This window comes from Hesperophylax consimilis, chromosome 20 (assembly GCF_061612785.1).
Source record: "Hesperophylax consimilis isolate HC1 chromosome 20, BYU_Hcon_1.0, whole genome shotgun sequence".
NCBI lineage: Eukaryota > Metazoa > Arthropoda > Insecta > Trichoptera > Limnephilidae > Hesperophylax > Hesperophylax consimilis.
This window is the reverse complement of record NC_142855.1, coordinates 10,990,631-11,134,809: the sequence shown is the minus strand read 5'-3', so window position 1 is coordinate 11,134,809 and position 144,179 is coordinate 10,990,631. Positions and strand designations below refer to the sequence as shown.

The window sequence follows — 144,179 nt, the reverse complement described above, 5'->3', positions numbered from 1 at the left end:
CTACTAATATTCATATATGTCTATGACTGTTCCACAAGTTATGTGTCCTAAACCAGCCGGATGAAGAATTGAGAGTTTCTTTACATATGAGATGTCACTATTCACTGAAGAGTGAATGAGAAAGGGCATGAAATCTTGATTATATTCAGCATTCTAACCTGTGAACTTAAATGAGAAGCAAGCAAAAACGCAATTTATAAATAAATACCCAACAGATGCCGCACAAAAGGCACGAAGAGCCTTGCAGAGACCTGCTGAAAGCAAGAATGGAAAACCGTAATATTCGAGAACTGCAGGCAGAGGAAGATGCTAACAAGTTCATCATTACTACAGCCGTCACTCTTGCCTCTTCTTACGATATAGCGTCAGTGGCTGGTGAGGAAATTGACTGTGGAGTGTGGAAGAAGTAAAGCCATCATCTTCTCTTCAAAGTACAGTAAAAAAAACTTGAGGCTATCCTTTTCATCAATGCCTTCAGTGGGTGTGATTCGACAACCGGCTTCTTCAGCTACGGAAGATGAAAATATTGTCCAGGTTTAAAAAAACCCCGACCTTGAAAAGGAAGCTGCGAGTTTTCCACCACCTCTACACCTGAAGAGATATTAGCATCAGAGAAGCGGATAATAGTTGCTCTGTATGGTGCCGATCCTGACCCCTAGAATCTTGATGAGCTGCGATATTTCCCATTTGCTAGGCCTGCAGAATCGAGTTTCAATCTTGCCAGGTTATCTCCTATGCAGGACGTAGCTCTATTTCATTACTTGCGCACCTATCATCGGGTAAATCGTCACAGTTTATTTACAAACATTCCAATGTTCTTTCATAATTTTCTCTTTAACTATAGATGTACAATCGTGTCACAGGTGGAGGAGTGGTTGGGAGCCGAACTGAACCCTCTCACCTGAAGGTGGATATCCACCTCACGAGGCCAGGTAGATTCCCACTAGATATCGAAATGCTGGAGTATGAATTGATATTGTGGCAGATCTCACAGAATACATCGACGATTATGCAGCAGGTGTTTCCAGTGGAGAAACCGGACCCTTTCAAGAGGGCAAAATGTACTTAAGTAATATGAGTCCACTTCTGTTTTGCATTACTATTATCATTACCTCAAGTTTAAGTTTCAGTTAATATTTTATAAATTAATGTTTTGAAATCGAAATCTCATTTCAAAATTATTTTCTTTCATAAGATCCCCACAAGATACGATTTTTGACATGGATGGAGAAGAAAGGGAGGGGTTTATGGTCATGAAACGTTCAGACAAGGCTTCGATAATGTAACACAAGAAAAAGGGCTAGAAATGAGAAATTAATATGAAAAATTTAGGGAGTTGTTCATCTGTAGGTCTCTTTCAGCGTCGTCAAAGTATGTGAGGGGTATTTCCGGAAGAAAATTGGCCTGAAGGGTCAAAATTCACAAAAAAACATATATATATTTTTTTAATTTTTGAAAATTTTGAAAAGCTGTATTTTATCAACTGTGCAGAGATGATTTTAGCCTCAAATTGTAGCAAATTTAGTCAATTTTCAGAAATTTCAATATTGTCATGATCGCAAATTTGTAATTTAGGGTTAAAATTGTCCAAAACTGAAGAAAGGTAGAAAATTTCGTGATTTTTTCATTTTTTGATAATGTTGCGTTTAGCTCTCAAGGTCGGAAACTTCGATTAACCATTAGGCCAATCTCATAAAAAACTTACCAAAACATCAGAACTATAACTATATCGAACTCAAGGTCTGATGTACATGGGAACTGGACTACAAATGAGAATAAACAACCTTACAGACGATTCTAGAAGAGTGACTAACATAAACAGTACGATGCTGGTACTATAAATTCATATTTTTATAATAGTATCACAAAATTATAAAAGTAGGAACCTGTGTACAATAAACGCAAGCGTTCTTCGCCATTTAGAATAACAGTTTTTTTTTTAATTAGTTGCATAAAAAACTGCTGTTACATGGAATAGACAAACTTATATCAGCAAATACAAAAAAGTTAATACATTTTTTAGTGCCAGGGGTAAATGTCACAGAATTTTATTTGATTGGTAAGCAATGCTTTATCACAATTTTATAATGTGACGTATAAAATCTTTTAACTTACTTTTAACGAAAATACATTATATGCTTGCAAGAGTTTTATGCATATTTATTTCAGAAGTCAAATGCTCCCGTATAAAAATTTCTCATATTGTCAAATTTTCTAAAAGTAGGTACCGTTATTTTTATCTGCATTTATCTATGATATCTTTAATAATTTATCCATAGAAAAAAATTGGCGTCTTTCGGACAGCGCGTCAGTCAAACAATTTCATTAATATATTTTAATGAATATTATTGCACTACCATTAGATTAAATAAAACGAAATGTGCCTCGTTTGTGAAATTTAAAATGCTTACATTGAAATTGAAATCGTTACGCCAGCACGTAAGTAGATTATTTGTGTGTCCGGTTTTCTGAAATTTCAATCAGAAGCAATTTAAGGTTTTTGTGGTATAATTGACGTTTTTCCCCGAAACCATTTACGCGTGTGTTGTTATGTTAATGTCGTTTGTAAAAACAGCGCCCATTTTTCACAAAAACGTAATCTATAATCTATTCTGTACATATTATCCAAATATTAGTAAAGTTTTCGAAATTTGTCTCAAGCCAAGGCGCTTCATAAACAATACTTAATTTCTACTTAATTACGAATAGAACGGTAAAACATGCACAAAATAAGTTTTTTGGGGTTTTTAGGATGTTAGTTTGGGGTTTTAGGATGTTAGTTTGGGTTATTTTAATAAATGTATGCTTATTTTCTAACCTGGGAAGGGTGTTTGTTTTGCCATTGTCCCATGAAGGATCAAAATTTAATTATTGTTTCAACTTATTACTACAAGAAACAATGATTTACATCCGGATAGATTTTTAAAGATGCATTTTTATTCCATTTTAATTCAATCATAGTTCAATTTTTACCTAATAAAACCATCATTTTGCCGCCATTTTGTACTTTTGTATGGAGTTAAACTTGCCGAAATTACCTAATTACGCACATATTACTTAATTAACTCAAACTGAGAACTAACCATAATTTGTGCCCGAAAGTGCGGCTGTTAGGGAAATAACTACCGGGTTTTGTAATCTGATTCGTTAGTAGACTGACAAGCGCCAAATCGGTGTAAGCAAACATATGCATTGCTTGCATACAGCGGGTTTCAATCGTGTTGTGCGACCTCAGAAAAGAAAATTCATTGAAATTTCAAAAAAAATAATTTTCATAATAATGAAAAGGCATGCAAGAACTTCTACAAGAGTGCACACATTTCACGTTGTCGTTGAAAACAATTATGCTTAAGCAAGATTTGCTGTTTCTCCGTTGCGTTTGGCAAGAACATGATTGTAGCCAGTGAATACACAATATTCACCATCACTCACAATTTAAAGTTTGCGTTGTTAAATTAACTTGTGTTAACACAAATTAACGTGTTAACACAAATTGCGCGACTATGTCCAATCAATAATTCTACATCTTTTAAATACTCGCTTGTACCCAAATTGAACCAATTTATTAAACTGCACGGAATACATATACAAGAAGATTATGATTTCATAAAAACATTATGATTTCTTCGATAAATAATAACCATTTGCGCATTATTGGGAATATTCTTCACTAACAACAAACATTCATAGAGTTTTTTGGGGAAATATGCCTCCCAGCCTGACACGGTCTCATAGAAGTTATCCCATTTCAATTTGTATTACGGTGAAGTATATGATTCATTATTTTTCTCTTATTCCGCTTCACTCTTAATACGCAATATTTCACTTTCAAATAGATGGATTTAGCTTTATTAATTTAAAACATGATTTATGATGTCGGGGGAAACGGAAAAATACGCACTTTTAATTTTAATTTCGTTTATTAAGTCACTGACGCGATATGTCAATTAGTATGCAGCGCCGTTATAGTCGCAGCCGACGGCGACTATGTTCATATCAAGAGTTGGATTATATTCATAATATCGTATTAGAATTAAATCACAAACCAGTCTATAAACCTAGCGTAGCCCACAAACTACTTGAAAACTGGGATATAACTCTAAAGGGGACGCGAGTAGGCGTTATTAAAGGTTCCCCAACATTTATAGTAACTTTTAGTAATAATATAACTAAATTCAAGTATTAATTCAAAGTAAACATTCCATATTTACCGTGAAGCGGAATTCGTAACCTTTACCTATGATTCAAATAGTTTTAGAAGGAGAGAATACCGCGCTTTCAGTTTGCATACACAAATTTACTCAAAATAGGTTATTAGATTCTTAGTTTGAGTTATTTGAATAATTTGTGCGTATTCAGATTGAAATGGAACCTTCCAAAAAACGTCACATCAAAGAAGAAGAAAACATAGCTGTCAAAACACGTGACATTTTGAACTTTAATTGAAAAAATTTAACTTTTAATGAATATTTTATCATCTCCCCCGACGTAAATAATTGTTTCTTGTAGAATTCTAGAATTTTACCAAAGTAACAATCCGTCGAATGATTTTTACTAGTAGTCACTAACGTGACATTTATGTTGCTTCTCCGCAGTTCTGTTTCTGTTGCAAGTTATTATGATAATCAAATCATTACTCACATAATACTGCCATGGACATGCCCAAGACAGATAGTGTTACCGTCAAGATGGAGCCCGGAACTACAGGCAAAGAGGGAGATGAAATGCCGGATACAGATATACTTCTAGACGTATCGGATATAAAAGAGGAGTGTTTGGAATACTCAGAGAAAAGTGATTCTACAGTTGGTAAGACTATATATTTAAAAAGTTGTAAAAATTATCAGAAAGGCCAGAGCATTTTTAAGCGAATGCGAATGTTTTTTTTTTACAAATTATCATGAACTGTTTTTAAAATTAGCATTTCCTAACGTTTATAGTCTCAAAGCGATAATGTTCCCTCCTTCTTGCAACCCCAATAGCAGCATACATGTATGTATGAAATCTTTTGGAAATCAACAGTTATATTTGATTATTTTTTACATTATTCCAAAAATACAACCAATTTTCTCCTTGTGTTAAGAAATGAACAGAAATAAAACTAAACAAAAACCATAATGTTAATATATAAAAATAAGTCATGAAGTTAATCAAATAAAATTCACGATAATAATAATAATACTTGGATGACTTGTATAGCGCCGTTTTTGTGCAAAAACACCTCAAGGGCGCTGTACAAACTTATAATACATTTGTACAGTGGTCTATGTTATTACTTAACTATTTATGCAGAAAATATACAGTTCAATACTTACCTGATAGGTCACTTGAGATTAACACTTAATTAACATTATCTAATTGTTTATTGGCGAAATTTAGATACAGGATTTAGGACTTAATTGAAAAATTGAATATAACTGGACTTTCTCTCGATAGAACTATATTAACAACGATAGAAAAGTTACTCATGAAAACCACTATTTTATGGACTTTTTATGTTTTTTCAGTTCGTAATCGAAGATTCTCACTTTTATTCAAACAAATTGTTTCCTTTTGAATTTTGTATTAAATTTGATAAAATATTTTTTGTTGTTTTCAGAATCGAGTGATCCACATCAACTCAAGAAGCACGAAGAGCACGGAAAATATTCAAGCAATAACTTCAAGCGTATAAAGAAAGTTGAGACATCCTCGAAACCATTCACATGTTTAGTTTGCAACTATTCATGTTCATTCAGATCCGTTCTTAAGCGCCACATGCTCTCTCACAGCGTGGTAAAACCATTTTCGTGTCCAGACTGCAACTATTCGTGTTCACAAAAGTCGCACTTAACGAGCCACATGTTCACGCACAGCGAAGAAAAACCATTTTCATGCTTAGAGTGCGGTTATTTATGCGCGAGAAAATTGCAATTAAAGAGTCACATGTTTACGCACCGCGGAGAAAACCCGTTCCATTGTTCTGAATGTAACTATTCTTGTGCGGTTAGCTCAAGTTTGAGAAGACACATGCTCACTCACAGCGGAGAAAAACCATTCTCGTGTGCGGACTGCAATTATACGTGCTCGGTTAGGTCGTATTTAAAGACTCACATGTTGACGCACCGTAGAGAAAAGATTTACTCATGCCCCGAGTGCACGTATGTTTGTTCTCGAGATTCGCAACTCAAGAACCACATGATAACTCACAGTGGAAAGGTTGCGTTCTCGTGCGTCCAATGCGACTTTTCGTGTTTGTTCAAGAGTGACTTTAAGAGGCATTTGATGAGTCACAGTGGAGAGAAACCATTCTCGTGTCCTGACTGTAAATATACGTGCGCACGAAAGTCGCATTTAGATAGACATTTGTTGACTCACAGTGCTCAAAAACCTTTTGCGTGTTCTCACTGCGACCATACCTGTTCAGAGATGGGCAATTTGAGGAGACATATTTTGTTGCAACACGGCGCCAGCGGGGAGAATTCATCCTCGGCTGGTTTTAATTAGGCATATTGTGTTTATTTATTGTAATTATCATCCTATGTCATAAAACGATCTTACTAAAGCGCTCACTACTATAGATATATTTTTTTAATACTCGCAAGATTCAACACGAACTAACTCCAATCTAGACATCTTATTTTTATTTTAACTTGCGACATCTATAGACTTTTAGTCTTCAATAATTAAAAAGAAATAGTATATATTTAATGAGACCGCGTCTGGCTGGGAGATATATCTCCCAAAAATGCTCTACGGGTGTTTGTTATCTTTGAGGAATATTTCCCAAAATTGTCGAAGGCGTATACAGTGTATTCTATATATACAGTGTTGCGGTGGATGCAAATGCCTAGCATATTTATTGTGGGTGGTTTCGGCGATTGCCTGCAACTTGTCCGATAGTGTTAATACATTGTGTATGTGTAGACTGAATGTTTTTATTAGTAGACGGTGGGGGTAATGTCTAAATTTAGTTTATATTTATACGACCTACCTATCGAATGTTGGTAAACTTGAAAATTTACGATATCTTTCCAATGAAATGATACAAATACAAGAGGCATTATAATCATATTAATCCAACAAAAATGTAGCACCGCTCGTGAAAAAGACAGCCATTCAAAGAACATCTATATGAACGGGCCGCTTAAGTATGTTCACTGGATCTAGTTCAGTGAAATCACGCGTGTTATCTCAAGAACGCATCTTCACTCTACTAATTCTTCTCATTTATTAATTCAATTCAATTTGTACATTTTTTAATAACATTTGTAAGGGTCTAAGTCGTTATGATTGTACTGTTTAAATAATGTATTTGCAGTGCTAAAACCCCCGTAAGTGCGTTGTAGGACATGAAAAACATATCGATCTTTTGATCAACTGCATTTAGGAAATATGTGACTCTCCGCACGGTGAGTTCATGAAAAAATGGTGCGACCCGCTCTACAGTAAATGAAGTTATGGTGACGTGCGCGAAAGTAAGACTCTGGTACAAAGAAATTTATTTGAGTCAGAATCTCATTGTTAGATATGTAGCCGTTTAGTAAAAATAAAAATATTTAATCAGTGCAATACCTCTACGTGTCTCTAAGGAGTGGTAATTGGTCATGCCCAGAATATAAATTTTTTTTTTTTTTTTTTTTTTATGTTCTTTATTCAGTAAAGTTTATACATTACAGTAAACGGGTAAATTTTTGGCCACCACACTAGGCACATGCCCGTGTTGTAGTGGTCAAATAGATGGGTATAGCCAAGGGTAATGACCGTAGAGATATAAAAATAAAAATCTTATACATTTCTTGTGAACTCTTTCAATGTACGTTAGTTAGTGTTCAAAATGTACGAACCCTTAGCAAAGTTCACCACCAGTTACTTTACAGGCTCCTGCCTAGCACCTAGCGGTCAGAGGTAAAACTAGGGCTAACCACAGACATATGAATATATAGACTAGAAATTAAAGGTGAGGGGTAAAATCAACTGTTGAAGAACGAAGGGGGTAAAGCTGACTGTGATTCGTCAATAAATCAATCTGACAGTATATAGGCATCTCGCATTATAATATCACCATTTAGTTCTTAAAAGTAAAATCTGCTTTTGAATGAATAGACTTTTTTACATGGGAGCGCAAATTACTCGCCACGTTATGAACAAATTTGCGAAGTCCAAATTCGGCAAAAAAAATTTTCTTCTATTTTCAGAGTCGAATATTTTGTTTACGTATTTAGTTAAGACACTTTTATAAGTGTTCATAATTTAGTTCCCAGTAACCAACGATGCGTACAGATATATCTCGATGTGATAGTATATGTTTCTACAAACTGATCCATATTATACGATGTAATTACGCTTAAAATAATGCTTACATATGGAATGTAATACGACAATTGGGTTTATTCTCTTTTTACATCTATTTTTACAAGTTTTCATAGCTAAGCCACCATTTTGCCGTGTTATTTCGTAAAATGCCTCGACCATAGCTCGACGCTAGTTCGAACAAGAATGATGCCGTCACATTTTCAAGATTCACGGGAAGCCATACGCGAGCCCAGCCGGCTCCAATGGAACCGGTATGGGGAGTGGGGAATAATACGCTTTTAATCACTTAGGGCAGGTCTACTAATATTCATATGTCTATGGGGCTAACAGATAAACCAGATGTTTTGCTTTATCAATTGGCTTTCTTTGACAGTGTTTGTTTACAATTAGCTTGTCAATGTGTGTTACTTGGTTAGATTATAAAAAGCCTCGCCGACTGGATTTTTTCTTCTTCTCTCCTATAAAATAGTAACAAGCAGTCATTATGGTCTACAGACCATTCGTAAAAGTGTTTTGTTCGGGTCGGGAATAATTTAACTCTTTGTAACATTAAATAAGGTGAAATGCAGTTTTGTGCAGTAAAAACAAACAAAAAACCATGCTTCTGTTATTGAAGACTTCATCAAGCTCAAACAAATCTTGACAGTTAGCGTGGGGCCAAGATGATTGAACTTGACTCCAATGAATTTCAGACTAGCGTGTAATATAATATCCTCAGCGTCTGTTAAGCATCAGTTTTTTTAACAAAATAAGAATAGAGAATTATTAATTCATAAAATAATGTTTGTACCTGCTGCAACTCCGGGTTTGTATCAAACTCTTTAAATAAAAACTCAACCCGGTCTCAACCTTGAGCTTGTTATTTATTTTAGAGGAACTGTTGCGCGGCCTTTTTCATACAAAACTAAATTAGGATTTGAGCCCAAAATATCCAAATATACTGAAAAATTATTTTTTTAATCAAAAGGTGTAGCAAATGTCTAGTACGAATATGTGCTGTTTAAAAAAATATATATAAAGGCCATAAAAAAATTAAATTTTGCATGATTTAAAATCAACTTTTATTGTCAGTAATACATTAATCGTAATTATTTTTGCAAATCTACCGTGCATAATAATGATGAAAATAAAGCTTTTTTGGGTATACATTTTAATTTATGTATAACAAATTTGTGTTCCACAGTAAATCTGTCGTTATTTAAATTTACGCACATAAAAATGTTTTTTTTTAATCATTTAAATTTTATTTTTCATTTCGTGATATTTGGATGGCAAATTGAGCAGATAATTTTTTAAAATTATTTAACATCAACCCATAACAAAATTCTAAATTAGTCTATAAAATCATGTAAAAATTGAAATATTTTATAATTTAAAAAAAAAATAATTAAAGGAGCACAAATCCATACTAGATATTTTCTATGGTAACCGGATAAATCATCACAATGGTAATTCATCACATCTTTAAAAAGTTATATAAAGTCATGGAGAGTGATGAAACAAAAACTTTATTAACTGCATAGACATATGAATATTAGTAGACCTGCCCTAAGTGATTAAAAGCGTATTATTCCCACTCCCCATACCGGTTCCATTGAGCCGGCTGGGCTCGCATATGGCCTCAAGTGAAATTTGAAAACGTGACGTCATCATTCTTGTGCGAACTATGGTCGAGGCATCATCGGTTCATTTTACGAAATAACACGGCAAAATGTTGACTTGTGATATGAAAACTTGTAAAAATAGATGTGAAAAAGAGAATAAACCCAATTGTCGTATTACATTCCATAAGTAAGCATTATTTATTTTAAGCTTATTCACACCGTATTATATGGATCAGTTTTAGAAACATATACTATCACATCACAATGTAGCGATTCTCAAGTGTGCTCATCGTTGTTTACTGGGGTAAGTAAATTATGAGACATTTGTAAAAGTGTCTTAACTAAAGACTCTGAAACTAACTACGACTCTGAAAATAGAAGCTGCCTTACTTTGCCGAATTTGGACTACGCAAATTAGTTCATAACGTGGCGAGTAATTTGCGCTCCCATGTAGAAATGTCTATTCATTCAAAAGCAGATTTTACTTTTAAGAACTAAATGGTGATATTATAATGCGAGATGCCTATTTACTGTCAGATTGATTTATTGACGAATCACAGTCAGCCTTACTCCCTTCGTTCTTCAACAGTTGATTTTACCCCTCGCCATTATCTTCTCGTCTATTAATTCCTATGTCTGTGATTAACTGGGTTATGTAGGTTAGGTTAGGTTTTAAAAAAATCATCGTTTCTAATGACTTTAGATCACTTTTTAAAAGTGTGTTGAATTGTCACTGTGTTGAGTTATCATGGAACCATTTCCTATACCTCTTAATTAAAAAATGATTATTCTTAATTTTAATGAAAAATGAATGTTTAATTCATTTCGGCTGGGTATTTTGGCCTCAACTCTAAATTTAATGAATTTATATTAGGTATTTTGGCCTCAAATCCATATTTAATTCGTTTCGGTTGGGTATTTTGGCCTCAAATCCAATTTTATGTTTTGTATGTAAAAGGCCGCGCAACTGTTCCTTTGTCAATCCCTGCATTATCAACAGCTGTGCGCCATCTATTGGTAACCTCTTAAACTAATATTCTTAACTTGTCTCTAATATTAGTTGTTAAAATTTAAAAAATTAAAGGAATATTTCACAATACTGATTCGTGCACAACTAAGCGAAAGTAGTAATGTTGATTTTGTGTACTATAGCATGTTTTTAAACTAATTGATAGATGGTTTGTGTCAATCAGAAATAAACTAATTAAATAATAATGCAAAATATTTTTTTCTACTGTTAACAGATGGTACAGTAATTTAAAATTTAGCGACAATATGATATATAAGTCATGCAGATGATTTTTATTGCTGTGCGGGTGATTGACCATCCATTGTTAACAGACCACATACACAAACGCAATGTAGGCATGCTGAGTCAGTTCTACATGTACTTCAATGGAGCATGTCCGAAAGAGCTACCAACATTTATCCCTATGACCCGGTGCACATACGCGAAACTGATACACGAGCGGAACACTTGTTCAAAATGGTTGATGTTGGCTTGTGGTAGAGCGGCAGTGAGTTCGACGGTATGCTAAAGGAATTATATTCCTGAGGCGTATGTATGGTAAAACCGTGAGTAAAGACCATGTTAAATATGTGGAGAAGGGTAAAAAGATAAATATTCGTAAAGAAGGGTAATTAATAAGATTTTTAAAAATACGCTGAGTTGGTTTGGGCATGTAAAGAAGATGAAAGAAGAAAGGAGTGAATATATGGCACGAAAGTAAAAGGTAGAAGAAATCGGGGGCGCCTGAAAACGACATGGTATGATAAAATGAATCAACGTTCACGAAACCGTTCACAGTTGGTGCTTTATGATAACGAGTCGTTTATTTGACTCGTTTTTGTGTAAGTCTTTTCTCATGTGAAACGAGCTACCGGCATCCGTTTTCCTCCTACATAATATAACACCAGCATCAACCAATCCCTTCCCACAGCCCGTGTCTTAACACGAATTACAACGCTAATTCCCCCTTACACTGTACAGACACCGGCGATCTTGTCAGGTCAAACGTGTTTTTTTAAATGTATTTCTGTGCAATGTTATTGACACATCAGGAAGTATTTGATGTAATTATTTTTGTGTGTGATTGCGCTGCAGGTTTTCTTAATCTCATGGGTGTGATTGCGCTGCAGGTTTTACTAGTCTCATGGGTGTGCTTGTGCTACAGGTTTTTTTAATCTCATGGGTGTGATTGCGCTGCAGGTTTTACTAGTCTCATGGGTGTGTGCTTGTGCTGCAGGTTTTACTAGTCTCATGGGTGTGTGCTTGTGCTGCAGGTTTTACTAGTCTCATGGGTGTGCTTGTGCTGCAGGTTTTCTTAATCTCATGGGTGTGATTCCGCTGCAGGTTTTCTTAATCTCATGGGTGTGATTGGGCTGCAGGTTTTACTAATCTCATGGGAGTGTGCTTATGCTGCAGGTTTTACTAGTCTCATGGGTGTGCTTGTGCTGCAGGTTTTAATTTTTTTCTTAGAAATTTACTTGATGTATGGCCATTATTAATTAACATACTATAACATTTTCTCGTCTTTGGTATATTATCTATCTTTCTTGAGTATAATTTTAATAGCTCTATTTTGTAGTATTTCGATTATTTGTATTAAACATTAAGAATAGATTGCTTCTACAGAAGGTGGTCAACCATTTTCTCGCCATGGTATAAGTAACAGATGGTTACTCCTTCGAGGCCCTTACAAGGACTCTAGAATCTAGATCTAGAGCCTCCAATGTCCCTGCATTCGGTGATAGGAAGCAGCATGCAAGTACTTACTATAAATAATACACAGTTGAGTTAGTAAAAACATAAAAAAACGCTGCAGCTGTAACAGGTGTAAATATTTTCAGTAATTTAAAATAATATGTACCTACAATAGTTGAATGAAGTAAAGGAAACGAAGTGACGGATGGTGCATTTCAGATCCAATGATAATGTGCATGGCAACGGCTAGATTATTTCTACAGTAATTAACATATTAAGTGATTGCGTTGTATCATAGGCATTCCAATTATTATCAAATATGCCAAATCTGGGGTTCCTTGACATTTCATCAAAATGACAATTAAACACACCTTTAAAAAGAGTCATTTTTCTGTTCTTACTAGGATTTTACAGTTGTAATATGAACTTCGTCACATGAATAAACCGAGTACAATGATCAAACAATTGGGATTGATGAGGAATTGCAAATAAAGTTGTTCCTCTTGAAACAATACAGGATTTTTTTTGGATAAATCTAAGAGAATGAAATGATTCATGATTTAGTCCATTTCATAACCATGGATCTCATTTCATTTAGACAGTAATTTAAAATTAATGAACCAACAGATAATAAATTATTGTTCCGACGTTCCTACTTATTTTTATCCTTGATACTATTTCCGTTTTAATTTTTAATTTTTTCTGTTTTTAATATGTTTGAATCTATTTGAAAAAAAAAAATTTCCAACTCCTTACAAAAATGGATGTGTGCGTGTTTTTTTTAATAACATGTAGTTTTAAATACAGAGGTCAGACTTTAAAAAAGGAACCGTCCGACTATCTGGTGCTTACTTTTGTAAATAATTTCTTTTTACTTCCGTTGTCTATGGATTTGTCAACATTCGTCGAGTGGTATATTTATGATTCGTCGTCTCCAGGCATCTCCTTGCTCCCTAATGTGAGTGGTTTATACGATAATTGGTTTATAAACGTCATAATAACTGCTTTAAATTTATATGATTTAAGAGTATTTGTACTTATTACTATCAGATTTTTATAGTGATTTTTTTAAAATTCAAGCGTTTCTACTTTTGTAGTGACGTTTCTTCAACACTTAGTAATAATTGACCGCCACACTTCGCCTTCTATGTAAGTAGCATCTGGTTATATTGACTAAGTAAGAATTAACTCCTTAACTGGTTTATTGTAAGAATATATCGCTTAACTTATTTCCGATCGATCCGTTTAACAGGATTCACGATATAACAAATCGATCTACCAACGAAAGATTAACATGGCCCGGAAATTATAAATATCAATCGTCAATAGTTATCGATTTACGCAATTGATGAGATTGACAATAATTGCAGAAATTGATCTTTTACACGTGTACAGAATCAATTGAAGCGATTGACATTAACATTGTCATTAGTTTGAATGAGCCCATAGTCACTGACGCAGCGGAAAGTTCTAGAGATTGACAATGGTTCCGAACTCAGTTACATCGCGAATAAAGATTTTGTCTAGTTATTATTTCCTGAGCATCTATACCTTTAATATGCACAGATTTCATTCAGATCAACCTAATTACTAGGTATAAGAAACAACTATTTTCATCGAGGAGATGGACAAACTTGCACAAAATATGGTATCCGGTTCTAAGTTTAGTTTTATGAAAATAATTTGAGCTTATTTAGATTGGAATGGAACCTTCCGCCAAACATCGAATCTGTCAAAATGGTGAAATTTTCAACTCTGATAAAAACATGGAAGATGATTACTATATTTGAACACTTTAGGAAGGCGAGGGTTTCCGCAAAACAACTCGGCCGAAAATATTGACGGGTTGAAGCAAATTGACAATTATTTATATTGATCGTCTCTGGGCCACATTACATGAGTTACAATTACTTGAGTTTGTTCATTGCTAATTTTTGTCCGCGGTCCTACATTAAAACCAAGCGATTGGTTAGCTAATTAAATCTTTACCCTAAGCGGAAGAGTTAACCCGATTCAGTTAATTTAATGATTGCAATATATTTTGTATTAGATTCATTCAATGTCAACAATTAAATAGAGGTCATCAACCGATTGTGTTTTCAGAGCACCACGAATATTTCAATAAGAGTTTGATATTAGTGCGGAAAATACTCGAAAGAACCAAGATATTGTTCACTTTATATAATAATTTAATATAATTATTATAAAAGTGAACAAACCTAAGATTTTTATTTTTTATTTAATTATATAACGCCCAGAGGGCTTTTACATGTAGATGGTACAAATATATATTTTTTTTAATACATGCAAGAAACAAAAAAAAGCAAGAAAAATAACAAGAGCATAAATAAAAATGTACAGCGATTTGACTGGTTTACAAAAATAAAACTTCTATTTAGAAATAGTGTTGGAAAAAATCTTTTACGTGACCCACAAAATTCGCAAAGTTAATATTAAATATATCGACATCACCTAAGTATTGGTTTCCCATAGTGTGAAACCGTTCTATTGGGGAGTTCGCAATGTAATTGCGCTTATGTGTGTTGCAGTGGAATATTGTATTTTATCGTGTTGTTATCGTAGATATTCATAAGTTTATGAGTTGCAGAAGTTCGCAACAGTCGAATTTAGAGCTTAGAATTTTGAATAAAAATGTAAGGTCGTTTATTTTACGCCTGTCTTCCAATGTGTGTATTTTTAGAGTATTTAATGAAAAATGATATTGTAAGTCTTCTAGTGGGATATTTAATTTAAAATTCATAAAATGTATTTTTTTGTATTCGCTCAATGTCATTAATGTGAATTTTGTAAGAGGGAGTCCAAACTATTATTATATACTATATTAGTAACCATTTATAATTTTTGTATATATATGACGAACTTTCACTAAGAAAATAATTTGAATCACAATATATTCAACACGTTTGACGTACTAGATATTCGCTAAATATACATAGAACCCTACTAGGGTAGATTTTTTACCAAAAAACTAAATTTCAACCAACAAAATCTAACACGAACACGCGTAACATCATCAACAAAATGCAGTAACTTCATTTCAACGATATTTATATTGTTATAATATTATCACATCCTGTATTATCATACATTCTATGATATTACTTTTTACTCCTACACCAAACTCAAGAGCTAGTTCTCTTCATTGGTGTCGAAAGGCTACGTTACAAAACTAATTTATTTTAATAGAATAAAAAATATATATTTGCATGGTACACATATTACACATAATAATAACGGACCAAAAATAAAATACATTTGCTTATTTTTTCTAACTGCCTTAATTTTTTTATTACTTACCATTATTTTATTTCTTACTATTTAATCTAAATTCGTTTAATTAAAGTCATTTAAAAACCGTACATTTTTATTTACATTCATAATTTGTCACATAAAATTGTTAAATGGCTTCAGCACCGGTAAAGCACCCAATAAGGCTAACATTGTCAGTTTTTATTTTATTACTAAATACTTGTTAAAAAAAATATATATATATATACAAGTGAAAATAAAAAATACTTGATATATTATTATTTATAATTATCATCAGACCTAATACTAAATGTCCGCTTTAAATGTCTATAAGTTTATATGTTTTGTTGCAGTTATTTTCACTCTAGACCAATTATCATCACTTAACAGGACGTTATCACCGGGTGCCATGGATCTTTCTTACCAAGAATGTGTTCACATTAAGACGGAACCAGGGTTCCAGGAAGAAGACACAGAAGAAACGCCGTGTACAGACATTAAAATCCACCTCCTTGAAGTAAAGACCGAATATTTGCAGTACACCGAGAGCGTTCAGCCAACTAGTAGGTTGTATTGTATATATCACAAGAGTCTTTCAGATGACGCATTCAGCACAGCTGCTTCTCTATTATACTAAAATAAAGTACTACATCCTTGATAGCATTATGAATATAGGCCGTGCTGTAGAAATGCACTGACAGTTAAAGATATCTGTTTTCGGACTTCATGTAGTGTGATTAGCAGGATTTAGTACTAAACCTTCGACAACATTTGAATACCTAGGAAACATTGCAAACTGATCCACTTGCTATTGCACGAAGCCTGTTAACAGGAATTTAATTCAATAATATTGTAAAATACAACAATAAATCACAAACACGATTTTTGATGTAACTAACCGTTACACTCTCGTTTTTCTTTTCTATTTGGGAGGCGGGTTTGGGTACCACCGTCCGGGAACCATTTATTTGATAACCAACACTTCTGTCATTGGTCACGTGGAATCAGTGGCAAGCTACGGCCGGTGATTTAGCAGGGGTGTCCGGGTTTATCGGGTGAGGTGTGTTCAGGATGCGCCTGCCCACCAACTGCGTGGCGTGCCAGATCGGAGAAGCTGGTTTGGGGCGATTTTTTTCACTCCAACTGTTCTCTTGACCCATCGAGGGATATGTAGCGGTTATGTCACCGCTCCTAGGGTCATAAAATCATAATCAGACTGCACGAGTTAAACAGCTGAGACAGCAATCATCATCGACCCAGAGCCATCTCTCAACTGCGCAACTCAACTGATGTATTATTCTGACTCACAATAAATGCTGTGACAACAACATCATATTCTATTGTCTCACTATCAATTCCCATAGATATATTAATTAGTCCGTCACTCTTGGACACACTGATCCCTAGATTCCTAGCCACCCCGTGCACATGTTTCCTTCCCAAAACATCCTCTCCTTCCTTTCATTAAAAAGATCCTCCATACAGCATTTCCAAAGAGAAATTAGGCCCTGAGGGAAATTATATTCCTCAGGACCTCTTATGTAGGGTTATTGTGTATTGTTGTTTCGCCATTCCAGATAGTATAAATGTGGAGATTGATCCCATCAAGGCAGAACTGGGACTCAAAAAAGAAGATAGAGGTGGGATTCCTTACGTTGAAATACACGTAGAACTGCCGGATGTTAAAAATGAATTCTCAGAACACTGTGAAGGTATCAACCAGACTGAAGGTTAAACCGATGTTTGTTTGTCTGAAATTTTTTCTGTATTAATTTTAGATAACTACTAATGGAGCTTTATCCGTCATCTTTTTCAGACCTGAAGACGCGTCTTGAAGATAAACCATATTCATGTACCCATTGCAACTACTCCTGCTCACGGAAGTCAGCGTTAGCACTGCACTTGCGTAGCCATACTGGAGAAAAACCGTATTCGTGTTTTCATTGTAACTACTCCTGCTCACGGAAGTCAGCATTATCACAGCATTTGCGCACCCATGCTGGAGTAAAACCATTCTCATGCTCTTACTGCAGCTATGCATGTTGTCAAAAAATACAATTAACACGTCACGAGCTTACCCATTCTGGAGAGAAACCTTATTGTTGTTCCGCCTGCAACTATTCATGTTATGATAAGGGAACTTTAAAACGTCACATGCTTACCCACACTGGAGAAAAATCTTACGCATGTTCCTATTGTAACTATTCATGTTCTCATAGTGGAAGTTTAAAAGTGCACATGCTTATCCATACTGGAGAAAAACCTTATTCGTGTTCCTACTGCAGCTTTTCATGTTCTAATAGGCAAACTTTGAAAAACCACGTTCTAATCCACACTGGAGAAAAAGATTTTTCGTGTTGCTACTGCAACTATTCATGTTCACGAAAGGGAACTTTAAAACGGCACATGCTTACCCATACTGGAGAAAAACCTTATTCGTGTTCCTACTGCAACTATTTGTGTTCTCAAAAGGGACATTTAAAACGTCACATGGTTATCCATACCGGAGAAAGACCTTATTCATGTTCCGACTGCAACTATTCATGTTCTCAAAGAGGACCTTTAAAACAACACATGCTTACCCATACTGGAGAAAAACCTTTTTCATGTCCTTATTGCACCTATTCATGTTCTCGAAAGGGTTATTTGAAAAGCCACATACAGACTCACAATAGGGAAAAACCTATTTCATGTCCCCAGTGCAGGTATTCTTGTTCTGGAAAGAAATATTTACAACGTCACATGTTGACTCACAGTACAAAACAACCATTTATATGATGCTTTTGAGGCCAAATTATTGTATAAACTTAAATCGCCAATGTCATCCTCCGCCTTCTCGTTTGTTCAACGCGAGCGCCACGCGTTTCAGGCATTAGTTTCCCACATACTGGTTTCTGGTTGAGATCGCACAGGGGGTAAACTGCTTGCATACATAATAATTTATGCTAAAGAAGTTGAAAATCCTCTAATTAATTTAAGAGAATAATCAAGTCCTGGATATGACACCATTACTGTTACAACATTAAAAGCCGTACGTAAGGTAATCAGACCATGAATTTTGGCGTCCCACAGGGAACTGTACTGGGACTTATTTTATTTATTATTTACGTCGACGATTTCTTTGATAATATTAATTTAACCTGGAACAATATCCACAGAAAGGTTGAATTTGACATAAACTTGTAAAAATTGATTCGATCAAGATTTACAATCACTAAATACTAATAAAAAAATTTGTAATACCCTTCACTCTTAATTACTATTAGTACACTATTTACAATTAACAAAAAGTTTATTAAAATTATTTTTCTACTTCACTGCAATTTTCTCACCATAGCGCATAATACCTATAATATTATTAATTACTAATAAATAACTACAATAATGTACTGTACACTCCTCTTTCAACCACAAGAAGAGTAATATTAAAGTGTAGAAACTAATACGAATAAAAATATGTATAATTTTAAGTCACTAGTTATTTTTATTTTTTTATTAGAAACAATAACTTTACAATGATTTACAAATTTAAATATTTCGAAGCTAATTGCAAAAAAATGATAATTCTTAAACGAAACTGGCCAAATCAATTGAGAATTTATTTCTCGCGTTTGAATTGGGGAGTGGCGTCATAATGGTTTACTACTGACGTGTACCTGTCGATGCTCGACTTTTCTCTACTTTCAATAAATATAATGTCAATTGTATGTAATTAATTAATAATTGTATGTAATTAATATCAAACAATCGGAAGAAATTCTCTTAATGATAGTGAAAACCGTATCAAACTCTGTTGCATAGTATAGAAGAACAAGCGCACAAACAGACAGACGCGGATAGTAACTTTGTTTTACATATGAGACTAGCTGACATATACCCGGTGTTGCTGGGATTATCCTCAGGACATAGACATTTACCATCGTGTACTTTTCTGTAGGCCTTTTTAAGATATATAATTCCGTAGTACGTTATTTTGATGTATCTCATAAGGTTTAGCTAGCGTTAACAATGTAGTGCTCGAAAATATATTTTTACGACTTGTTTATAAAACGTAGACTTTTCTGTACTTTCCATAAATAAAATATGCATGTATTATATATATATAAACCTTTCGGAAGAAATTTTCTAAATGATAGTGAAACCTCTATCAAAATCCGTTGCGTAGTTTAGAAGAAGTAAGCGCACAGATAGAAAGACGTGAATAGCGACTTTATTTTATACTATTTAGAGATGAGGTGTAAAATTTCATTAATTGATAATTAGTTGATAATTTTAGATAACTTAATATGTTGTTGACTAATCTGAACAAAAACAGAATATAAATATACTTAACTTCGGTGGATGATATAATACTAAAAGCAGTGCCAAACAGAAAGATAATTACAAAAACTCTATAGATACAACATTATTTTTCTTCTTTTGTTAAACGTTTGTTTTATAATACACATCAGTATATTATATGCATTTATTTTTTATTTGCCTTACGAGTAAATTATTTTCCTGTTTTCAGTCTTACTGGTTTGCAACATACATGAATAATTATATGCATATATGAATGTACAATGTACATACTTACTTTATTTACAATATTAGGTGTTATTATTTGGATTTGATGTTAATCTTAGTATTAGCATTTAATTTTTTTTTGTATTTAGTTATGCTATTATCCATGAATTATGTTACACTTACATACATAAACTGTCGATTTCCTCTGTAAAAGCCGGATAGGGCGTTAATGAATAATAAAATCAAAATAAAAAAATAACCAAGACTATATTATTTTATTAAATTATTTTACCTCAGGGCGTGAAGAAGGTTCCAAAAATCCTTGAAGTTAATAATAAATTTGAAAGCATTTGCTTTGTGACATTATTGTGAAGAAGAAACCTTAGCCAGGCGCCATGTGTAACATATGATTGACATTACAGTGAGAGTAATTATAACTAGAATTAAGATAACCAGTATAAAGAAACCAGATAACTCCTTTTGCGTGTCGACTTAAGATTCACCCATCACTCCTTCCCACGAACCTTCCGCTGACAGTTGATGACGATGTTACATTTGAATTTGTGCGGCCCAAGAGAACAAGCCAATTTGGAAGGTCTCAAAGTACAGGGTTTTCCAATAAGAGGTGTTATTTTGATATTCAATCGTAAAAGATCAATGGTTTCGTTGCTTGTGTGGCACGTAGCGCCGTCTTGTTGAAAATAAACGTTGTTCAAATCAATACCATCCAATTCCGGCCATAAAAAATAATTAATCATCTCTCGATAGCGCAATCCATTCACCGTAACAGTTGCACCAGCCTCTTTTTCGAAAAAGTAAGGTCCAATGACTCCGCCGGACCATAAACCGCACCAAACAGTCACACGTTGAGAATAGAGAGGCTTTTCCACAGTAACTCTTGAGTTTTCCGAGCCCCAGATGCGACAATTTTTCTTGTTGACGAAGCCACCGAGGAGGAAATGGGCCTCATCACTCAAGATGATTTGAATTTGATTCACTCAAGTGAATTTTAATCATTTCAATGCGTTGTTGAAGCGTGTACCGTTCCATTTTTATTAATGGCGTTTCTACTTGTCAAATGTCAAAAAATGACAGCTTCAAAAGTAACATCTACCGAAATAGCGGGCTATTCAAAATAACACCTCTTATTGGAAAACCCTGTAGTTTGCATAAGCTGAAATATTTTAAAGAATACTGTGGTGTATGTCTATTTCCATAACTAGTTTAATTATAAAATGTCAACCATAATTATGTATTGTAAATGTAAATTGATTTATTACTACAACTTTTGAACATAATAATACAGCATTTTATTTTATTTATTAGACATTATTAACGGTTCCTAAACGAAAAATTGAAAAAGAAAAATCAGAAAAGGATACGGTCACATCTAGGACTCGAACACAGGACCCTTGTCTTGCCACCGTTCTACCAACTGAGCTAATGGGACCCTATCTTCTTCGGTCATGTTTAACTGTATCATACTTCGAATACGAACTACCAACATTGTCTTCATTTTCTCACAGCACATTCTAATTGGCTGCTTTCTTTATGTATGATCGCAACTCACATTAAAATAAAAAAAAGATATATTTATCTAAGACATTTTCTAGATTGTACTTAGTTCGAGTTGAATCTTGCGATCATAAAGATAAATAATTAAATAATAATTCAGGTTTTTCAATCGGTAATTTTGTATCTCCCAATATAAATTGCTCTTCCATTAGAAGCATTTGCTTGTGTGTGGAAGAGGAGTGTACATGTACATTTGGAATCAGTTTTACAATATGATACATGCATAATTTTGTGAAATTGTATATTAATTGTTACATCGTTATCACTATTACGACATTAAAATATATGAACATTTATGTATTTAAGAAGGAGATAATTATGTATTGCTAACTTTAACTATTTATCGAAAAGTGCGTACATGAGCCCACGAGTTTCTTAAGTCTAAACGAAACATGAAACAGAACAAGACACAGAAAATAAATTAAAGTAACAGTACAACTGGGAATCGAAACTAAAATCTGTCTTACCGGGACAACACTTCGATCTACTTTTCTATGTTCATTTTATAACTTTACTATAACTATACAACTATTTGTTTACCTGCGTACTAACATTGAGACATAACCCTGGAGAATCACCAATGAATCATTAAGTTTCCCTCATATTAAAAGGGAGTTCATTCAACATAAATTTGTTTTACCTATTTATTGTTATTCAAAAGCAACCATATCAATAGGATGTTAAATTACAATGTTAACGCAAGTATGCATAATTGTGGGCGTCTGACTTGTCAGTGTAGAGCGAGACATATATATTATAGTTGTATAAAAGCCCATACATTGGATTCAACTCTCTCTCTCACATCCCAGCTCGCAACTAGATAGCGTGCATCTGTAATCTATGTACACAATTAAACAATAAACTACAGTAATCTCCTAATAACCGAGTGTCATTATAATAATAATTCCGGAACATTATTATAATAGCGGAACAGCCATCATAACAATTATAGTGCAGTGTCTTGCAACACTGTACAAGCGGTTCGGAACTGCTCGGGAAGGCCGAGCACTTCCGAACCGGTCGCGTAAACGGGCGAGCGTGCGCGGCGCTGGCCAGACGGAAAACCACCCCACTAGCGAGCACACGTTACCAACTAATATTGTACAGCTCGGTTGTAATTGCTTTTATCGTAATAAATCTGTAAACGAACCATCAGAGTTATCAATCATCTAACGAGCCTTGAGCAACAGAAAAGTGTAGTAAACAATAGAAACACTACATATAGCAATAACAATATGCAGATCAATATTATTATACTGTCAATTATTTTACTAAATCTCCACGCTGCATTGAATAACTACCAGAGATTGATCACCTACAATGAAGTGTCTGCATATAGGAGTCGTGTTTTAGAATTGTACTCATGTTGCACTTTCCTCTTATATATATTGCTGAATGAATATTTTGTGCCATCGTAAGGCCTACACCCGCAAGATAGTTAAATTCCGATATGACAATCAAATGTTTCGCTTCTGTGAAAAAACATTTTTTGAACTAGTATTTCAACCACAGAAATTTGTACTGATTGCACCCAATATAAATTAATTTTGCGAGAATGTCCCCAAGCAATTATTGCATATCGAAAAGTTGATTCTGCGAATGATAAATAAATCATTTTAAAAATATTCACAGGAACGAAACATTAACGGAGAAAGAAATTTGTTATCGGAGGTCTAAAATCGTCGCAACTTTTCGTAGGATAGCGGTAAACAACACAACAAATACTAACACATTTTTAACATATAATCAAGTAACATGTTTTTCTTGAACATGAATAGCTGCAGTAGAAACACGAATAAGGGTTTTTTCCACAATAAGTAAACGTGGGACGTTTAAAATTTATCTTCTCAAAACATAAATAGTTGCAGTCGCAACATGAAAAGGTTTTAATTTAAAATGAGACGTCATAAATCTCCCTTTAGCTTTATGGAATAAAAAATCTTGCAGTCGGAATATGAAAACGATTTATCTCCAGTGTTGATAAGCAAGCGAAATTTTAATTGTTTCTTTAGTTTAGTGAACATGAATAGCCGCAGTCGGAACATGAATAAGAATTATCTCTTATATTTGAAAGCATGCGAAGTCTTAAATGTCTCATTTGAGGTAAAAAATAGTTGAAGTAAGAACATGAATAAGGCTTTCTCCAGTTTGGGTTAGCACGTTACGTTTCCTTTTGAAAACGTGTTATAGGTGGAGTAGGAACCTGAATAAGTTTTTTTTTATCCAGTATGGGTAAGTATGTGAAGTCTTAAATGTCCCTTTTGAGAACATAAATAGTTGCAATAGGAACATGCGAAAGGTTTTTCTCCAGTGTGGGTAAGAATGTGACGTTTTAAAGTTCCATTTTCAGAACATGAATAGTTGCAGTAGGAACAAGAATAAGGTTTTTCTCCAGTATGGGTTAGCATGTGACGTTTTAAATGTCCCTTTTGAGAACACGAATAGTTGCAGCAGGAACATGAAAAAGGTTTTTCTCCAGTATGGGTAAGCATGTGTTGTTTTAAAGGTCTTTTTTCAGAACATGAATAGTTACAGTAAGAACATGAAAAGGGTTTCTCTACGGCATGGGAAAGCACGTGACGTTTTAAATATTTCTTACGAGTACATGTATAGATGCATTGGGAGCATGAGTACGTTTTTTCTCCAGTATGGGTAACCATGTGAACGTTTAAAATTCCCCTTTGAGAACACGAATAGCTGCAGTAGGAACATGAAAAAGGTTTTTCTCCAGTATGTATAAGCATGTGTCGTTTTAAAGATCCCTTTTGGGGACATGAATAGTTGCAGTAGGAACAAGCAAATGGTTTTTCTCCGCTGTGAGTCCGTATGTGGTTTTTCAAATTTCCCTTTTGAGAAAATGAATAATTGCAATGGGGACACGCATAAGGTTTTTCTCCGGAATGGGTGCGCGCGTGCCGTGCCAACGCTGACCTGAATGAACAGGAATAGTTACAATGGGAACATGCGTAAGGTTTTTCTTCAGGCTGCGTCTTTAGGTCCGTTATTGAGTCTGTAAAAGATGGCGGATAATCTTAATAAATACGTATCGAAAATGAAAATATAATTATTGAAACGAATTCAGACAAACAAAAATCGGTTTTACCTGTAGTCTGGGAAACACTATCGGGGTGATCTAAGCATTCCTTTTTAACATCTGGCAATTCTACATCTATTTCCGTATAAGTCTTCCCTCCATCTTCTTCTCGGGCTCCTGGTTCTGATTTGATAGGAACAGTCTCCACATTAATGCAACCTGGAATAGCCAGAAAAGAATACCTTGATTTGCAAATACATAATTAAGTCCGGTCAGTAGCTGAGTTGGCATCATGTTTGGGTCCCACCCAGACGAAGTGTGTTCAATTTCTAGGCTGGCTAAGTCTCCCATCACGAGACACAAGCAACATTTTCTGCTTACTGTGGTGGTAGTAGGAGATCTTCAAATAGCTAATTCGGGGAGGCTCTGAGATATATTTTTTCGTTTTCCAAAAATTTTCCTCAATTTGACATCTTTGGGTCGATGCTGTGTGGAGGGAATATTTAGGGAAAGGAAGGAGAAAAAAGTTCTGGGAAAGAAAAAGGTATGAGGGGTGGGTCAATGTGCCCAAGAGTGATGGACGTTTGAATTTATCTCTCCCAATTCGGTGCAAAGTGACGGGTCGAGAGAGATTCCGGGTGGAGAGGTCAAAAGGTCTCCCTCAACCAGTCCTCTCCTGATCCGACCCGCCAGTAGGTGGACAAATGCATCCGCAGCCAAGACGTAGACAAACCTCACGCTATGATCCCGGGCACCCCTGCCAAGTCACCCAACGTAGCGAACCACTTGAGGTGACCTACGGCGGGGGTGTTGGTTTTCTAGTACATGGTTTTCGGGCGGCGGTGCCCATACCCGCCTCCCAAATTGAAGAATTGTCATTTTCAAGAATGATAAAACATTACAATTTAAAAACTGAGACAAAACATTAACGTAAAATAATTAATGTATAACAATTTAAAAAAATAATCTGCAAACTTTAAGTTTCTTTTCGGTTCCAGAAACAAACATTTTCTTTTTAAATCAAATTTAATTATTTAAAAATTTTAGGACAAGAGGAACTTACACAACATAAGTGAGAGACGAGTGAGGTATTTGGATATAAAAAAATGTAGGTTTCTTATTTACGGAAACTGAAATACTTACTTTCATTACTATCTAACTGATGCAACGTGTTTTTATAATGAAATGTGCCTATTGAGTGCGTCCCATTTATCTGTATATTTCCCGTTAGCTTTAATTAACGATTTAAAATTGTTTTATATTTCCCTACCCATTTTCACTTTTATTGGACTAACATTGATTAGGTAACTTATTTGGGTGGCGACACATTACGCTATACACATCAAAGGGTTTTCTATAAAACCACATCACTCGCCATACATTCCCAAACAGACCTGTCTCACCTGACAGACGATGTGTTTAAGTGTGGGCGTGACGAAAATTATAATATGCCGTGATCTGCTAGGCAGGCGATATTAGAGAATGATGCCCTCTCGTGCCTACCGCAGATCAATTTAGGGAGCGCCGTGATCACGCGGCTGTCGGCTGCTAAGTGCCAGATCCCGTACAAAGAAATAATATTCTGCGGCAGTTCCCCAATTGATCTGATCCCCTCTCCTGCCGTATGGATAGAAAGATTTAAGTGCAGTGTAACACCTACTCATACGTATAGGCCACGCCAAAATAAGCGTTGATGCGTAAAGCGTAGTGTGTATTAGGCTTTCTGCTTGCATACTTTATTCATCCTAATGTCGATGTTTACCGTCCAAACTGTTAGAGAAGTAGCAATCTTTCAATAGCCAATTAAAATATTAAAAAAAAACATTTCCGAATTGCAACGCAACGCAACATGCATCGAGTATTTCTTAGTTTTCTTACCATCCGTTTGGTCAGTACTCTCATAGTATTCAATGCATTCTTGTTTTATACTTGGGACTTCTATTTCTAAAAATGTTGTGGGAATTTCATGCTCGTCTTCATCTTGAGACACTGTCTCTATCTTGATGGAAACTCCGCTTGGGATAGGAAGATCCATGACACGGCTGAGAGCGTTCAACAAACCTTGTTAACTGATTTCGACCTGAAAAAATAACTAAACGTTAAACAGAGTTTTGAATTTCCATCCGAAAGTATGCGTCTAGTAATTGTTTGCTTATTTTTTTAATGTAAAACATCTTTTGGCGCGGTAAGGGAGATAAAACAGACTCTAGCGTGGCAAGACAGGACGACGCTTTTGTACGTTTCATTTGGTCAGTCTCGTAAGTCGTCGGCTCTTTCCGCGCGGTTGCCAAATCTCTGTGCGGTTTATTTACTTCTTTTCCCACTAAAAGTCGCAATGGATACCGTTGATTTGTAATATATTTATTTGAGTATATTTTACTGTTTTACTATCAAAAAAATAAATACTTGTTTACACTTCCTTTTCATTTCCACTCCCTTCAATAATCAATGTCGATGTTTCACATCGGCCAGGCTTGCCGTGACAGCTATACCTATAGTTTTTCTTTTTGAACACCGCAAAAGAATTTCAATGTGTACGTGTCATTGAAGTTAACCAATACATCAAATTCGTTTTAATGATATGTTGCAAAGACAAATTATTGAACAGAAAAAGTGATAGATATGGCTTACTAAAACAAACTCGTAATGTAACTGAATTTTAGCAAGGGTTTAAGCAGAATAACGTTAGATAAGTGATATAAAATGTATGCACGAAGACATAAAAAACAAACAATAGAACATATCGAAGAAGTATTTACACTGCGCCAGTTTCCTGTCGGCACATTTATACTGAAGCCAGTAACTCCCGATGCAGTCGACTGGTCAAATAACCTCAGCATACCCTTACCATGATATCCACAAACTATTATTCACTTTATAAAGAAGAGTGTTACAATGAGGCACGATGAAGATCTTGCTTTATAATAACCAATAAGTGTTGCATATTATGTCTTTTGAAACTGTGGATTCCACTCCCGAGTTTCACACTGTTGTCAAAAACCATTCAAGAAACCAACTAACTGATTGCTTTTTTCCAAGGATCTCGCGAACCTCTTGACAATTATTGAACTAATGGGTTCTTTCTCAAACATAATAATAATAAAAGAATTTTAAACTTCTTTCTTACCGCTGTATTTTTCAAATCAGTTGCAAAGTTTTTGTAGAAGTAACAAATATACAAGGTAAAACCTAACCAATAAAAAAGTGACAGAAGCGGCGTCCATCCAGTGTTGCAATATCAAGAAATAAATACTCCCAAGCGAAGTTCTAAAAAATCCGCGGAAATACCAAAAAGCAAAAAACAAACGGATAATTTGATTCTTTTTCAAGCCATGTTTTGAGATTATAAAACAAAAATATTTTAAATTAAATCTAAAAAATGAACCTATTTTTGATTATCGGTTGACGTTTTGGCTTAAATGAGAGAAGAAAAAACTTAGAGAGATGAGATTAATAATTAAGTTTAACAATATAATAATTCATCAATAACAATAATTCTCTCAAGAGGAATTGAGAAAACACATTTTCCTCAAATTTTATGTACCTACTTAAATTTAAAGATCCATTGTTTGCCAATTACTGTTATATTTTTAAAATACAGTGTTTTCCAATAAGAGGTGTTATTTTGATATTCATTCGTAAAAGATCAATGGTTTCGTTGCTCGTGTGGCACGTAGCGCCGTCTCGTTGAAAGTAAACGTTGTTCAGATCAATACCATCCAATTTCGGCAATAAAAAATCATTAATCATCTCTCGATAGCGCAATCCATTCACCGTAACTGTTGCTCCAGCCTCATTTTCGAAAAAGTAAGGTCCAATGACCGCCGGACCATAAACCGCACCAAACAGTTATACGTTGAGGATAGAGAGGCTTTTCAACAATAACTCTTGGGTTTTCTGAGCCCCAGGTGCGACAATTTTGCGTGTTGACGAAGCCATTGAGGTGGAAATGGGCCTCATCACTGAAGATGATTTTTCGATGGAATTCTAATAATTAATAATAGTGAATTTTAATAATTTCAATGCGTTGTTGAAACGTGTACCGTTCCATTTTTATTAATGGCGTAGTTTCTACTTGTCAAATGTCAAAAAATGACAGCTTTAAAAGTAACATCTACCGAAATAGCGGGCTATTCAAAATAACACCTCTTATTGGAAAACCCTGTATTATGTTTAAAAAACTATTAGCGCATACGACGATGTGAGCTACCTTAAGATTAATAAGTAAATAAAAAATGGCTGCCAAGTGAACAATTTATTTTAATGAAATAACTATTAAAATGTATTATTTTGCATTTCCAGAAAAAGGAATAGTTATTTCCCATCTGACAACTTACAAGTATTTTTTAAATAAAATGTGTGTACCTATAAAGCGTGTCCTCATTTACCGTAAACTTATCACACTAACGCACGTACTTGCAGAACTTGAAATTTTTGACATGTTTCTTTATTATTTCCTTTTCCTCGTTTGTTTTAATTTACCTAACTTTTTTTACTTTTGCAATGTTTATTATGTGAAACCTGCTGTCATTACTATCTGACGCTTACAGGTATTTCAAATAATATTTATATAAAATCAATAAATCAAAACAAAACTGCAAATGGCCAAATAGAAATATCACTCCACAATATAATATGCTATGCAGACGGATTGTGACACATGAGGCTGTCTGTGCAGATAGAGAAACAATAGTGTGTGTTGCTTTTAAGTGGAACAGATGGCACTGTTTAAGAAAAACATGTCACAGGTGACAGAGACGTTCCTGCCGCTCTGTGGCGCATCCGAACCACATGCCACACAAAACAGCGCCTTGTACGCGTGGTTATACTGTACTCCTAGCGCTTTCGTGACACTTTGTGTACATCTAACTGTTAAAGACTGCTTTAGGCCCATTGTCCACACAGTCGTCTTTTGTAGGATGCATGTAACCTACAAATGAAGATAAGCGTATTTTGCATATTTGTTATGTCCACGCTGCTTCATGCAATAGTCAGTCACGTTACAAAACGTCTCAGTTTTCTTTCAACTAGCATCCAGAAAGTACGTCTTTTGTTGTGAAAATGTCAAGTGATGATGATGAAGTGATTATAGCATACAGTTTTATTAGAAGACGACAAAACAGGCGAAGAAAGTACTGGATTCATCCATACATCGAAAGAAATATAAATTGTAGATTGTTTGTTGCTGCCAGAGAGTTATCAGAAGATGATTCTGTATTTCAATCATTTTACCGAATGACTAAACATACGTACCAAAATTTAGTCTCTACTGTTGGACCACTGATACAAAGACAAAATACTGCAAGCGTCCGTCTGACGAGTCGGTCGATTAGTGACATGTTGCCGCACGCACCGCATTACGAGCGGCTGACGCGACGTTGCAGCTTCGTGGTCACAGATTTCATTGTTTCTACGCAAGATGCAACCATTCGTCTTGCAATCGTCAATTGACGAAAGCGTGCGTATGACGTGCGGTTACGTGGACAATGGGCCTTAGTCATTTCAAGCAATGATTCGTGTCATCTTATTAGCCGCTAGAGTCGTTACAATGGCGGTTTTGTTTAGTCGGCGAGTTATTTTATTTTGAGATTTCTACCAACTGCTCATCATTTTGTTGAGCTGTTTAGGGGGTAGGACTCTCGACTGGCAATCCGCAGGACGTAGGTTCAATTCCCGGCGTGCGCAAATAAATTTTATTTGGTAAATGTATTATTTCACGATTAAGTAATTCAAAAATAATATAAGGTACATTTGCGGCACGTTCCAGAGTGGAAGATGCTCTCAGTTTCACCCTGGTGTGAGACCACTTATCTAAGTTTGGTGACAAGATCTGAATAGCCCGGTACTTCCTTACCTTCCTCTTTCCCTCCCCACTACATTACTCATAACATACCACAATTAAGGATGCCATAGTCTCTCTGTTTGAGACTCTCGTGCTGTATTTACTAAAAGATAAAGTTCAATGTTGTTTTCCAAGTTACGCCATAAGTAATTCGAATATCACCGTTGATTATATTTTCAAATTTCGATATCAAACAAGTGCAATTTTTACCATTTAGCATTACAGAAATTAACCTGAAAAGTTATGCTATTTTAGCACTAGCATACATTTGATGGAAGAATGCTTTCAAAAGACATCAGTTAATTTTTTTACCAGTATTAGATATATTAATCGTAAAATTAGAAAATGTTTGTAGAACTACTTAAAATATACGTTTTTGTTGTTTATTTTTTAAATTATTACCTCATTTTTAATTAAAAATAATGAAAATCACCACAAAATATATTATTTTTCATTTCCTTGAACTTTTCAAATACAAAATTATTATTTTCAATACGGCGCACATTTACATAAAATACATTCAAGTCATGCCAATCATGTGATCAACAGATATTTTTTTAATTATGTGGTTCTTAATTTGAGATATATTGTTTCTCATCGGTCATGATCATGCATCGATTTTATCTATAATATTTGACTCGTTTCTCATCGGTCATGATCATGCATCGATTTTATCTATAATATTTGACTCGACTTCATGTATTAGAACGTGCCTTATCAAATACACCTTTTTAGAGCACGAATAGTCGCAGTCAGGGCACGAGAATTGTTTTTCTCCCGTGTGAGAACGAATGTGACTTTTTAAATTCGTATATATTGCACATGAATAGTCACATTCAGGACATGAGAATGGTTTAGCTCCACTGTGAGTCATAATGTGCCTTTTTAAAGTTGACTTTTGTGAACATGAAAATACGCATTCGAGACACGCATATGGTTTTTCTCCGCTGTGAGTTCGCATGTGACTAATTAAACACGACTTTTTTGAGCACGAATAGTCGCAATGGGAACAGGAGAATGACCTTTCTCCGCTGTAAGTCACCGTATGGTTTTTTAAATCCGTCTCGATTGAAGTAGAATAGCTGCAATCAGAACATGAGAATGGTTTCTCTCCGCGGTGAGACAAGACGTGTCTTTTTAAAAATGCCACATGTGTAGTTTTATAGTTGCAGTAGGAGCACAGGAATGGTTTTTCGCCTCTGTGAGTCACCATGTGTTTTTTTAACAATGTCTTTTGTATACATGAATAGTTACAGATGGAACACAAAAGTGGTTTTTTCTCTCTGTGAGTCACCATGTGTTTTTCTAACAATCTCTTACGTGTACAGGTATAGTTACAGATGCAACAAGAGAGTGACTTTTTTAAACTGTGAGCCAGCATGTGCCTTATAGGAAAATTGCTGGAGTACGTTTCAGTGAATTCAGAACACGAGAGCGGTTTAGTTCCGATAGAAGTCAAAGGGAGAAATTTTAATTTCGGCTCTTGTTTAGTTGTATTGCTCCATTTGGAACCTAAAACTGAATTTGGTGTCAAAAGAGTCAACTCAAAAGGCGCTTTATTCACGCTAAAGCTGCTATTTTCTTCCGAATAATTTGTTCCTGAAAAAATAATTAGGCGTTTTATCATATGCTTCTTAGTAGCCATAAGCATATACAGAACAAATTCTATAAATAAAAATTTAAAAAATTACCTATTTTAATAATTTATATCATCATCAAAGAATACCTAACGACGCATTTCTTAGACGTCATTGTGTAAATAGTATTTGGTTGAGTTAGTTAACAAAGAATAATTATTCTGAGATTCGTTAGTACTCTGAAATAAGAGTTGCAAACAAACTAACTATCACGACGTCGCACTGCAGGAGAAAGCAGAGAAGATCATGAAACAGTACAACTCTTTCTTGGCCTAAAATCCTTGCTTCATTAACTCATATATACTCATTTATTATTCCGACTCCGCCTTTATACGTGCATCAACTCTACGTGTACGAAGCACCTCTTTCATAGTCAATGTTCATTATGCTTACATCATTCTCGCACTGTTTCCGAATCTCCACATTTGCGAAACAAGCACACATGGCTGTATCATGGAGGTATGGTGGAGAGCGTTCAGAAGAAATTTCTGTGATTTCTCTACCTGAGGGAGTACGGCTACTACCCGTGGCTCTCCCTACTGACTTTGTCTTGGGTATTTTGAATTACACACATGGCACAGCTATCTTATTTACAGCATTCTTTCTGATTTCATGCTTCCTTTTCTTCTTCTTTCATGCTTCACTGCAGTAAGTCGGAGATGGTTTTGATATTTCCGCGTCCAGTACTCCATTGAAAAGTAGTAACCGGTACGCCCCATCCCCAAACATTCATACGGGAGGGTTCGACCAGTCTTTATGAGAATTTAAAAGAATTAGATATGTCTTTAATTAAATTCAAGTATCAGATAATATGCGAGTTCATTATTTATGTAAATCATATTGAGGAAATTTGGTTTTACCCGTCGTTTGGTGAATTCTTTCTGAGTGCTCCAGGCATTCCATTTTAACATCCGGAAGATAAATGTCAATGTCATCATACGACATTACATCTCCGTCTTCTTCGTGTGTCCCTGGTTCTGCCTTGATGATGATTGTCTCTAGATTAGAATTATCCATTGTGTCTAGAACCTTGTTTACCTGGAAATCGAGAGAATTGACTGTACTTGGAATGTGTACTTGGAACAATCCATCCCTTTACACCAGGGGTGCTCAAACGGTCGATCGCGATCGACCGGTCGATCGCGAGTGCTTTTTGAGTCGATCTCGAGAAAAATTTCCCATTTTTCATGTCTTCTTTTTTACTATTTATTTGTAGCTTGTACAATTCAAAATATCGCAATCGACTAACTGACTAACATAATTATGTCATCGTGCTTGCGATTAGCACTCGGTAATTACGTACCATCGTATGAAAAGTATGCTGAGGACACGCAGTGCCACGCTTCAACATCCAAAGTCATTATTTAGTTAAGTTTAGAAACTAGAACTCGTTTGTTTTTTGTAAGAACCAATAAACTTGCAATTTTTATTAAATATAAGTTTTTTCATTGACTTTTTAGTGCAGACCTCCGCCTACCTTGACTAAAAAATGCATATTGCGAACTAATTTCTGTCGTTCCTCCAAATTCTATGTGGATTCGTAGCCATGCAATTATGCAACGTCCCTATATATACACTTATACCTGCGCCACGATACACCCTACCTACATAGAGGATAATACAGCATCACACATACTTGCAGCCTCTCAGAGTCGATCGATCGGAATCTAATAATATTGAGGTAGATCGCCAGCAGTTCAAGTTTGAGCGCCCCTGCTTTACACCTATTAAGGCCAACCGTTGGGGAATCTCAACCGGCTGATTAGACTGTCAGAGCTTGGAGGAAAATCTCACTCAGTTATTGAAATGACCACTAAACATTTCAGAAGGTTAGGAATCCAAGGGATCGTCAACAGAGCCGAGTTAGTTCAAGGCATGTGATCTCGCCATTTGCAATACAGGAGATTGGGCAATTTTGAGAGATACTCTTCACAGACACCAAAAAACGGTAGAATCTTTTTGTGAGATACATATTGTAGACGGTACCTACCAGCGAATAACATAAATTATTTACCTATTATGGCAACATTCTGGACAGGTACCGTGTAAATGGTACCCACAGCGGGCAGCGGAGAGAGGAGGAAGCAGGGGGGGTCGACTCCGACCTAAATTTTGGTCCTAGAATGGTGGTGCTTTGGTGACGTCATAGCAATATTTAAAATGCCAATATCCAATAGGAACACTTTGAACGCCATAGAAGAACTGAGTTGTATAAAATGGGATATCTGTGGTAACAAAAGTCAAAACACCACATGTTTATGGTTCTTCGCCGACGTAAATATTTGTGAAAAGTGAAAGTAGTTTTTTTGCAAAGTTCGCATTTTGCAAAAAAATTAAAAACGACTTGTGGCTCGTTGAAAAAAGATGCTTTGCCGACCCTTAATCTTCCAGATATCGGAATATATCGGGATTTACCTGGTGCACAAGGGACCCGGGATGTTAACCAAAATGCAGGTGCGAATCTCCCTCTGTTTGTTCAATGTTTCTAATGTAACTTATCATTAACTTGAATCACCTCAGAATTGAATCTATTTTCTTTTTTAGACCGTATTCGTGTTCCACGTGTACCCCCAGTGTACTACTGCAGAAATTGTGGTGCCCTCCAAGATCACAATTACAGTTTTAAAGGTATAAATCTCTATCGACCTTAATATTATTCATATGATTGTGAGTGTTGGTAGAGAGATAGAATGAAAGAATAGACGTTGATTTGAGTCGTTATTATGATAAAGATATTCATTTAATAGAATTATTATTTCTTCAAACCCAGCAACTGAATTACAGATATAATATTTTATGTTTTGTTTGAGTAATGTGATGATGTGATGTTTATTTATTTCAGAAGCTAATGTCTTCCCTGAACCCAGCAGCGGGCCCATTGCTGCCAAAATGGACGTAGAAGCGTATACCTTCATACGCTTCTATATACAACTGTTTTATTTTTCTCTAAAGGAAATAATATTCTAATATTCTGTTTTGGTGTGTTAACATTTTATTGTCATTTAAAATGTGTTTTGTGTTTACACAAGCTTGTATGTCCCTTTTTTGTGTTATCTGTGTTTGAGTACCTAATAAAATAATTCATGCAATTACGAGTTTTTCATTTTTAAATAATATTTTAGGCTAATAAATGGGGACCGTATTTATATTGTCTATGGTAGTACCGTTTTTTTTTTTTTACTTTCCTCTATATTTGGTCGATGGTTTGTGACGTCGTGACAACATATTCCCTTCTCTTTCTTTTTCTCTTAGTTCCAAAAAAATCCGTCGGACGAAATATGTTCAGTACTAAAAGCACGAAGATGACGATCTAGGTGTAGGTTCATTTATGGGAGGAAGATTCTTGATTTCCCGTTTGCCTTGACTGGAGGTGTTTTTTGGTTCAGACCGTCTACATTCTAGAAACTTCCATTTAAATTTATTGTCGCGTATAACTGGTAACGATGTGTTTTAAATAAACTTAGTGAACTTCAATCTTCTTTTTATTCAAACAACCTTCTGATATTTAGAGACATGTTAGAACCCGTTTTCACCTACAAAACAAGTAATTCTAAAATATCCCAGCCTGACACGGTCTAATAAAAGTTATGCTATCTCATTTCGTATTACTGTGATAAATATAATTTAAACAGATTTATAAAAAGAGAATACCGTGCTTTCAGTTTGCATACAGAAATTTACAATAGAGGCTTCAGAAATATTAGAAATAATTCCATGAAACAATATTTGGATTTTGAGAAACATACGATAAAATACCATCGATAGGGGACTTTAAAAACTGTTTACATAAAAAAATTTTTAACGCGTATGTTGATTTGTTGTAATAAAATCGGAAAGAGTTTTTCATCTGCTTTCAACAACAGTATTTTATTTTGAAACAAGTTCAAAAACAGCGAATGTATGTGTGCCTTTTAAAGGAAAGAAATGAGAGGAAGTTCTGGGAAAGGTAAAAGGTATGAGGATAGGGTAGGAATCTAGATTTCAGTGTGTTAAGGAGTGACGGACAATGAATATATCCCCCCCCCCCAAAATAAAAACTTTTCAAAAGTTAAGCTTTAAAAAATTAAGATGAATTTATCTGCATCGGCGATTTAATCCAATATTATATTTGTATGCCTTTCTTGAAAGAATTGAGGTTTTATATTGCCAAAACTATTTATTCATATTCATATTGCTTATGTACAGGCGCAAACAGTCCATCTTAAATTTTAAAGAATAACTTGCTTTTTACACTAACACTTACACTTTATATGCACTTTTTGTGTTTTTTCGTGAAATAATAAAATAAGCGCCATCTATAAAAAAGCAGATAACATATTATTTTAGGTATGCCCTAATAATTTCATTTTTTGTCAATAAAAGTTCAAAATTTCACGCGAATTTCGACAGCGTTTATTTCTACTCTGACGTTTCAACTAACTAACTAATTAACTAACTAACTAACCATCACGCCGTTTCCCCGCAGGGGTAGGCAGAGAGGACGGACCGCCAAACAACTCAGTCTTGGCACACACTCCTTGCCTCATTCACATTCATACATCGTCTCATACATACTCTTCTATTGTTCTGCCTCTTGACATGGCCCGACTCAAGTATCTGATTCACTTGGTCGTGCCATGTCTTCCTCGGGCGTCCCCGACTTCTGCTACCATTCACATTTGCATCATATATTCTCCTTATACTCCTTTCTTCGCTCATTCGCTCTACATGCCCAAACCATCTAAGCGTCACTTTCTTGATCTTACTCATTACGCTTACGTCAGCCTTGCACTCTTTGCGGATATCCACATTCCTCACACGATCATACATGGTTTTACCACACATACGCCTCAGGGATCTCATTTCAACAGCATTCAATCTACTTTCATCCTTTCTTTGCCAGTTCCATGCCTCACTTCCATACATCAGGGTAGGTACCAGCACTCCATTGTGGACTGCTAACTTCGCTTCTTTGGACAATTTTTTGTTAGCGCCAACTGCGTTCAGTCCTCCATTAATGGAGTTACCTGCATTTACTCTTCTTTCAATATCTCTGTCAGCCTTCCCATCTCTCGTAAACATGCTTCCTAAATACACAAATTCATCCACCTGCTCCAAGTATCAATCACGTTTCAATGTCATTATAAATACGCACAAATGAATTAAATATCCCAAAATAAGCACCTAATAGGTCGCTTTTGTACAAGTTTTTCCATCTTACCCGACGTAAGCAGTCGTTTCTTGCTAGTAATAAAGTTGAAAAAAAAAATTAAGTTTATAGCGTGAAGCGAAATTCTGCACTTAACAGAATAAAGTACGATGCGAGTCCACTGTAGTCACACTTCTTGCGCTTACATGACGTACAAACAGTATATAAATTACAAATTAATTAATTAAATTATGACGGCCGGCGTGGTCTAGTGGTATACGCTTTTGACTACAGATCCGAAGGTCGCGGGTTCGAACCCGGCGTGCGCAAATAAATTTTATTTGATTAATTTGTGTTATTTCACAATTAATTAATTTAAAATAATATATAGTATATTTGCGGCACGTTCCAGAGTGGAAGATACTCTCAGTATCGCCCTGGTGTAAGACCACCATTCAGAATTGAAACGTTGCTTGAAATGGCTTTAGCCGTGTTTGGTGACCAGATCTGAATAGCCAGGTACTTCCCCACCTTCCTCTTCCCCATCTCCCTCCCCTCCCCAATACCCTCAGCCTCACATCATACCCCAATTGGGGATGCCATAGTCTCACTGGCTCCAGACGGGAGCAGTTGGGACTCTTGTGCGGTAATACTGTAAAAAAAAAAAAAAAAAAAATGACTCTAAATAGTGCGCAGGTTGACAGAAACAAATTACAGTAAACATCGTAGAAGTATATTCACTCCGCCAGCTTCATGGAGGCATATTTGTTACAAATCAAGTAACTCCCGAAGCTGATGACTTGCTGAATAAGTTAATATTTCCATGACTATGATATCCAAAAACTATAACAAACTTTATGTAGGAGAATGTTGCAATAAGACATAAAATAGAGCTGTGGCAGAAGTTGCTCTGAGTTGGATCAATGCTTCTACACAAAAAAAAACACCAAAAAGAAAAATTCAATGTACTTGCATTGTAATAACCTTATTTCGTATTAAATAGTATGTCTTTAGAACTGTAGATTACAATCCCAGGTTTCACACTGTTAAAAACTAGTAAATAAACCCACGAAAATATAGTTGCTTTCTTTTTTACACGCATCGCGCGAACCTCTTGCCAAATGTATCCACTAATACGTAAATTCTAGTATATAAATAATAATAATAACGTTTTTAGTATTCAATGCGTTATGCTTACCTACATATTTTGCCAAACAGTTGCAAAGTTTTCAAATATGCGTGAAGTCAAACATAACCTACAGAATTAATAGTGACAGCATAAATATACCACTCTCAGTGACAGTAAGCGTCCACCCATTGTTGCCATGTCAAGAAATAAACACTCACCATAAATGCTCACGAATCATATTTATTTATTTCTTAAACAGTATAAAGCATTTACGAACTGAAGAGCGATTTACGAAGAGAATGGTGGGTACCTAGCAACCAATTAGCTACAACTCAATAAAGGGGGTGACAGATTACCCTATAAGTACAAAGAGTTTTATATAACTCTATATTGCTGGCCATACAACCCCATACATACCTGTCACTCCTAAAAAGATGATTTTATAACTTCCGATTTTATGTCCGGATTAAATCTTCCCCATAGGAAAAACTAAACCCTTCCACACACTTTTCCACAAATGATCATCTAGTCCAGAGGTCGGCAAACTTATTTGCCAAAGAGCCAAATATGTACATTACAACGATTTAAAAAAAAAATAAGAGCCAATTATAAAAGCATTATAATAATCAGTTAAGTATTTTAATATTAAGTATTACACTATTACGTAATTATGATTATTACCTATTCATATATTAAGTTGAGATATAATTATTTTATTTCAAACAAATAAACAGGCAAAATGAGAAATTTCTTACAATCAAACTGATTGATCAGTTTTGTAAGATTTAAGTAACGTAAAATATTGAACAAAGAAAAATTTAAAAAAATTTTTAAAAATAATATATATTAAACCATGACAATGACAATCATAATAAGTACTTAATGCGAACCATGTCCTTGCATTTCCTTCGAAAGTTTGAGTAAGTCAGGTTTGTATGTTTTTGTTCTAATTTTAGGCACGATTCCAGGTTGTCATCAATAAGACGACTTCTCAGTTTACTCTTGATAAAGTTCATGCTTGAAAAGATTGTTCGCATGAATATGTAGAACCGAAATGGGATAGTACAGAAAAAGCAAGGTTTTTCAGCTGGTCATAAGAGTTGCGAATACTATTCCAAGCGTTGAATATGATCATGTCTTCCTTCTCTAGGTCTTTCAAGGTAGACCACTTGTGTTGTGAAATAAGCTCACATTTTTTCTTCTCCAGTATTTATAAATCAACACAAAGACGTTCAAATTTAGAGCTCCATATTTAGTAGTGCTTGTCAATGAAAGAATTATTTTCTTGGCGATGCTTCAGCAGACTCGGAAAGTGAAACAATGTTTCCCTTACAAAATCTTCATCAAAGAGGGATAATTTGTTTTCAAATGAAACGACTTCTTCTAACATCGAAAAAATTGTATTTCCTTTCCCTTGTAGTTTATGATTAAGTTTATTTAGATGAGACGTAACGTCTACCATGAAATAAAAGTTTTGAATCCACTTATCGTCTGTTAGTTCTGGATAGTTAACACCCTTCTCAAGGAGAAATGCTTTGATTTCTGTAAACAACAATTTGAAACGCTTTAAAACGTTCCCTCTTGATAACCAACGTACCTTGTTATGAATCAGAAGATCACCGTACTCACTCTCAATTTCAACTAAAAATTCTTTGAATTGGCTATGATTAAGAGCTTTAGCTAAAATGGAGTTAACAATCGTAATCACCAATAACTTTACAAATTTCTTTTGGAAATGTCTGCACACAAAGCGCTTCTTGATGAATGATGCAACGGTAAGCAAGTATCTCGTGATTATTTTTTTCTTTCAAAAGAGCAACAAACCCCTTTCTGTGTCCGGTCGTACTTTTGGCCCCGTCTGTTGAAATCGACACAATTTTTTCGAGAGAAATTTGATGTTTATCCATGCATCCAATTACAGCGTTTGCGATATCCTCTCCACGCGTCTGACCTTTGAGTGGCAATAATCCTAAAAGTTCTTCTTTAGGACCTGAATGACAAATAAATCTTACAAAAATCGAAACTTGCGCTGTATCATTTATGTCACAAGACTCGTCAACTACTATTGATAAAGCCTAAACCAATTTTAGATCTTCGATTTGCTGGATGGTTATATTCGAAGACATTTTAAGTGTTCTATCTTTCACTGTTTTGGCAGACAACGGAACTCTTTATTTTTTTTTTAATTTCTGCCTTGTTCTTAAAATCCTGAAATAGTTCTTCGGATGCCTTTACAAAACAACTTTTAATGTATTCGCCGTCTGTGTACGGTTTCCCTCTCTTAGCAATCTCTCGACTAACAACAAAACTTGCCATATTAACATTACTGAAAGATTGCATCCAGTTGTTGAATACAAAAGTTAATGTCTCTTGAGTCTTCTGGAGTTCCTTAACTGCTTTCTTCCTTGCATTACCGACAGGATATTTATTGCTAAATGAAGTGTGTTTATTTTTAAATGTCTCTCCAAATTTCACTTCTTGTTATGCGCCAATTTTTCCTTACAAATAAGACATGTCGGAAGGCCATCTAAGTTTTGAATAAACGCGAAAGTCTCGGTCCACTCAACTCTAAATTCACGGTTTTCATCTTCCGTTTTTCTTTGCTTCATTTTGGTAGCCATGTGAAATAGGGGACCTATAAAAAAATCCCAAAAATATTTTTTTCCGTCACCAATACTAAATAACTATCATATTATTATATAATTTTTTTCCGACACCAACACTAAATAAATAACATTATAATATAAATGATTATCATATAAAAATATCAAATAAATATTAAATTAATGATGTAAATACCTGTAGAATGTGCAGCTGGATGGAAAAAAACCCTTGTAACACGTACGCGACAAACGTGACTGGCGAGGTGACTGGTATCCAACGAAAACCAGACTTATTGAAACGCGAGAAGAGTCTCCCTCGCACCGCGCACCCCACAGTCGTCACCCGCCGATACCATCGGCGCGTCTTGCGCGCCTTTCCGTGAACTTTTGCGCGGGAGCCGCACTTAAGAGGCTAAAGAGCCGCATGCGGCTCCGGAGCCGCACTTTGCCGACCTCTGATCTAGTCAATCAACATTATGCAAGTGCATTATATAAGCAAAATAAATACAAGAACAACACGTCAACTCACCAGAGATCAAATGGGAAAATAATTCACCGACTCCAGATATTTTCATATCAGAGGGTTCGGCTCGGTAGAGCTTCTAACAGGGCCTATAAATCCTACTGATCCCTCAACATAAATATTTAAAAAATCTTTCGTTATACTACACGTACCTATTCAAAATGACCGACTTTTGCATCTTTATATATAATTTTTTTGATAGATCTAATACGCCTAAATTTTGAATGAGAGAGCTAGGTATAATGCCAGTAGCCGAAATAACGAATGGTAATATTTTTATAGTCTGAGAATGCCAAATTATTTTTATTTCATTTCCTAAATCTGTGTATTTTCTTATTTTTTCATTAACAGATTTTTGAATATTAGATTATTATTATGTAATGAGCAGGCAGCATTCTGCTGATGCGCTCATATCTGATTTCGTTCCAAGTGTGGGCGTGGCGGCGATATGCGCCGTGATCTGCTAGCCAGGCTATATTTCAAAACTATGCGAACCCCTCCTTTCTCCTGCAATATATTTTCCACTTCCTCACTGTGGCACCTGTATACTTCATTGCTTGAATTTGTTGGGAAATAAATACAGCCCAAAATAACTATTTTTTTATTTCTGGTAACATTCACTTGCAGGAAGATTTGTTTTGTTATAATTAAATTTGATTTGTATTTTTTGCTGATGGCGATTTAGGCTGGCCGCATACATACGTTTTCCGTATTCGATTTCCGAATTCGTTTTCCGTATTCGGAATTAATTATTAATTATTTTTACACCTATGCGTTTAGCACTTGTCAATATATTTCTGTCTAGTCTATGCACATTATGATTTATGAAACCTGATTCAATAGAATGAATAAAGTCAGAAAGTAGTACAAAGTCGTGCTCGAACATTGGTAGTGTATAGGGTTGCCATATTCGGCCAGGGTCTCGTCGGGACGTTTCAGGATGGAGCAAATAAAATAAGTAAGTAAATATGTTTGTTTCATAGGTTTTTTAATTGGTACTAGCAGAAGTACTTGGCTGGCCATACTTTTCAGAAGATTTCGCTTTTCTCAACAATTCTGGGTACCTTTTAACATAATTGTAGATCTCTGTATAAGTCATGTTATAATTGACTTGACACTGTAAAATCGACTCCACAGTCTCTGGGAGCAGGCGATTTCGTTCATGAGTCCACTGGACCGACATTAATGAAAAAACTCTTTCTACTGTGGCGTTGTGAGCAGGAATAGAAAATAAATACTAGCATAATTTCAAAAGAAGGCATTTTCTTTCCGGATTTTCAGTTTCTTTGAAAAAGTAAAGCCACTTCTCTGCAACCGAATCGATCGAATTCCATTCTTCCGAACCAAGCTTAGCCTCTAGAAAGCTCTTAAGATAATCATGTTGCTCAAAGAGATTATCGCTGAAAGTCTTCACACCATTACTATTCAGGTATAAAATAGTGTTTTCGATTTTTCCCCATTCTGGGATTTCAGATAGGTAGTGTCATCCAATCGAACACTTCATATTTATCAAACGAAACAGACCACTTTTTCAGATACTCAGAAGCTGTATTATAAAATGCCACAGCTTCCTCTTCAAATCTTGAAATCAAAACTGTTGTTTCGGGAGTTGGATTCTCATTTTTTAGTTTGTTCATTTGGATTTTGGTTTGCATGCCAATAAATTTGGCAGATTTCCTTTCAATAAGGGTGTTATGCGTTTCGTTTAATATTTTTCTGATTTCAACTATAGACACCATGTTCTTTTCAACGCTTTTTATATTATTTTGACACAAACTCAAGTTGGAATGCAGAAAAAGGAAATAAATTTCACTGATCGGACTTTTAAAGAAATCTGAAATAATTTTAGGTGGATTTTATTCCGAATCAAAAAAAACTTTTGAGTGGTGTCCATAGTTGTCGAAGCGGCGCTCTCATCTCTCTCTTTCCCCCCTACCTGCCATCCACCGGCCGCCTGCGCCCGTCCAACGGCACTTCACGGCACGTACGGGCTATGGCACGCACTCTCAATCGGGACATTTGCATTGCGTAATTTCAATCGGGACATTTAAGGCTTTTGTCGGGACGTCGGGACAGATAGCTCAATAAAGGTGACAGTCCCGATATATCGGGACGGATGGCAACCCTAGTAGTGTAGACTGAAGTAAACTTAATTTTGTTTCAAGACCTCTGACATTTTGGTAGTAGAGCTTGCAATTATTTGCTTTTTGTTTTTATGAGGAGTTTTTTAATGGCACAAAAATTCAATTTTCTCTTTTTCAGCTTCAATTTTTCTCAAATGTACTGAGCATTCATAACTCCAAGCATAATGGTTAGTTGGTAATTGTAATTTAAATTTCTCGCTAATTTTTTGCAGTTAATTCACTAAATGTCGTTTTGACAGCTTTATTATATTATCATGCCCACAATATAAGCTGTCAAAACAACATTTTGACAAAGAAACTTCAAATACGGGGTACCTTAAGTACACTATAATTTACCTGACTAAAGCAGATAATAAAAAGCTTGAAGTAAATTTGATTTCGCCTCTGAACAACGTTTTTTAATTAAAGGTCGTACAATAATCAGTGAACTCAACCGATTCTAAAATTATTTACCCGCTTCAAAATGTTTTTATTTGTTACAAATACTTTTTATATTAATGATAATATTACTAATACACTTGATTAATTTATATTTGTGAACAGTGTACAAAGTTTTTTGAATAAGGTTTCGAAAAATGGTGGTCATTAATTTATTTATCTTATTTCATATAAACCCGTTTTCTCATCTATATTTAGTTTTTTACAAGGGTCTGTCCACCTTGAAACTCCTGTGATCAAAGCATGTTCAGTTTATGACAGTTCACAGCAGTTTTTTGACTGACCTCCCACTTCCGGAACCCCAGAGCCGCCTTTGGAAGGCTTTTATCGACAATATCGGTAATACAGGATACACCAACACAAAATAAAAAAGGTTTCAGTCTGAATCAAAACAAAAGGTGCACAAATTTATTAAAAAAATAATAAAATTAAACAAATGTCAAAAACATTCCCAATACATAATATAAATAACAGCAAACAAACCTAACGCATTTAAATTGCATTATATTTTATGATCAAAATTAATATTCCAATAATTCACAGAACTAACCTCAGCATATGATGTTGTTCTCCTAGTGAGGTGTTCACAAAACACTAAAACATATTACAGAAGCATTTCCACGCAGTATCTACCCATCATTCCCACCTTACTTAATGCGGTATTGTTGTCTAGGTCTAGAAAGAAAAGGTTTGAGAATTCAGTGTAGACTGTCCAAACACACTACCGCTTTCAGGCCACACGATACCCTGTATCCAGGGGACGAAGGTAGATATCCTCGTATTGGTGTACTTGCCGAGTGAAGTGTTATCCCAGGATACCAACCCCACCAGCAGGTTCGTGCAGGCCACCCTACATTTTTTTTTATATATGTTTATTCAGTTTTTTGTATTTGTACATTATTTTCTCTTACTTAGATCCTACAAAACTGATCAATCAGTTTAATTGTAAGAAATCTCTCACTCTTTCTATGTATTAGCTTATAATAATATATTTAATTTGAACTTGATACTTATCTTGATCCACAATATTAATAGTTTTTATGTTTGACGGAGGTAGAACAATCTAATTTTCGTTTTTATTTTTGAATAACATGTCCCATTTTTAATATCTTCTGGTAATGAGTTAAATAATTCCGGAATTTTATGTCTTTTTGTTCTATCTCCGTATACATTTTGCGATATTTTAATAATAAACATTTGTGCTTCTCTATGCCTAGTAGGGTAGTTATGGTTTACAGGTTTTTTTGAATTCTGTGTTCCAGAATTCATCTAGCGTTAGTTGGTAATCTATCCTACTATGTATCGAGAGCACATTACACAAAGAAAACATTTTTTTATAATCGCCTTCACATAATTGTATTTTTTTTGCCTGATATCAATTTTAGGAAACGGATTTGTAATTGTTCTATTTTATTTAAGTACGTTTTATACGTTAATCCGTAACTATTTACTCCGTATCCTATAATTGATTACGCTTATGCATTATATATGCAGTATAATATATTTTTATTAACAAAGTTTTTTAGGTGATAAAATTTCCCTAATATGGATCTTAATCTATTACATACATTTTCAATGTGATTTGACCAGTTAAAATTGACATCTATTGTAAGACCAAGGTATGTATATTGGTAAACTTTTTCTATGTTTGGGCATTTACATGGCAGAGCTTGGTTTTTTGTGTGAAAACAATCTTATGAATGACTTTTTATATGCAGTTATTTATCCTGACAACTTGCATATGGAGAGTGTATAAGCATATATTTTGTTTTTTTGCGTTAATAATAATTCCATTGTCGTGGGACCATGGAATTATTATTAATGACGAGTTAAATAAACAACCCATGAGAATGGGTTAAATAAACAACCCATGAGAATGGGTTGTTTATTTAACTCGTTCTTGAGACTCGAGCCTCTTCAAGACCCATATTCAATTCTTCCCATCCTCAAAATACATCCCACACAGCATCCCCAAAGATGACAAAGGCACTGGGGGAAATTAATTTTCTCAGGGCCTCCTGTGTGGAGTTAATGTTAAAATTGTAGGAAACTACAATAAGGGAGGACTAAATGAGGTTGGCGCCACTCCAGTTGACAATGGAGTGATGGTACCTACCCTGATGAACGGTAATCAGGCGTGGATTTGGCAGAGAAAAGTGAAAGTAGAGTGAATGTCAAAGAATGAGATCCCCGGGGCGTATGTGTGGAAAATCCGTGTACATGTTCCCGGCATTGCTCGGGATTATGAATAGTTTGGTACTAGCTGACATGTTCCCGGCATTGCTCGGGATTATGAATAGTTTGGTACTAGCTGACATGTTCCCGGCATTGCTCGGGATTATGAATAGTTTGGTACTAGCTGACATGTTCCCGGCATTGCTCGGGATTATGAATAGTTTGGTACTAGCTGACATGTTCCCGGCATTGCTCGGGATTATGAATAGTTTGGTACTAGCTGACATGTACCCGGCATTGCTCGGGATTATGAATAGTTTGGTACTAGCTGACATGTTCCCGGCATTGCTCGGGATTATGAATAGTTTGGTACTAGCTGACATGTTCCCGGCATTGCTCGGGATTATGAATAGTTTGGTACTAGCTGACATGTTCCCGGCATTGCTCGGGATTATGAATAGTTTGGTACTAGCTGACATGTTCCCGGCATTGCTCGGGATTATGAATAGTTTGGTACTGGCTGACATGTTCCCGGCATTGCTCGGGATTATGAATGGTTTGGTACTAGCTGACATGTTCCCGGCATTGCTCAGGATTATGAATAGTTTGGTACTAGCTGACATGTTCCCGGCATTGCTCGGGATTATGAATAGTTTGGTACTAGCTGACATGTTCCCGGCATTGCTCGGGATTATGAATAGTTTGGTACTAGCTGACATGTTCCCGGCATTGCTCGGGATTATGAATAGTTTGGTACTGGCTGACATGTTCCCGGCATTGCTCGGGATTATGAATAGTTTGGTACTAGCTGACATGTTCCCGGCATTGCTCGGGATTATGAATAGTTTGGTACTAGCTGACATGTTCCCGGCATTGCTCGGGATTATGAATGGTTTGGTACTAGCTGACATGTTCCCGGCATTGCTCGGGATTATGAATGGTTTGGTACTAGCTGACATGTTCCCGGCATTGCTCGGGATTATGAATAGTTTGGTACTAGCTGACATGTTCCCGGCATTGCTCGGGATTATGAATAGTTTGGTACTAGCTGACATGTACCCGGCATTGCTCGGGATTATGAATAGTTTGGTACTAGCTGACATGTTCCCGGCATTGCTCGGGATTATGAATAGTTTGGTACTAGCTGACATGTTCCCGGCATTGCTCGGGATTATGAATAGTTTGGTACTAGCTGACATGTACCCGGCATTGCTCGGGATTATGAATAGTTTGGTACTAGCTGACATGTTCCCGGCATTGCTCGGGATTATGAATAGTTTGGTACTAGCTGACATGTTCCCGGCATTGCTCGGGATTATGAATAGTTTGGTACTAGCTGACATGTTCCCGGCATTGCTCGGGATTATGAATAGTTTGGTACTGGCTGACATGTTCCCGGCATTGCTCGGGATTATGAATGGTTTGGTACTAGCTGACATGTTCCCGGCATTGCTCGGGATTATGAATAGTTTGGTACTAGCTGACATGTTCCCGGCATTGCTCGGGATTATGAATAGTTTGGTACTAGCTGACATGTTCCCGGCATTGCTCGGGATTATGAATAGTTTGGTACTAGCTGACATGTTCCCGGCATTGCTCGGGATTATGAATAGTTTGGTACTAGCTGACATGTTCCCGGCATTGCTCGGGATTATGAATAGTTTGGTACTAGCTGACATGTTCCCGGCATTGCTCGGGATTATGAATAGTTTGGTACTGGCTGACATGTTCCCGGCATTGCTCGGGATTATGAATAGTTTGGTACTAGCTGACATGTTCCCGGCATTGCTCGGGATTATGAATAGTTTGGTACTAGCTGACATGTTCCCGGCATTGCTCGGGATTATGAATAGTTTGGTACTAGCTGACATGTTCCCGGCATTGCTCGGGATTATGAATAGTTTGGTACTGGCTGACATGTTCCCGGCATTGCTCGGGATTATGAATAGTTTGGTACTAGCTGACATGTACCCGGCATTGCTCGGGATTATGAATAGTTTGGTACTAGCTGACACGTTCCCGGCATTGCTCGGGATTATGAATAGTTTGGTACTAGCTGACATGTTCCCGGCATTGCTCGGGATTATGAATAGTTTGGTACTAGCTGACATGTTCCCGGCATTGCTCGGGATTATGAATAGTTTGGTACTGGCTGACATGTTCCCGGCATTGCTCGGGATTATGAATGGTTTGGTACTAGCTGACATGTTCCCGGCATTGCTCGGGATTATGAATAGTTTGGTACTAGCTGACATGTTCCCGGCATTGCTCGGGATTATGAATAGTTTGGTACTAGCTGACATGTTCCCGGCATTGCTCGGGATTATGAATAGTTTGGTACTAGCTGACATGTTCCCGGCATTGCTCGGGATTATGAATAGTTTGGTACTAGCTGACATGTTCCCGGCATTGCTCGGGATTATGAATAGTTTGGTACTGGCTGACATGTTCCCGGCATTGCTCGGGATTATGAATGGTTTGGTACTAGCTGACATGTTCCCGGCATTGCTCGGGATTATGAATAGTTTGGTACTAGCTGACATGTTCCCGGCATTGCTCGGGATTATAAATAGTTTGGTACTAGCTGACATGTTCCCGGCATTGCTCGGGATTATGAATAGTTTGGTACTGGCTGACATGTTCCCGGCATTGCTCGGGATTATGAATAGTTTGGTACTAGCTGACATGTTCCCGGCATTGCTCGGGATTATAAATAGTTTGGTACTAGCTGACATGTTCCCGGCATTGCTCGGGATTATGAATAGTTTGGTACTGGCTGACATGTTCCCGGCATTGCTCGGGATTATGAATGGTTTGGTACTAGCTGACATGTTCCCGGCATTGCTCGGGATTATGAATGGTTTGGTAATAGCTGACATGTTCCCGGCATAACATTGTCTGACTGTGCAGTCAGCAAGCATTCGCTGCAGTGCTTCAAGAAGCTTATATATTAGTAGAGGTATTTGATTCCAGAGTAAGTCAGCAGTTGGATGTCTGGGGAGAACAAGTATTGTGTACATTTGATGTAACTTGCTTCGGTTCGATATAATATTCACTATCCTATGCCGATAGAGGTATTTGCTCACCTCGGGTCGTTGTGGCAATATCGGACACTGTTTTGGTTTCAATGAAGGGGTAACAACTTAAAGCTACCCACTACATGGCCCAATCGGAGCAGTTGGGATTCCATTTTATTACAAGTGATAAGGTAGGTATATTACAGAACCTATTGCGTATCTTCATACAATATCTAGGAAGAGACTACTTCTTAATCTTAACTAATGAAATAGGTACCTATCAGTAATAATCTGTACTCACAGAAACTAGGGGTTAGTTGTCACATGGCGTCAATCATCATAATGATATCCTCACAGGGATCTCCCGTGCTGAGGATTTCATTTACATATTATTTCAATTTTGTAGTAAGGATAAAATGAAGCAATTATATAATCATTATGCGGTGGTTTTTCTGAAAAATTAAAAATATATTGGTGCTTTTTTAGGGCAGTTATTGTTTTTTGTTTCAGTCTGTATTTGGTGACAGTATATTTTCGTTATCTTAGAGTTAAAATATTATATCTCCATAAAACATAATATTGATAAAGCTGAAATTGAAAGTTTGCAAATCTTTGGAAATTAGATTTTGTTATATTTAAATATGGTTTTGTTGCTTTTTATATTAAAATATCTTTGTTTATTTCAAAATTCAATCATCTTTTTTAATAAAAAAAAAATGTTTTTCCCCGCACTGTATAGTGTAAAATAATTTTAGCAACAAATTGGTCACGGAGTTACAATATATAATATGTGTGAGTTTTGAATGAGAGTGGGATTTTATTGTAAAGTTTAGTACCGTAGTATAGGAATATTGTATGTTGTAGTTGCTTGTTGGATATGTTGTAAAGTTTAGTACCGTAGTATAGGAATGTTGTATGTTGTAGTTGCTTGTTGGATATGTTGTAAAGTTTAGTACCGTAGTATAAGAATGTTGTATGTTGGATATGTTGTAAAGTTTAGTACCGTAGTATAGGAATGTTGTAGTTGCTTGTTGGATATGTTGTAAAGTTTAGTACCGTAGTATAAGAATGTTGTATGTTGGATATGTTGTAAAGTTTAGTACCGTAGTATAGGAATGTTGTAGTTGCTTGTTGGATATGTTGTAAAGTTTAGTACCGTAGTATAGGAATGTTGTATGTTGTAATTGCTTGTTGGATATGTTGTAAAGTTTAGTACCGTAGTATAGGAATGTTGTATGTTGTAGTTGCTTGTTGGATATGTTGTAAAGTTTAGTACCGTAGTATAGGAATGTTGTATGTTGTAGTTGCTTGTTGGATATGTTGTAAAGTTTAGTACCTACCGTAGTATAGGAATGTTGTATGTTGTAGTTGCTTGTTGGATATGTTGTAAAGTTTAGTACCGTAGTATAAGAATGTTGTATGTTGGATATGTTGTAAAGTTTAGTACCGTAGTATAAGAATGTTGTATGTTGGATATGTTGTAAAGTTTAGTACCGTAGTATAGGAATGTTGTAATTGCTTGTTGGATATGTTGTAAAGTTTAGTACCGTAGTATAAGAATGTTGTATGTTGGATATGTTGTAAAGTTTAGTACCGTAGTATAGGAATGTTGTAATTGCTTGTTGGATATGTTGTAAAGTTTAGTACCGTAGTATAAGAATGTTGTATGTTGGATATGTTGTAAAGTTTAGTACCGTAGTATAGGAATGTTGTAATTGCTTGTTGGATATGTTGTAAAGTTTAGTACCGTAGTATAAGAATGTTGTATGTTGGATATGTTGTAAAGTTTAGTACCGTAGTATAAGAATGTTGTATGTTGGATATGTTGTAAAGTTTAGTACCGTAGTATAAGAATGTTGTATGTTCGATATGTTGTAAAGTTTAGTACCGTAGTATAGGAATGTTGTAATTGCTTGTTGGATATGTTGTAAAGTTTAGTACCGTAGTATAAGAATGTTGTATGTTCGATATGTTGTAAAGTTTAGTACCGTAGTATAGGAATGTTGTAATTGCTTGTTGGATATGTTGTAAAGTTTAGTACCGTAGTATAGGAATGTTGTATGTTGTAGTTGCTTGTTGGATATGTTGTAAAGTTTAGTACCGTAGTATAGGAATGTTGTATGTTGTAGTTGCTTGTTGGATATGTTGTAAAGTTTAGTACCGTAGTATAGGAATGTTGTATGTTGTAGTTGCTTGTTGGATATGTTGTAAAGTTTAGTACCGTAGTATAGGAATGTTGTATGTTGTAGTTGCTTGTTGGATATGTTTGAGATGTATAGTTTGTAATATACAATTTGTAAGTTGTTATTTGTTGTGTTTTGAATTAATGAACGTAATGGAGTACCTATTGTTTTAGAATAGAGCTGTTTAATTGACATGATGTTAAGATTGTTGACGATTTCATTAGAACAAGTTCTTACAGGACTTTCAGTATCAATTAATTAGTGATTTTAGGATATTGTCATTTGCCCTGCCCCAACCGATAATACCGTATTCTAACAGTGATTGGCAAAGAGCCATGTAGATCTTGCTTAAGTCTTTTTTACTGAGGACTTTCCTGATGGTCTTGAAAAACTAACTTTATTCTATTATTTAAACAGTTAATTTGCTCATCCCATGATTAATTTTTATCAATTTTAAAATATAGATTCGTTATACGGTCAACGTTTTCCAATGAGGGACAATTTTTACAATGCCAACTTCAGAGTTTTTGTTTTTTTTATTTTGAAAGTAATGAATTTGGTTTTTATTTATTACACGCCCTATTGAGCTTTTCTTTAAAAAAATTACAAGCTATTTGTATCAAAGTAAACACTTAAAAATTAATACAATAAATAAAAATGTAAAGATAAAAACACTGAACAAAATACATATGAACAATAAAACACACATCAGAATAATGGCAAAGAGGTTTGCGAAAAAACACAGAACAAAATTCAAAATTAAAAATGTGAGCAGGAACTAAGATTCCTCACGCATATAATTGAATTTAAAAGATTCGACAAAACAAAATAGTAGAAGCGTAATAATGGTACATAGGTCTATTTGTGTCTAGAAGAATATAAATGATAGTATATACAACATTTATACTGATTAGTTTTAAGATGAAATATATCACCCAGATCAGAAAGACTGTGAAGTCTCGGAATCGGAGAATTTTGGTGAGCTCGTGTTCTGGTGTTATTTAAGTAAAAAGGTAAGAAATTTCAGCATGATTTTTTGGGAACATGGATATTGATAAATTGAAGTGCTTCGGGACAATCAATTTTAAAATGTAGTATTCTTTGTAACAGTTTTAAATCTGTGCTTATTCTTCTGTCTGAAAGTTTCAATAGACACATTTTATACAGGTTTTATTAGCATTAAGTGTAAGTGAATGGAAGTCTAGCCAAGTGTAAGTGAGTGACAGTCTAGCCAAGTGTAAGTGAGTGATAGTCTAGCCAAGTGTAAGTGAGTGGTAGTCTAACTATTTTTCGATCCTGTTTAGTGTGTCTTCTGTTTCTGGCCAATTATTCCCATTAATTAGAAGAACAGTTACAACAGTAGTATAGTGGGGAATGTGCAGCTGAATAGTGACCTTTTAGTCAATGATGTCAAGCCAAAGTTTGATCCATTTTCAAATTAGATTTATTGATCAAATTAGTTTTTATGTATTATTCTTCCTATTATCGCATTAAGTTCATGTTCCCCGTATATCAGTCGGTCCTTGTCCTCGCTATGAGAGATGTATCAAGTTGCTCCCTATAGAAGCCCTGGCTAAATAACTGATACCAAACTTCACACGGACCTAAAAAGCCCTGGACGGAGCAATTTGAGAACAATTTGAAGTCGCGGCGAGAGGGAAGTTGTATGGAAAATGCAAAAACCTATTTTAATTTTTTAATGACGTATATCATTCCTTGTCTAATAAAATACCCCCAAAAATCATAAGCTGTTATAACTATATTAAAATACAAAAATAAAATTATAATAGTTCATTATGCACCACTTTGCACACAAATCAGTTCAAAAGTTTGTCATACAAGATGGCTGCCAGGCAGTTTCCCCTAATCCTAGATTTGGCTTCAATGCCACTCATACAAAATTGCACTAATGCTGTGTCCAGGACAGGCTGGATTAAAATGTAAAACAAAGCACCTCATCCACTTGCTCTATTCCACTTACACAGTACTAATCAGTATCTATGATTTGTTTGGAGAATTCAAATGAGTCCCGACTTAGGAAAGTTATTCCACAAGTTGTTAAAAATATGTTTTTTTAAATTTAATACTTTTAGTCTGTCCTCTGCTACTCAACCTACTAACAATAAAAAAAATAATAATTCACTCCTGTCCAAGACCTAATTCTTCCTGTAATTGCCCAAACTTGGCACAAGTCACCAATATAAAATATCTGATTGACAATATCTACATTGCAATCAGCACATAGCCAACTCCCCGCATTCTTATGTGTTTCCAACCCGTAGAAATATCCTTACTCCTACAGCAATTAAATCAGTATACTATGCTCTCTGCTAATCCATATTAGAATATGGTATCATCATTTGGGGTAGCTGTACTCATACTAGTATTGTCCTCTCCAAAAAGCACCAAAAATGGTAATACGTGTTATCAACAAGCAACCGACAAGATATTGATCATTATTGAGTAAGTCTTAAATATACGTCAACTCCCTTTAAAATTTATGCTAACATATTTATTGTACAAATACAATCTCTCTGACAACACAATCACACAACCAGAAATTTTTGCACATCTCTGCTAACGACGTATCACAATTGGCTCTGAGCAGCTGGGCCTTTGGTGCAGATATCACGTAAAACCAAACTAAACCAAAAACTAACCATCAAACCTTTATAAGGTATTCTTCTGTTATGGTGATTTGTTAATCCTAACCGTCTATGCATCCCTTTCTTAATCTTACTCATTATTGCTTTCTTTGCCAATCTCCACATGTTTTCTCATAATCATTCCTACCTGACGCTTGTGCTCTTCCGTTTGTTAAGAAAGGAAAATCTATCAAACGCACCGTCAGTTTCAGCACAAAGTCAAGGGAATTGTTAGGGCTCCACACCAGAGGTGACCGCCGAATTCAGGTGCTTTTATTTTTCTTTTTATTTTATCAATATTTGTTATGTATTTGCGCATTTTTCTCTTTCTTTCTGGCTAAACTTTTCTAAGTTAAGTTTTATTTCTTTCGTTAATTTGTCTACCTTCAACCATTATTGACCGTAAAGACTTTTATCGAAAATATCGGTAATACAGAATACACCAACACTAAAGATGGAAAAAAAACTGAATCAAAACAAAAGACGTACAAATTTACAAAAAAATTTATTAACATTAAACAAGAGTGAAAAACATTTACAATACATAATATAAATAACTCAGGCATTTAAATACATAATGCTTAATAATATTCTAATAATTCACATAACTAAGACATGTTAACACCTCAGCATATAATGTTGTTCTCCTAGTGAGGTGTTCACAAAACACTAAAACATATTTATGATTCATTTGCACGCAGTATCTACCCATCATCCCCACCTTACTTAATGCGGTATTGTTGTCTAGAAAGTAATAGAATAGAGGGAAGTATGAGTACTGACAAGTAGTGAGAAGGCAACAAGTAACAAGAACTGAAGGACAGAATGCCAAACTGACTATAATCCAATTTCCAAGAGAGAGGAACAAGTTGTTCTTGGCCCTGGGTTGGCTGATTAGCTGCTAACTATCAATTACTTCATTTTAATCTCACCCAATGGTACATCCATTTTACACGCACAAATACAAATCGGCAACTACGATTTCTCAATAACCACTTGGCCGATTGACCTCAGATTTGTTATATAACTTCAGTAAACTGTTTTTTTTAAAGTAGCAGAATAAGGTCGATAACATTTTAATTTTAATTTGTATTACTCAGATAGAAGTAAGAAAAATTTAAATGCACCATTTTTGAACTTAAGTTTAGTATAAGAAACAATATTACAAATCTATGTTTTTCTTCTGTAAAACGAGTTTACAATTTAAAAAATACAACTGATTTTGATATTATTAAAACTTAAAAATCTCATTTTTATAGAAATAATATAGGTATGTACCTACATTCCACAATAAGTCATGTTTAAGTACCTTTAACTAATCCCAAGTATGCCTACCCACTGGCCTTGCCTGTGTGGGATTTGTGTAATACATGTTGTCCGGAAACTCATAGTACAAAGGGGAAACTGATGAACCTATCACATAAGTATTTTTTTTACTATGTGAGTTTCCATTTTCGAGTAAATTGAGTCAGAAGTTGGAATTTTTAATTTTTTTTTTAATTTGTAGTATTTTAAAATGTGTCGAAGCGTCGGCCCGGCTACAAAAGGTTTTAATAGAAAAAATGTAACAAAAGAATTGAATTGAAAACCAGAGTATTTTTTAGGTTTTCTATGTGACGTAGATACGCCAATTTACCGCTTGTACTACAAGTTTCCAGACACCATGTATACACTGGGGGGGATTAGGGCAACTGCCCCCCTCAACTAATTCTATTGATACCATTATATGCAGAAAGAAAAAAATATTAATTATAAAAAAATAAATTTACAAATTGCTTAAAACACTTTCTTAAACAACAACACCGCTTTCAGGCCACACAATACCCTCTATCCAAGGGACGAAGGTAGATATCCGCGTATTGGTCAATGTGCAGGGTGAAGTGTTACGACAGGATAACAACCCCACCAGCAGGTGAGTACAGGCCACCCTGGGGCTGTTGGTTATAGTCAGCGGGCCGCCGTCGTACCTGTACTGAAAACAAATAAAGTGATAAGGTGAACACACTTCAAATGGCAGATAATTAATTCATTAATCGCTTCTTTAAAACCGGTAGGTGGTCATTGTTTACATTCATGGTCAATGGAAATGGTTTGGTTAAGCTAACCTAACCTAACCTAACCTAACCTAACCTAACCCTATTAGTTCTGTGAATAAAAGTCCTCGCACCCAAAAAATGTATTTTTTCGTTTTTCTTTCATTAAATCAATATTTTCTCTGAAAACTTAAGATTTGTAAGTAGGTACTTATATACCTACCTACTTAATCATATAATATGAAAAAGTTACCCAAATGATAATCCACGGGAGGAATTAATTAAGGAAGTCGTTTCTCCTTAATAGTAGATACATTCCGAGAGAAGAGAGCAATCAGAAGAAGAATAAGGACGGGTTGTTTCGAGGAATAATAATAATTCATCCAATTTCAAAGTTGATTTTCATGTTCTGTGTAGGTTCTATTCAAGTTCTATTATTATATCATTATTGGCCAAGGGCTTCACTAAGCTGAAATACTAACAGAACTTGAAACTCAACTCTGATGAATTGTTCAAATTCTGTGAAACAACCCGTTCTTAGAGATTGAATGTTACATTACATAATATAAACATCATTATGAAATTAAAAATATTTTTTTATGCAAAATGATTATGTATTATGTTAATTAAATTGAAAAAAATGGTAGACCTGTAGACAAGTTGCCATGGGGCAGGCAGCGGGACTACTCTTTTGTTATTTATAAAATTCTTGTGATATCAATGTTTAATTATCAATATTAAATAATAAAAACATCCTTGTTATAATGATCTTGGCGTACAATGCATTCCAGTGTTACATACCAGACATACTCCAGTTGTGTTGACTGGGCGGCTGCAAATCTCAAAGTCATGTTTTAAGCCGGCAGGGTGTTGATAGCTGCCAGCGGGGAATGCTCTAGAGCACTCCTCCTCAGATAGTCTCTGCATTGTCGTCTGAAATGTTGAAAAACGTACCAACTAATTGTTTTATCCAATGAGAACAATCCGCATAGTATTACAATGTGAAGTGAGGTTTTGAAGAAATGTGTTTTTTAATGTAAATACTACACAAGTCTCTCAACTACTCCCAACCGTCTAGAACCAGTGGGACTATGACATCCCCAATTGAGGAAGTGGGGAGGCGAAGGAGATGAAGGAGAGGAAGGTGGGGAAGTACCTGATCTGGTCACCAAACAAGACTATAGCCATTTCAAGATACATTAGAAGATCTTTCACCAGGGCGATACTGAGAGTATCTTCCACTCTGAAACTATATGTACATTACTTTTAATAAATTAATAATTTATCGTGAAATTACACGCGAGGATTTGAAGCAGCTACTTCTAAGTGTGTGCTTTAACCAACATTTCATTTGTCCTCTTCAGAGTGGTAGAAATACCATAAACATGTGGAGATCGGGAAAGAATTCAATAATGTAAGCTTTGTGGAAAAGTTTTATAAAGGGACCCTAAGATGGGTTTGACATGTAGAGCGAATGTACGGAGAAAGGAGTGGATGGTAGAAGGAGTCTGGGACTCCCAAGGTAGACATGGCAAGTACTTGGGTCATCTCAAGATTCAGATTAACAGAACCTATGTATGAATGTGCATGAAGCGAGGAGTGTGTGTTAAAACAGAGTTGTGTGGCGGTCCATCCTCTCTGCCTACCCCTGCGGGGAGACGGCGTGATGGTTAGATATCTATTTAAACAAATGTACATTTAGTACCAGTCACAGCTGTCAATCTTATTGTTATCGCATCATCGGTCATTGTTCATTCTGAAGGCAGAGAAATGTGTTCTAACCTTGTGGGGAGATGTGAGTGGGCCATCCCACCCAGTGAAGAGGAAGCCACTGTCAGGAAGAGTTGTGCCGGTGTGGAGACAGGCTGGGATTATACTGCTTGTTAATGTTACCCTGAAATTTATATAATTTATTTCTGTAAAACTGTGTAGTGGTAGTGCAATGCAATAATATTCCTTAACCCTTTAGGTGGGGTATGCCGATATTCCGGCATGACGCATGACGCATGACACTCGTGAGACCCTGTCACCCGTTATTTGACATTAGAAATAATGGTAATAAAGTAACAATAAATTTTAAAATTTCATAAAAATATTAAATGTCTTGATATTACTTTTCAACAGATTATTGACTGTAACATTGTAATAATAATTACAAATAAGTTATAATGTCGGTTGTTACTCTGTCCGTAACTCTGGTTCAATGAACTCCAGAAGTTTGATTTATTTTTGGGGTATTATGCCATGTTGCGCTACCTCCTTCTTTAGCCCACTTTGGACAGCATTACAGTAATTACAAATAAACATGTAATTTCACATTCGATTACACATCTGCCCTGATGATGGACACTATAATGCTGTCCGAAACGTTGGCTAAAGAAGGAGGTAGCGCAACATGGCATAATACCCCAAAATGAAATCACTTTAATAATTTTTGCCGTGAAAATTTCAAATCATATCCAGAACTTTGGTTATGAATTTAAGCATCATCATTTTCAAAATCGGAACTGATTTGTTGAGAATTCAGACTATCTGTGATGTTTCAAGGGTCTGCGCTAGGTATATATCTATATAAAAGTGTTTAGTGTGTTGCACAGTTTGCTGTAGTCCACCCTTGTATGCGCGCGAGTTCCCTACAGAGCATCAGACCATGTGAAGCAACAGTGGGCCTGTTCCGCTAGCAGGGCATGTAGCAAGAATGGAAGATAGGACAGGACATAGGAGTGTTTGTTGGTCGACCTACACTGAGGTGGCACTATACAGGTGGAACTATTCCTGCTAATAAGTTATAAGGAACCGGCGTTGCTTGAACTAACCCTTGTATGCGCGCGAGTTCCCTACAGAGCATCAGACCATGTGAAGCAACAGTGGGCCTGTTCCGCTAGCAGGGCATGTAGCAAGAATGGAAGATAGGACAGGACATAGGAGTGTTTGTTGGTCGACCTACACTGAGGTGGCACTATACAGGTGGAACTATTCCTGCTAATAAGTTATAAGGAACCGGCGTTGCTTGAACTAACCCTTGTATGCGCGCGAGTTCCCTACAGAGCATCAGACCATGTGAAGCAACAGTGGGCCTGTTCCGCTAGCAGGGCATGTAGCAAGAATGGAAGATAGGACAGGACATAGGAGTGTTTGTTGGTCGACCTACACTGAGGTGGCACTATACAGGTGGAACTATTCCTGCTAATAAGTTATAAGGAACCGGCGTTGCTTGAACTAACCCTTGTATGCAAGCGAGTTCCCTACAGAGCATCAGACCATGTGAAGCAACAGTGGGCCTGTTCCGCTAGCAGGGCATGTAGCAAGAATGGAAGATAGGACAGGACATAGGAGTGTTTGTTGGTCGACCTACACTGAGGTGGCACTATACAGGTGGAACTATTCCTGCTAATAAGTTATAAGGAACCGGCGTTGCTTGAACTAACCCTTGTATGCGCGCGAGTTCCCTACAGAGCATCAGACCATGTGAAGCAACAGTGGGCCTGTTCCGCTAGCAGGGCATGTAGCAAGAATGGAAGATAGGACAGGACATAGGAGTGTTTGTTGGTCGACCTACACTGAGGTGGCACTATACAGGTGGAACTATTCCTGCTAATAAGTTATAAGGAACCGGCGTTGCTTGAACTAACCCTTGTATGCGCGCGAGTTCCCTACAGAGCATCAGACCATGTGAAGCAACAGTGGGCCTGTTCCGCTAGCAGGGCATGTAGCAAGAATGGAAGATAGGACAGGACATAGGAGTGTTTGTTGGTCGACCTACACTGAGGTGGCACTATACAGGTGGAACTATTCCTGCTAATAAGTTATAAGGAACCGGCGTTGCTTGAACTAACCCTTGTATGCGCGCGAGTTCCCTACAGAGCATCAGACCATGTGAAGCAACAGTGGGCCTGTTCCGCTAGCAGGGCATGTAGCAAGAATGGAAGATAGGACAGGACATAGGAGTGTTTGTTGGTCGACCTACACTGAGGTGGCACTATACAGGTGGAACTATTCCTGCTAATAAGTTATAAGGAACCGGCGTTGCTTGAACTAACCCTTGTATGCGCGCGAGTTCCCTACAGAGCATCAGACCATGTGAAGCAACAGTGGGCCTGTTCCGCTAGCAGGGCATGTAGCAAGAATGGAAGATAGGACAGGACATAGGAGTGTTTGTTGGTCGACCTACACTGAGGTGGCACTATACAGGTGGAACTATTCCTGCTAATAAGTTATAAGGAACCGGCGTTGCTTGAACTAACCCTTGTATGCGCGCGAGTTCCCTACAGAGCATCAGACCATGTGAAGCAACAGTGGGCCTGTTCCGCTAGCAGGGCATGTAGCAAGAATGGAAGATAGGACAGGACATAGGAGTGTTTGTTGGTCGACCTACACTGAGGTGGCACTATACAGGTGGAACTATTCCTGCTAATAAGTTATAAGGAACCGGCGTTGCTTGAACTAACCCTTGTATGCAAGCGAGTTCCCTACAGAGCATCAGACCATGTGAAGCAACAGTGGGCCTGTTCCGCTAGCAGGGCATGTAGCAAGAATGGAAGATAGGACAGGACATAGGAGTGTTTGTTGGTCGACCTACACTGAGGTGGCACTATACAGGTGGAACTATTCCTGCTAATAAGTTATAAGGAACCGGCGTTGCTTGAACTAACCCTTGTATGCGCGCGAGTTCCCTACAGAGCATCAGACCATGTGAAGCAACAGTGGGCCTGTTCCGCTAGCAGGGCATGTAGCAAGAATGGAAGATAGGACAGGACATAGGAGTGTTTGTTGGTCGACCTACACTGAGGTGGCACTATACAGGTGGAACTATTCCTGCTAATAAGTTATAAGGAACCGGCGTTGCTTGAACTAACCCTTGTATGCGCGCGAGTTCCCTACAGAGCATCAGACCATGTGAAGCAACAGTGGGCCTGTTCCGCTAGCAGGGCATGTAGCAAGAATGGAAGATAGGACAGGACATAGGAGTGTTTGTTGGTCGACCTACACTGAGGTGGCACTATACAGGTGGAACTATTCCTGCTAATAAGTTATAAGGAACCGGCGTTGCTTGAACTAACCCTTGTATGCGCGCGAGTTCCCTACAGAGCATCAGACCATGTGAAGCAACAGTGGGCCTGTTCCGCTAGCAGGGCATGTAGCAAGAATGGAAGATAGGACAGGACATAGGAGTGTTTGTTGGTCGACCTACACTGAGGTGGCACTATACAGGTGGAACTATTCCTGCTAATAAGTTATAAGGAACCGGCGTTGCTTGAACTAACCCTTGTATGCGCGCGAGTTCCCTACAGAGCATCAGACCATGTGAAGCAACAGTGGGCCTGTTCCGCTAGCAGGGCATGTAGCAAGAATGGAAGATAGGACAGGACATAGGAGTGTTTGTTGGTCGACCTACACTGAGGTGGCACTATACAGGTGGAACTATTCCTGCTAATAAGTTATAAGGAACCGGCGTTGCTTGAACTAACCCTTGTATGCGCGCGAGTTCCCTACAGAGCATCAGACCATGTGAAGCAACAGTGGGCCTGTTCCGCTAGCAGGGCATGTAGCAAGAATGGAAGATAGGACAGGACATAGGAGTGTTTGTTGGTCGACCTACACTGAGGTGGCACTATACAGGTGGAACTATTCCTGCTAATAAGTTATAAGGAACCGGCGTTGCTTGAACTAACCCTTGTATGCAAGCGAGTTCCCTACAGAGCATCAGACCATGTGAAGCAACAGTGGGCCTGTTCCGCTAGCAGGGCATGTAGCAAGAATGGAAGATAGGACAGGACATAGGAGTGTTTGTTGGTCGACCTACACTGAGGTGGCACTATACAGGTGGAACTATTCCTGCTAATAAGTTATAAGGAACCGGCGTTGCTTGAACTAACCCTTGTATGCGCGCGAGTTCCCTACAGAGCATCAGACCATGTGAAGCAACAGTGGGCCTGTTCCGCTAGCAGGGCATGTAGCAAGAATGGAAGATAGGACAGGACATAGGAGTGTTTGTTGGTCGACCTACACTGAGGTGGCACTATACAGGTGGAACTATTCCTGCTAATAAGTTATAAGGAACCGGCGTTGCTTGAACTAACCCTTGTATGCGCGCGAGTTCCCTACAGAGCATCAGACCATGTGAAGCAACAGTGGGCCTGTTCCGCTAGCAGGGCATGTAGCAAGAATGGAAGATAGGACAGGACATAGGAGTGTTTGTTGGTCGACCTACACTGAGGTGGCACTATACAGATGGAACTATTCCTGCTAATAAGTTATAAGGAACCGGCGTTGCTTGAACTAACCCTTGTATGCGCGCGAGTTCCCTACAGAGCATCAGACCATGTGAAGCAACAGTGGGCCTGTTCCGCTAGCAGGGCATGTAGCAAGAATGGAAGATAGGACAGGACATAGGAGTGTTTGTTGGTCGACCTACACTGAGGTGGCACTATACAGATGGAACTATTCCTGCTAATAAGTTATAAGGAACCGGCGTTGCTTGAACTAACCCTTGTATGCGCGCGAGTTCCCTACAGAGCATCAGACCATGTGAAGCAACAGTGGGCCTGTTCCGCTAGCAGGGCATGTAGCAAGAATGGAAGATAGGACAGGACATAGGAGTGTTTGTTGGTCGACCTACACTGAGGTGGCACTATACAGGTGGAACTATTCCTGCTAATAAGTTATAAGGAACCGGCGTTGCTTGAACTAACCCTTGTATGCGCGCGAGTTCCCTACAGAGCATCAGACCATGTGAAGCAACAGTGGGCCTGTTCCGCTAGCAGGGCATGTAGCAAGAATGGAAGATAGGACAGGACATAGGAGTGTTTGTTGGTCGACCTACACTGAGGTGGCACTATACAGGTGGAACTATTCCTGCTAATAAGTTATAAGGAACCGGCGTTGCTTGAACTAACCCTTGTATGCGCGCGAGTTCCCTACAGAGCATCAGACCATGTGAAGCAACAGTGGGCCTGTTCCGCTAGCAGGGCATGTAGCAAGAATGGAAGATAGGACAGGACATAGGAGTGTTTGTTGGTCGACCTACACTGAGGTGGCACTATACAGGTGGAACTATTCCTGCTAATAAGTTATAAGGAACCAGCGTTGCTTGAACTAACCCTTGTATGCGCGCGAGTTCCCTACAGAGCATCAGACCATGTGAAGCAACAGTGGGCCTGTTCCGCTAGCAGGGCATGTAGCAAGAATGGAAGATAGGACAGGACATAGGAGTGTTTGTTGGTCGACCTACACTGAGGTGGCACTATACAGGTGGAACTATTCCTGCTAATAAGTTATAAGGAACCGGCGTTGCTTGAACTAACCCTTGTATGCGCGCGAGTTCCCTACAGAGCATCAGACCATGTGAAGCAACAGTGGGCCTGTTCCGCTAGCAGGGCATGTAGCAAGAATGGAAGATAGGACAGGACATAGGAGTGTTTGTTGGTCGACCTACACTGAGGTGGCACTATACAGGTGGAACTATTCCTGCTAATAAGTTATAAGGAACCGGCGTTGCTTGAACTAACCCTTGTATGCAAGCGAGTTCCCTACAGAGCATCAGACCATGTGAAGCAACAGTGGGCCTGTTCCGCTAGCAGGGCATGTAGCAAGAATGGAAGATAGGACAGGACATAGGAGTGTTTGTTGGTCGACCTACACTGAGGTGGCACTATACAGGTGGAACTATTCCTGCTAATAAGTTATAAGGAACCGGCGTTGCTTGAACTAACCCTTGTATGCGCGCGAGTTCCCTACAGAGCATCAGACCATGTGAAGCAACAGTGGGCCTGTTCCGCTAGCAGGGCATGTAGCAAGAATGGAAGATAGGACAGGACATAGGAGTGTTTGTTGGTCGACCTACACTGAGGTGGCACTATACAGGTGGAACTATTCCTGCTAATAAGTTATAAGGAACCGGCGTTGCTTGAACTAACCCTTGTATGCGCGCGAGTTCCCTACAGAGCATCAGACCATGTGAAGCAACAGTGGGCCTGTTCCGCTAGCAGGGCATGTAGCAAGAATGGAAGATAGGACAGGACATAGGAGTGTTTGTTGGTCGACCTACACTGAGGTGGCACTATACAGGTGGAACTATTCCTGCTAATAAGTTATAAGGAACCGGCGTTGCTTGAACTAACCCTTGTATGCAAGCGAGTTCCCTACAGAGCATCAGACCATGTGAAGCAACAGTGGGCCTGTTCCGCTAGCAGGGCATGTAGCAAGAATGGAAGATAGGACAGGACATAGGAGTGTTTGTTGGTCGACCTACACTGAGGTGGCACTATACAGGTGGAACTATTCCTGCTAATAAGTTATAAGGAACCGGCGTTGCTTGAACTAACCCTTGTATGCGCGCGAGTTCCCTACAGAGCATCAGACCATGTGAAGCAACAGTGGGCCTGTTCCGCTAGCAGGGCATGTAGCAAGAATGGAAGATAGGACAGGACATAGGAGTGTTTGTTGGTCGACCTACACTGAGGTGGCACTATACAGGTGGAACTATTCCTGCTAATAAGTTATAAGGAACCGGCGTTGCTTGAACTAACCCTTGTATGCGCGCGAGTTCCCTACAGAGCATCAGACCATGTGAAGCAACAGTGGGCCTGTTCCGCTAGCAGGGCATGTAGCAAGAATGGAAGATAGGACAGGACATAGGAGTGTTTGTTGGTCGACCTACACTGAGGTGGCACTATACAGGTGGAACTATTCCTGCTAATAAGTTATAAGGAACCGGCGTTGCTTGAACTAACCCTTGTATGCGCGCGAGTTCCCTACAGAGCATCAGACCATGTGAAGCAACAGTGGGCCTGTTCCGCTAGCAGGGCATGTAGCAAGAATGGAAGATAGGACAGGACATAGGAGTGTTTGTTGGTCGACCTACACTGAGGTGGCACTATACAGGTGGAACTATTCCTGCTAATAAGTTATAAGGAACCGGCGTTGCTTGAACTAACCCTTGTATGCGCGCGAGTTCCCTACAGAGCATCAGACCATGTGAAGCAACAGTGGGCCTGTTCCGCTAGCAGGGCATGTAGCAAGAATGGAAGATAGGACAGGACATAGGAGTGTTTGTTGGTCGACCTACACTGAGGTGGCACTATACAGGTGGAACTATTCCTGCTAATAAGTTATAAGGAACCGGCGTTGCTTGAACTAACCCTTGTATGCGCGCGAGTTCCCTACAGAGCATCAGACCATGTGAAGCAACAGTGGGCCTGTTCCGCTAGCAGGGCATGTAGCAAGAATGGAAGATAGGACAGGACATAGGAGTGTTTGTTGGTCGACCTACACTGAGGTGGCACTATACAGGTGGAACTATTCCTGCTAATAAGTTATAAGGAACCGGCGTTGCTTGAACTAACCCTTGTATGCGCGCGAGTTCCCTACAGAGCATCAGACCATGTGAAGCAACAGTGGGCCTGTTCCGCTAGCAGGGCATGTAGCAAGAATGGAAGATAGGACAGGACATAGGAGTGTTTGTTGGTCGACCTACACTGAGGTGGCACTATACAGGTGGAACTATTCCTGCTAATAAGTTATAAGGAACCGGCGTTGCTTGAACTAACCCTTGTATGCGCGCGAGTTCCCTACAGAGCATCAGACCATGTGAAGCAACAGTGGGCCTGTTCCGCTAGCAGGGCATGTAGCAAGAATGGAAGATAGGACAGGACATAGGAGTGTTTGTTGGTCGACCTACACTGAGGTGGCACTATACAGGTGGAACTATTCCTGCCAATAAGTAATAAGGAACTAACCTAGGAGATGGGGAAGATCAAGGTGGGAAGGTGAAGGTGGAACCAAACACGGCTAAAGCCATCTCAAGCAACGTTTCAATTCTGAATGGTAGTCTTACACCAGGGCGATACTGAGAGTATATTCCACTCTAGAATGTACTGCAAATGGGCGAAATAATAAATTAGTAAAATAAGATTTATTATTTGAACCTCCGACCTCCGGATTGCTAGTCGAGAGCCTTACCACTCGACCACGGTGGCCGTTAGATTGGTAATTGTAATAGCAAATGGTCTTTAATTGAAATTCCAGTCGTACCCATGAACTTATTTGTTTTGTGATTTTTACTAACATTATTCCAATGTTTTGTATAATTATGAAAAGCTTACTGTCTGTCAAGCTGCAGAAGGGCGATGTCGTTATACGCGTGTGAGTAAGTATGCTTGTATAGTGGGTGGGCGTGTGTTTTTATCACATTGTATATAGCGTCAGGGTTGTACTGAGGTGTAAAGTTCCCCCCCAATCCGACGAACTTGACATCCTCTGAGCTGAAACAAAAGAAGTGCAGGTTATATTAACATTGCCATGTGCATCTTAAGTAGGTCTTATTGTCTAATACAATCACTACGTCATCTGAGATTCACCACCATAATATATTTGTTATGGTTTTATATTTCAAAGGAAAACCGCTGATTCAATTCAATTCAATTTTTCATTCTTTTAAAAACATTACAAAATCGTTAATTTCAAAGCGTCTTAAAATAAATTGCATTCATATAAGTCGGTACATACATACTCGTATTACAAAGCAGAATTTAGTGTAGCTATACACTATGGTGTATAATTTGTAAACATGGAGTGAAAAATAAAATAACTGCGTACCATACTAGCGACAACAAAGATGCTGTTTAAAAGCAACTTCTTAAAAACTAAATATATATAATATGTCGATATCAGAATTGATTCTGTTCAACTACTGACTCATCTCGCTAACAACTTTACTCTTCGAACAGTTCGAGAGAGTTCTTAAGGCTCCGTAGTAAGCGTTCAAAAAGATGAAGAAGATTATTTGAAGGGAGATATGAAACGACAATAATTTTGCGAAATTTGATAAAATATTTAATGAAACAAGATTCGTTTAATAAGAAGTCTTTCTACAAATGCCCAAGTTTCATTTAAAGAAACACTGTGAATTTTTTAATACCTACGACATGTTAAATAACAGAACAAAATTGGTCTGTTATCATTTTCGGAGCACACTTTGAGATTTTTTTCGATCGATGGAATTTCGTATAGTTACCGTTTCGACTCAAATGTATAAATATTATCTTCAAAAACAATATATATTTTTTAGGAACTCTAAATGTTAAAGTGTTCAAGAGAAATGTGTTATAAATTGGTGGAAATACGGAATGAGTGGCTTAAAACCAGTCGGGTCATGTGGTGCTATATCTGTCACCAAATGACAAATCCTCATGAAACTAACTTCTCATCTCCTTTTCTACTATGGTCAGACATATAATATAAACAGAATAATAAGAAGGAGTCACGGGCGGCCGCGGGGAGGAAACCGGCGGAACTTTCATACATATATAAATCTACAGTTTTATTCCGAAATCGGTGAAATTTAGCACACTTTACCTTCAAAACAAGAGGAAGGCTACAGTCTACATAAGATTTAGTAAAACTCTATGGAAAGCCTATGGTACATCAGCGAGTATATTTTTATAAAATGGTTGGTCTGTGGTTGTGTTATGATAGTTATTCAGCCAAGAATATTTAGTTTATTTCTGTTCGAAAGTGGTTTTATGTTTTTATCATCAAAACAAGTGAATTTGTAAAAGAGCTATTTTAAAAAAATAACTAGCTGTACCCCGCCACGCGTTGCTGTGGTTCAGTCTGGCTGTGTATATAGAGAGACAATGGCGCATGTTGCTTTTACGTCCAACAGATGGCGTTGTTTTAAGAAAAAGCATGTTTTACCTGTCACAGGTGACATCTATATGCTATATGTATATAAAAACGAATGCGTATTCGAATGCAACGTTGTGTCAAAATAACAAAGCAATCAGAAGAACTTTCGGAGATTTAAGATTTTGAACAAACTAACATATTATAAACTTCAGTTGTTGACAGCGGTGTCAAATAGTGTTTACGGTAGTGTTTTTGAAATCTGCAAGCAAAATACAATCGACGTAAGTCAAAAAAGTGTCAGTAAAGGTTAAAGTGACTACCGCGCATTTCATGAGCCTATTTTTTACACCCGTAAAAGACATCTGTGTCATTTTTTGTACAAATTAAAAAATAACGTTAAATACTTTAAAGTGATTCCCGGTATTCTACCTAAATATCTACAAACAGTTAATCATCATAATAATAACATTGTGTGATAACAAATACCAAAGTGTTTATGCTACAGACACCAAAAATCGTGCAAAATTCTACGTTTTAACAGTGATTCCACCATATAAAAACTTGAAACAGTGGTTCATTTATGTGGGTACGTTAATTTAACAACATATTGTTGATTGCCTGCCAACAGGCGTTAATACCAGTCATCAAGGGTGTTGCGGAAATTGCCAACGAACAGGCGTCAGTACCAGACAGCAAGAGTGTTTTGAGAAATTGCCAACAAACAGGCGCTAAAAGAAATTATACATACCATCAATTGTATCAATCTCCAATACGAATCGATATTCAAAAAATCAAAATACATAAACAAACGCAAGTCCTGAAGATGAATTGCCAAGCCTGTTCTGAGTCTACCCTCTCAGACGAGTCCGTTTTTATATGTACACTTTGCAAAGGAACATATCATTTACTCTGTGGTGGGGTAACAGAAAGCTCATACCGTCGCCTCAGCAAGGAGCGACGCACACAGTTAAAATGTTCTAAATGCTTATGTGCTGTGCCCACTATCAAAGCAAGTGCTAGTGCCCTTGTGGACACTGAACTACTTTCCAAGTTGCTCGAGCAAAATACCCAAATTCTCGCCACTTTGGCTACTATGAGTAAACAGTATGAGGACATCTTACATCGTGTCCACGATCTAGAAGCCACAAACAGCAAACTTGAAAAAAGGAACACTGACCTTGAAACGAAAATCAACGTCCTAGAAAACCAAATGGAACAAATTGACAGACAAAATAAGTCAAAAAATATAGAAATTAGGGGGATCCCCGAAATTAATGGGGAAAACTTAAATAACTACATTTTTAACATTAAAAAAATAACAAAATCCAATAACGAATCCAATAATATCGATGCAGCTTACCGTATCAACCAAAAGTCCAAAAAAGATCAACGCAGGCCAATCGTAGTGAAATTCAAAACCAACGTCGACCGTGATGATTTCCTGAGAGACATTAAAAACTACAACAAACAAGCCCCGAACCGTGAAGACAAACTTAACACCGCCCTTATCGGAATGGCAGGACCAAGTGTGCAAATTTACATCTTGGAACACCTGACTTTTCGCGCAAAACATTTATGGTTTCTCGCGAGAAAAGCTACACACGAAAATCGGTTTAAGTTCGCCTGGACGAAGGGAGGTCAAGTATATGTCCGCAAAGACAACGGAACACCTGCTATTATTATTAACGAAACAAACAAAAACATTTTGTCTCCCTCAATCAATAACCAATAAACAAAGCTCGTTTAGATATACTCATATAACTTACTCTCATATGTTTATACTTTTCCACATAAATCTCTATGTAAAACACAGAATCAAGAAGTATATGTTGTGTTTTAACATACTCATGCTCTATATCCTTTATTTGCTTATGTTATATATTCGCAGCAACTATATATATACTCTCTATACTTATGATTTTGTTATATTTACACTTTATATACTTATGTTTTGGAAATATTTTTTTCCCACATTGCTTAACCATACTGTATTTTTATCCACCAACTTTATTCTTATCAACTTCACCTTATCTCTTATCACCAAATCTTTACTTGAAATTCATTTAAACATTGCATATAGCTATAGTTTTACTACATATAAATCTTGTATTTATGATATTGACTATAAGTGTCAGAATTTTTATATTATAATCATTATAAATGCCACTGTTATTGCTTATTATATATCTGTAATCACTATAAAGGTCACTGTCATTGCTTATTTTGTTATTGCTTTTAATAACTGGCGAACTCCCTCTCGACTATTACCAACAACAGAAACCAGTGGTACAACTTATTTTAATAATATTCGACATATTGATACGATCATTCTTAAATGCAATATTACTTTAATTACTAACAAAAGTGAAATTAACTTTTTAAATGTTATTGTTTTTAGTTCTGCGAACAATAAGAATTATTGGAAATATTTTTTCTTGCATTACTTAACGGTGCGTTATTTGTATCTAAAAACAATTTTTTTTTATCTCAAAATCATTATTTAAAAAATGGAAGACATTACAAATTTATTAGATAACATCTCACAGATTCCATGTACCGAAACAAATAGTGCTGTAGAAGTTCGACAAATCTTAAATCAATCAAACTTAAAAATATTTTCCATGAATATCAGATCAATTAATAAAAATTTCAATGAACTCCTTATACTACTCACAGACCTTGATTCAGATTTTGACTTACTTATTCTGACCGAATGCTGGATCAAAGATAACTTTATTCCAAAAACTATAAAAGACTATAATCAATACAATACACAGAATAATAAATCTCAAAATGATGGTGTAATCATTTACATCAAAAATCACATACAACACTCTGTTGAAGAAATCTCAATCACAAATTCAAATTGTCTTAAACTCGAAATAGAAAATAGTGTAACGATATTATCTATATACCGATCACCGAGTGCGTCTAATATAACACCATTCCTAAACTCACTTAACAAATCCTTATCGTGTATGAGTGATCGTGAAAATGTTCTAATTATTGGTGACCTTAATATTAATATCATAAATACGATGCATCCCCAAGCAAATGACTACATGAACTTACTAACTCTACAAGGTTTTATTCCAGCTATTACGGCCCCCACTCGGGTATCAGAATTATGCGTCAGTTGCATTGACCATGTTTTTGCTAAATGTAAATTGAATACCGAATCTCTCGTATACCAATGCACGGTTACAGACCACTACGCCACTATCACCTCCCTTTCACATGCTATTAAAAAATTACCTGCATCGAAAATACCCACGAAGAAAATTTGCTATGACACTCTTTTTAAACTGGTTTCCAAGGAAAACTGGTCAAATTTTTATAAACTCACCGACCCAAACATAGCGTGCGAATTTCTTATCGACACCATACATAACCATTTGAAAAGTTCCGCATCCAACACTAACGACAAACAGAGTAGTCGCAAAATTAAACTTAAGCCTTGGATAACAAATGGCATCCTACACTGTATTCACAAGCGTAATAAACTTCACAAATTTTGTAAAAACAACCCCAATAATCACGAATCTCTCCTATTTTACAAACGATACAGAAATGCTTGTAAAAAAATAATCTGCAGAGCTAGAGACGAATATTATAGGAAACAGATCAAGGAAGCTGCCAATGACAATAAACAAATCTGGAATATTGTCAAAGAGATCTGCTATACCAACAAAACTACCGCACCTATAAATAAAATAACCATTGCAGACCAAACACTAGATACAACAAATCATTCAAAAAAAATCGCAAATCATTTCAATAAATTCTTCTCCACAGTCGGATCAGACTTAGCAAATAGTATTTTAGATAAAAACGGAAAGACAGAATATAATCTTGCAAATAATATATCGATTGAAAATCTTTGTTATGATCCATTTAATCTCACTCCTACCACAGAACAAGAAATCACTGAAATTATTTCATCACTCAAAAACACACATTCAACTGGAATCGACAATATATCCACTAAATTGATCAAACACCTCAAACCAATCATCACTAAACCCCTTGAACATGTAATAAATCTAAGCTTTCAAACTGACCTCTTCCCAAATTCTTTAAAACACTCAACAATTATTCCTATCTATAAATCAGGGGACAGATCATCAGTGAATAACTATAGACCAATATCCTTGCTGAGTCCGATATCAAAAATAATTGAAAAAACGGTAAAACGAAGGCTATACAAATTTCTTGAAGATAATAACATTCTTTCAGGAAATCAATATGGCTTCCGCAAAGGTCGTAGTGCCGCAGATGCAATTGCAAATTTTACAAAAGTAGTCTCTGATAACCTTGATAAAGGCCGCAAGCCCCTTGCTGTTTTCTTGGATCTAGCCAAAGCCTTTGATACTGTCTCTCACCGCATACTTTTGAAGAAACTCCTTCAGGTAGGAATAAAAGGTACTCCCCTTAAATGGTTTGAGAACTACTTAACAAATAGATCGCAATCGTCTCTTATAAATTCTGCTAAAGAATATAGAAGTACAAGTTTACCAATCACGTACGGTGTGCCACAAGGCAGTGTATTGGGCCCACTTCTCTTTCTAATATATATAAACACTTTATGTAACTTGGCAATTGATGGAACTATAATTTCTTTTGCTGATGATACGGTAATCATCTTTGAATCTGATAATTGGAAATCAACTATGGAAAAAGCAAATAAGGGCCTAAATAAAGTAAAACATTGGTTAGACAACAACCTTCTGACTCTTAATATTGACAAAACAAAATACTTACTTTTCTCCATACGCAAAGTCACTACTCCTCAAAACTGTCCTAATCTTATCATTCACTCATGCCCACAAAACCATATTACCCCTACGCCTCTCCTCAATAATTGCTCATGCACCAACCTAAAAAAATCCGACCAAATTAAATATCTAGGGGTTGTTATAGATGATCAACTACGTTGGGAGGATCATGTCAATCTCACAACAAAAAGACTCCGCAAATTGTGCTATATATTTCTCTCTCTCAGATCAATCCTAAACCTTCAAACAATGAGATGCATATATTTTGCACTTTTCCAATCAATAGCTACATACGGTATCGTGGGATGGGGAGGCTGTGCAGCTTCAATTATTAATCCCATGATCTTAATTCAAAAACTGCTACTAAGGATTATATTAAAATGTCACCCATCTCACCCTTCAGACCCACTTTTTAAAAAATTCGCAATCCTAGACATTAGACAATTATACGTGAAGACAATTCTTATACACATAAGGAAAAATGATTTAACACTCAAAACTCAACACAATATTTACACCCGCTACTCATCACACCAAAAATGTAAAATTCCTCAAACAAAAACAGCCTTCGCCCAGCGACAGTTCTCTTATATAGCGCCTAAAATGTTCAACTTACTGAGTATTGATATTAAGACATCGAAAACTGATGATCTTTATGCCATTAGTGTACAGAACTGGTTATTTGCTCAAGGAAGGAAATATTATAAAGAATGCCTTACAACTTAATAGTGTTCTTATTTTTCGAGTAAAAATTTTATCTCTTAATTAACTTTCATCAAAAACTTTATATTACGCTGATGCGATTATTTTTATTTTTATTTCTATTATCCCTAGCATTATCTATTATTTTTATTTGTATCCTACCTTATTTTTATTTTTATCTTTATGTTTACAAGATTCACCTACTCCAATTCTTTTCCTGTATGTGATCATGTATATAATATTATATATTCAGTATTGGTTATTTATGAAGGGAAAGAACTATTTTGAAGAATACCTGACATCATTAAATAAGTTCATTTGCTTTATTATTCTTTTTTTTTCATTTCAATTCTGTTTAAAATTTCTTTTTAAAATAATTATTTAATTTATCTTTACTTTCATCGCTTTCTTATTTTCAGTAAAACCTATTTAACCTATGCCTATTTTACAACTGAATAAATCATGTATTACATTTATATAATTATACACAAATTTCGACTACCATAATACGGACATGTGTCTAGTGTGGTAGTCGAAAAGCATGTAAAAAACCTGTATCCAAATATATTTTTATGAATAAAGAAAAAAAAAAAAAAAAAAAAAAAAAAACATTTTCGTTTTTATTTATATAAATAGATTTGCAGGGAAGGGACTTTAAAGTCTTGAATTAGTCTGACAGTGGGGGGGGTAATTATAAATAAATTTTACTAATAATTTTTTGGAATGTTTTGAATGTACCTCCCCCGAGATTGATTCAGGGAGAAACAAATGGTTCTACTCTAAAATTACATATGTTTCTTAGCCCGTTGTCCCACGGGTCGGTAAGGAATCGAAATAAACCGAGTGCTATAAAACCCTGTGTCGTTTGGTTACTGATCCGTGGGACGACGGGCTTATTCTTTTAAAAACTATACAATCATTTTGTTATCCTTTGTACTGTTTGTAATTTTCACTTCATATTATACCATTGTATTTAACATTAGGTTTAACGGTAAGCACAGAGCAGTCAGGCTTACATCATTTGAATGTATATTACAGTTATATGAGTGTATACCAGTGGCGGTCCGTGCCTTTTCAGTTAACTAGCAATTAGAGTGGTTGGCAAATGGCTAAGGATTGACAAAAACGATATTTTCAAAATTGATCCAAAATCAGAAATATTAAAAAAACAACATTACTAAACTAGGCCTTGGGAAAATAATTTCACTGTTGTCGGTTATTTTGAGGAAAGAAAGTAATTCTTGAAGAGCGTCTTGAAGAAACCCATATCTTAGGAGGGAACAAATACAGCCAAGCTGTAGAATTTAAAAAAAAGACAATCTTTGAAACAACCTGTTCTCATGTGACAAATGTGATAACTGTGTAAAAATATTTGGCGGGTCTCACGGCTATGCGCCGGTGGCAAAGGATCTATGATGCTCGTTCCCCGGAGCATCTTCCATTGAAATACCGGTACTTACTTGTAAGACTTGTATCCTAAATTCAACGGAAACACTCTAAAAGCAATCTGTATCTCTTAAAGTTACTGGAGGTCTAGCACGGTCAGTTGTTAAAGCCATATGTCATATATGGTCAGAAATGATCCGACGGCCGATAAACATATTTTAGGCCTCCATAGCATCAGATAAGCTTCGTTTAACTGTCAATATACACATCTTCTTTAATAATGTCGTTCGTTATGCAAAATTACTGGCTTATTAACGAACAGAGTTGAACTAACGAAGCTCTTAGAATTGGAAAAGAAGTCGTATACGCGGTGAATTGAGGCGGGTATAGGTACCGCCGCCCCGAGAACTATTTATTGCATAACCATCACCTCTGTCATAGGTCACCCCAAGTGGTTCGCTACGTTTGGTGACTTAGCAGGGGTGCCCGGTTCATCAGGTTTATCGGTGTCTTGGCGGCAGATGTGTCTGCCCACCAACTGCATGGCAGGCCGGATCGGGAGAGACTGGTTGACGGAGACCTTTTGACCTCTCCACCAGGACTCTCTCGGAACATTGCCTCGCACCGCAGTGGAAGGGATGGATTCATAACTAACCCCCAGATTCCTATCCACCCCTTGTACCTTTCTCCTTCCCAGAACTTCCCATCCTTCCTTTCCTAAAAAGACGCCCCACACAGCATCCCCAAAGAGGGGAAGTATTTTTCTACGGGCCTCCTGTGTGAAGCTAATAGTAAGCATAATTTTTTCTGAAGTCATAAGATTTATTAGTAGATATTTAATACGTGTTTACTTATAAAACAAATATATGGTTTTTGTACCGTTTTTTAAATTTCAAATAAGGACTTATACAAAAAGGTCTCAATGACATTTCTGTTTTCAAATATTCTTCAGGCAGGTAGGTGCCATAATATTGTAAAAATGCAAATAAGGAAGTAAACACGACAATTTTACATAAAAAGTCATCTTTACTGAACAATTAAAACGGCCACCATTCTGAACCCAAAACTAAACATACAGACAGATGAAATGCAAAACGGTCGAGTTAAAACAGGACTTGGCAACGCTCAATTCATTAAATTATGTGAGGTAAATTCTTTAGTTCGCCGCGTTTACCACGAGTTCCCAGACACAGTGTACACCACAAGTTTGTGAAATATCGTTTAAAATGCGCTTAATTCTTTAAAGTGAGATTGTTCAAATATTCTGTATTAATATTCTGTATTCTGTATTAAAATATTTCTGGCGCATACCGTACTGTTGCTTCGGACGCTTTGCCAGTTTTGGCCGGCATTTTGCCAATCGATCTGGAGATTAGGGAAGTCTTAACCAAGCAGAGACTTTCCAGAGGATCCCCGGCAACCCATCTTGGTGTCGTTCTGACACCAGGTGGACCGGGAACTCTCCCTGGACTGCTTCGGACGATGAGGGACCTTTCGCTCAAAGAGTGGCAGGTCCGTTGGGATAGGTCGAGCATGGGAAGATGGACCTTTTCCTTCTTCCCATCAGTTAAACTCAGAATGGAAGGGGCCTTCCTCAAACTGGACCATCACATGACGCAGCTCCTCTCAGGACATGGGGAATTCAGGGGGAGGCTTCACAGCCTTGCCCTGTCTACCCATCCCAATTGCGCTTGTGGCAATACTTACCAGTCGGCCGAGCACATTCTGTGGCACTGTGAGATCTTGAAGGATGCCAGAGACGAAATGATAGACGGTCTGAATGTCCCCATTAGACCGGTGTGGAACACCGATCTTGTTTCTAACATAGTCAATTTCGAATGTCTGAGGAAGTTTACTAGGATCTGGGTTGAGAGATGGTCTGTGCTTAGAGTCGCTGACTAGTGTGATAACTGAGAACCCCTGGTGTATTGCTCCTGCTCCATGACTAATTCTTTTGTAATTCTCCGATTATTGTTTATGCATTCTGTTCTTCTTATTTTTATTATTTTTCTTTCCTTACTGTACCAGCTGCTGCAGATGAATTTCTTTCGTTTACATATCTTTTAAATAACTTGTATCCTATTTTCAGTTTTCTTTTCTTATGTTTTGTGTCTAAGGTAGACACACTGTCCTTTTTACAGACATTGCAGACACTCTTTATATATCTTTGCTTAGCTAATTATCTCTTTTACTTTGTCTTTTATCTTATACTTCACATACTGTCCTCTTTACAGACCATGCAAATGTTATTTTTATGCTTTCTACTTTTGTTTTACTTAATCTACCGATGTTCTTAAGTGGCACTTTTGGATTGTTTATTGTTTTTCTTTTTCTCTTTTCTTTTCTCGTCTTTTTTATATGCATTTTTTTATTGGTTTTCTTTCTTTTTTTCAGTAACGGCAACGAGTTTACAGGCTAGAACTGAACTCCGTTGTTTGTTTTGTATTGTTTACTTTTCCCCAATAGGGGTTGGACAACGGGCCTAGTCCCCGCATGCACTGCTGGAGCTTCTTTTAATTTCTTGTTTTTACCGAGGGACTCCGCCAATCACCTGCGCCACCCCTGAGGAGCGTTGGTGGTCAGAGGGGTGACTGTGCGGATTGGGGTAACCTCCACCCTGCCTCCGACCTCCTGACGCTTCTTTCCCCTAGGTTCTTTAGGGTTTATCCCTCTTTTTCCCATACTTATCTTCAGGGCACCACCGGGTGGTCGGCTAAGGGGTGTGGAAGTCCTGACCTGCACCAGTCACCCCAACCACCACCAATCTCTCAACAGGACTGCCAGACGTGGCTCGGCGAAACTCCCCCGTCACTCTATTATTTCACTTTGTTCTTTTTGTGCTTACAGGTACTGGAGTGTGGGTTCCCTCCACCAACTATTTACCTGACACTTGTTACTTGATTGTTTGATGCTTATTGTTCTGTGTTGTCCTTGGATTAATACCTGTAAGCGCTCGCATACCGCTTCCTAACACCGTATGCGGGGACATTGAAGGTCTAGCTTCATTTATATACTTTGTAGAGCCGTTTATTCAAAAATTAGATTCATGCGAGAGCTCCGAAGGGGTGACCATAAGTCACCTATACCGGGGTGGGACAGGGCGGGTGTAACCTTCAATGTTCAAATATCAAATCATCTTTGCAGTTATTATTACAAGGAGTTGAATTTTAAAATGAAGAAACAAATACTCACCCAAGCGCTGTAATGGCGTATGCAGAGCACACCACCCACCGGTCACTCAGTAATGTCACTGCAAACACCCGCCAGGAGATCTCTTCTCTCCGACCTGATCCAATACGTCCCTGGGAACACAACACATCTTCATATTAATCTCTAAGCAAGTGTTGTTTTAAATTGCTCGCAAAATATTTGCTGGCATCCCAACCAACCATCTGGAACCAGTGACACTATGGAATCCCAAATTGCGGTATGTTGTGAAGCTGAAGGTAGTGGGAAGGGGAACGAGATGCGGAAGAGAAAAGTACCTGCCTATCCAGACATAATCACGTATGACCGGGTTAAAAATAAGGAAATTGTCACCAAACACGACTAAAGCCATTTAAAGCAGCGTTTCAGTTATGATTAAACTGAACTTGTATATTATATACTATTTTAAATGAATACATCGTGAAATAACACGATGTGACCAAATTTTCTAGCATATACTGGGATTTGAACCCGCGACTTCCGGATTGCTAGTCGTGTGCCCAGGACTGGCCGGAGATGGTAGGGCTATATCACTTGAAGTAAAATATCGTAAAACATCTCAGTATTGCCCCGGTGAAAGGCCATCAGAATGGAAACTTGGTTTGAAATGGCTTTAGCCGTGTTTAGTGGCCACCTGTTCCCCGCTTCACTACCTTCAGCCTCATAATAACATTTACCTGATGATGGAAACTGAAGGAGGAGATTTGACTTGATTTGGAGAGGAAACTTGGATAGAGAAGGAGGTAGCGTAATATGGCATAATACCCCAAAAATAAATCACCGTAATAAAAAGAAATAATTGACATGTTAGTTTGGGTGTAAAATATGAATTGAAAAACAATAAATTAAATTAAATATAAATATTTTAAATACACATGATTATTAATTATTATTTATTATTTGATCCCGTGACCACTGAATCCAGAGCCAAGGATTTTACCCGCCCGCCGATGTTTTTAGTTCCTTTCTATTAATGGTCTTTCATTTTTGTTTAAAAAGTTTAGTTTTTCTCCAATATACTTAATTAATAAATAATTACATTTTAAAAAATCTTCGAAAGAATTTTTTTTAAAACTGTTTTCTAAACATGTCATAAAATAAGAAAATTCGTTTCTTAAACATGATAAAACAAATGTTGATTTGGAGAGAAACGTGCGTTACAAATTGATAACCACTTCTTTACCAACCATGTTTGGAAATAACTAAAGTACAAAATAATGACACGTGGAAATTTAATATCCCCAAAATACATAAATGTATTGCAACGAATAAGCAAATAGTACCGAAGTACGCGTCTGTTTGAATGTTGCTTATTTCAAGAACGACGGTCTCTCGTGTCTAGGATGAATGCAGTTTGTATATACTTGACTGGCCACGCACTAGGCAGTCAACATGATCTGCAATGTGTATTAGGGCTCTATGGAAGCCAAATATCGTCGGCTGTGGAAGCCAGTCTCAAATGTGACTAGGGTACATGTGTGTGGATGCCTCAGTCCTCAGTCCTCACGCACTTGTCGTGGCAGCCAGTAGAACTGGTGATATTGGCTGCTACAAGCAACAACTGGCTGCTGCTTTATAGGGTGGCTGCCTGGTGCGCAGCCAGCCCAACTCTAAGTTTGTGAGTGATGAGTACTTGGAACAGGTGGATGAGTTTGTTTAATTGGGAAGTATATTTAGGAGAGGCTTAGGACTATTTAAAATACAGAAAAAATCGGATATTTTATTAAAAATTGTATTTTTTTACCACTACAATTAAATTAGTTAATCAGCATTTTGAAAAGACGCAGATTTTTTTTATACCTACAGGACGTTAAATAATATAACTGGAGTATTATTTCCATCAAGGGAATTTCATATTATTTCTTTATCAACTCGGCATCTTGACGCTTAGATGGTTTGGGCATGTAGAGCAGATAAACGAAGAAAGTAGTGTAAAAAGAACATACGACGTGGAAGTTACTTGAGTCGGGTCGGGTCAAAAGTCAGAATAACGAAGGAGTATGTGAGATGAATTATGAATGTGAATAAAGCAAGGAGTGAATGCGAGAGTATTGTAACGGTCTATTCTCTCTGCCTGCCCCTGCCAGAAACTGCGTGAAGGCTAGTTAGTCATTTCAACAATTCATTTATTAATATATAATAAATAAAGCTAACTAATGTCTGAAACTTACTAAGTACGGGGCCTCGGCGGCAGTCATCATGGGAGTCTGGTGATATTCTATGTTGGAGTCTGGTGTGTGCAGAGGACACAGGTTTCCCCGAGTCCAACCGAACCTTGTTTCTTGACACGGGAAAAATTTTTCCGGCAGCTTTATGCAGTCTGTAGAGGAAAAAAAAAATATCAGATGTGTATATTAATATAATGCCTCTTGTTTCATTACCTCGGTCAAGTAAATTTGAACGTATGATTTAATAAAATGAAAACGTTAATTTTTACACTAACGCTAAAGGAAAAACATAAAAATTATTTTTGCGGATGTGTTGTTTAGTAGGAGGTCTCGAAAGAATAAATTGACGTGCCCTACTTAAAGTTAGAATAACTCTATTATTATGTCTAATAAGAGAACTTTGAAAAAAAAGTAACAGATTTATCGTATAACCTACTATTGCATAGTTTTATTTTTATATATTAAATAATAAATCAATTTACAGTACAGTGTATTAGAGAGTATAATCAATGTTAACTCAAATAATTCATACAATTAGTTTTCACTGCTTTTGATTTTTTAATGTTCCTCTTCTATAGAAGCTGGCGCTTGTGTCTAGAAGAGTGGTTAGCATCAAGATTGAATATTTATTATTTTTAATTATGAATATTAAAATTTATAATTAATTCACAACAGTTTAATCATTTTGGTATTTTTACATTGAACTTTCTCTTTAATTGCTTTTAGTAAGTGTTTATCGTTTTCTTTCGTATAACCTTCTATTCCATAAATTTAATTTGAACAATAATAATTATTTAATTTCGAACTACGTATTAGGTGTATTTACAAATAAACTGTAAAAAAAACTGAAACAGATTTTCAGCCATGCAACATAATTTTAGAATATTTGTGGTCGGGTTTAGCAATACTCACAGTCTGCGGCCTTGGAGCCAATCGGTTGCTGAGTGACAAGTCCCTTCGGCAGCGGCGGACAGGCAGCCTCCGCGCAGCACACCAACTCCGACTCGTTATTAGTTAAGTCACATTTCTGTAAGCAAAGGAAGGTCATGTTAGGGGCGCAAAGTCAAATATGTTGTTATTGTCAGAGACACATAAAAGGAGGAACAGTACCTGCGGAAAAATGCCTTTACTGGCGGCCTCCTTCGCCATCTGGCAGTTGGCGAATGGTCCACACACTCCCGCAGTCCCCGTGTTCTTCATCGTGCATTTCATCCCTTCAAACAAACAGATAAACCAGGTTTAAACAATACAATACAACATGACGATGAATATTCTACCCACAACCCAGAAGTAATGTGCGTCAGTGGATTGATGTTATCCGTCCTACTGTAAGATGTGTTATCAAGAATTTCTAGTGACAAAGTTGCAAATACTCAGAGATGTTTACATTCTTCCTCAACGACTAGCTGCCTTTTGCAATGACCGTGTCGTGGTGACGAGACAGCCTATGAAATGATGATTAATGATGAAGTTCTGGGTACTATACCTGCAACAACCCCCTCGCAGCAGACAGTCGGAACAGAGCCATCTGAATCGCAAATCTGAAAGTAAAAAAATAAACGGTAAAAAATAACTTTCACTAAACTTGCATCCTGATGAACAAGCCATTATTTTTTAATTAAGTTTGCGATTAAAAATAGTGCTGTAAACAAAGATTAAATAAAATTCAATAAATATAAATAAGATTAGAGACGGTAAAAGTTCACCTGAGGAGTGATTCCCTTCAGGACAGCCTCTACGGCAACGGGGCACTTTGATATACGAAGGCATTTGCCGGCCCGCCCTGTTTCAACTACCGAGCATTGATCACCTGCAAAAGCAAACAATACCGTTTATGCAAGAATAGGTACATTTTCTTGAGAGAATGATGATTAATTTAATAAATTAATTATTGGGTACTTTACCTTCAACTACTGTCACCAGAGGGCAGCAAACAATATGAACCGTTCCCTCTAAAGCGAAAATCTGAAAAAGAATTTGTTTAGTGTTCATTGTGATTTTAATAATGAATGAAACAATGTTACTAAGACTTAAAGAACAGAAAAGATAAAAGACACAGAAGATAAGAGATTAGATCTCATCCGAGAATCGAATCCGGGTTCGCTACTCGCTCCGGGAGGAATACATCAACCACTGTGCTACTTAAAAACCTTATTTTAGCCGACGAACCTTTTGGTCCTCTGATCTTCCCTCTAACTAAACCGTTTAATATTAATATATATTTAAGGTTATCCTTGCCAAGAGTTTTTTAATGTATTATTTTTGTAGCAATATTATTTTTTCTTGAAAAAGTCTCAGATTTAACGTTAGTGCAGACACTGTCGTGTTCAGTTGTACAGATTTCTAATCTACTATTTAATGCTTTTTTACACGGTGCCAGAGATTTACTCGTAATGCCAGTGCTGTCCAAACGTGAATTTAGTAAGTTTATGCCCCCACCAATACCACTATCCGGTGCACGGTGTCATCACATATTTAAAAAGTTATTTAAAGTCATGGAAAGTGATGAAACAAAAACTTTATTTACTGGGTTAAGTAGGTTAGGTTAGGTTTAAAAAAATATATTTCATTGTTTTTAATGACTTTATATCACTTTTTAAAAGTGTGTTGAATAGTCACCGTGTTGAGTTAGTATGGAACCCCGGTGCACATGAGGCGATCCTGGCTTACTATCCTGGTTTGGCGACAACCAGAGCGGTGCACACGCTGCTAGGAAATTTTAAGCCAGTATCATTGCAGTGACTCCGGTAACCTCACGTCTACATCTCACGTTTTTAGGGGAAAATTAACAGCTTACTCCTCTTTAGCACCTGCTCCGGACTTGGTTGATTTTCCATTTTTCACAACTCTGGACAATATATTGCTTTGAAATTAAAATAATACATTTATCGCTAGTAGAATCTATCAGATACGGAATAACGTTTTGGGAAAACTCTTGCAAGACAAATATAAGTTAAATTCAAACAATCCTAAACTCCATGACTAAGCTTTCGGTAAGCAAAAGTAATTGTGTAAAAAGAAGATATATCAAATTATTATATAGGTTTATTAATATATTACTTGTTCTATGGGTATTATGATTAAAAATTGTATGGCAAAACCCCTTGTCGGATTCCATATATAAATATAAAGTAGATCACACACACAACACAAGAATGTCCATTCCAAAAATTTATATTTATATATACAAAATGAATGCTTGTTTGTTTGTTTGTCTCCTATAGATCGAAAAAATATGCGACCCATTATGGTGAAAATTTCAAAGTTTATTCATATAAGTACCAGGATGGTTAAAAAAGTGGTTTGAGTCGGGGACGCCCGAGAAACACTTAACTAATTATCTCTGCACTGGAATGAGACACGGAATCGAATACATGTTTACAGAAGGTAGGTTTTTAAGGGTTACAATGTGAATTTAAAAGTAGAAAAAGTAGGGAATGCCCGAGAAAGATACGAATCAAATAATTATTTGTGGTAAAATGAGGCGAATGTGATGAAAGAAGAAATAGGCGTGGGGACAATACGACTAGGAAGTGAATGTCTTGAGAAGTCGGGGACACCCGAGGAAGATATGGCACGATCGAGTGAAACCAATACTTATGATAATCCTTCCGCTATTAAAATACACCCAGTTTACAGGTACACTAGAATTCACAACTATCTAGCGGATCTGTTTAACTGCACAGAAGCTAAGTACAAAAATACTGTATATACTATCATATCTCTTAAATCATTATTAATTAAACCTAAGTATTCTCACACTTATTTATCATATTTTCTATGTACTTGTATTAATTTTATACTTTCTGTCGTCATTTTATGATCAAATGCCACAGTTAATTGTTATTTTTGTTTCAATTATTAAGTGTTTGATTATGCTTGTATTGTGTAACATGCAATTATTGTGTATGGTATATTTATACCGTGGATGTTGAACAAATAAATTCATAAAATGCCAATGGAGTTAAAAAGCGAATCAACCTGCAGGACTGAACTAAAAAAGTGGTTAATGGATCAAGATTTTCTATATTGTTATGGTGTATAAATACATAAGTATCCAATGATTTAATGCGTGTAATTGTATAAATATGCCTTTGAGTGTTTAACGGCCGTTGTTTCCAACCTTTCCATAGATCAATCTTCGCCTTTTTCCAAACATCTTCACCGTTTTTTTTGTTATTTGTTTTTGGGGTGTTATGCCGTGTTGCGCTAACTCCTTCTTTAGCCAACGAGTGTCTGTATGTCTATGAGTATGTTGACTGTGTTATATCTATCTGTCTATGTATTCTAGGTCTTTGTATTGTAGTCACTTGAAATTTTGTTCTTTCTTATGTATTTTCTATATTGCGGCTACTCATTATATGTGTGCTTTAGTGTCATAATTAATATTGAGAATATGGCCTGCTAACAAACTGCTTTGGCATTTTAGCGGGTGCTTATAAAGAATAATGAAAAATAAATGTCTTTTGTGGTCATTATTATGCAGATTGTTATTTATTATTTTACAACTGTAAAAACTTTAAATTAATCTCGTTACTTGGTTTTGGCAGTTTTGAATTCGTATCCTGTCAAAAAAAACATCAGCGCATGAGCAACGAGCACTAGCCGATCGTGTTATAGATTTGAGCGGCCACACGAAGCTAACTAGAAAGCTAGGATATAAACTTTGGTGGTGGGGGACGTTACTAGCTCAAATAATAAAATCACATCCTATTAAACTATTCTGTCTTGAGACGATAGCTTACTGGCTTCCTCTAACTTACTAGATTAAAAGCAAAGCTAGTTCTGTCTACACGTAGCTAGTGTTACTAGCTTAGGCACTAGCAATATCTTTCTATCCTGGTTTTAAATACTAGCCTCGTGCACCGGACAAGAATACTGGCATCGTGTGGACAAGGCATAAACGATTTTAGTTTTGCTGCAGTGGCTAATATTACGAGCGTCAAGTTGCGTTTATTGTTGCGTTCATTTCAATGTTACCTTCTTCTTGATGGACTGTTTCATCTCCCGGCCAAGGGATTAAGTTGTCAATGTCAAGGTTGGGAGGTTTTTTCCTATTTATATAGTATTGTTTATGAAACATAATTTTTTTATGAAATTAAAAATTTTGCTATGTTTTACTTATTTTCACCTGACACTCCTATTTTAAGAAGATTGATTTTAAATATTCAAACCGATGCTAGTATAATTAAAATTGCAAGTGTACAAATCATTAATAGTATATTAAATTTTAGCGAGTGTATAAAATTGGTATCTATTATTGTCAGATTCACATAATGAGGGGAACAGTACCTGTGGTAAAATGCCTTTACTGGCGGCCTCCTTTGCTGTCTGGCAGTTGGCAAATGGTCTGTATACTCCGGCTTTCCCCGTGTCCATCGTGCAGTTAGCACCTTCAAACAAACAGATACATCAGGGTTATACAACACAACAGGTGGTGGTGACTGAAAAACTTTATGAAATGAAAGTGATGTACCTTCTCTAGGGGTAGCTGTTTTTTCCTGGCGTCTGGTTTCCAGTCCTGTGTTTTGCCCTGGCACCCAGGGGCAGCACACTATCAACCTGTTCTCCGGGGAGGCGCACACCTGAAAACGCACCACATTGAATTACCTACGCATTTGTACATCTGCATGGGGGGCATACCTACTTTTAAAATTTACTCTCCACAATGCATTGTTTTTTAACCTTTGAAACATACCAAATTTTCTAAAAATATCAACAATTGGTAAATATACAAGTAGTAGCGAGGTCGGCAGGACAGGACATACTGACTGACTATTGGGAGATACATAATTAGTGTGGGGGTTCTGGGAGACATAGTTTTTTTATTAAGATAAACTAACTAACTAACCATCACGCCATTTCCCCGCAGGGGCAAACAGAGAGGACGGACCGCCAAACAACTCGGTCTTGGCACACACTCTTTGCCTCATTCACATTCATTTCTCGTTGCATACATACTCTTCTATTATTCTGACTCTTGACATGAAACGAGTCAAGTTGTAACAGTTATAATTGCTACCCCAGGAATCGAATGTTGACTCGATCAGTAACTGGGAACTGATGTTGACTTGATACAAGCACCTAGCCCTGTCAGGTGTATAGCCACTCGTTTGTTTGACTGCGGAATAGCGCCACCGGCGGAGAACGAGCGAGTGAGTGCTCAGCGGAAAACCTACGGAAGCGGTATTCTTATAAGAATTCGATGGGTGATCTCTAGACGACATGGTCACGAGTTAACTAGCTTGCATGTTGCTGGACATAGTGTTTCAAGCGCGTTTCTCTAAAAAGGGGAAAGAGGGTCAACTGACGACAACTGTGAGCCTGAAATTCGTGGGGAAGGAGATCCCATCACACATCTTTATGTACGGGGTCAAATTCGGAGTAGAACGTTATGTGTTCAGGGTAATGCAATGCTATTGTTGTTGGAGGTATGGACATATTGCAAATAACTGTAGCAAGAAAGATATTAAGCTGTGCCCGAAATGTAATGGAGAGCACGAGACCTGTGACCAGGTAGCAAAATGTATTAACTGCGGAGGAGACCATCCGGCAAATGACATTAACTGTCCAAAGTGGAAGAACGAGAAAGAGATTACACAAAAAATGGCAAAAAAAATGTTACGCATAAACAGGCGAAAAAACTCATAGAAAAGAAGATATCTAACTCAAAAGAAAAAGTAAATATTCCAAATAACATGTTTAATAAAGAAAATGTGTACAAATCAAGCGGAAAAACTACTTATGCTGAGAAACTTAAACGAAATAAGACAAACACAGCTGAAATGCATATAAATTCAAAAAACAACAGTAATGTCAACATTGCTCGTGAAATATTGACAGCAATTATAAATGGGGAAAACTGGGAAAATCTCGTAAAAATAGCAATTAATAGATTCATAGACACCATAATGGGTATTATTAAGGATGGAGGCTTAAATGATATATTGAAATCACTTATCACGGCGAATAATGGATAAGAATAACCTTAACATATTACAATGGAATGCTCGAAGCTTACATTTAAAGAAACCTATTTTTAAATATGATTAAGAAATATATTTACAGAGGCAACATATTAAAATTGCCCTTATATCAGAAACTTGGTTACAATTTCCTTACATTTTGACATTTAAAGACTATACAACATATAGACAAGACAGAGCCGATGGCTATGGAGGAGTTGCAATCTCAATCCATAAAAGTTTACAGTCGATTGAACGAACCCTAGATATCATCGGATCCTGTGAATTAGAATTATGCAGTGTTAACTTACTCAATGCTGGAAATCTGAAATCCGTCAACGTGATATATTGTCCTAGTAATATAAATGTCACAATTTAAACATGGAGGAAAGTTTTTGATCAGATGGGATCAGGTGCCCTAGTAGGCGGGGATTTCAATGCCCACAATCCATTATGGGATAGAGCTATACGAGATACGAGGGGAGATCTCATTGCAGAAGCCTGCCAAGATTCAAACCTTATTACTGTCAATAACGGAGATATAACAAGATTAGGACATCCCGCACAAAGGAGTTCGAGCCCGGATATTACCCTGGTATCTTCAGAGCTCCTACTGAGTTGTAACTGGAGGGTAGATTCAGATACGATGGGTAGTGATCATTTACCAATTATTATCACTTTCGAAGAAAATTGTTTTAACTATGAACCAATTTTGAAAAGAAATTTCAAAAAAGCAGATTGGAACAAATATAAATCCACGGTGGAAAAATTAATACAAAATCTTCCAGAACAATCATTGTCAATCCAAGAGTACTATGACAAATTAGAAGAAGTTCTGAACAAAGGTGCAGATGAAAGTATTCCATTCTTTAAGAAGTCTAAAAATAAAGAATTAAAACCGAAGTCATGGTGGAATCAAGATGTCTCGAAAGCTATAGCTGAAAGAAGATTAGCTCTGACTCGTTTACGGAAAAATGTTAATATTGACAATTACATAGAATTAAAGCGCAAGGAGTCGAGTACTAGGCGGATAGTAAGAAAAGCAAAAAGGGATGGATGGAGAAAGTTCTGTGATTCTGTTGACGCTAATACAACCTATTCTGATATGTGGAAGAAAATGAAATGGTATAAGGGAATAGGAACTTCCCGTCCAAATATCTTTGAGAATAGCGAATTAGCGTTAGAGTATCTAAAATATCTGGCCCCAAACGAAGATCTAATTGAACATGTGTGGACAGAAGAAGAAACCTCGGAGACTTCTGGCATTCACAAACCGATAACAGATTCCGAACTACAATCAGTATTAAAAATGAAAGATACATCCCCAGGAATAGATATGATATCTTATTCTATGATAACTAATTTACCTACTTCTTGTCAATTGCTTATTATCGATTTATTCAATTGAATTTTACGAACTTCCACATTACCTATGCAATGGAAACAGGTAAAAATTGTGCCTATAATTAAACCTGGAAGAGATCCGAAACTTATGACCTCTATAAGGCCAATTTCATTAATTTCATGTCTTTGTAAAACTTTCAACACTATAATTACAAGACGATTAGAGTGGTATTTAGAAAATATTTTTTTATTCGATAAGTCTACAATAGGATCTAGAAGAAAACTATCAACCATGGATAATCTGGGAAGAATGGTTACAGAAATACAAGTTGCCCAAACAACCAATGCCGTTACAATTGCTGCTTTTGTAGACATTAAAGATGCATCCAATAATATAAAGATCGAAGAGGTCATTAAGGTTCTCATCTCTAAAGGTATAAAAGGAAAAGTTGTAAAGTATATCTGGGAATATTTTAAACAAAGAATGATCATTATTAAAGAATGTAACATATTTGCTACACAAAGGTGCTCGAGAGGACTACCGCAAGGAGATCCCATGTCTGCCCTCCTATTCAATATTGGAACTTCTGGTATAGGAAACCATCCCCAAGTGAAACGCGTACAGTACATTGATGATTTTGGTATTTATTATTCAAGTAAGAAAGTAAAAACATGTGAAGACATTATTCAACAAGCTCTGTTAGAACTACAGAATGCTCTTCAAATAAAAGGTCTTGAAATATCGGAACATAAAACGAAAATACACGCACTAATGGGAAGAGTATTGTGTTTGATAGGCCTCTCTGATTCTCCAATGTGCTCAATATGTGAAGAAATTGAAGATGTCCAACATACATTAACAAAGTGCATTCAGTATGAACAACAGAGAGTGACAATATTTATGACCTCGGACCCATCGGAAATTCAGAATTTAATAGCCTCAACAGAGTTCTATGCCATATCAAGAATCATGAAATTTATTCGATCATGTAAATTGGAAAATATTTGAAAGTGTAATCTTAGACAAAAGGCACCTTTTAAAGAACTAATGAATTATAATTAAAATATTTTAATATTGTAATTTTAAAAACAGATGAGGCAAAAAATGACAACATTATGTGAGTCAGAAGCCTCGTTAATAAATTTAAAAAAAAAAATAGTGTTTCAAGTTTTTATTATATTTTGTGAGGTCAATCTTTGACTCACATGGCGCCCAGCATTTTGTAACAAGGTTAGTACTAATGGTGTAATAATGTCACATGTACGAAATAATGCTTTGCAATTACTCCAACCTACAGGCGTTTCCAAAAAGGAACCTTGAACACGCTCTGAGATGTTATCACTCCTAATTATAGAGTCTCTGGTTTTATTATGTATTACATATTTAATTTCTTAATGCACGTAAATGTACACTTGCAAATAAATGTTTAAAATTTGACATAATTTATTTCATTTTGATTCTTACCCACATATGAGTAATATGTCAGATGAGTGTATAAATGTTACAAAGTATCTGTTTCACTTGATCGTGCCATGTCTTCCTCGGGCGTCCCCGAATTCTGCTACTATTTACATTTGCAACATATATTCTCCTTACAAACCTTTCTTTGCTCATTCGCTCTACATGCCCAAACCATCTAAACGTCCCTTTATTGATCTTACTCATTACGCTTACATCAGCCTTGCATTTTTTGCGGATCTCCACATTTCTCACGTTTTCTGGACCACTCCGGGACCATTTGTCTTCCTTCCAAAACATTTTAATGTTACTTGGAAGTTGTCTGTCGTTTTGATTCCCTCTTCCTCCTCCAGGCGTTTCTTTCGTTATTTCACTACAATCCTTACACTTTTCTTGCACCCCTTTTAAACATATTTCACACGATCCCTCTCTTCACTAGAAGCACTGCCAGCTGTATTAAGATCATATTTAGATACTCTTAGATGAATATATACAATATAAAGATACTTTCAATTATTAATTTATTATTTTTATTCCTCTCCTTTCTTCCAGTAGTTAAATGCAAAAAGTCTTTCCTTTAATTATGCAGATGAAGCACGTTTTGGCTAAATACAGTGGTGCCTCACACAACGAACTTAATTCGTTCCAGGAGCAAGTTCGTTATGCGAAAAGTTCGCTATGTGAAACGCGTTTTCCCATAACAATACATGTTAAAAAAAATAATTCGTTCTGTAGCATAAAATATGGTAAGATGACATAAAAAAAAAGATAAATTTTTTGTTATTATTTTTATTTAGATGCATCTAAAAACATAATCCTTAATCCAAATCGCTAATAGCCTCTCCATTTCCTCGTGGATTGAAGATCTATGTTTTTCATTAAATAGTTTTGATACTCCTTTGGCTACTTTGGCTGATTTTATTGCATCCTTGTTTGTCAAAATGGTGAAAATGGTGGTCTTGTTGAGGCCAAACTCTTTGACGAGGTCACACTGTTTTACCCCACATTCACTCCTTCTAATTATTTCCTGTTTCATTTCAAGAGAAATCACCTTCCTGCTTTTTTTAGAACCCATCATATAAAAAAAAAGTTGAGTTTATCTTAAAAGGACGACTGCCGTGATACGTGTGCGATTTAATTCGTAATGAAGAACGATTGCTGCGATACGTGCGTAAGTTAAGCGTACTACGCAGTGACTAACGAGTCTAACGACTGCCTGCGCGGGAGGATGCAATTAATCGGCAGTGATCGTAGAAGATCGGGCGACTTCGTTGTGTGAAGCGAAGTTCGTTGTGTGAAGTGAAGTTCGTTGTATGAATCGTGAAATTAACGAAAAGGAAGTTCGTTGTATGCAGCATTCGCTGTGCGAGGCGTTCGTTGTGTGAGGCACCACCAATATTACCACATTATAAAGATTATGATGTATAATCCCTAGAGCCGGAGACTTATAAAAATGCATAAGTTTATGACATCAAACAAACGAGTGGTATGTCTGAGAAATGTATATATTAAACGGTAAAATCGGTAAAATGGAGCTAGTGGTAGGAAGGGTCGGATCTAGAATTATCAGAGAGCTGGAGTGGTAAGATTGAAAGATTCCATATTCAAGCTATTTGTTATTGTTGGAATAAAAAGAATACAAAAGATGCAGCTCGGAAACGGATAGAAAATGTCTCTTCTCTGAAACACGTTCTGGTCATAACTGCAACGTTAAATATCGCTGCTCCATTCTTGTTCACAGAAATAAAACACCCTGATATTAACACAATTGAACGCAAATTTCGAGAATTCAAACTTTCCTGGAATCAGAAGACGGACGAAGAATTTTTCAAATCATTTTGTGGACAAAGTGTTTTAATTCGTGAAAGACATGTCATAAGTCATAAGAACTGCCATGTCAAATATTTTCTATTTATTTTATTAAAGTAATCGTGTATTTTTCGTTGTCACGATTATTTGGGATAAAAATTTTGATCTTTTAAAATGTCATACGTTAAGTTAGTTAAAAAACTATCTTTTTACAAAAAAAAGTAACCTTTTTTTCTGTTGAACAGTTAACGAAATAACGACCAAAAATAAGCTATAAGTAAAAAAAAGTCCAGAGGAAGTATGTATGGTTGATTGGTGTATGTTTTCTTGCTACTAAAAAATAAGAGATATTTCTCTTATTTATTGTTTTGGTGTTTAATTCGTGTAACTCCATTTAATTTTTTTAAATAAATTTAAAATAAATCAAATTTAATAATTTTATAATAATTATTCAGTTCTGAAAGTATTTGTGTTATTTTTACAGTTTTTAATGTGACAGCTGTTTCGGCTTTTGAGGCCATTATCAAACTGTGGATATGTCCACACGGCGACGACTTATTTATATGATTTTATTTATCCCCACCCATTTAAATTTCTATAATGTTCAAAAATGATTCATTAAGAATTGGAATAACTAAAATATTTGGGAATCCAGCAGTGTTTGCACACCTGTTGAAATTAATGACCTAAGGGTTTTCTTAATTGTTGGTACGTGGGTGATTATGTTAAGGAATTATATTTTTTGGGTTTTTTGAAAATATTAAGCAGGGGAGAATTGATCATTTTTGTTTGATTATTAATTAGGGTTATGTTTGGATCATTAGTTCTTTTATTTATCTCTAATTGTTCTAGTAAATTTAATCTAAAACCCTTTCTTTCTATGTGTACAGTGTCAGCTACACTACTCGCTTCGACGCTTCGACGAAGTCCTCGACGAAGTTAGCCGAAGTTCGAAGTGCGTGCCCACACACTCGTGCAACTTCGCGAGTAACCTTTGAAGCTCTTTGACTCGGGCGCATTTACCGACAACAATCGGAAGTCGGGCGAAGCGAAGCGAAGTTGCCCGAAGCGATGTGAAGTTCGTGCCCACACTATCGTATTCGGTCAACTTCGATCAACTTCGCGAGTAGTGTAGCTGGGCTTTAAAGGTTCACAGTAGAACACGAGATCGAAGGTAAAATAATTTTGTTGGAAACGGGACACACTTCACTACATCAAGGTTATCCACTCAGAATTAACTTTTAAACTTCACCCGTGTGAATTTGATACTCTCGATTTTGAGACCCGTGAACGTATTAACGGAATTATATTTGAAAAATTTAAAACTTAAAAATCTAATAGACAATATAAATAAAACTAAGAAAATAACCGAGATTCCAGTCACGGAAAACATTGAATTTTATAAAAAAAACTTTGAATTTGACAAATACAACATTCAAAACGGAAGAAAGTAATCTATTGGATAAGGACTTTAAATATAACATCTAGTAACATTTAAACATAATCACCCACGTACCAACAATTAAGAAAACCCTTAGGTCATTAATTTTAACAGGTGTGCAAACACTGCTGGATTCCCAAATATTTTGGTTATTCCAATTCTTAATGAATCATTTTGGAACACTATAGAAATTTAAATGGGTGGGGATAAATAAAATCATATAAATAAGTCGTCGCCGTGTGGACATATCCACAGTTTGATAATGGCCTCAAAAGCCGAAACAGCTGTCACATTAAAAACTGTAAAAATAACACAAATACTTGCAGAACTTAATAATTATTATAACGTTATTAAATTTGATTTATTTTAAATTTATTAAAAAAAACATTTCTCTTAGTTTTTTTATTCCAATACTTTTTATATTATCTCATAAATTGTAATATTCAGCGTAAGTTTATATTTTGTATTGTACAAAGTGGCAGAAAGCATTTAAAGTTTCCAATGTCCCTTTTTGGAGAAGCAAATCTCTTCCAAGGACGATAGTGTTCATTTATCTGCACAATATGAATACGATACATTGTACGTAGATCGATACTAATTTTAACAAGTACATAATAATACAACAGTCAACATAGCACAACAAGTGGTAATTCCTTGCTAATTACCTTTCATATAGTGTAGAAATCTTGATATATGGTTTGAGTTGCTACGGTGATTTTAAAACCAAGTTTTCGACCTCAGCGAACTCAGCGCCCGGCGTTGCCCGACAAAAACAGTAAAACTTAACTTGGCATTTGTCTTTGTTTTTACCGTATATTTCAAAAATTCGAAAAAAAATTTCAGACGTTTTTGATAAAAAAGTAAATTTTGCTTCAATTTGTGTATAAAATGACCTTTGCGTGTACCTTCCTAAGATATATTTACCATTGGTAGGGTAGATACGTGAGCAGAAGTTATTTCTTGGTAATATGACTTACCAGTCAATCTATCGAATTTCCTTGCAAAATCTCAATAGAGTTGCCACAGTGAGTTTTCAGCAAACTTCAGACCCTTGTTTTCGTTACTGCCGTATATTTGAAAAAATAAACGACCGTCCAAAAATTCATTCCAATTCCGATTTCATCTTTTTTTGAGAGTAGAGTAAATTTGCTACAATTTAAGCATGTGATGATTTATATAGGGACGACGATATTTACTAAAAATTTTATGTCTAAAAATATTGTGCTCAAATTGTGGCAAAATTTCTTTCCTTTTCAAACAACAGGCTTTTTTTAAAACATACAGCACAAATGAAAATAAGAAAATGTTGATGTTTTTTCCGGGTAGCGCGGGGCGCGGGGGCGGGTTGAGGTCGAAAACTTGGTTTTTACATCACTGTGGCACCCAATTTAGATTTTGTTAAGAATGTTGCTGACTTGACTGAAATTGACAGGTAATATCTGCTCACATATCTATCCCACCCATGTCCAATATATTATACAAGGCCATTTTACATCTTAGGCTGAAATTATTGACAATCATTTTTACTCGAGATCGTAATGACGTTTACCCACACCCCATAATTTAGGAGATATTTAACAGAAACATGTGAAAAAAACTTTATTCATTGGCCTGGATAATTTTTTCACATTTATTAAAAAAAATGCCGCTTTACACAAAGTTGTATCTCGGAAACTGCCATATATATATGTTTTACACAAAGTTGTATCTCGGAAACTGCCATATCTATATGTTTTACACAAAGTTGTATATCTGAAACTGCCATACATACCTATATGTTTTATAAAAAGTTGTTTCTCAGATTATATCTACATACTGTATATCTTATTTTATGTTTAAATTCTCTCTGCTTTAAAAAACGTCTGAACATTTTTCGACAAACGTTTATTTTTTTAAATATACGGCAAAAACAAAAACAAGAGCCTAAATTTAGTTGTTTTGTCAGATAACGCCAGGCGCGGTGGTGAAAACTCCGTTTTAAAATCACTGTGGCAGTTTAATATAAAAATTCAAAGTACCCAACCTTTTGCAAGAAATGTGAACTATAGATACATAAAATAATAGGAATAATAACATAACCATTTTTGTATAAATTATGTAAAGTACAAAATAAACAATACCTATCTACATTTTCGATCTTTGGATCTTCAAAAAGAACGTCTGTATTGGTGACTAATTATTATCTATGTGACTTTACCTGAGGTGGTATTCCTTGAAATGCCGCTTCCATGGCGGCGGGGCACTTGAAGATGTGTCTGCAAACTCCAGGCTGAATAGTTACAGCCATCACACACAGGTCTCCTGCAACATACAACCAGAACGAAGTGAGAGAAAGGAGAAGAACCCGCAACCTCTGTATTAAGTAATTATCAAATCCGCAGAAGAGAATTAGAATCTTCCTTTGGACAATTATCATCAATCTTTAAATGTAACCATAAACAACACTTTAAGTGAAAATCATAAAATTAAATGATAGTCTCATAACTTCGATAAAGCCACAGAAATTCTTCCAGAATAGTTCCTACTTTAGGTTGATTGGTTATATCTGAATGATGACAAAATAAATGACAATATAAAACAAGCTATTATAAGTCATGGACGTTACGTTACGCCACAAAATATATCAACTTTTCCTAAATGGTTCGGTAATGATCTTGTTATCTAAGTTTAAAAAAAAGATTGCTCATTATAAATTCAAAAAACGAGAACATTTATGATTATATTGACTTTCGCAAGTTGCGTAGCAATGCGCTGTAACTTCAGATAAATACTCTATGAAATGTAATGTTAAATCTTTCTTGAATTATTCTATATCATTAGAAAGCAACTATTCTAGTGTTACGAACTGTGGTGGAATCACTTGTACCTAATCTGAAGATACTGTCGATTGCAACGGGATTATTAAATAAATGCACAATTGTAACGGTTACATAACACAATTAGTCTATAAGTTGTATGACACGTATTTATAGCAGCAACCACTATATATGGGCTCACTGAGGAAACAGGTGACCAAAAATAAACCATTCACTAGATCGATATCTTCTTGTATGGACAAAGTTTGTACACTACTTAACCACGGATATAGCCGATGGAGCGATGATGATAGACAAGGTAGAGAAACTCAAGGTCATTAATGTGCGACCATAGACAATACAATTGGGCTCAGCTCATTCTTTAGCCCCAAAAACTATTTGAAAAATAAAGATGTCCTTAAAACAAAAAAAACAAAAAATTTACTTAGGGCAAAGTTCGCCTGACAAAATAAATTACTTATCTACTTTATCGTTTGTTTGAATGCTTGATACAATCAGTTCATATTTTGAAAACGACATTTAAATTCCAGATTTCACGCAGGACTAACGCACAGCACAGACAACTTAAATTCGTATGTTTGATGATAGGTGGGTACCTACTTATGTCGCTTATGTGAAGTCATCACACAATCGGTGAAATTTAAAAATTAAAACACTTAAATTCAAAGCAAATTTGAGTTGGTTGATTCAAAGTTACGCAGCATGTGGGTAGGTAAAATAAGAGGAACATTACTGTCTATTTCTGATTTCGAAAAAATGCGTTAAGCCGGGCAACGCCGGGAACTGGTATTGGAGGAGGTTGTATTTTATACTAGTTATTCTGAAGTAGGCTCGTGTCGAAAATGCATTAAGCCCGGGCAACGCCGGAGACTAGTATTAGAAGAGGTAGTATTTTATACTAGTTATTCTGAAGTAGGCTTGGAACTGGTACTGCCTCAAGCACTCTGCATTATGGGAGTTATTGAGTCATTCATGAGCAAACTGCCTCTAACTATTATTACGGACTGCACCTCGCGGGAAGAAAATTACAGAAACGGACTACGCCTTGCGAGGATCAAAGAATTTAGTTAAATATTTATGTGTATCACCAGTCATTAGATTGCACCTCACGAAGGAAACGGACAGCGTCTTGCTAGGATTAAAAAATATATATTTCGTTCCATTGTTTTTGCATATGAAAGTTCGTTTTTCAAAACCAAATAATTTCTAAAAAACGCGAAGTGTTATATCATTTACGTTTATTGGTATTTTATGCGGAAACTTCATTAGACTTCATGCAACCATGTTACGTGTATAGAGTTTCGTGTTTCGAGAAAACCGAAAAATGATGATTCAAATAATGTTAACGGTTGGGACTCTTGTGCGGTATTAAAAAAATATTCAGGTCACTAATTACGCATTAGATTTATTTTTAAATGAAATTTTTCTCACATACCTAGAGTGAACAGAAATATTACTTTAACTGAGCTCCTACAAGACAAAATCCTGGATGCGTTAATTACCTATCCAAATGACGGAATTTAGTAAAAAATATATCTTTAAATAAGTGCCAGTAAATGTATTGTATATTGATTTAAGTACATATTTGTGCGGAATGGGTTTTTTGTAAAATGTTATATTAAACTTCTGATGAAGCAACTTGAAATAAAATGAATCATTTAATTATTGAAGACAATATTAGTGATTTCTAACCGAAAATCTGAAACAGAAAAATCAGAAAAGGATACGGTCACATCTGGGACTCGAACCCAGGACCCTTGTCTTTCCGGGACACCGCTCTACCAACTGAGCTAATGGGACCCTATCCCCCTCGGTCACTTTTAACTGTATCATACTTCGAATAAGAACTACCAAAATTTTCTTCATTTTTTCACCGCACATTTTTATTGGCAACTTACTTTATGTATGATCGCAAGATTCTGCCCGAACTAAATGCAATCTAGACAACGTCTTTTTAGATAAACCTATCTTATTTTTTATTTTTTAATGTGCGACATCTATTGACTTTTCGGCAAGTCTAGAATGAATATTTATAGTTAAAATACAGTTAAAAGTGACCGAGGGGGATAGTGTCCCATTAGCTCAGTTGGTAGAGCAGTGTCCCGGCAAGACAAGGGTCCTGGGTTCGAGTCCTAGATGTGACCGTATCCTTTTCTGATTTTTCTGTTTCAGATTTTTGTTTAGAAATCACTAGGTAATATTGTCTTCAATAATTAAATCTTACAATTTGAGGTATTACTCAATAAAGTTATTCCGAAAAATAAATAAAATGAATCAGTTTAATTAATCAAACTGCATTTGAATGTAGCCATAACAATAACGGGTTTCATTCAAATTAGTCAGCATAAAAGTGCATCAAGACAGTCAAGGTCACCTTATCAAAGGCAAAATGTCAACAGTCATTCGTCAAGGCAGGAAGTCAAGTCAAAGAGGGTCATGTCCAAGAGGATTAAGTCATTACGGTCGTCAAGTCGTCAATTGATCGGCAAGTCGTCAATTCAATCGTCACGGGTCACCGTCACAGTCATATTATACCCTGTTGAAGATGACATGTGGTCAGCAACACAGATATAAATGTCAAATGCAGGTCATGTAATTCTGTTGGTCGCTTTGCTAAATTTTGTTTAAAAAATAATTAAAATTGTCGCAATAATGTCAGAAATTTAAATTTACAAGCATCAAAACCTAATAAAGAGAGTGCTTCTTTCTCTGAAGGTCGTTTCGTTGGAATAATAAGAAACATCAATAATAACAATTATTCAAGTCAAGCATGGCGCTTACATTTAATAAGTTAAATTCTATTTTACAAAAGGGTTATGTAAATGTGTCTGGTTTTGTATGTAATTAAATACCGATTATTGGTTAATGTGATCTTGTATGTCAAATTAATAATATTATATTTTTTGTCACACATAAAGAATGTCAATCAGTTTTAGGTATTCCAGCTTGGTATTAATAATAATAATAATAATAATAAATTTATTTCACATAAAAATCATACAATAAAACATGCGGAAACTTTGACTAGCCAACTAGGAATAGATCCTGTTTTAGGCCAGTCAAATTGACAAGTTTAGTTCATATTATAATTTAGTACTTAATATAAAACAAACCGGTAAAGTAAATAACAGCCAGATAGTAGTAATAAAAAGACAGATCACCACAGGAGTAGTAAGGTAGAAAAAAGGTAGAAAAAATGGGAAGGGTAGTTTATAAGTTTATAATATAGTTGGATGATTAGAAAATAATCGATAGCATTGATAAATAAAGTACAGATTAATACAGAATTGACAATTGTGTTCAGAGGTGATAAATATGTGTTTTTGTATTGTACGTACTTTAAAAAATTATGTATCAGTGTTTTTAAAATAATGTACATGTATATTTTTTATAATTTTTTATAATGAGATTATCTATTGATCAACATATCTTCACTTTTTACCCTCCCTAAATCAAGGAGCCAGTCGTTGACCAATTTGCGCAAAACATTTGTACTTTTCGTTTTCCAAGCATTAGGAATGATATTAAATAATTTAGGTCCGAAGTACGAGAATTGCCGTTGCCCAAGGGACGTCGTGGTTTTTATTGGGACTATTGGATTATTCCTTGAAAGTCGGGTGTCGTGAAGGTGGTCGATGGAAGGGAAATGCTGACGTTGTTTTTGTGCAAGTAATATAATCTTTCTAATATACAGTTGTCTAACATCGAGAACTTTTTTTTCCGTGAATAATGCATCACTGGGGTACCTGAATGGTTTTTTGAGAATGACTCTTAGGAGTGATTTTTGTGCTTTAACCAGGGAGTCTAATATTGTTTTGGCACAGCCACCCCAACCTAGGGATGCATATTCGAGTAAAGAATTACACATGGAATAGTATATTGATTTCATATCTTTTACAGAGAGAATATTTCTGATGGTCATAAAGAGGTGGGTAAGTTTTCTGACTTTTGAGGCAGTTGAGTTAATGTGTTCTTCCCATCTCAGATATTTGTCAATGGTGATTCCTAAATATTTTAAACTCTAGGTTTTTGCAAGTACAAGTATTCGGTTCATTACAAATGTGAATAGTAATATTCAGTATTTCTTTGGGTTGTCCCGCTTGAGTTGCACTAAAACGTATAAATTTTGTCTTTTCCGTGTTGAGAGTAAGGAGATTGTTATCCAGCCAATGTTTAACATTGTTTATCCCAATTTCGGCTTTTCTATGCGTTTCGAACCAGTTTTTCGCCTCAAATATTAAGACCGTATCGTCAGCAAAAGTGATAATATGATCGGCAAGGTTACTGTTACAAAGATCATTAATATAAATATTAAACAATATCGGTCCTAAAGTACTTCCTGTGGAACACCAAATTCGATATTGGCTGGATCGCTTAGAGTGCCACTAATATTAACTCTTTGGCTTCGATTTTCTAGATAGCTTCCTAACCATTTAAGTAACTGCCCCTGAATACCGATTCGTTGAAGTTTTTTCAAAAGGATTTTGTGCGAGATGGTATCGAAAGCTTTAGCCAGATCCAGAAAGAGCGCGATGCTTTTAATTCCTCGATCGATGTTATTAGAAATTACTTTAGTAAGATTGCCAATGGCATTTTCGGTACCTAAACCCGGTCGGAAGCCAAATTGTCTTTCAGAAAGAATCTTATTATCTTCAAGGTAAAAGCTAAGACGGTTTTTGACAATTTTCTCGATAATTTTTGAGACCGAATTGACCAGAGATATCGGCCGGTAATTTTGAATCGCAGATTTATCTCCATTTTTATGTAGTAATACAACAATCGAATATGATTTAAGATTTTCACGGCCAAAAGTATTTTTGTTATTTGTTTTTGGGGTGTTATGCCGTGTTGCGCTAACTCCTTCTTTAGCCAACGTTTCGGACAACATTGCAGTGTCCATCATCAGGGCAAATGTGTTATTTGCAATAAATAACACATCTGCCCTGATGATGGACACTGCAATGTTGTGCGAAACGTTGGCTAAAGAAGGAGTTAGCGCAACACGGCATAACACCCCAAAAACAAATAACAAAAACAACAATCGAATGTTTTAGATGGTTAGGGAATATTTCTGATTTGAGACTTAGATTTGAGATAAAAGCTATCGGAGTTGCTATGAAAGACTTAATTACTTTTAGCAGATTTGTCGAAACTTTGTCTGGTCCACAAGCGTTGGATGGCTTTAGGTCGTCAATTATTTCCAAGACTTCGTTCGTCGATGTTTGTATATTGTCTATTTTATGGTTGAGGTTAGAGGTGACCAACTTGGCAAGATCGGTTTCAGTTTTATTGCATTTATCGAGGATATTCTTGGCAAGTGTGGTTCCAACCGACGTGAAGTAATTATTAGCAAAATTCGCCATATTTTTAGGATTAGAGGAGTTTGTGTTACCGATATTTAATGATTTAATTTCGGAAGACCTGTTGATTTTTGTTTTACTAATATTACGAAATGCTTCCCACATACGTTTTGGAGAATAAGAATTTTCGTAAACGAACGCTTTATAATAATTTTCTTTAGTATTTTTAATAATCGTTTTGCATAAGTTCCTGTATTTCTTATAGTGAGTTTGAACTAAAATATTATCTGGAAACTTTTGCGCCCTTTTGTGGAGTTGGTTTCTTTTGTGAATCGATTTGACAAGGCCGGGAGATATCCAGGGCGTAAGTTTTAACTGGCTGTTCGGTATGAGTTTGTTACTTGTATGTTTAGATATATATGTATGAAGGATGGAGATGAATTCGTTCATCGCAATGTCAGTATCAGTTTGATCAAATACTTTTTGCCAGTGTTCTAATTGCAAGTCCTCAATTAAATTCTTGTAGTTTGTTCGAGGGACGTACTTAATTTTTGCAGTTGTGGGCGGTTTATCTTTAAAGCAGAGGGCTGTTGTGTAGTGGTCGGAAATTGAAGTGTGGATAACAAAAGAGTCAGTGAAGTTAATATTTTTTATGTTGATGTGATCCAAACAGGATTTGTTCGTGCCCTGTTCACGAGTAGGTGTATTGATTGTTGCTATGAATGCGTTTTCTGTGAGCATGCATAGGTAGTCATCGAATTGGGGGTGAAATGGAGATAAAGTGTTTATATTAAGGTCGCCTATAATGATTTGCCTTTCAAATTTATCGGAACTACTGATAACAGTTTGGAGTGAATTCAAAAAAGAATCTATGTTCAGGAAAGAAGGTGATCTATATATAGCAAAAATACATAAGTTATTATTAAGAACAATTCTAAGGCAGTTACCTTGCGATACTAAGATTTCTTCGACTTGCGCTTGAATACCGTCTTTGATGTAAACAACGACCCCACTCGATTTATTTATATTATTAATTGAGTGATATTCCGTGTAAGTTTGTATTATTTTAGATGTGTAGTTTTTGTTGATCCAACACTCTGATACAATTAAAAGATCAAAAGTATGATTGAATTGATCTAGAAATAACAGAAAATCATCAATGTTTGACATTTTTCTGATATTCTGGTGAATAATCTTTAAACTATAAGACTTCCAACTGTAATTATTTAATTTGCTGAGATCGACAATCAAATTCGAGTTGCAAGTTATATCTGTGTCATTGTAGATATCAGGAGGTAATTGAATCATAATTATTCAGGTGAAATGCTAAGCACAGAATATTTCACTACTATACGATTTTGATACATTTCCAGAAACAGTATAACATACATAATATAATAGTATTTATGAAAACAAGCATGTGATAATAATCGAAATATTCCCAGGTAAGTGAACATAGAAGTATTAGTGAATAAGTACATAGTAGAATCGGAAACATAATAATAATATAATGAATAGCGGAAAGTAGCATACCTCGTGAGTATATTTGGTTCTAATGACTGGGTGAGGATAATCACTGGATATAAATATGTCAATAATAATAATAAAACCTTCATCTTATATTTGTTGTCGGTATTATGTGTATTGTGTTTGAGATAGTCATAGGGAAGAGAGCTTGTTTTCATCTGATATGAGAATAGCACCTGCACCACTCTCTTTCCGCAAATATATCTGTCCTTCTTTGATCCATGCAAATTGATATCGTTTCTCTCTTGCAACTTGACGAGTTTTATACCAAATCTGCTTCGCCCGAAAAGTTAGTTGCTCAGAAATATAGATTGGCAACCGGGGGCCGGCGAGACCGATGTTTAACGTGTTGAGTTTTTCTTCGGTATTGGGTTTGTTCTTGTTGAATGATTTCACATCAGCTAGCAGTTGGTTCCTAGCCAGGTTTGATTTTAATTTAAGAACAATTGTCTTTGGTTGCTTCTGGTTGTTTTTTTTTTTGTAGACGATATACAGCATCGATGTCCTTAGTTTCAATGGGAGATCCTGTTGTTTTGAAAATGTTGAATACCACGTATTTTAGTGATTCGTCCTTAATGTCAGGGATGCCTCTTATTTCTACATTACTTGACTTTAAGGCCCGTTCTTGGAACTCGATACTATTCTCCAGTAGAACGATTCTGGCTTCCAGTGCAGAATTCTTCGCTGTAAGCTCATCATTACGGTGTTCGACGTCGCGGATTCTGGTCATAAATTCTTCATATTGCGCGTTCATAAATTGAATGCTTTCCAGTATCTTGTTGTTTTGGTCCATGATGTCGTTCTGTTTTTTTTCCAGGTTGTTTGTTTTGGTCATGACTAAGACCTGAATATCTTCGAGATTAGCAGGGGATGATGATGATGATGGAACTCCTTGATCCTTAGTGGCTGTTAATTTTTTGGGCGGATCCAAAGGTGCGTGATCGCTGGCGGCGGCCGTTCGTGTGTCTTTCTTACATTGCTTACATTTCTGTTGCTCTCGACGTTCTTGAGTGAGTCGACGGTAGGTGCTTTCCGTTATTCCTCCGCAGGCTAGATGGTATGTGCCTTTACACACCGAACACACAAATATCGACTCGTCTGATAGAATAACTTCAGGGCATACGCGGCAGTGCATTGTGATTGATTTTTAATAACTACCGACACGATGATGTTTTGATAAATTTAGTATATTTTCTGATTTAAACTAAGTGCGACACTAAAACACCTTGATATTATTTGAATATGTTAAACTTTGATGCCACGACAGGAAGCAATATAGTTTCTTACTGAATTTTGCGATTTAACCTTCAAAAAATAAACCTTTAAACGGAGTAAAATTAATATGAACTAGTCACACGGATATTGTCTATGATTTCAAAAAGAGTTTTTAATTATTTTTTAATGATAAACTAATGTTTATAAGACAAGGTTTAATGCATAGCACAAAGGATAACAAATAATTATAAGCAATAATTAGTCGTCTGAAATATCAATACAAATTGAAAATATCTTCGAGTAAAAATAAATGCCGCCAACGGGAATTGAACCCGTGCCTTCTGATGTCCGGTCAGGTGCTCTGTAACCACTGAGCTATGTCGGCTTATTTCCAACCCGCCAAATGATTTAATATGCACTAGTACCTCAATCAACAATTACTGCTTATTTTATTTTTTACTCGGGAGATATTTTCAATTTGTATTAATATTTCAGGCGAATAATTATTGCTTATATTATTTGTTATCCTTTGTGCTATGCATTAAACCTTGTCTTATAAACATTAGTTTATCATTAAAAAATAACAATATTTGACAAGTCAAAATAATAAATATATGTCACCAATAAATGAAGATATAATATGTCTCGACGCCATCTAGTGAGAAATTTAGCACTAACAAAGCCTTTCCTAGAACAATAAAGTTGGTTGATTACAGGTGAAAAAAATAAAATAAGAAGTAATTGTTGATTGAAGTACTAGTACATAGTAAATCATTTGGCGGGTTGGAAATAAGCCGACATAGCTCAGTGGCTACAGAGCACCTGACCGGACATCAGAAGGCACGGGTTCCCTTTGCTTTACAAGACAGTCTTCGTAATGAATTGGAAAAGATGAAAGTAATTGAAAAGGTTACTAAACCTACGTCTTGGGTGAATTCTGTGGTAACATATATTTTTTTTCTTTTTTGCATATTTTTTAATTCCCTATTTTTTTTATTTGCTTATTTTTATTCTCTATTTTCTTTTAATTTCCTTTCTTTATTTTATCAATTTTTGATTCTCTAGCTTATTAATTTCATCTAAATAAAAAGTAAAATTTCAATTTGATAAAGTCACATAATAAATAATTCAATAATTTCAATAATTTTTTACTAGCTATATTGCTATTTTTGAATTATTATATTTGAATATTCTTTTAGTCTATTCTCTACGTTTATATTATTTAATTATTTAAATTCAGCTACGCCACTATAACATCAATATTCATCTACGCCGCTGTATCATCTATATTCAGTTACGCCACTGTAACATCAATATTCAGCTACGCCACTGTAACATCAATATTCAGCTTCGCCACTGTAACATCAATATTCAGCTACGCCACTGTAACATAAATATTAAGCTACGTCACTGTAACATCAATATTCAGCTACGGCACTGTAACATCAATATCCAGCTTTGCCCAATTTAGTAAAGTTCCCTTATAGTGGAGTCTTGCCCCTTTGTATGTACAATAGCAGTTATTAGAATGTGTGCAGAGTGGCTTATCACATAGGTACCTATTTATTCAATTATATAACTAAATAAAAACCATTTTTTGAATACCTACGTAATATATGTACGTCTTTAACACTTCCACCCCGGACCGGGGTTATAATTCTACACTAACTAGAGTTTTAAGCTGTATCTAGATGGTTTTTTACACCATATAACAAATAATTTAGGTAATCTTAGAAAAACTATTCAGCTATCGATCTGCATTTAAAAAATTTATATCGCATTACTACTTTTTAAGATATTAAATAAATTACATCTAAATCTGATAGAATATTTTTTACGGGGCGGGACTTTATAAACGTTTCCACGAACTGGACGAAGATCCTGCCGAAGCCGGTAGCCGAAAGATAAATTTTGCATTGTAATAAAAAGGGCTACACCGTTATAATTGAGTCACGCTAGTATTCTTATTATCACTTTACCATTTTGCTTTACCTAATGATTGACCGGAATTGAAATGGGAGAGGCGGTAACTGGACAATTTTTAAGGGATAGTAAGTAATTTCTTAGTTATTAATGAAAAGGACTTAATCCGAATCGGTGACACAGCGCTTCTCATATGTCCTTTTGAAATACTAAGATATTCACTTGGCGGTCCCAGACCATTTCGTCTGGGTAACATCCGGCGCAGGTGTCCTTATACATTCTATGAGCAACACATTTTAGGAACACAATTAAAATTGCATCCGTCTCTGTTTGTCGTATGAAATACAAATAGACCAGAAAGAGACAATTATTTTTTTAAATTTGTTGGAATTTGGAAGATAGAACTTGCTCAAAAGTTTAAAGTACAGTATGATTGAAGACTGCAGCGAATAAATAGTGTTTTCGGTTATTGCTAACTTGTGTTTTGGTGTTAAATAATTCTCTTTGGGAACGGACCAGTTTCACAGTGCTACGGGCGTCTTCAGATTGGTAAGTACATTTATCTTATGCAATGGCGTATAAAAGTATATGTTTCAGGGGTGTTAACTAACTAACTAACCATCACGCCGTTTCCCCGCAGGGGTAGGCAGAGAGGACGGACCGCCAAACAACTCGGTCTTGGCACACACTCTTTGCCTCATTCACATTCATACATCGTCTCATACATACTCTTCTATTTTTCTGACTCTTGACATGACCCGACTCAAGTATCTGATTCACTTGATCGTGCCATGTCTTCCTCGGGCGTCCCCTACTTCTTACACCATTCACACTTGCGTCATATATTCTCCTTACGCTCCTTTCTTCATTCATTCGCTCTACATGCCCAAACCATCTGAGGGTCCCTTTCTTAATTTTACTCATTACGCTCACATCAGCCTTGCATTCTTTGCGGATATCCACATTACTCACACGATCATACATGGTTTTACCACACGTACGCCTCAGGGATCTCATCTCTACAGCATTCAGCCTACTTTCATCCTTCCTCTGCCAGTTCCATGCTTCACTGCCATACATCAGGGTAGGTACCAGCACTCCATTGTGGACTGCCAGCTTTGCTTCTTTGGACAGCTTTTTGTTGGCGCCTACGGCATTTAACCCACCATTTATGGAGTTACCTGCATTCACCCTTCTTTCAATATCCCTATCAGCCTTCCCATCTCTCGTAAACATACTTCCCAAATACACAAACTCATCCACTTGCTCCAAGTATTCATCATTCACAACTATATTGCACACTGTTTTCATACTCTCTCTTTCAAATACCATGACTTTGGACTTACTTACATTCATAAACATTATTTATTCTCCACAATATTAAAATATTGCATTTTAATAGTTTGCTTTTATTGATGGTATCAGTGTCAAAATTTCTCGGTGTATTATTATTATAACTGCATATTATTGCAGCTTGTTTTTGCGCTTTTACTCAAAATGTTCATTTGGTTCCCATATTCTTTTATTTTATGATAAAAATTATTATATTAATTCTAAATTTATTTTCATGTAAACATTATGTATTCCATTGCTCAAACCATACAATTTATAGAATAATCGTACTACTAGTAGTACTAATAGTACCTACTAGTTTTTCACGCATTAGAATATGACCATATGATTTAAATAGCGCCGTTTTTGTGAAAATTCACCTCAAGAAGCGTTAAATTTAGTCTTACATTAATTATAATTAACAAAAAGGTATCATTTAATTCTTTTCTTTATGTGAAATAATAATTTCAAGATGTTTTTGTTATTTATTTTATTTTATCTTCGTTATTTGATAGATCATTAAAAACATAAAAATGTAAACACATAATCAACGGAAGGCACCCATGGTTATTTTTTGGATGCATAAATTTTCGATTTGAGATATTTTGAGAATATCAATCTCAGATGGGAAGGCTGATAGAGATATTGAAAGATGGGTAAATGCAGGTAACTCCATTAATGGAGGACTGAATTCCGTTGGCGCCAACAAAAAGCTGTCTAAAGAAGCGAAGCTAGTAGTCCACAGTGGAATGCTTGTACCTACCCTGATGTATGGCAGTGAGGCATGGAACTGGCAGATGATGATGATGAAAGTAGACTGAATGCTGTTGATATGAGATCCCTGAGGAGTATGTGTGGTAAAACCATATTTGATCGTATGAGAAATGTGGAAATCTGCAAAGAATGCAAGGCTGATGTAAGTGCAATGAGTAAAATTACAATATGCCCATGCTATTGATTATATTACGACTGGCAATTTAATGTTATTTTTCTTGGAAGCCTCGAACCAGGTGAAGGTAGTTATAATGTGTTGATTGTTTTGAGAAAGGAATTGTGGAGCGGGAAAACGAAAAATTAAAAACAATCATTGATTATAAATTTTATGAATAAAAGTGTTGTTTTCTAATACACTACACATATATTAATAGTAGGGGCAGGTAGGTAGGTACTTACGACTTTTAGAAAACCTATTTTGGATAAAACGAGTAATCGCTCTAAGGAGAAAATTTAGTTTTTTGTGCTCGCTATAACCAAGTTTGACTGTATATATATATTCATATATCGTCTCATATATATATATATATATGAGACGATATATGAATGTGAATGAGGCAAAGAGTGTGTACCAAGACCGAGTTTTTGGCGGTCTGTCCTCTCTGCCTAGGTACCCCTGCGGGAAACGACGTGATGATTAGATATTTAGTTAGTTATTATTGAAAAGTAAGTGGGTTGATGCTACATAATTACTTTTTTCTGATTACAGATTGCAGGCTCTGATTGCAGATTCAGTTACGATATCAAGTTTACCTACTTACTTTTTAAATTTACACAATTCTAAAAAAATGCCCAAAAAATTTTTAAACGCTGAGCAGGTGCGAGCGTTATTAGAGAAAGACTCTGGTAGTGATGAGTCAAACAGTGATTTTGAATTTGAAAACATTCAAAACACATCGGACATTGAAGATCATGTTTCTTTTGAAAGTTCTTCTGAAAGTGAATCCGACACCTCTGACGAAGATGCCGAAAAGATTACTGATGAAACGGAAGAAAAATCTTTTACTTCCAAATCTGGATTTAAGTGGAGTTCCGTTCCTCCGACACAATCCCGTAGTAGGCAACACAATATTGTTTACTCTCGTCCTGGCCTGACAAATGAAAGCAAAAATATTTCATCTATTGGAGACGCATTTTCATTGTTTATTACTGACGATATTCTCAAAGAAATAGTTACTGAAACCCAACGTTTTTGTGTGAGGGAAAACAAGGGCACAGCCGATGATGCATCAATTTCTACGGATGAAATTAAATCCTTTATCGGCATATTGCTTGCTGCTGGGAGAAACCGTTGCAGAAAGATGCAGTTGAAAGAGTTGTGGACAACGAATGATCTATTTAGGCAATTTTTTTATACAGCAGCTATGTCTAGAGATAGATTTGCATTCTTATTTAGTACTCTACGATTTGATGATAGAGTGACTAGGCACGAAAGAATCGCACAAAGTGGGACAAAACTGGAGGCGATAAAATCAATTTATGAAAATTTTAACGCAGCTTGCACTAGAAATTACTCCCCGGATTCCCACATCACCGTAGACGAACGTTTGGCGACGTACCGGGGATCATGTCCTTTCCGTGTATACATGAAAAGCAAACCTGGACGATACGGAATTAAAATATGGGTGGCAGCTGATGCCAAAACAGCCTATATTTTAAATACTCAAGTATACACGGGCAAAATTGGCAATGCCCGAGAAGTAAATCAGGGGTTACGAGTCGTAACTGACTTAGTAGCACCATATTACGGTTCTGGAAGAGGTGTTACGACAGACAACTTTTTCACGTCAATACCTCTTGCCAATAAATTATTGGATAATAATTTGACGCTGACTGGTACATTGAGGTCGAATAAAAGAGAAATTCCAAAAGAATTTTTACCTTCTCCGCAAAGGGAATTACATACAAGCCTTTTTGGTTTTACCGATGCACTTACAATTGTTTCTTATGTGCCGAAAAAGAAGAGTGCAGTGGCTCTTCTTTCAACCGAATTCCACGACGACAAAATTTCATCAGCGTCAGAGTCAAAAAAGCCAGATATAATATTACATTACAACTCAACAAAGGGGGCTGTAGACACCGGGGACAAAATGACAAGGGAATATTCCTGCGTTAGGTCGACAAGAAGGTGGCCATTTCGTATTTTCATGGAGATTTTAGATATGGCTGCCTTGAATGCTTATGTTATTTGGATCACTAAATATCCAGAATGGCATTCAAATGACCGAAGCAGACGAAAAATCTTTATCAGGGAGTTGGCCATGGACTTAGTGAAAAACAACATTAAAAGTAGAAAAGAAAGCGGTGTAAAATTTCACAAAGCGCAGCAATACGGCTTCGAATTATTTGAAAAAGTTATGCCGAGCACAAGCGACGATATTGTATTAAATGAAGTACAAGTTTTACCTACCAAGGCAATACGAAGACGGTGTTATCTTTGCCCGCGCAACATTGATAGAAAAACTAAGCTGTGTTGTTATACTTGCAGGAAATCTATTTGTGTTCTGCACAGGGTCCAAGAAAATTTTTGTACTAACTGTAAAACTATCAAGGACAATGCCAATAATGAATGTTGTTAAAATAATAAAAGTTGCTTAGGACGGATCTTTTGACAGATTTTAAACAATTCATCAAATTTTGATGTTAATTTTCAGGTTCTGCGAAAGTTCTATTCAAGTTCCGATATTATTTCAGTTCTGTGAAGTACCTGGCCTATACTGATATCATAACAGAACTTGAATAGAAATTTCATAGAACTTTAAAATTAACAAACAATCTGTCATTTTTGTAATAAGCATATCCGACCTTTAGAAATTTCTTCTATTATTCACTTTTTCTAGTATTTTTGCTGTTTCTTTTCAAGTCATCACTATACTAATGGTGCCATGATCTGCAATTTTAGGTTTGTCTAGTATTTTAGAATTTGTTCACGTTCATTTGATTACACAAACTCAATTAGTGTACTGGTTGTTTGTGTTATCTTGGTGTATTCTCAGTCGAATTGTTTCATTTTTAAAATGATCACGTTGGAAAATATTTTGCATAAAAATCCGTTTTGTTTATTTCATATTAATATTATAGTTTTTAATAATAAATTACGTGTATTTTAAATAATTAAAGCATTCATGATAGTGCATGTAGTCACTTACTAACATTTGGTAAATGAACAACATATTTTTCTATAAGAAAACAAACATTTTTCGACCATATCTTTTGTGCTTTTAATCATTTCTCTGTTTATCACTTTTTTATAAGAAGTCCCTCTACTGTTTTAGACGTGGTGCACTTTTCTCATTTTCCATTTAAATTTATGTATAAAGGTTTCAATTGCTCAAAGCATAGTGGTCATTTGGAAATTGTTAATTTATGCGATTGTTTATTGATAACTTGATATCAATTTTACAATGTTTTCCAGAACATCTAGTTCACTTTTGCAGTCTTGTGCAATAAGTATATATCCAGGAGTCATTAAGCTATAATATCTTACAAGTGAAATGTTGTCAAAAACCGGACATAATATCCAATAGTTACTGTACCTTCTTATAACATTATATTTTATGTTTTTCCATCAAATTACGCAAAAATTGTGTTGTTAACGTCAGCTTGTTTTTGTTTTGTCTTCTTTTATAAATATGATCCCAATTTTAGATTAGATTATTTCTTGGTAATCACTTTGCATTTCATTTTTTCATACAATTTATTCTGGAGTATATTTATTCGATTTACCAATAAATTAAAGTTTGGGATATGTATGTACCAAAATTAATAGCTGACAGAATTATTCGCTATTTAATAATGCTGATTTTATTCCATGTTGTTTGGGTTTAACTTTCATCGTGTTGTGTGTGTTTTTCTAAATTGTGAATTTTTATTTAAAAAGTTATTGTCTTCTAGCTAGGTTATAATTTTCGTTTATTTCATCTTCAATTTTGGGAACTCGTGCCGTGTGTATATGTTACATTCCACTTGCTCAAGAAAAAAAATTCTTTGTAATAATACGATAAAGAGTAAATATCTTACATTTCAAGTTGTGATTTTCATCACGCGATTTGTGTATAATATGTAAATATAACGATCGTCCAGTTGATTAGTCAGACATCTCCGAAGAATCGGAATTTGAGTTGAGTATACAGTTATATGTAAAATGAAAAAACAAACAAAATATATGTTTTCTGGGTTATTTGTAGAAAATTTAAAAATGTCGTACTAATGTACCGAACCGTTATACTTCCCGGTGTTATTTTTTTATAGCATATTTAATTTATAAAATACAGACACATGTAAATAATATTTGGTTTATGGCGAGCATTCGAACATTGCTTTCCTCATTATCTCAAAACTTTGTATTTAGAGATGTCTGACTAATCAACTGGATGATCGACATGTCTTGTTTACCAGTAATAGGTATGTTCATTATACTATATGTGTAATAATTTTTGCTAATATCTAATGTTTGTTTCATAAAACTCATTTATTATAAAGTAGGTACCTACCTTATGTGTTTCCAAAATGTTGAGGTGTATTTTTGTAAAAATATAATATTTTGAGGTGTGTTTTTTGTCTTTTTGTAAATTTCTTCATTTTACTACGATATTATGTGTGTAAGATATTTTAAAATTATATTAAAATTATGTTTTATATTACGAATGTCTTTTTCTATTTTCTATTATAATTTTGCAATTTTCAGTTTATTTAATCAATCCCTATAAATGGTCACCATAAAAGAGATAGCCTCCTAGTATGATGACGTTTCTATTCTAAATGGTGGTTTTTGTTCAGGGCAATACTGAACGCATTTCCCATCCTTGGCCGTGCGGAAAATATATTATATTAAATGCATTATATTTTATGAATTATTTATGAAATATCACATAATTATTGAATTAATTTGCGCTTGCTGGGATTTTGAACCCGCGACCCAGAATCTCAACCATTTGACCATGGGGGCCGTCATTACTAAGAAAAAGAGAGAAATTCTCCGGTTTCTCATATGTATCCTATTACGAGTTTATAAATACCGTTTCCAGATCTCTCATAAATATTGTTTATCAAAAACGGGGAATTCTCAGGCTACAATAAAAAAATATTTATTTCAAGATTGGATTTCAATACTTTAAAAATACCTTATTTTTAACAATTTGAAGTTATTAAAAATACCTTATTTTTTACAATTTTATTTGATAAAACATTACAAAACAAAACCATTCACCGTTAAAAATGTAAAACATACCTACATAAATGGATCAGTGAAAAACTATAAACTCAATATATACCTATTCAAGCAAACGCATCATTTATGATTACAGGTTAACTGCGGCACGATGCTAGATGATACTCTAAATGAAATTATAATAAAAACAATCAGAAATAAGATATTAATTATTTTTTTTTTGTAAACTAATGTTTAAGACAAGAATTTTTTTTCATAGCACAAAGGGTAACATTTATTTATAAGCAATAATTATTAGCTTGAAACACTCATCCACATTGAAAAATCTCCCGAGAAAAGATACATAATAATAATAAGAATAATTGTAGAAATAAAATAATTTAATACCTACATTAAATATCAACATACAACATTTGTTTCAAAATATTTAACATCCGTACCTAGTTTAGTAGTACGTAGTAGTTTTCATAAACTATAAAAGTAAAAAATACATATCCATCATTTACAGACCACCCTATGCAAGAAACTAGCCACCCACGTCGACGCTTAATCGCCAATCGGCAGTCGAGATTCGGAAACGAGGCGCGATGCTTGCTACGTACCCGCCTTCTCCGTTTTCTTTGAAAACATATGCGTTATGGTCTAAATTCATTAGAACATTAATTATGACTTTATTTATGAAACGATTTTGATAATGACTACTGAAATATGTAATATATACTTCCCTCTAATTATAACCAAAACAAATTTCATCGAATTATGTCATTAACACCTTTTAATAAGCAAAACAAATTGGGGGACTGAGTGACCCCGCTTCGGATCCAATGTGATTTTTTTCTTTCCGGGACGAAAGGGTTAATTAAATCGGATCATTTTAAATTCACTGGACGAATAAATACTAATTCGTACTAAGTATGGGAGTTTCAATTTACTAATAAATTTACTTTTTATTTATTTTTCGGAATAACTTTATTGAGTAAAACCACAAATTGTAATATTTAAATATTGAAGACAATTTAGTGATTTCTAGGTCCTAGATGTGACCGTATCCTTTTCTGATTTTTCTGTTTCAGATTTTCGTTTAGAAATCACTAATATTGTCTTCAATATTTTAATAAATTTACTACCAATAGACTCGAGAAATTAAAGAATTTGCCGAAATTGAGTATTTTGAAATAAAATGCCATAACTATAATTGCCAGACTTGTCAACTCAAGTCAGTGCATTGAAGTTATGGTTAAGTCTTAGGACGGGTTGTTTCATAGAATTTTAACAATTCATCGAATTTCAAAGTAGTTTTCCAAGCTCTTTGAATGTTTTATTCAAGTTCTGTTATAATTTCAGTTTTTTTAAACAACTGGACAATACTGATATAATAACAGAACATGAAAATTAACATTGAAATTTGATGACTTATTCAAATTCTATGAAAAAACCAGTCCTTACAACAAACGTAACCTCTAGCGATCCATTGGCAGAAAAGTCACCGGGAAAAAAAACAGGAAAATAATCTCATATGATATTGGATTCATAAGTTACATTTTTTCACTACAATTACTATTTTTAATGTTGAAAATGTAATTTTTCTTTTTTTGACTTTGTTATTCGAGTTTGAAAAGTTTGGAACTTTTCATACTGGAATACTTTTTTTTTCTGTTGGGAAATTTTCTACCCTGGATTCATTATTTTTTTGAAAAAATTTCCTCGGAACAAATAAGTCGGAAAAAAGGTCGGGAATTTTTTAAAAAGAATTAGTATTATTATATTATATTAGTATTATATTAGTATTATTATATTATTATATTTTTGATATAACGTAAAGTTTTGGAAATAAAATAAAATTCTTTCAAGAAAATAGGAAAATTTAAGTTCGGAAAATGTTTCGGTAAATTTTTTAAAATGTGTAACAATTTTCCATGTTGGGAAATTGCTAATTTAGGGAAAAAAATCCCAGGAAATTGTTCAATCGAAAATTGGTGGGGAAATCTTTATATGAGCATTTTTTTTATATTTTGTGATTTTTGGAAATTTTACGTGTTGCAAATTTTTTATTCTTTGTGAAAAACATTCTTTCGAGAAAATTGTGAAATTTTTTCATAAAAGAATCATTCCCCCGACCTGCGTCAAAAAGTGATTTTCATGCTAAATATTTGCTATATTATTAGCACAAGTAGATTTAAGTTGTGGCATTACTAAATAACTAACTAAGTTCAAATTTCCGAAATAATCAATATTTTTTGGTTAAAAAATCACTGATTACAAAAATGAGTCCAGCGGACCACATCATATGTATTATTTAGGAAAAAGTTTAAGGTTTTCAAATGAAAATTTAAAGTTAGTTAATTATTTAGTAATGCCACAACTTAAAGCCACTTTATCTAATTAAATAGTAAATATAACACATTCGGGAAAATAACCAAAAATCATTTATCTTTTTGATATTATGTGATGTTTGGAAATTTTCCGTGTTGAGAAATTGGAAAAAACAGAAATATTTTTCTCGGAAATTTGATCTAAAAAAGGGTCGGGAAATACCTATGTGAAAAAATTTTGAACTGAGAATTTGTTAATTTTCTTTTTGACATTTTCTAATCAGGAATTCCGTTTGAAAACTTCAACTGTTCCTTTTGTAAATAACAGAGGGCGCCAATTCCGTTTACAACAATCCGAAACTGTACAGGCATTAGCGTCATAATACTATCAGATATATTTCTTATTTTATTGATCTCATTATCTTATTTATTTTATAAATATATATATATAATATATTTCTTATTTTTTTGTTGAATTATATTAACAGATTATTCTCACACGAATATGAGGTTCTCTTGGTAAAACATTTGTATGCATAAAATTGAGAAAAGATGACGGTCATTAATATGTCAATTTGTGACAGAAAAAGGAGATCTGGTTGTTCATATTATAGGTAATCTTATTTGTTGGTTAGAGGGAGAAAACATATGTCGGGAAAGCAGAATCTCGCTGGCAACAGTTTGTAACATTTAGGATTTAGCAGATATCAATGCATGGATTTTGTATAGAGACCAGTGGCGCACCACAAAAATATACATTTGTAGAAGAGTTTCCAAGAAGACTGTACAGGAACGGACTACGCCTCGCGAGGATCAAAGAATTGTGTTAAATATTTTAGTGTATCACAAGTCATTAGATTGCACCTCACAAAGGAAAAGTAAATAATTCTTTCGTGCTTATATTTTTCACCAGTCTTTTTATATGAAAAAATCGAGTTCGTTATTCAAATAAAATTATTTCTGAAAAACGTTGCGCAAAGTGTTATATAATTTATGTTTTTTATATTTTATGCGGAAACTTTATTGGTTCATGCAAACATGTAACATGTCATTATATTGATAAAATAAAAATATCCGCATTTTTCGAGAAAACCGAAAAAAGATGCTTCAAATAATATGTTAGCATTTGGCACTATCGATCGCGCGGAATTAAAAAATAACTAAAAATTTATGTTACTAATTAAGTAATCAATTTTTCCATAAATTGAGTTTTTCACACGTTTTTTGGATTTCTTGGGCATTAACTATGTAACAATTTCTAGTCATTTTTATTTTATTGAGTTTTTTTTTCCAATGTACATTTGTTACTTAATTTTGTTTTCTTTGCAAAGTGAAATTTGAAGTAAGAAAATTGTCACACGTGCCTACAGAGAATTTTCTAAATAATAATAATGTATTGCATATTTCAATTCTGTAAAGTAGGCCGCAACAAGACAAAATCCTATGTGTGTGATTGTAGTTAAGTTAAAAACAACCGATTTACATTTTTCAATTGGCTGTTGAACTATCTTCCAATACTTATTTAATATTAAAAATTCTACCAGATTGGATTAACGTAACAATATTTGTGAAGTGAAATAGGAAAGGAAGTTAATTTGTGTTAAAAATATACACACAAAACATTTTTTTTTAATTTTAAAGATATTGATTAAAAACATTTGTCGAAATGACGGATTTTAGTAAGAAAAATTAGCATTCAATAAATGTCAGTAAATCTATTGTTTAGTGTTGTAAGTATTTGTGTCGAATTGTTTTTTTTTTATAAAAAATGTATTAATAAACCTCTTATTAAAAATATATCGACTTGAAATACAATTAATCATTCTAATTTATTAAACTGCATTTAAATGTTGAAACTAGGTGACCATAATAATCACGGGTTTCAGTAAAAATGGGTATATTAAAATCAATGGCAGTTAATCTAGTTTTAATGGTTCACAAATTATATAGTTGTTAGGTATATAACTTATTTCCAATTTCTACGTAACATAGAAAAATAGACAACACATTATATTCTTGAAAATTTGTTTCAAGATTAATTTGCGGAACTCCATTTTAATTTGAAGTTTTTCTTTAATCTACTCAATATGCAATAGTATTATTTAATTTATTACAAAAAGATAATTTATAAATTTTCTGTGTAATTATTAATGAGCGTGACAGATGTTACGCCTTTCAAAGGCATTACCAATCAGTTTGAATATATAAAAGAAAAATTTAAAAAAACAATTTTTCAGATTTTAAATTGAAAAGTTAATTTTTAAGTATGAAAATATTATTATAATTCTTACCTTGCCGCTGTCCCGAAACTAAAGATGTAATTACTAACACAGTGAACGCGATTTCTGATAAGAAACTCATTTTGAAAAATACTTTGAAGAGAAGTTATTTTTAAAAACCGTACTCTATAATGTACCGCACTCTACGATGTTACATCTACAATGGTTGGAAACAGCCAAGCAGTCGTATTTATAGAGTGTTTTTATCTGTACACTCAGAGCATGAAAGAGACAACGATTTAGTTTATTTTAAACATATATAAATTAATTGCGAATAACTCTTATCTTAACGCCAGTTCCGCAAACAGGAAACTATTTGAATTATTTATGGAATTAATTTCCTTGTCTTCTTTGAGCATGCTGTCTGGAGGGACGATTAAACTTTGTTTGTGGGACATGCGAGATTAACGATGATCGTTCTTGACATGACCTGAATAGAGTAACTAAATACTTGATTCACTTGATCGTGCCATTTATTGCTGGTTTTTCTACCAGTTTAATCAATATGTATATATAACCTTACAAAGGGTGTTGTAATTTATTTTGTCTAAATTAATGAAACTGTGTTGATTTTCTGCAAAAAACTCAAAACAAAACATTAAAATAATGTAATAAAGTTAGTACAACAATACGACAGAAAATAATGTAATAAAGTTAGTACAACAATACGACAGAAAAAATTGATTCAATATTCTGATGTACCTAACCTACCTATTTAAAAAATACGATCTTAAATGTTTGATTTAGCCCACAGGTCCGCCGTAAGCGTGCGAACAGGGCATGCACTGCACACGGGCGGCACTTTCAGGGGGCGGCAAATACACTGAACTCGGAATGTTCTAACTCATTATCATTCATCATTCCAGCATAAAGAATGTCATTGGATTTATTGCATGCATTGTTTAGCAAACCATTTTTCCGTAATTAGATATGGGCCTGGTATACAACCCCTTAAGGCTTCTCGTGGATATGGGCCTGGTATATAACTTGTTTGGGTTTCTCGTAAATATGGGCCTAGAATATAACCTCTTAAGGCTTCTTGTGTGTATGGGCCTAGTATATAACCCCTTAAGGCTTCTTGTAGATATGGGCCTGGTGTATAACTTGTTTGGGTTTCTCGTGAATATAGTACCTAGTATTCGACCATTTTAATCAGTCCCTGATTAAAATTATTACCCTGATTATCCCTGATTATTGAGTGGCAAAATCGAGGGTTTCGGTAGCGAACTGACCACGATTCGTTCAATTTTAAGTGACGGTAGTGCTAAAATTGTGTGCCCTTCATGCAAGTACTCGTAAAACGTAACTGCAGGTACTCCCCAGGTACTAGCGCCGGCGCCAGACTTAAATGTGTGTGTGCGCTCAGCGTACGGTGATATCACTAAGCAGCCGTCTGGGATACCTCCACCGCCCGGGCCCCCCGGCCTCGCCCCCGCCCCCGCTCCTGCTATTACCTTAGCCGCTCTAGCCGGCCAGACTCACCTTCCCGTTAGCGGCGTCCAGCCGCTCACTACCCGCAAAATTACCACAAGATCCACTGCTAAAAAAGGAAAACCGGAGGATGATCTACATTCCGCTTCCACATCTGCTGCAGCGGCGTCTTCTCCTCCACAACCACAGAGTACAATACAGCCTGTTGTGCCCAAGCTGCCAACCCAGCCAATAACATCGTATAGCGATGCCCTCGTCAACGGTAGACGACGATTTCGGCCAATCTGTAAAGGGACAGGGTCTATCGACGACAGCTTGGTCACTATTCCCAAAAACCTACATCTGCATGTATTCATGTTTCACCCGAATACCACAGAAGAAAATATATCTTCATTCTTAAAAAAGAAGAAGCCGGATTTAATTTACACTGTCGAAAAACTGGTTACGAGGCATGAACGTTATGCTGCCTTCAAAATAGGCATACCGGAAAATTACTTCCACTTTTTCCTGGACCCCACGATCTGGCCTGAAAACGTGGATTTCAACGAATAGTCATTTCGGAGACCACGACCCCAAACTAGGACGGTCGATACGACGTCCGAAAAAGATAGACATTAGTGGAGTATACCAGAACGTTCGAAGTCTGAATAATAAAATTATCGACTTCATGACAAACGTAATGTGCCAGAAACCACTTCTGATTGCTCTTACCGAAACTTGGCTAACTTCAAGCACCTTTTTGTCGGAGCTATTCGAAAACCTATACCACGTCTACAGGAAGGATAGAGGCAGTCGCGGAGGAGGGACTCTCCTAGCCCTCCGAGCTGACAGCCACTCACACGCGGAAAGAATGGACTGCATAGAAACCCAAGGTGAAGACTTGTGGGTGAAAGTATCGCATAGAAATGTCATCATTTATATATGTGTTGTATATTTTCCTCCAAATACAACATCTGAACAGTATCAATTATTTTACGACAAAACTATAAGTAAAGTGTAAAGTTACAATCAAAAAATATTATTATTTTCGGTGATTTTAACTTTCCCTCAGGGAAAAACCCAATTGACGTTTTCGATTACTTTTGTTCTTTTTATAATTTAACACAATTCAACACTGTTTATAACATAAATGCACACATGTTAGACCTAGTATTAAGTAATGTAAATTCTAAAAATGCTGTTATCTGCCGCCATGACTCCCCATTAGTCAGAGAGGATATTCATCACCCTTCACTTTCATTCACATTTGATTACACAACTCAATCACATATACAAACAGACACATTGCCTCCAGACATAAACATGGGTTGGATTTTCCACGAAAGCTCAGATAACACACTTAAGAATGCCTTAGAACAACATCACTGGAATCGTTACGATTGCCTTGACGTAAATCTAGCTGTCGAAATGTTTTATGAACAGCTCAATAATATTTTCAAAATTTGTTTTAAGAAAAGATCTACACGTATGCTCAAAGATGTTAGACAATATCCGAAATGGTTTAATGGGGAAATCATTCACCTCATACGAGAAAAAACTAAAATGCACTATCTTTGGAAAAAAACAAAATCCGAACATGCCTTAGCTAACTTTAAAACTTTGCGAAAATCAATCAAACGGTTAATTGGTCAGGCCTACACTGACTTTACACGTGAGGCCGAGAACAGTATAATAACAGACCCAACTCGATTTTGGTCTTACACTAACGATAAACGCCGCGGCTGTGACAAACTTAACCACATGGACTACAAAGACAATAAATATGATGGATCGTCTGAGATCGCCGCAGGTTTCGCACACTATTTTCAATCAGTATTTAGCGACAATATCCCCAAACTTGACATATCCTCTATAGCTTCATCGTCATTTAACTCTTTACCTGTACAAATTCATGAAATTAACGATGACGATATTATTACAGCTTTCCATAAGCTAAAACCTAAATACTCCGTTGGCCCAGATTGTATTCCACCTATAATCCTCAAAAGATATGCAAGTTATTTTGTTCAACCTCTAAAACATATTTTTAACCTATCACTTATATAAGCAAAAATATCTTTCCGGAAATGTGGAAACTAACGAAAGTAACGCCTATACATAAAAAAGGAAAAAAGTCAGAAATAGATAATTACAGACCTGTAGCTGTGTTGTCAGCACCCGCAAAACTTTTAGAAACCATAATTTATTCACAGATATATAACCAAACAAAACACGCACTCACCGAAAATCAGCACGGATTTCGTCCCACACTGTCACCTTCAACGAATCTTATGAATCTCATTACCTATATTAATAATTCATTTGAAAATTTTGTACCTGTTGATGTGATTTATACAGACTTCGAGAAAGCATTTGATAAAGTCGACCATGATATTTTATTAAAAAAATTAAGTGACATCGGATTCTCTCAGAATTTCCTCGCTTTTGTGGCTAGCTACTTACGCAATCGTCGTCAGTATGTCAGTTACGGACACCATATCTCTCACGAATACAAAACTAACTCCGGGATTCCCCAGGGATCGAATCTAGGACCCCTTCTCTTTCTCTTATTCATCAATGACATTGGCAACACTATAAACCACTCAAAATATCTCCTTTTTGCTGACGATATAAAACTTTTCAAAGCAATCAAAAGTTACATCGATTCCATTCTTCTGCAGAACGATCTTGATTCTCTTGTCAAATGGTCGGAACTGAACAACTTACCCTTCAGTATTCAGAAATGCAGTGTCGTTACATTTACAAGGTCCAAAGATACATTCCTGTTCCCCTACCACATTAATAAACATGAATTAACACGTAAAAATGAGATTCGAGACCTTGGCGTAATTTTTGAAGCAAATCTCTCTTTCAAATCCCATATATCTGATATTGTCTCCCGTGCCAACAAAATGCTTGGATTTGTTCTTCGTAATTCAAGATCATTTACCAACTCGCAATCGCAATCCGAAGAACGTATGAAGCACTTGTTGCAGTATCTTGGAATATAGCTCCATTATTTGGGCCCCTTCTGAGCAAAACCATATTCTCAAAATAGAAAAAGTACAAAAGAGATTCATGCGTTATCTATATATGAGGGAATATATGTACTACCCTTTCCTGTATCCATCCTTATTCTTAGCAGGAATGCTCGATCTTAATACATTAGAAGCCCACCGAAAAATATTTTTAGGAAAACATTTTTTTAAGATAATCTCTGGAACTATACATAATCCACCTATTTTGAAAGAGATTAACTTATATATCCCAGACAAGTATACTCGTGGAAGGTCCCATACCCTTTTTTATGCTCCAAAAGCGAGGACTTTTGCCTATCAGAACGCCCCAGTCAACAGAGCGACTGAACTGCTCAACGAGTCTGCATTGACCATCGACATTTTTAACGTAACCTACAGGCAGTTTAACAATTATCTTTTGACGTATGTCACAAAGTAGTGAAACTGACCTTTTTATGTGTTTTGCTATACTTTTTGTCTAATTTGTAATCTTCTCCATAATGTATTGGTGAATAACCGTTTTACGGAGAACATGAAAAATAAATAAATAAATATCCTCTTAAGGCTTCTTGTGTGTATGGGCCTAGTATATAACCCCTTAAGGCTTCTCGTGGAAATGGGTCTGGTATATAACTTGTTTGAGTTTCTCGTAAATATGGTAACTAGTATATAACCCCTTAAGGCGTGGATATGGGCCAGGTATAACACTTGAAATGTTACGGCTTCTCGTTGATATGGGCCTGGTATATAACGTTTTCAGGTTTCTCGTGAATATGGTACCTAGTATATAACCCTTTAAGGCTTCTCGTGGATATAGGCCTGTTATATAACTTTTCGGGTTTCTCGTGAATATGGGCCTGATATGTAACTTGATTTGACTGACTAAATTACTATCTTCATGATTATACTCACTTTTCTAAAACAGAGAACATTAATATTTCTTCGGTTTTCTCTCTCTTATTTAAAATTCTACAGAAGTATGATCGTTAGTAAAAAATATAAAAAGTAAGGGTCCAAGGTACGATCCTTATGGTACGCCCTACATAACTCGTGACTAACTAGCCAGTTTTTTTTTTCAAAGAGTGATTATGACTAACTTTGTCGAAGGCTTTACTGAAATCGGTCTACACGGCATCTAATGCAACTTACGTTGATTGTTCACGGTTATAATATGCGATTTATTCAAGTAATTTTTGCAACTAGTTCCTCTGAATCATAAATGTAATCAGTGAGTATTAGATTATTAATTATTTTCAGTGAAAACTCTTAAAGTTGGTAAGTAAAGTACGGATGGGGGGTGGGGGCGGCATTGACGGATATGTACACGGGCGTTCGAGCGGTTAGCGGCGGCCCTGATTGTAAGTAAAGTACGGATGGGGGGTGGGGGCGGCATTGACGGATATGTACACGGGCGTTCGAGCGGCTAGCGGCGGCCCTGATTGTAAGTAAAGTACGGATGGGGGGTGGGGGCGGCTTTGACGGATATGTACACGGGCGTTCGAGCGGCTAGCGGCGGCCCTAATTGTAAGTAAAGTACGGATGGGGGGTGGGGGCGGCATTGACGGATATGTACACGGGCGTTCGAGCGGCTAGCGGCGGCCCTGATTGTAAGTAAAGTACGGATGGGGGGTGGGGGCGGCATTGACGGATATGTACACGGGCGTACGAGCGGCTAGCGGCGGCCCTAATTGTAAGTAAAGTACGGATGGGGGGTGGGGGCGGCATTGGCGGATATGTACACGGGCGTTCGAGCGGCTAGCGGCGGCCCTGATTGTAAGTAAAGTACGGATGGGGGGTGGGGGCGGCATTGACGGATATGTACACGGGCGTTCGAGCGGTTAGCGGCGGCCCTGATTGTAAGTAAAGTACGGATGGGGGGTGGGGGCGGCATTGACGGATATGTACACGGGCGTTCGAGCGGCTAGCGGCGGCCCTGATTGTAAGTAAAGTACGGATGGGGGGTGGAGGCGGCATTGACGGATATGTACACGGGCGTTAGAGCGGCTAGCGGCGGCCCTGATTGTAAGTAAAGTACGGATGGGGGGTGGAGGCGGCATTGACGGATATGTACACGGGCGTTAGAGCGGCTAGCGGCGGCCCTGATTGTAAGTAAAGTACGGATGGGGGGTGGAGGCGGCATTGACGGATATGTACACGGGCGTTAGAGCGGCTAGCGGCGGCCCTGATTGTAAGTAAAGTACGGATGGGGGGTGGGGGCGGCATTGACGGATATGTACACGGGCGTTCGAGTGGCTAGCGGTGGCCCTGATTGTAAGTAAAGTACGGATGGGGGGTGGGGGTGGCATTGACGGATATGTACACGGGCGTTAGAGCGGCTAGCGGCGGCCCTGATTGTAAGTAAAGTACGGAAGGGGGGTGGGGGCGGCATTGACGGACATGTACACGGGCGTTCGAGCGGCTAGCGGCGGCCCTGATTGCCCAGCATTATTCATAATTATAATTAAATTTATTAATATCATGTTAACAGTATAATAACTGGCCAAATTACAATAACAGGAAGTCAATGCGATAACAATACCAGAAAGTCAATGCGATAAAAACAGTCATTCAATTTTTAAACACATTTATTTGAATTTCACATTTGCTTTCGAGAGTGAATCAAATTCATAGAATTTGGAGCAAATATTGCAAACACAAATAAACCCAATTCCTGACATCCAATAGAGCTGAAACTCGTCAGACAACTCGTTGTCGATGACAATGCACTCAATGCAACTTTTGGTGGCGAACACTTACACAAAAGCATTTCTCTGAAATTAGATGACATTACAGCAGTTAATACACGAAGTAAATATCGGTCCTACCCGATCGGCATTTGGCAAGGTTGTTAGCGCGGTTGACTCCAGTCCCTGGGAAATAAGATACAGTCCTCAGTCAAACCAAAATAACGTTTTATTTTTTTTTAATATGATTAGGTATATAAAAAAACTTTCTTTTGAACTGGTTGATTTGTGGCGTTCAACAACCTGTTGATGTTTGAGGTAAGTACGTACATAACTAATTTAATGTTTTCTAAAAATTGCAACAACGATTTGGCTGGTAAGGCCGGCATTTGTGAGAGACGTACGCCAATTCAAGCGCACTCTTCCTGTTCAGACTTTAGCCAAGAATCAAACCAACGAAAAATGCCACTTGTATCTGTATTGAGTAATTGAAATATCCGACAGATGTCTCCCCTAAAGGCAATAATTGTGATTAAATATACCAATACATCCAATGGATTAGTTTATAAATAGGCTTGCATGCCCATTTTCTTCCTCTTCTCTCTCTAAATAACGGATCAATAACAACCATGAAATAATTAAGGAATTCGAGGGTCGTTGTTTTTTGTTACCAGTGATGTGTGTTTTTAAAGAATAAAACTTATCAATTATATTTCTTGGTATCATTAATTTAACCAGGCCATTACTGTAACATATGGTCCAATCGAGCCGCATCGTGCACCAGAAAGCCGAAATATGAACCAGCAAAAAACCAAGAAGATGCAGATCATCATCAGATAAGCATCCCAACGCCATCCTATCAAAACTGTGACCGAATCCCGAATCCTTCCTATTTCAAATTATCCCAAATGAAATATTTAAATATGCAACAAAGATTATTGTTGTTTTTGATTTTTCAGTTGCATAAAATTTTAATAGCTACCTACATTGCAAATTGATACGATTATTGTTAAATGAGCATCTCAATTGTAAGAGTTTTGTCATTGGATTTATTTAATTAAAAATAATTCACGCGAATATTCAAATTTACCGGGTAAAATCTCGCTACAAAATAATTTCAGCGAATTTCTGATTTAAAAAGTTGTCAGTGGTGAGTGGTTCAGTGGTTGTTCTGATTTAAAAGGTTGTCAGCCCTGGCACTAACAAGCATTTTTGCTAACAACGCCGTGTTTTCATTCGTAAACTGTCAGTTGTTTGAGGTTAAAAGTTAAATTGTTTATTATTTACCACTAAAGATGGAAAAGTTAAAGCCGTTAATCAACAAGCGTGGAATTTTGAAAGCGAAATTGACAAGGTTTAATGATATTTTAAAGACACTCGATAAAACGGAACTAGAATTACGTTATCAAAAGGTCGAAAAATTGTTAGATGACTTTGAAAAAATTCAATCTCAAATCGAAGAACTTTCGGATGACGAGGCAGAACACGTAAGTCAACGTGAATCCTTTGAAAATCAATATTTCTCTGTACTTGCATTAGCAAAAGGTTTATTGAATTCAGTAAATCATGAAAAATGTGAAATTAAATTACCAACTTTGAAACTTATTGAATTTCATGGTGAAATTACTGAGTATGCTAAATTCGCTGAGACCTTTAAAGCATTGGTTCATGAAAATAATACGTTAAACAAGTCTCAAAAATTCTTTTATTTACAATCGTGCCTTAAAAAAGACGCAGCTAAATTGATTGCCTCCTTGACCATATCGCACGACAATTACGAATCTGCGTGGCAGATACTGCAGGAACGTTACGCGAATAAAAAAATAATAGTTCATAGGCATGTTGCATCTTTATTTCAGTTAAAAGATATGAAACAAGAATGTCCAGTCGCGTTAAGGCATATTATTGATCAGGCTAATATAAATTTAGAAGCGTTAAAAAATCTAGGATTACATGTTGATTCCTGGGACGCGATTATGATATATTTAATATCTAATAAATTGGATGGATCAACTCGTAGATTTTGGGAAGAGCAGCCAATAGATGGTGCACTCCCAACGTTGAAAGAATTTATTACATGTCTAACCAAACGTGTTGAGGTACTGGAGTTCACAAATTTGCAAGAAAAAAGGCCTACCTACAAGAATGTTACAACACGTGATGATCGCAAGAAAGATTTGTCTGTCTCATTGATAGCAACCAAACACGGATGCATCCTATGTAAAGAAAATCATCCAGTGTATTATTGTAAAAAATTTCTCAAATTAAATATCCAAGGAAGATTAGAATTTTTAAAAAAGGCCCGAGCCTGTTTCAAATGTTTGAGGGTAGGACATTTTACACAAGATTGCAAAAATAAATTCAAATGTAAAATCTGTGCAAGTGATCAACATAATACTTTGATACATGTTAATGAATTAAATAGTGAAAACACAAATGAAGAGGCACACAGCTCGACATCAGTGGCAAATCATACGGTGTTAAATAAAAATGAAAAGATAATTTTATTATCTACAGCGATCGTGAATATCGTAGGTAGCGACAACCGTTTACACAAAGCGAGGGTATTATTGGATTCAGGCGCCCAATCGAATTTCATAAGAGAGAGTTTTGCAAAAAAATTAAAATTAAAAACAGAAAAAATAAATACGCCGGTGTCTGGAATACAAAATCGCATCACACATATCAATCGAAGAGTAACAATTGACATGTTAGCAGTGAATAGTGATTATAATAAGAAAATTTCTTGTTTAGTATTGCAGGCTATAACAACCGACCTACCCCAAATGACCTTCAGGAAACAAGAGTTGAAGATCCCATCTGGCTTGCAACTAGCGGATAAGGATTTCAATGTCACGTCTCCAATTGACATCCTGTTGGGTGCGGAAGTTTTTTGGGAAATAATGAATAATGATCGAATACGCTTAACGGAGGGCGGGCCAACTATTCAAAGGACTGAACTCGGTTGGATTGTTTCCGGAGCGATCGACATCATCACTAAAACAAGGCCAGTATCAATTAATTGTAATCTAGCCATTAATAAAATAGGTAACCAGATGGAAAGATTCTGGAAACTAGAAGAGGTGGATGCCATGAAACCTCAGAATTTTGAAGAAAAGGCTTGCGAAGTCAACTTTACAGAGTGTCATAGTAGAGACACGGAGGGCAGATTTACGGTAGCCTTACCAACCCGCCCTTGTATAGACCAACTAGGGAGTTCTTTGTCAATGGCTGAAAAAAGGTTTCATACATTGGAAAGAAAATTATCCACCAATAAAGAATTGAAATGTCAATATAGCATGTTTATGAGAGAATATTTACAATTGGGTCATATGGAAGAGTGCCGAAAATCCGAATGCGATGCGAGATCATATTTTTTACCACATCATGCGGTGATGAAGGAGTCAAGCACCACTACTAAAGTTCGCGTGGTGTTCGATGGATCGGCAAAAACATCTTCTGGTATTTCCCTTAATGATGCTCTGATGGTCGGACCTAACATACAAAAGGATTTAAATATGCAAATTTTACATTTCAGAAAACATCCTGTAGTCATAACTGCGGACATAGAGAAAATGTACCGTCAGATAAACGTGCAGGAAAGCGACCGCAATCTACAGAAAATTGTTTGGCGCTTTTCACAGGATGAGGATTTGAAGCATTACAAGCTAAGGACAGTGACTTATGGATTAGGACCGTCATCTTTCCTGGCGACAAGATGCCTGAAGCAAATAGGTATTGAAAATAGACTTTCATTTCCTATAGCAAGCAATGTCATTGAAAATGACTTTTACATGGACGACCTATTAACGGGAGGAAATGACGTTGAATCGTGCCACCTTCTAAAACAACAGGTAATCAGTTTACTAAAATCTGCAGGGATGAATCTAAGAAAATGGAGATCGAACGTGGCAGAATTATCTTCCGAACCAGGTCAAGATATGCAAGGATTGATATCTAAAGAACCCCAAGAAGAAAAAATACTAGGATTAGTCTGGAACAGTGAGTTTGATTACTTTTCATATGTAGTGAAAAAACCAGTATGTACCGTACAAAGCAAACGGCGGATATTGTCAAGTATCGCCTCAACGTTCGATCCTTTAGGACTGCTAGGACCAGTAACGGTTGTAGCAAAACTAATTATGCAGAGATTATGGATATCTAAGACTTCCTGGGACGAAGAAATACCCGAGGGAATATTAAAAGATTGGGAAAATTACATGAAAAATTTATCTCAAATAAACCTGTTGAAAATAAAGAGAAGAATCTTGTGGGGTCAAAACAGCCTACAAATCCATGGTTTTTGCGACGCATCAGAAAAGGCCTACGGAGCCTGTGCGTATCTAGTATCCAGGGACGCCGAGGGTAAGATGCACTCTCAGTTAATATCTTCCAGGTCCAGGATAGCGCCATTAAAAAACATATCCCTGCCAAAATTGGAACTTTGTGGTGCGGTGCTGTTAACGAAATTATTAAAAAACATCAAAGAAGCACTCAACATGGTTGAGGTGGATACATACTACTGGTGTGACTCTACCATCGCACTATGCTGGATAAGAGGACAGCCAGCTAGATGGAATACCTTTGTGGCCAACAGGGTTGCCGAGATACAAGAGGCCGGCGATCCCGCCCATTGGCGACATGTTTCATCGCAGGAAAACGCCGCTGATATTTTATCAAGAGGAGTTACAGCAAACAAACTATTACAAGCAGATATTTGGTGGAAGGGTCCGGATTGGCTAATAAGAGAGGCCGATCACTGGCCGAAGCCAGAAAATTCCCGTATAAATCCTCCAGAGATAAAAACCAAGGCGGTATGCGTGTCTACTAATGTCACGGAGTGGGACATCTTTTCAAAATTTTCCTCTCTCAACAAGCTAAAGAGAGTAACTGCATATATATTGCGTTTCTTTAATAATTGTAACACAAAAAACTGTAAATTAACCGGGAGGTTAAGCGTGCCGGAGCTGGACAATACATTGCATCGTCTAATAGCAATAATTCAACGCTACCATTTTAAGGATGAGTTCAGGGCTTTGAGTAATAAATGTTCACTGGATAAACGTAGCGTTATTTTGTCGCTTAATCCATTTATAAATAATGGATTAATTTGTGTCGGGGGCAGGCTAACAAAGGCGAAACATTTATCATACCAGCAACGACACCCAATAATTTTACCAAAAAATAATAAGTTAACAGAATTAATTATTCGACATCTTCATTATGTACATTTACATGCAGGGACACAAACTTTGTTATCTCTAGTGAGATTACAGTTCTGGCCGATTGCCGGAAAAACCACTGTTAAGCAAATATTACATAAATGTATAGTATGTTTCAGAAAAAATCCAGTAACCAGTCAAGTTATCATGGGTGACTTGCCGGAAAACAGAATAACACCTAGCAGGCCGTTCGAGGTTACCGGGATTGATTACGCAGGTCCTATCATGATGAAAAGCGGTATCACCAGGAAGGCTCCATTGGTGAAATCTTATTTATGCATTTTTGTTTGTTTCTCAACGAAAGCTGTGCATTTGGAACTGGTAACGGACCTCACCACTGACAACTTTTTAAATTGTTTAAAACGTTTCATTGCGCGGAGGGGCAAACCCTTTAAAATATATTCAGATAATGCGACCAATTTTAAGGGAGCATATAATCAACTGAGAGAATTGTATGATAAGTTAAAGAAATCTGATGACAAGATTCAAAAATATTTAGCTGATTTGTCAATACTGTGGGGATTTATTCCACCACGGTCACCGAATTTCGCTGGACTCTGGGAAGCAGCAGTGAAATCCGCCAAATATCATTTAAAAAGAATAACCGATAATTCAAGTTTAACCTTTGAACAATTATATACTTTATTGTGTCAGGTAGAATGCTGTTTAAATTCACGTCCGCTCACTCCTCTGTCCAACGATCCGACTGACCTGAATCCTTTGACTCCAAATCATTTCCTGATTGGCGGAGGGATAGCTTCTATCTCTGAGAAGGATGTTCGGGAGATACAATATAATCGATTGAATCAATATCAAAAATTAAATGCACTGATTCAAACATTTTGGTGCAGGTGGAAACTGGAATATCTTGCAGAATTACAAAGACGTACCAAATGGAAGGAAGACAAGGGCCTCAGGACTGTTGAAAGGGACGACATGGTCATACTAAAGGAGGACAACCTGCCGCCTAATATGTGGAAACTAGCCAGGATCCTAGCTACTCACCCTGGAGCTGACGGGAAAGTGCGGGTGGTTACCCTCAAAACCGCACAAGGAACATTTAAGAGACCTATCAGCAAAATATGTTTATTACCCATGGAAAGGGATTCAAGCATTGCTACGCCCGATGTACCCCCCGGACTGAATAAATAAGTTCCTGCAGTCATAAACAAGAGAAAAATCAACAAACCACCTGAAGGATGACCTTGGACCATCAAATTTTTGCTAGCAGTCATAAAAGGGAGAAGAATTAGCAACCTACCTGAAGGATGACCTTGGACCATCAAATTTTTGCTAGCAGTCATAAGAAGGAGAAAAATTAGCAACCTACCTGAAGGATGACCTAGGAACATCGAATTAATTTGTCCATATTTATATTATGTTTATTTTTCAAATTATTTTTGTTCATATTATGATTCTCTTATTTTAGAACTTTTTGTTCATATTCATTTCATGATTGTTTTTCAAATTAATTTGTCCATATTTATATTATGTTTATTTTTCAAATTATTTTTGTTCATATTATGATTCTCTTATTTTAGAACTTTTTGTTCATATTCATCTCATGATTGTTTTTCAAATTAATTTGTCCATATTTATATTATGGTTATTTTTCAAATTATTTTTGTTTATATTATGGTTATTTTTAAAAAATTATTTTTTGTTTATGTGTAAAAAAAAATAAATTCTTCCGTGCTCTGGCAGCATGTTCAGACTTTAGCCAAGAATCAAACCAACGAAAAATGCCACTTGTATCTGTATTGAGTAATTGAAATATCCGACAGATGTCTCCCCTAAAGGCAATAATTGTGATTAAATATACCAATAAATCCAAATGGATTAGTTTATAAATAGGCTTGCATGCCCATTTTCTTCCTCTTCTCTCTCTAAATAACGGATCAATAACAACCATGAAATAATTAAGGAATTCGAGGGTCGTTGTTTTTTGTTACCAGTGATGTGTGTTTTTAAAGAATAAAACTTATCAATTATATTTCTTGGTATCATTAATTTAACCAGGCCATTACTGTAACACTTCCCACTCATACACACACATTCCCCACGACCAGACTTTGGCTGGTAAGGCCGGCATTTGTGAGAGACGTACACCAATTCAAGCGCACTCTTCCCACTCATACACACGACAGTGGCAGATACGACCGAATCTTTTGCTGATTTTTCTATTTTACATTTTCGTTTGGGAGTAGGGTTGGCAGATGGTATCCAAAAGGAGGACATGTCCTTCTTTTCCATGTTTTGTCCTCCCTTACCTACTGTAAGTCCTCCTTTTTGCTAAACATCCAAAATGTTAATAAAACAGCCAAATACCCGTGTTTTACCAGCGGGCGAGACTACTTTGAAGCCAAAAATGTTCTGTTTACGACTGCCATATGAATGTGGGCAACAAGGGCACTATTGCTTTAGAAAGACACGTAGCTACGAACTAGGTAACTTGATTTCATTTCTTAAATCAAAATCAGATGAAGATGAAGCATATTATGATTTGAAGTTGCACGAGCAGTGGGATATCTACTTCAAGAGTGTTAAAAACATTGAATTTTTCTTAGAACTGCTCAAGATCTGCGAGTTTTATTTTTGTATAAGCGCACATAACGCAAATGTGAAAGAGTTTTTTCACCGATTAATATTCAGCGGAGCAAAGATAGGAATATACTAAGTGTGCAGTCAGTTAAATCTTTATTTCTTACTCCATACAACTTCAAAAACATGAAATGTGAAGATTTTTATAATTTTTTGTTAAAAAACCAAGAACTTCTTTCCAAAATTGGCAGCTCAGCTATATATGATTAAAATAAAATAAAATAATATAAAAATTTCGTTTAATTTCTGAATGTCCTCCTTTTTTACAGAAAATCCTCCTTTTTGGACCCATCTGCCTTCCTTTATCAAATTATCATCTGGCAACCCTATTTGAGAGTCACTAATCTTACCTTCAAAGATTAAAAAATAAACATTTATTTGTTAACTGATAACAAACAGGACTGAAAATATAATTGTTGGGTTTTTTGGTAAAACTGCTGCTTGTCAGCATTTGCCTTTGGGTCGGAAGACAATAGGTTCGATTATTTCCCAACGATATTTATACAATACTTGTGTATACCGTGATAGCCATATAGGCGCTATTGCGTGCTAATATCTCGTTGAAACTTGCTCCACTATTATCGCGCGAGTAGCAGTACCGGATGCGGTACTTTTTGCTCATTAAGGATAATAAATATAATTTAATACACGATATTCAGTCTGAATTCAAGACATATCAGTTCTGATTTTTAAATAGCCTCTTACAATTTTCTGTTAGATTCGAACTTTGACAGTTGAAGAACTCTCTTGTCTTTTTTCCTCTCGAATACGAAAAAATCTAATTTTATTGCCTTTTGTAGGTTAAAACTATATTTTATGCCCTCCACGAGTGCCTTTATTGCTGACTAAGTCCAGTAAGTGTTATTTTATATTAATATACATTCCTTTTAGCCCCAATGGCCTTTGCCATGGGCAAGAAACCACCAGATCCCGTCCCCCCTGATCCTGGCCCTGTTAATTTTGAAAATGACATTGCTAGCGAGGTTGAAATAATGACTGATTCCTCTACTCCAAAAAAAAGAAAAGTTAGCGTCCTTCCGAAAAAGGAATCTTCTCAGGTTACAGTTCCTGTAGAGACTGCCGCTCCTCCACTTGCTTCACTGTACCCGATTTTAGCAAAAACCCCCTTCATCGTGTATGTGCAAAACAACATACAAGGCCACTCACTGCATCCCCTTGATTTCGGTAAATTTGTAGGAAAAAAACCCCTTGGCATTTCCCCAGGTGGTAGCAGATCGGAGGGAAGATTCCGCATTTGTGTAGAGTTCACAACTGCACTCAATGCCAATAAATTTATAAATTCCATTGACTACCTCTCTTCCAAAAAATACAAGGTTTACATCCCTTCATTTAATGTCTCGCACATGGGTCTAGTGAGAGGTATCCCCATAGACCTATCCGAGGAAAAACTCATCACGGAACTTATTATCCCAGCATCTTCGGGGAAAGTTTTAAAGACTAGGCGGCAGAATTACAAAGATAGGACTTCTGGTTCTATAGTTTGGAAACCCTCCCAAACTGTAGTTCTTACATTTGAAGGCCAATATCTTCCCTCGCATGTGTACCTTTTCCACAATTCTCTCCCAGTGGAAATTTATTCATACCCGACAATTCAGTGCTTTAACTGTTGTCGGTTCGGCCATTCCAAGAAATCATGTCGTTTTTTTCCTCTCTGCTTAAAATGTGCAGAAAGTCATATAGCAGAACAATGCCCCTCCCCTTCCAATCCCCCTACTTGCATCAACTGCTTAGGCTCTCACACAGCCATAAATCCATCCGGCCCCGAACTTTCACGCCAAAAAAACATTAAAAGTTATATGGCTTCCAATAACGTATCATACTTACACGCTTCTAAAATAATAGCTCCCTCTAAAAAATCTTTTGCTGAAGTCGCCTCTTAACCTCAGTTATCTCAAAACATGTGATGTTTTATGCTTTTTGCCATTCTTTTTATGTGTTCAAAACAATATAGAATTTTCTTCTCTCTTGGCTATGACTGATATTTATATTTTCCTAAGGCTTTGCATATGTGTTCGTAGGGATGGAAAATTCCTCTCTTACATCACATAAGCCTCCATGAAAATTGGACCCTTTATTTTCTTTGATAACTACAGAAAGCTAGTTAAAGCTCTCTTGTACTATATATCATTATAGACATACGTACTTAACTAATTAATACGTTATTTACGACCTTGAACGTAAATATTTTCGTATTTATATTGTAATTAAATTCCATCAAACGTTGTGTAATTTTTTGGTTTATGATATAGGACTTTAATTTTAAATCAAGATAAAGTCAAAAAAGCAGGTTAATTAGGGATAGGCTAAGGAATCAAGGAAAAGTGAAAAAAGCAGGTTAATTAGGGAAAGGCTAAATAATAAAGGAAAAGTTAGCAAAGCAGATAAATTAAGGATAGGCTAAGGAATCAAGGAAAAGTAAAAAAAGCAGGTTAATTAGGGATAGGCTAAAGAATAAACGAAAAGTTAGCAAAGCAGATAAATTAAGGATAGGCTAAGGAATCAAGGAAAAGTAAAAAAAGCAGGTTAATTAGGGATAGGCTAAAGAATAAACGAAAAGTTAGCAAAGCAGATAAATTAAGGATAGGCTAAGGAATCAAGGAAAAGTGAAAAAAGCAGGTTAATTAGGGATTGGCTAAAGAATAAAGGAAAAGTTAGCAAAGCAGATAAATTAAGGATAGGCTAAGGAATCAAGGAAAAGTAAAAAAGCAGGTTAATTAGGGATAGGCTAAAGAATAAAGGAAAAGTTAGCAAAACAGATAAATTAAGGATAGGCTAAGGAATCAAGGAAAAGTGAAAAAAACAGGTTAATTAGGGATAGGCTAAGCAATCAAGGTAAAGTCAAAAAAGCAGGTTAATTTGGGATAGGCTAAGCAATCAAGGTAAAGTCAAAAAAGCAGGTTAATTAGGGATAGGCTAAGGAATCAAGGTAAAGTGAAAAAAGCAGGTTAATCAGGGATAGGCTAAGCAATCAAGGTAAAGTCAAAAAAGCAGGTTAATTTGGGATAGGCTAAGCAATCAAGGTAAAGTCAAAAAAGCAGGTTAATTAGGGATAGGCTAAGGAATCAAGGTAAAGTGAAAAAAGCAGGTTAATTAGGGATAGGCTAAGCAATCAAGGTAAAATCAAAAAAGCAGGTTAATTAGGGATAGGCTAAGCAATCAAGGTAAAGTCAAAAAAGCAGGTTAATTAGGGATAGGCTAAGCAATCAAGGTAAAGTCAAAAAAGCAGGTTAATTAGGGATAGGCTAAGCAATCAAGATAAAGTCAAAAAAGCAGGTTAATTAGGGATAGGCTAAGTAATCAAGGTAAATTCAAAAAAGCAGGTTAATTAGGGATCGGCTAAGGAATCAAGGTAAAGTGAAAAAAGCAGGTTAATTAGGGATAGGCTAAGGAATCAAGGTTAGATCAAAAAAGCAGGTTAATTAGGGATAGGCTTAGGAATCAAGGTAAAGTCAAAAAAGCAGGTTAATTAGGGATAGGCTAAGGAATCAAGGTAAAGTGAAAAAAGCAGGTTAATTAGGGATAGGCTAAGGAATCATGGTAAAGTGAAAAAAGCAGGTTAATTAGGGATAGGCTAAGGAATCAAGATAATGTCAAAAAAGCAGGTTAATTACGGATCGGCTAAGGAATCAAGGTAAAGTTAGCAAAGCATATAAATCAGGGATAGGCTAAGGAATCAAGGTAAAGTCAAAAAAGCAGATCAATTAACGATAGGCACTGTAAAATATGAATTTGGTGTGTATGATTATGTAGTTCCAACTTTGCTTCATTATGAATACTTATACATTAATTTTAAAAGAATAGGTATTCATAGCGAAGAATATTCATAACGGAGATTACAGCAGTCTTTACGAGTCGACAGTTGGGTAGGCGAAAAGTAATCGCTAGGGCTTTTAGATCTCAGCGAAATGGTTTCAGAGGTTTATTGATCCGATTATTTATTGCTGCAAATTGAATTCATTAAGTATTTGTTCGCGGTGTTTTGCGCTTTCTTATTTGTATTTTGGCAATTTTGGTTAAAGAAAATACACAAATGTTTAAAAAAACGTGAGGTCGTTTTCCCTCCCACGTCGTTTTCAAAGATACCAAAAAATGTCGACAGATTATAAGTAACACATAACATATTCTTGATTACTCAAAACGTGGATTGAACCATAAAAATTTAATGGTAAATTCAGCAAAACTGTTTTAGTTCCATGTAGCATTCTGTGTTCAAGTTGATGTTATAAATCATCGTCATGTTGATGTTCAAAACACATTTGTTTCAAGTGACACCTCACAAGAGCTCCCCTGTCTGTACACTGTAAAGGTAGGGGAGGTATGTCACTACCCGGTTGGGCAGCCTTGTGAGGCGGGTTAAGGTGAGGGCTTTACGAAAGGATTTATTAATTCGGGTCTCGGATTGACCCGTATTATATGAAGGAGCAAAAACAGAATTTTGTTTGTTATATTAATACAAATGTTTTAATTAATTGACAGATTTTTTTATAAATTCGTGTTATTTAATATATTGATATCTTTTGGTAAAAATTTATATAATTAAATAAGTATTTTATTACCTTTCTAAACCATTAAAGACAGTTAATAGCCGCTTAATATTTTTTATCCTTATATATCCTTATCTATATAAACGAACTTCCAATAATTGCTAATATTTTTTATCCTTTTATATCCTTATCTATATAAACGAACTTCCAATAATTGCTAATATTTTTTATCCTTTTATATCCTTATCTATATAAACGAACTTCCAATAATTGCTAATATTTTTTATCCTTTTATATCCTTATCTATATAAACGAACTTCCAATAATTGCTAATATTTTTTATCCTTTTATATCCTTATCTATATAAACGAACTTCCAATAATTGCTGGCACAGAATGTTCAATGTTTGCTGATGACACCGCTTTGTTGTTTGAATGTAATGGAGACGTTGACGAATTTAACAAACAAGTTAACGAGACTTGCCAATTAATAGCAAACTGGCTGTTATCGCAACATCTATCACTCAACACAAACAAGTTAACGAGACTTGCCAATTAATAGCAAACTGGCTGTTATCGCAACATCTATCACTCAACACAAACAAGTTAACGAGACTTGCCAATTAATAGCAAACTGGCTGTTATCGCAACATCTATCACTCAACACAAACAAGTTAACGAGACTTGCCAATTAATAGCAAACTGGCTGTTATCGCAACATCTATCACTCAACACAAACAAGTTAACGAGACTTGCCAATTAATAGCAAACTGGCTGTTATCGCAACATCTATCACTCAACACAAACAAAACCCAAATTTTAAAATTTTGTCCAGTGCAAGCTGCACCTATAAATATAAATGTAAACATCAATAATAATATTATCGAACCTTCCCAAACCTGTTCACTACTGGGAATAGAATTAGATATAAACATAAACTGGAAAGAACATGTCTCAAAAATTGTAGCAAAAATCAGTACTTAGTTTTTCTTATGTTGTGGGTACCTTAAGAAAAATATTAAACACCGAATCAGTAATAGCCGCATACTATGGTTATGTATATTCAATAATAAAATACGGTATTATTTTTTGGGGAAACTCGGTAAACGCTAAAGATGTTTTCATCATACAAAAGAGATGCATAAGAAAAATTACAAACTCTGATCGTTTAGATTCATGTAGACCTATGTTTAAAAATCTGAAAATTCTGACAGTCACAGACATATATATAATGGAGTTATGCATGTTAGTGCGATCATCTACAGACAAGTTCCCACTAAAAAACTCAACACATAAATTCGCTACAAGGCTCACAGAAAACTTACTAATACCAAAAGCAAACAAAACAATATTCCAAAAAGGACCATACTACATGGCCATTAAAGTATATATCAACCTTCCACATAACATTAAACAAATACAAGATACACACAAATTCAAATCGTTACTAAACACTTTCCTTGTTAATAAATGTCACTACACGTTGAGTGAATACCTCACGTAAATGAAACGCCTATTTTTATTGGTATATATATTTGTATTTTTTTATTTTTTCATTGGTATATTGTTATTTTATCTGTATAAACATTGTAATTATTATAATAAAACAAATAATATTATATAAACATTGTAATTAAATAAATGTGGTTAGCTGGAAGAAATGGGATCTACCCATAAGCTACACCTTTTGTAATTTTTATTTTACAATAAATAATTTTTGATTTTGATTGTTTTTGATTTATGAATGAACAAAAAAAAGGTTGTATGTGGGATATCTATTTATAAAAGGTTATATCTGGGATATCTATTTATAAAAGGTTGTATGTGGGATATCTATTTATAAAGAATCGACTTCTATAATTAATTAATGTAAAATAAATAAAATAATTTCATGTTAAATCCATAAAAAAATGTAATAGAAATCAAGGCGCACAACTCATGCCGCTAGAAGGCGCTAGTGTAGCAGGACGTCAGAAGTTGGAGGTATTATTAATATTTATTTATTTATTACTCGACCTAGTGGGCTTTTCTTTAAAAAAAAATACAAGCATTTTGTATCAGAGTAAACACTTAAAAATTAATACAATAAAGAAGAATGTAAACATAATGGCAAAAATGAATCCTCACGCATATAATTGAGTTTAAAAGATTCAACAAAACAAAATAGTAGAAGCGTAATAATGGTTCATAGGTCTATTTGTGTTTAGAAGAATAAAAGTGATAGAATATACAACATTTATACTGATTAGTTTTCAAATGAAATATATCACCCAGATCAGAATATTTGTTTCCGAGATTGTGAAGTCTCGGAATAGGAGAATTTTGGTAAGCTAGTGTCTTGGTGTTATTAAAGTAAAAAGGCAAGAAATGTCGGCATGATTTTTTGATCATGGATATTGATACATTGAAATAATTAGGGACAGTCAATTTTAAAATGTAGTATTCTTTGTAACAGTTTTAAATCTGTGCTTATTCTTCTTTCTGAAAGTTTCAATAGAGACATTTTATCCAAGAGGTAATTGTAATTTATGTTTTGTATAGGAATATGCAATTAATAATTTATAAACCTTAGAAACTTCCGTTGAATCTTTTCAAAGATATCTCAAGTTAGTTTGAAGTGTAATACAATCATTAATGTGGTTAATCTCTTTATAAAGTTTCATGTCATCGGCAAACAGTAGAACGTTTATATCAGTAAATACATCAACAATGTCGTTTATGAATATTATAAACAAAATGGGCCCTAGATGAGAGCCTTGCGGCATTCCACTTGTCGCCATAAATTCGTATGAATTCGTGCCATTTATTCTCACACAAAGACTTCTTTTGAACAAATAACTAGTAAAGCAATTTAGTAAATTACAGTAAATTCCAAGTTTAGCTAATTTATTGATTAATATTTTGTGACACACCTTGTCAAATGCCTTGCTGAAGTCAGTGTATACTGAGTCTATCTGGCACCTGTTTGCTAAGGATGTAGATATAAAATTTTCGTATATTAGTAAATTGGTTAGTGTAGATTTATTTGAATAAAAGCCATGTTGGTAGGGAGTTATAATTTTTTTTATGTTTGTAGATATTTTATCAAGTACTATTTTTTCAAAAAGTTAGGTATCGATTACTGGATACATATTGGTCTGTAATTTGTAACATCCGTTTTGTGACCCTTTTTAAAGATAGAAGTAAGAAAACTATGTTTCCATATATTAGGAAAACATCCTGTCTTTAATGATTGGTTAAAAATTACAAAAAGAGGAATAGATAGGCTGTTTAGACATCCTTTAATTAACACAGGTGGAATGTTGTCAAGTCCAGCACTTTTTCTAGCATCTAAAAAATTTACATGCTTTTTAATATCATTAATTTCAATGTGTATTTCAGTAATTATATTATATGGTATTCGGCGATATTCACATTAAAAAATTTTAAAAACACATTTTAGGTATAAAATTTGAAATCGTTCGTATGGAAATATAATATTCTTCAGTGAAAACAAAATTTTTATGGGAAAAAACAACGGAATTAAAAAAAAGTTATTTTTATTTTTAACTTTTAACAGCATGTAGAATCACCTCCCAAAGTTTGTGCACTTTACCTCGAGACATCCTGTATTTGTCAATTCACTAAATCAGTTAACGACACCGGCGAGGAAGGGTTAAAACGTACGGGGCTAAACAATAAAGAATTGTTATCATTATTAATTTCGTATAATTATATAACGAAATGTGCTTTGTGCATGACAAGCACAAAGCACATGCACAGCTACAGGGGCGAATTGGGATAATTTTGGGGAGGCTCTACGTGACACCTCAAGGGGATTTTATAACGTAGCAGCAAATGATCCAGATAATTTGGGGAATTACTTTAACGCGGCCGTTGTGTCAGCTGCTGAACGGTCTTTGGGAAGAACAAACCCGAAAACTGTTATTAGGACGCCGTGGTGGTCGAGTGAGTTGACTTTGCTGAAGGGTGAATATAAGAGGGCTTTCAGGGCACTTGGCTCCCTTAAGAGGAGTGGTGGTACGCAAGATATGATCACTCTTCTTAAGGGTCGTGTCTCTGGAGCCAGGAGAGCCTTCAAGCATGCTATCCTCTCGGCAAAACGAACTGCATTGCATAATTGGGTAAACCAAGTGGGTAACGCCAACCCGTGGGAAATCCATAGCGCTATTGAAAAAACGGGGAAAGGATCTGACCGTTTTTTGACTAGTATTATATCGGATAATCCCAATGGGAACTCTGAGAGTACTGATGTGACTACCACTCTTAACACTTTTCTGGGTAAATTAGTTCCGCTAGATTCAGTCACCGGGGAAAACGACCACCATAAACAGATAAGAGCTCTGTCACGGCTCCCACCTAGAATCCTTGCCCAGGAGGATAGCATATTAACTGTAACCAAAGCTGAAATTGATGTTATAATTAAGGGTTTAGGTCCAAAGAGGGCACCAGGGCACGATCGGCTTAATGGAATAATAGCGAAGAATGTCTGGATCCATGCTAAGGAAGAGTTGTTCCAGGTTATGGAGACATGCTTGCGTAGAGGAATTTTCCCCACAGAATGGAAGAGAGGCTGCTCAAGATAATCCCAAAGGGAAACGACAAACCAAAGACGGATGTAAAGGCTTTTCGTCCAATAACATTGTTACCTGTTTTTGGCAAAATTTTAGAGGCTTTGATTAGTAATAGACTGCAGCAAACTCTATCCCCGGCGTCTGAGCGGCAATTTGGCTTCGTCCCTGGGAAATCTACGGAGCACGCCATCATGTATGCGCTTGAGTGGGTGAAGGTCTGTCCCAAGAGGTATGTCATTGGAATCTTTTTAGATATCACTGGTGCCTTCGATCATGCGTGGTGGCCGATGTTGCTCACCAAAGTTAAAAATAGAGGATGTCCAGCTAATCTTTTCAAAATTAACTGCGACTATCTAAATGAAAGGACAATTGAAATCACTTTTGGAGATCAAAAAATAGTCCGTAAGGTGGACAAGGGATGCCCACAAGGCTCCGTTTTGGGACCTAAATATTGGAACATTAACTTTGATGATTCCTCCAGGTTGCCCTTGCCTGAAGGATGCACATCGGTGAACTACGCTGATGACAAATTGTATTTGGTCTCGGGGGACAGCAGAAGGGAAGTGGAAGGGAAGGCTGAAGAAGTTTTACAAGTAATACTCAGCTGGGGAGAGAGAAATAAGATGAACTTCGCCCCCCAAAAGACCGTGGGACTCTTAATGAAGGGTTACCTCAGTAGAGCAAGAAACCCATCCATCAAAATGGGAGTCTCCACCATTCGATTTGGTGAATCCGTTAAATATCTTGGTGTAACATTAGATCGATCGTCCAGTTTTTTAACACATGTTAAAGAGGTCTCCAACAAGGCCCAGGCCCTCTTCTTGAAGTTGAGAAGAATCTCAACAGTCGAGTGGGATTTGCGTTCCCCTGCGCTGCGACTACTTTACAAGGGAGTATACGTGGCTCAAGTCTCATATGCTGCCTCTGTGTGGGAGCACCATCTGGGGAATTCACTCATACTCTCGGCACTCAAGAGGGGTCAGCGAACCCCCTTGTTGGCGCTCTCCGGCGCTTATAGAACCGTAGCTTCGGACGCTTTGCCTGTTTTGGCCGGCATATTGCCAATCGATCTAGAGATCAGGGAGGTTCTAACTAAAAAGAAGATGACCAGGGGACTTCCTGCCACCCATCTTGGTGTAATTCTTACGCCGGGTGGAGCCGGGACTCTACCTGGTCTACTTAAACAAATGCGTGAGTTATCACTCAAGGAGTGGCAAACTCGATGGGATAGATCGAATATGGGAAGATTTAAATGTACCAACGAGACCGGTTTGTAATTCGGATCTCGTTTCGAATAAGGTGAATTTCGAGTGTCTGAGGAAGTACACAAAGATCTGGGTTGAGAGATGGTCTGATCTTAGAGTCGAGAATTAGATTAAACTCAATAGCTTTATAATGCCAGGTGTTGCTCCTGGCCTTAACGGACGACAAGATTACCTCATTTTACATGTAATTTTGTAATGCTGGCTGTAATTTTTTTTTTTCTATTTTTTTTATTTATTTTTTATTTATTTTTTTTTCTTTTTCATGTATATAGTTATTGTTTTAATCTTCCTGTATATATTTGCGTAGTATTTTATTGGATGTTGTAAATTTTCTCATGTATATAGTTATTGTTCCTATGCTTTATTGATCCATCTCTCTTCTAGGTCGACATGTACAAAACCGGATTATTATAAATTTATTTGCAATTTTCTGTCTTTTCTTTTTCAGTTTCTATGTTTCACAGAGTGACGTGCTTGCTGGTAGCAGTACTGAACTGTTTTCTTTTTGTTCTGTCCCGGTTTACCCCAACTCTGGGGTGGCATAAGACCTCGTCTGTGTATACACATCTTGGATGACCAAATCACGATGAGGGACTAGTGTCGTCGTCTGCCCGCTGCGCCTCCCCTGGGGTCAGGAACTGGACTGAGGATTGGTGACCTTCCGCCCTGCTTCCAGGTACTCCGACGCTTTCTCCTCATGGTCCTCGGGATTTTTTTTTCCCAACCCCAACTCACATTTTTCGTCGAGGCACAACCGGTTTCCTGGCTCAAGGGCGCGGAACCTGGTCCCCGTGAAACCTATCCAATGCCCTGTTTTCTCTCCCTAGGTCTGCCTGTGAGCGGGCGACGACACCCCCCACCACACAAAGAGGCGCACACTTTACC

The 144,179-nt window shown here is 36.1% G+C and overlaps 3 protein-coding genes and 1 long non-coding RNA gene across 5 annotated transcripts; 1 reads left to right on the top strand and 3 right to left on the bottom strand.

Moving 5' to 3' along the window:
- The first annotated feature begins 2,297 nt into the window (after nucleotides 1-2,297).
- On the top strand, nucleotides 2,298-6,925 carry LOC149414074 (uncharacterized). The gene is made up of 3 exons (XM_089644041.1): nucleotides 2,298-2,439; nucleotides 4,596-4,809; nucleotides 5,600-6,925. Exons 2-3 carry the CDS (start codon nucleotides 4,653-4,655, stop codon nucleotides 6,484-6,486), a joined length of 1,044 nt encoding a protein of 347 aa, XP_089500167.1. The 5' UTR covers nucleotides 2,298-2,439; nucleotides 4,596-4,652; the 3' UTR covers nucleotides 6,487-6,925.
- Nucleotides 6,926-21,806: 14,881 nt separating this feature from the next.
- LOC149414073 (uncharacterized) lies at nucleotides 21,807-28,207 on the bottom strand. Its single transcript, XM_089643828.1, has 4 exons — nucleotides 28,116-28,207; nucleotides 26,867-27,068; nucleotides 25,058-25,207; nucleotides 21,807-24,964 (listed from the first exon to the last, which is right to left on the bottom strand). The coding sequence occupies exons 2-4, from the start codon at nucleotides 27,021-27,023 to the stop codon at nucleotides 24,174-24,176; spliced, it is 1,098 nt and encodes a 365-aa protein (XP_089499954.1). The 5' UTR covers nucleotides 27,024-27,068; nucleotides 28,116-28,207; the 3' UTR covers nucleotides 21,807-24,173.
- Nucleotides 28,208-31,363: 3,156 nt separating this feature from the next.
- LOC149414072 (uncharacterized) lies at nucleotides 31,364-38,850 on the bottom strand. Its single transcript, XR_016304097.1, has 4 exons — nucleotides 38,794-38,850; nucleotides 36,711-36,762; nucleotides 33,328-33,505; nucleotides 31,364-32,429 (listed from the first exon to the last, which is right to left on the bottom strand). It is a non-coding gene; the product is annotated as an uncharacterized LOC149414072 (long non-coding RNA).
- Nucleotides 38,851-54,938: 16,088 nt separating this feature from the next.
- LOC149414071 (uncharacterized) lies at nucleotides 54,939-118,164 on the bottom strand. 2 transcript variants are annotated; one of them, XM_089643794.1, is made up of 15 exons: nucleotides 118,030-118,164; nucleotides 95,567-95,670; nucleotides 85,828-85,936; nucleotides 85,644-85,744; nucleotides 82,256-82,316; nucleotides 82,058-82,161; nucleotides 81,838-81,892; nucleotides 81,462-81,565; nucleotides 81,264-81,378; nucleotides 80,355-80,503; nucleotides 78,169-78,278; nucleotides 66,589-66,747; nucleotides 58,268-58,379; nucleotides 57,287-57,418; nucleotides 54,939-56,424 (listed from the first exon to the last, which is right to left on the bottom strand). In XM_089643794.1, the coding sequence occupies exons 1-15, from the start codon at nucleotides 118,097-118,099 to the stop codon at nucleotides 56,242-56,244; spliced, it is 1,668 nt and encodes a 555-aa protein (XP_089499920.1). In that variant the 5' UTR covers nucleotides 118,100-118,164; the 3' UTR covers nucleotides 54,939-56,241. The 2 variants fall into 2 exon arrangements, with proteins under 2 accessions (XP_089499920.1, XP_089499921.1); XM_089643795.1 differs by having other exon boundaries at nucleotides 54,939-56,419.
- Between the last annotated feature and the right edge of the window lie 26,015 nt (nucleotides 118,165-144,179).

Bases quoted from the DNA above. Each gene is read 5' to 3' on its own strand.
- LOC149414073 (XM_089643828.1), bottom strand. From the start codon at position 27,023: ATGGATCTTCCTATCCCAAGCGGAGTTTCCATCAAGATAGAGACAGTG. The intron at 25,208-26,866 runs GTAAGAAAACTA...TGGCTATTCCAG, and splicing joins GAGTACTGACCAAACGGATG to GTTGCATTAATGTGGAGACT. The intron at 24,965-25,057 runs GTAAAACCGATT...CATCTTTTACAG, and splicing joins TAGTGTTTCCCAGACTACAG to ACTCAATAACGGACCTAAAG.
- LOC149414074 (XM_089644041.1), top strand. From the start codon at position 4,653: ATGGACATGCCCAAGACAGATAGTGTTACCGTCAAGATGGAGCCCGGA. The intron at 4,810-5,599 runs GTAAGACTATAT...TGTTGTTTTCAG, and splicing joins GAAAAGTGATTCTACAGTTG to AATCGAGTGATCCACATCAA.
- LOC149414071 (XM_089643794.1), bottom strand. From the start codon at position 118,099: ATGAGTTTCTTATCAGAAATCGCGTTCACTGTGTTAGTAATTACATCT. The intron at 85,937-95,566 runs GTAAAGTCACAT...GTGCGTTTTCAG, and splicing joins TTCAAGGAATACCACCTCAG to GTGTGCGCCTCCCCGGAGAA. The intron at 58,380-66,588 runs GTAAGCTTTTCA...TATAAATTTCAG, and splicing joins CTTCTGCAGCTTGACAGACA to GGTAACATTAACAAGCAGTA.